This window comes from Pholcus phalangioides, unplaced genomic scaffold, assembly GCF_987345545.1.
Source record: "Pholcus phalangioides strain wild (caught in Gottingen) unplaced genomic scaffold, Ppha-v1.0 ptg000009l_1, whole genome shotgun sequence".
NCBI classification, from domain to species: domain Eukaryota; kingdom Metazoa; phylum Arthropoda; class Arachnida; order Araneae; family Pholcidae; genus Pholcus; species Pholcus phalangioides.
The window spans coordinates 59,540,361-59,646,407 of NW_028301602.1; the positions used below are offsets into that span (position 1 = coordinate 59,540,361).

The 106,047-nt window shown below is 38.3% G+C and overlaps 2 protein-coding genes and 1 pseudogene across 4 annotated transcripts; 2 read left to right on the top strand and 1 right to left on the bottom strand.

The window, feature by feature from the left end:
* Positions 1–13,261: 13,261 nt before the first annotated feature.
* Positions 13,262–41,803, top strand: LOC149083404 (RNA-binding protein 38-like). 3 transcript variants are annotated; one of them, XM_089236689.1, is made up of 6 exons: positions 13,262–13,557; positions 13,696–13,899; positions 28,704–28,830; positions 29,799–29,853; positions 38,557–38,667; positions 40,272–41,803. In XM_089236689.1, the coding sequence occupies exons 2-6, from the start codon at positions 13,696–13,698 to the stop codon at positions 40,717–40,719; spliced, it is 945 nt and encodes a 314-aa protein (XP_089092815.1). In that variant the 5' UTR covers positions 13,262–13,557; the 3' UTR covers positions 40,720–41,803. The 3 variants fall into 3 exon arrangements, with proteins under 3 accessions (XP_089092815.1, XP_089092814.1, XP_089092816.1); XM_089236688.1 differs by having other exon boundaries at positions 13,263–13,899; XM_089236690.1 differs by having other exon boundaries at positions 13,265–13,899; positions 40,275–41,803.
* Positions 41,804–49,891: 8,088 nt separating this feature from the next.
* Mcm3 (minichromosome maintenance 3) lies at positions 49,892–68,443 on the bottom strand. Its single transcript, XM_089236691.1, has 18 exons — positions 68,009–68,443; positions 65,231–65,343; positions 63,992–64,114; positions 62,671–62,756; positions 61,099–61,229; positions 60,049–60,287; positions 56,101–56,206; positions 55,791–55,921; positions 54,763–54,917; positions 54,439–54,647; positions 53,884–53,973; positions 53,650–53,734; positions 53,410–53,536; positions 52,034–52,184; positions 51,352–51,590; positions 50,687–50,793; positions 50,421–50,505; positions 49,892–50,205 (listed from the first exon to the last, which is right to left on the bottom strand). The coding sequence occupies exons 1-18, from the start codon at positions 68,078–68,080 to the stop codon at positions 50,004–50,006; spliced, it is 2,451 nt and encodes an 816-aa protein (XP_089092817.1). The 5' UTR covers positions 68,081–68,443; the 3' UTR covers positions 49,892–50,003.
* A 2,182-nt stretch (positions 68,444–70,625) lies between these two features.
* LOC149083406 (eukaryotic translation initiation factor 2 subunit 2 pseudogene) lies at positions 70,626–71,627 on the top strand (annotated as a pseudogene).
* The last annotated feature ends 34,420 nt before the right edge of the window (positions 71,628–106,047 follow it).

A 106,047-nucleotide genomic window follows, 5' to 3' on the forward strand; every position in this document is an offset into this window, starting at 1 on the left:
TTTTTTTTGTGTTTCCATTTCTGATATGACGCCCCTCCTAAAGCGAGCAGAAATAGTTTTCTGTAATTTCTTTCACCTTTTTACGTCAGATTTATCGCTCCTGCAAGAGGGGGCAGAAATCATTTCCCCTAACTTTTTTTCGCCCTGTCTACCTCAGACTTGGCACCCTTCCTACAGTGGGCACAAATAATTTTCCTTTTTTTTTTTTTGCCCTTTCACTTCGGATTTGACCAGGACCGTCTCTATTCTACGGTAGAATAGAGACAGCCCTGATTTGACGCCCTTCTAGAGCACATCTAATGCCACCGATCTGCCCTTGATTGATCTGATAGGAAAGTCTGGCGAGTCGGGAGACCGGCCAATAATCGGGGGCGCCAAAGTGCATGGGTCTTCTCGTGTGAGCACATTTTTGTTTCTCCTCGTGTGACAGGTAAGAACGAGGTCCAAGTGCAGGATCCCTATTTAAAATGGTCTGCGAATCATAGGTTTTAATTCATTCGTTTTTTAAAAATATTTATTCAATATTTTTTTTTCGAAATTCTGTGCTATGTTGGCGATTTGACTCTGCGTTTTTAATAAAAGTAATACAAGTCGGGGAAAAAAGAGGCATGAAAGGCTCAAAATCTTTCCCATATCAGAAGACACCTTCAATTCCTGTAATACTCCCCACAACACAGGAAAACACTTTTGCTCTTGTTAGTAGAAAAATTGGGTGATTCCTCAATTATTTTTATTTTTTACAGCACAACAAAAGAGAAAGAAATTGCGTCCCCCCCCCAAAATCTCCTTCAGGGGTAAACGAAAAGAGCTCAAAAGAGAAAGAGTGTGTATCTGACCAAAATCGCTATGTACTGTACGTATATAGGTGCACTGCCCATTGATTCTTTTCTTTTCGAAAAATATCCGTAATATTATTTATACTCAACCCTCCAATATTTTTCTCATCTCGGTCATTTTTCATGTATATTTTATAGTTATTTTTTTAAATACGTATTTAAAATATATTTTTATAGTAATGTGTATCTAACGTGTTTCGGCGTCCCTTCTCATTTGGCACCCGCTGCAATTACACCGGTCGCACTACCCTAAGATCGCCCCTGGTGGGGGGGGGGCTGTTGGACCGATTTCAATATGATTCGGGCCCTGTCTAAAGCATAAATTATAGAGATTCCGCGACTGAAGTCAAAGATGTTTTAGCCAATGAATGAATTCACACAATTTGCTATGCTGTGTGAATTTTAGGCAGCAAAAATCATTGGGATATGAGCGAATGCCCACCCCCACGTGCCCATGTGAATATTAGATCAAATCTGTCTGGCCGCAGGGACCCGATTTCCGCATAGCAAGTAAGACATTTTCTTAGGGCCCAATGGTTTTTTTTTTTTTTTTTGGGGGGGGGGTCTTAAAATTGACACAATATATATTCTCTGATTAACGAAATATTTTCAACCATAGTTGCATGAAAGCATAAGCGGATGCAGATCCCATAGGCGGAGTAGACTTTGAAAGTCTAGGGCGCCACAGAGATGATAGCTTGGTGGGGCATGATGATGATGATGATGTTAGTTCATTTTTTCGCACGTAAATTAGATCAGTTGGCTCTACGTTTGACGCTGGGTAGGGGCCATGGAAGACTCCTTGAAGGGGGGGGGGTCGAATCTCCGATGGTGTGTACAGTGAATGGGAGGGGGGCATGTCCATCCCCGTATTCACCAGTGGTCACAAGTTTTTAGACAAGGCGGTCAAATTGAACCTTCTCCACGAAGCCCGCGGGTCACCAACTCATGTAATTTAGTGGCATCTTGATAGGCGGGGTCGATGGGGGGGCCCCGAGTTAAACAGGGACAAAAATAATTGAAGACTTCTATTTATTCTGAAATTATTTCTTTTATTAATTATAAATTTCGATTATTTCTTAAATAATTTTTAAACTAATTCTGAAAACGTTTTTTGATTGATTACTGATTAAATTAATCAATTCTGAGATTAATTTCAATCTGAAATCACCCTAAATAATTCTTCAGATATTTATTTCAGTAATTCTGAAATTATTTTCCTTCTCAATGTCTTAAAATCCTTTCTTTGAATAATCATGCAATTATTCTTTTATTGATTGTGAAAAATTATTTCTATCAAAAATTACGAAATTATTTTTAACGTTATAAGTTATTTTTTTCACTAATTCTGAATCATTTCTTTCAGTAATTTTGAGTTTTTATCAATTTGTTGACGAATTATTTCTTTCATTAATTCTAGAATTAATCGTTTTTTCAACGGTTTGAACCATTTTCTGAAAATGATCGTTAGGCCACGACAAGAAGCTCCGAGGGCCAAATGAGGGCCCGCTGGCCATGCGTTGAAAACCCCTGCTTGAATGTATTGTCACGGTTTGCTTAACAAAATCTTTAAAATTGGGAAAAGGGCAGGAATGGAAGACAATTGCTCTCTTTGTCCTCATAACTCTGACGTTACTGAAAATAATCAACGTTATCATTTTATCAATTCGATCTTCAGTTTTGTATTTAGTCACGGGACATACTAACTGAATGACATGATTATAAAATATAGCACAGTAAGGAGAGAACTCTTATCGCTCTCTATAATTAGGGTAGATTTTTAGAATGTGGGTAGAAGCAATGTGTGTACACAGTCTTCTAAAAAAATGGAACTTATTTTCTAGCAGGAAATTGTTGGGTACATAATTTAAAGACGTAGAAGAGGAGAAAAAACCTTGGGGATGAGGACAATTTTTTTTTTAAATACGACAAAAAGGTGAATACCCTTTTTCAGGCCTCAGAAGATGCGGAGAGCAACATCAGTTACTGTGACGACTCCCGCATCTTGTCATACTTCGTCCTCTACCCCGTACCGAGTATAATGCAGATATCTCTACTCTCTTCTTCCCTTCTCTTTTTTAACCATTTTTTTCCCCAACCTATCCTCGAGTTTTTCTTTGGTTTCTGAAGCAACAGCTGCTGGGGGTGGATGGATATATATATATATATAACACTTGCATCCTTGAAGTTTCGGACCAACCATTAGCCCATGAAAGGTATTAATTTCCGGCCAAGATCGTGTCGTACACACTTTTGTCATCTAATAAGTTCTGTACGACATTTCTCTTCAATGAAACAAAAAGACGTAAAGGTGGATAAAATTAAAAGTCTTTTGTAGCATCTGCAAAGCACTGAAGCAGGGCCGCTCTTACCAGACGTCGGGCCCAGTGTGAAAATAACAGAAGGGCCTGTTAGTCCCGATGTTTTTCTTCTGTGAGAGAGAGGAATCGAAAATTGAGGAAATGAAAATCATGAAAATTCGGGATAATAATAATAATTCAAGAAATAATTCCAGAATTGGCGAAAACTCAGAATAAATGGGAAAAATAAACTTTTAGAATTGATGAAATTTAGAAGAAATGAAAGAAATAGTTTTAGAATTGAAATTCAAAATTTCAGAATTGATCAAAATTCAGAGCTTATCAAAGAAATTGTTGTTACCGTAAATGTGAGGGAGTGTACGACTGGCTCGGTGTGGCCATCCGAGTCCCACACTTCTAAGGGCGGCTCTGAGTTTAACACTCTGAGAAAACAAAACTGAGTTTTACAATTGCATGTGTGGACTTTCACGTTCAAAAATTTTCAAAAAGTGACGAAAGTTTAAGAATGAAACGAAATATTTAGTTTTCTAAATTCGTATCATTTTTGCCTCAATTTCTTCGTTATTTACATCCCCCCCCCTACGATTTCTTAACGATAAGGGTGAAAAAAATAATATATTAAAATAACCGTTCTATATTAAATTACCGCAATTCCCTGCGTACAGTACGCGAATGAAAATTTTGTCGATATAAACTGAAGAGCCAAAAAAACTGGTACAGGCATGCGTATGCAAATAAAGAGATATGGAACCAATCAGAGTACGGCGCTGTGGTCGGCATCGCCTATATAACACAACAAGTGTCTGGCATAGTTGTTAGATCGGTTACTGCTGCTACAATAGCAGGTTATCGAGATTTAAGTGAGTTTGAACGTGGTGTTATAGTCGGCGCACGAGAGATGGGACATAGCATCTCCGAGGTAGCGATGAAATTTGGATTTTCACGTACGACCATTTCACGAGTGTACCGTGAATATCGGAAATCCGGTAAAAAATTAAATCTGCGACATCGCTGCGGCCGGAAAAAGATCATGCAAGAACGGGACCAACGACGACTGACGAGAATCATTAAACGTGACAGACGTGCAAATTGCTGCAGATTTCAATGCTGGGCCATCAACAAGTGTCAGCGTGCGAACCATTCAACGAAACATCATCGATATAGGCTTTCGGAGCCGAAGGCCCACTCGTGTACCCTTGATGACTGCACGACACAAAGCTTTACGCCTCGCCTGGGCCCGACAACACCGACATCGGACTGTTGAGGACTGGAAACACGTTGCTTGGTCTGACGAGTCTCGGTTCCAATTGCTTCGAGCTGATGGACGTGTACGGGTATGAAGACAACCTCATGAATCCATGGACCCTACATGTCAACAGGGGACTGTTCAAGCTGGTGGAGGCTCTGTGATGGTATGGGGCGTGTGCAGTTGGCGTGATATGGGACTTCTGATACGTCTAGATACGACTCTGACAGGTGACAGGTACGTAAGCATCCTGTCTGATCACCTGCACCCATTCATGTCCATTGTGCATTCCGACGGACTTGGACAATTTCAGCAGGACAATGCGACACCCCACACGTCCAGAATTGCTACAAAGTGGCTCCAGGAACACTCTTCTGACTTTAGACACTTCCGCTGGCCACCAAAATTCCCAGACATGAACATTATTGAACATATCTGGAATGCCTTGCAACGTGCTGTTCAGAAGAGATCTCCACCCCCTCTTACTCCTACGGATTTATGGACAGCCCTGCAGGATTCATGGTGTCAATTACCTCCAGCACTACTTCAGACATTAGTCGAGTCCATGCCACGTCGTGTTGCGGCATTTCTGCGGGCTCGCGGGGACCCTACACGATATTAGGCAGGTTTACCAGTTTTTTTCGCTCTTCAGTGTATACATGAAATATATATATCACATTCTATAGTTTGCAGCGGCGTATAATCCACATGGGAAAATTTCATTCAACATTAATGAAATTACAAGGACTGGAAAAGGGGTAGCTATATTTACCACTATAAACTATAGTAATTTATAATAAAATCTGCTCTTATCAAATAACTGTCTAAAAGCAATGTTTCTAATCGAAAGGATAATGTCCCTTTACCTTCATGAGAAAAGCACAAGTGTGTGTCAAGTGCACCTCTACGGAAGTGATTGTCGTTCAACTCAAAGAAGCTTTTCGCACGCTGTTTGAATGAAGTGATATGAAGTCGTCGTTGAATAATCTTGACAATCTAAAGAGTGCTCTGTCACCATATCAGAAAAAGAAGAATTACATCGTTTTCAGGAAAATTTCAAGTAGAAGCTCCAAAATATTATGCGATTCTTTAGGGCATGGGTTTGCAAGTTTTGTTCCGCCGAACCCTGGGGTTCTATGACAGTTTTTTTGGGATTCCGCATGATAAAACGCCATGGATCCCTTAAAAATCTCGGAACCCGAGAGCTTTCAAAGAAGAAAACTGTCTTGTTACTGTTGACTCGCATGGTTTTCTTTTTACTTTTATTTTTTATTTTAACGAGATAGTGCCGTTAAAAAAATATCAGACAGCTGCAGTGACTAAACAACTTACCGCCGTATACACTAACGCAGTTTAAACTGCAATAGCAGGTGAAAGGATTGAAGATCGAAACGGATTGGTTAAATTGAGGATTTTAACCAATCAGCGTCGATCGCTAATCCTGCGATTGTAGTTTAAACTGTGTTGGTGAATACAACCGTTATAGAAACAGTAAATTACATTTTTTCACATCGAATTTTCGAACCAGAAGTTTATGAATTAGGCTTATAAGTTGTACAAACGATGTGTTTCTTTGGAAAAATTTTTATCCACTAGTGAGATATCCTTGACAATGAGGATCTTGAATTGCAGAATTTACGTGTATTTTGCGCGTATCATCTTAGCACAGAGTCCTACCCGGGCACGGCACGGGGTTTGCGTAAAGGTTTCCGCGATAAGATCTGGCGCAATGATTTCTGACCATAAATATGTAAATGAAGAGGTAATGACTTTAATAAAGAGGTAAAGCCCGCTTTCATTTTGCCCAGGGGCTATGATGCTATTGAGACGGCAGTCAGGGCACACTTTTTTGGATAAATATTCAAAAATTTGTTTCAGTTCCATGGAACAGCCTCATTATCATCAATGGTTCAGCGAGAAGTTGTAAGCTGAAAACCCCCTGACCTAGAGAGTGTGTAAGCAGGTGAGGTGACCAGAACAGTGTGCAAGTATGTGAGTAACCAAAATAATGACCTGGTGAGTGAGGGACGAAAAGAGTGACTCAGAGGGTGTGAAAGTATGTGAACGACCAAAAGAGTGACTTAGACACTGAGACATATTTTCCGGGATATTTGTGGGGGGGGGGGGGGGGGGCTAATCAGCGGTTCCTAAAATTATGCGGTCCTTGTCAATTACTCGAATTTCTACGTGGAAAAACGAAGCATTTGCCCAGGTGGCATTAGCTATTAATCTAGTTCAAGGCATCATGTACGAGAGATTCTTTTTTGTCCCAGATAGGAGTTTTTCTCTGCTTAGCAAAAGACTCTGCGTACAGGAAAGCACTCTCATACTTTGTAAACTTATTCACTGTGAAAAATGGTGCGTTTCTCTTTGTTACTTTTGTCCATAACCAATAAACATGTAAAATTAAATTTTGTCAGTAAAAAAATGTGCTTTCTAGATAATATTCAAATAACTATAGGCACAGTACAGTAATATATTACATATAAGAAACATCCTTGAACTAGAACCCGTGGTGTCACCTATCAAATAAAAAATACTACTGTTGTGATTCTTCGATTGAAATTGGTGTGCCGAATAGAAAAAATAAGTATTGTATGATATTAATACATACTTGATGAGCTAATAAATAATAATATTAGTTAAATTGTGACGTTTGCGGAAAAATTTTAACAGTTGGTGTTTGCATACGGTAAATTAACATTAGTAACACGCGCATAACTCACTGTTATAATTCGGCTCCTAAGCCTTTTAGAATCATCAGCTGGAATGCTGACGGAATCCATAATAACCGCCATGAATTGCGTGAAACTATTGATGAATTTGACCCGGATGCGGTTCTCATACAAGAATCGTGGCTTTCACCGGCACGCAACTTCAAAGTCCATAAATATGAATGCCATAGGCTTGACCGCCCCAACCTACCTGGAGGGGGTGTCCTTATTCTTATCAAGAGGAATTTTCATATTGAGACAGTTGATCTTCCTACATCCACAACTTGTGAGGCCATCGCTATTAGGGTACATCACCCAAATCAACAACCGATGGTAATCTGTTCCTTCTACAAGCCACCACGATATCGACTCGATATCACCTTAGTAAAAGCGATATTTAGAAGTAACGGTAATAAGCCCATATTTGTAGCTGGTGATTTCAACTCTAAAAGCCAACTTTTCAATAGCAACACAACAAATCAGGATGGTAGGATGCTCGCAAATTTTTGTCATTCAAATATGATTGATGTTCATGCGCCGCAATCATCTACACATTACCCCTACAACCTTCAGCATAGGCCAGACGTACTTGACTTTGGTTTGACAAAAAACCTTCTACACGGAGTCACCATTGAGGTACTCAGTGCTCTCGGATCTGACCATAATCCGGTACTATTCGAGATTGACAGTGGTATCACTTATGAAATTCCATACATGCTTCGTACAGATTGGACCAACGTCCGTACAACACTGGAAAATGAACCGGTCATTGAGATCAATAGTTTGACAAAAGAGAGCATTGATATAGCAGCAGAAAAAATCACTGAGGTAATTCAAAATGCCGTAAATAATTCGACAAGGCGTATTAAGCCTTTTAAAAATTATGGCATCCCTGAGGAGTTGAAGTGTAAAATTAACTTCAAAAATCAACTCCGAAGACGAGTGCAGCGTACGAGAGATCCCAATCTCCGTAACATGCTGAACCGTATATCCAGAGAAATAAGAAACAGCCTCAAGGAATATCACTCTCAGAAGTGGAATGATTTTCTTGATGAGGCTGATGTATCGGATGGGTCTCTCTGGAAATTAATTAGAATTTGTAAGCCCAGAGCCATCAACATCAACAGAATACATGGTACAAATGGTCTTGTATACACTGATGAAGGGATAGCGGAGTCATTCGCTAATACATATGAAGACCAGTTTTCACCAAATAGTAACCAACCGCCTATTGTAGAAACACACTTTGAACAGGTGGTTAACAACTTTCTACAAAACAACCAGCCACATAACATCGTGACGGCTGCTCCCACTGATCGTGAGGAGATCCTCGAGATAATTAAAGGACTTAAAGAAAAAAAGGCCCCTGGGTTTGATAATATTACTAACACAGCTTTGAAGATACTTCCATATAATATTATCACCACATTAGTAAACATCTTTAATGGTATGTTAAAAATTTGTCATTTTCCGTATAGCTGGAAACATGCCATTATTAAAGTCATTCCAAAAACTAGGGAGATAAGTCTATTTGCGAATGATTTTCGCCCGATCAGCTTGCTTCCGGGATTGTCCAAGATTTTTGAACGAGTTTTTAAGGCGAGATTATCTTTGTATCTCGAGGATAACAGCTTTATCCGAGATGAACAACATGCCTTTCGTAGCGGACATTCTTGTGTAACACAACTGGTCCGTGTTGTGGAGTACATACAGGATGCTTTCATCCACAAGGATTATGTAGCATGTTTTGATTCAGACATACAGAAGGCCTTCGATAAGGTTAAGCACTCAACACTGATTGCCATTATGATACTTAGAAGGTTTCCTTCCCACTTTATACATATGGTTCACAGCTACCTCAGGGATAGGACATTTCAGGTCCGTATCAAAAACGCCCTCTCCACCAGACGTCCACTAAAGGCATCTATTTGTCAAGGGTCGGTAATTGGCCCAATACTCTTCAATATTTTTATTAACGATTTTCCTGCTCCACAAAGAGGAATCTTAGCTTCTTATGCTGACGACTCGAAAATCCTTATGGCATCTAGGGACCCTCAGCAAGCTCTGAGGAACTTGCAAGAAATGGTCCGAAGGGTCGAGATCTGGTGTCAGCTACATGCAGTGGTCTTAAACGAGGGTAAATGCAACTTTATATGGTTTGCAAGGAGACAACTCCCTCCGAACACCACTATCACAGTGGGGCAGACCATATTACAACCCAAGTCTCAGACAAAATATCTTGGTGTTATTTTGGATAAAAAGCTCAGTTTCAAAGCTCACATTCATGAGGCAAAAGTTCGAGCCGCTAAGGCTGCAGGACTTCTAAACAGAGTCTGTTACACACGCTCTGCACTTAGCCTCAAAAACAAAACCATTATGTACAAGTCAGTCATTAGACCAATTATGTGCTATGCAGCACCATGCTTTTCCACAGCGAAACCCTCGGTCATCAAACAATTACAAGTGCAGCAAAATAAAATACTTCGGCGATATACCGGGGCACAATGGTATATCAGAAATCTTGACATAATGAAGGATTTGAACATTGAAACCATACATGACTACTTAGGCAAACTATGTAGAGGATATTTCGATAGAGCTGAAACATCAGAATATCAGCACATAAGAGACATCTCGCCTTATCCTGCGGTAGAGGTGTTGAGGTTTCTTCGACCTAAGAACATACTGGCCTGATATGGCCCAATGAATTGGTTTAGTTTTGTAAAAAGTGTAAATAGTTCTAATTCTCTCTTCATTGATTGGAAGCATAGTGTTGCATATATACTGAACGCCTACCAATATTTATCGCATTTAATCTTGTATCCACGTGTAATCATATATATTGTATTCACGCCATTTATTAGAATGAACATATATATACTCTTTTGTAACCATTAGGTGCGGTATTCCACTTTTTTGTCAATTATTTGCTGAGATAATTGACTGATTTTGTAATTGTGTATAAAATGCGTTCTTGAATTTTGATACTTCACCTCCTTCGGACATAGCTCTACAAATTTCAAATTTCTGTGATAAGTAAGCCACAACTTACCGAATTCATTTTTTTCTAATATGATCTGAATTAATTTGACGTATACTGACTCTCTGAGTACAGCATGGGCTGTAAATTTTATTATCTTTTATTGACACGCCTCTTATACACTTACACTCACACACTCAACTATCACATACAAACAGCTTCTTAACTTCTTCATCCAGCTCGTACGGAGCAGCATCAAACAGGGAAGCTTATGGGAGTCTTTAAGACTCGGTACGCCCTGAGAAAATGTATCTACCTCAGTCAGTCAGTCAGACTGTTATAATTTTGAAGCAAACTTGACAATTTCACTAGTATTATTATTTATAAAATATTTATTAATATTATACCATATTTATTTTTTCTATGCGGCACAGCAATTTCACAATCTCATACATCACAACAGTTGTATTTTATAGGTGACAGCACGGGTTCACGGATGTTTCTTATTTGTAATGTGTTTATTACTTACTGTTAGTTGTTTTAAATATTTTCTAGAAGACATATTTTTACTGATAAAATTTTATTTTTACCCCGTTTATTGGTAAATTTTTTTTTTCAATATGCGAAAATGTGGGCGTTTAGGTCTGAGAATACTTTCGCGTACGGAAATTTTTTTGCTGAGCAGAAAAAAAAAAAATCCCTATTAGGTATAAATAATAAGGTAGCGCGTTATTTTGTCATTAGGCACAGATATCGAGATATTAAAATTATCTGTGAAGGAAAAATAAAAAAGAATGTGGCCACTATTTGGTAAAAAAAAATTAGTGGGCGCATTTTTACCCGCGAGCTTCTTGGTGCCTACCATGATCCCCACAACCTGGACGCAGGCTCCATAGACTGAGATCTTTGGTATGCCCTCTATATAGTGAATTCATGGTGTAAAAAAAACCAAAAATACAAAAGTAATAAGATTTGTCCCATGCAGAGGAGCCTTGCCAGACCTACCTTTGTTAGCGGGGATGGGTCATGGTGCTCACTTGAATCATTGAGGATTGATGCTTGATTTCGTACCCAGAAGATATTCACCGACAACTCAGATGAACACCCTGTGATTCAATGATCACCATCATGATTATTTCAGTTAGAGTTCTTGTACGAGTGTTTGTCTTCTGGTGATAGTTAGAATCAAAGCTCTTGATACGTGAATATGAATCCAAACAGGCTCACCTCCAACCTCGTGGTTACGCATAGACTTTAGGGCCATTTTAAGAGCATCATGAGCATCCCAGGCAAGTGATGTTCAAGTGCTCTATCTTGTTGAAATTCACAAGCCGACCACTTTACATTCTTTGTCTTGAAAATCATACTAGTACTATCAATAAATCACAGATGCACCTCGTCCACATTCCTCTGTGGAATTTCTAACGAATTGGTATAAGTTGGAATGGGCGTGTTGTGAACCTAACATGAAGTTTGTGACTGTATAATGCTGCCATCAATTTTTCTAACTATAAGTGAAGTGCAACGATTGAAAAATTGTATCCTTATAGGTCTGTTGCTCTCTGTGGTGAGACTTTTTAAAGGGAAGAGAAAAGAAGCATTCACGCCCTAAAATTAGGAACCATAGAAAACCAACCACCACTGTGGGGTTCGAACCCCACCGTTATGCGAGTCCGTCACTGTGATCATTCCACCATCACCGCGGCTGAAAATCATACTAATCTCAATTAATCACGAGGCTCTCCTATGCATCCGAAGTATCCTCGGGTGAGACTCTGCAGTCACGGTAGATTATTGAAAGCTTTCATCAGTTCTTAAATTATTTCTTGCATATTTTCATCGATTGTTGAATTTTTTTCCCGTTAATTAAGAATTTTCATCAATTGCAAAGTTATTCGTTTCCTTAATTCTTAATTTTCTTCAATTATGGAATTATTTATCTCATTTATTCTGAATTTCCATTTGTGCTGGAATTGTTTCGCTCATTAGTTTAAAATTACCTTCAGCGTTCAATTTTCATCACTATCTTGTGTGTCAATCGCCATTTGATTGTACTTCAAAATTTTTTTAAATGGGTAGTTGTCAGCATTCCCGTTTTTGCTGAAATAATGGATTGCGATTTAGCTTTACCATGAAATCGTAGCAAAGGAGCGTCCTAAAAATTTTCGGTGCCCCGAATTTTTTTGAGACGCACCTGGCCTCGCGTCTGGTAAGAGCGGTCCTGTATAGTACAAGAAAATGTAGAAAATGTAGTCTTTAATTTAGGATACGAAAAAGACTTCAATATTCTGAATTTATCATTCCCTTATTCGCAATGATCGTAAAGGTAGAACTGAAAATTGATACCTGTTATCTATTAAGGCAAAAAAAAAAAAAGTGCTACTAAATCTTATCTTGACAGAACTTGGTTCACTTTAACCAATGATAATTTTTTTTTTCTTTAGACATGCAACTCTTTTCTATTGTATTGTCTTGTAGGAGTATTCATACAACGAAATCATATTATTATTGATATTATAGTATTCTAATCGCTTATAATTCCATTTTATCACTACTGGTCTTCAAAAGTCGGTTACTACCTACTCGTGAGATGTTGACATCTTTTTACTGCCGGTCAATCAATCACTCAAAAAAGAAGTAAAAGAATCTACAAGCTTAATGGCTTGGGAGATTCTATCTAGTATATAAAACATATTGAAAGTGCACTGTAGACAAGCATCGCGGAGGAAAGAGGAACGTTCTCTGTACTGGCCTCAATGGATAGTTCTTAGTTCATACATATATAACACGTGCTGGTAGATAAGATAATATATTTCTCGCGGTGGAAATCCCCATTAGAGGAGATGGGTGTGGGGTAAATAATTCTCTGCTTGGAACTTCATGTTGGCCTATGTACGTATGTATGCAATACGGTTCTTTATTTTTATTTTCGCTTTTTTGTGTAGCACCGATGTCATTCCATGATGTACGACATCCCATTCGTTTTAAACGAAGATAGAGAGAAAATAAAAAAAAAAATCTTGAAAGAAGAGTGAAACAGAGAAAGAAGGGAACCAAGTCAGCTTCCTTGCATCATCATCAGTTTTAATTTTTATTTTCTTAAAAACATTTTTTTTTTTTGGCTGTCGTTGGCCAGGTGTCGCCCCCTGGCCGGGAGGCTTTGCTCACAAGCATCTTTTCTTCTTCTCTCTCTGAAACGTCTTCTTTTCATTTATATCTCCAGGGATAGTCGGTAAAATCCCGTAGTGATAATTTCGTCTTTAACTCCTGTCCTACCGTCCGTCCGTGTCAAGTGTGTAAACGTTCCGTGTGTAAATGTTCGATACTAACTTCCATTCGCTGCTTCCTGTCTCTGGTTGTACCGTCGTCATCCAGGACAGTTTGCAACACATGGAGCGACTTTCAATATCGTGTCTGTGATATTTTTAAGAGACTTTTTTTTGTACGTAATCTCTATATCGTATGTATATAGACAGATTTATTTGTTTATATTATTTATATAGAAAAGAGATATCGGAGTTATTGTTATTAGCATTATTTTTTTAATATATATATATATAATACCTGTGCCACCCTTTTACTTCGTTCGGAATACGAGATGTCTGATCTTGTCGATGCCCAAGCAGCGATGATGCCCACCATACAGCAAAAAGATACGACTTTCACAAAGATATTTGTCGGCGGATTACCTTACCATACCACGGATAAAAGCCTTAGACAATTTTTTGAGGCTTTCGGAGATATCGAAGAAGCAGTTGTTATAACAGATAGACAGACTGGCAAGAGCCGGGGATATGGTTTCGTGAGTATTCATGCTTTTGTTTTGTTTTTCCAAGATTAGAATAATTGATGGTTTTTATAATCTTTATACATTACCGTATTTTTTGGTTCAGGCACCGCATCTTTCCAGGACAAAATATTATTTTTTCTTGTATTTTACAAATATTCGTTAAAGAATGCATGCTAATGATCAGAATAATTTGCCACAATTAGCCGAATTTTCTATTTAGCTTAAATGTATTTTAACTAGTTGATCATTGATAATTTTTGTCACTCCGTGGTTATTTTCTACACACGATGGCTAATTAGACAGGCTAATAATTAAATAAATTTTATATTGTTTGATATGTGAAGGTTATGTGAGGGAGTTGAAGTCAGAATGGTGTAAGTAACATTTTCAAAAATTCTGACTCAAGTCTAGAAATGAAATCTAGACGTTATGAACTATTGAAAGAAAACATGGACCAAGTCTCAGCTTCAATAGTTCGCTACTGGACTATGAAATCACAAAATTTTTAACATGGGAGTCCATGACAACAACTCTAGTAAAACCTTCTTTTACTCAAAATGAGGATTAATCAACTCACACCACTCTGACTTCAACCCACTCATATAATAACGTTCCCATTTAGTTTCATGGAGAAAGTTTTTTTCGAAACAAAAACTAACAGGCGCAAGCCTAAAACAAAATTTTTAAGAACGTAAGCGGTGGGTAGGTAAAAAAATATGGTACATTTATTTATTGACAATGTATGGATGTCTCCAATATAGTATGGGTATACGATGAATATGGATATATGTTATCAGAAAAGTGTAAAATTCAGTTATTTCATGAAATAACTGATCAAGTCACTTAAAGTGTGTAATAGAACAATAATTTCCCATTTCAACTAGATATTCTACAAAATAACTAATTACAGGCAGTTAAAGTGTAAAATAAACAATTTAAGTAAAATAAACAATTTAAGTAAAATTAAACAAACAATACATAAAACAAAATTTAAATAAAATAAAACAAATGTAAAAAGAAACACGTTTACCTTTCATCCCTAGTAAAAGCTAAATGTGTAAATGTGTTTGTTTTTACATTTTAATGGAGTGTACATCGTTATTTCTTGAAATATATAAAGAATATCCAACATATTTCACGCTTCAACGAACTCGATTAGCTGTTTCATGAAATAACTAGGTATTCTATAGAATAACGGATTTCATACTTTAATGGTAACAGATATATGATATATAATATAACGAAAAATATTTAGTTTGTATTTTAAATTAATAATATGATCTTGATCATTCCAATTTTTATCTGAAAAAAAATATGAGAATTTATGAATTTCAAATTTATTTATTCATCTGTATATAGATACGTGTACTTTATTGATTTGAATAATCGTGAATGTATTTGTGCAGTACAAATACTATGCTCATTAATGACCATCGGAAACGTACCACGATCAAAAAAACAATTATGATGCCATAAGGGTTTTTTTAATTTGTTTTTTTTCGTACTTATTAGAGAATCAAAAAATTTATACTAAAATTTATATATTAAAATTTTAATTCGTAAAATTTTAGTTTTAAAGGACACCTAAGTGATATTGTTTTTTGACACAAGCTTCTCGAGCTTCTTAGCGTTAAAGCTTTGTTATAAATGGAGGAAAGAATAACGCTGTATTAGAGCTCCATGATAACTTCACAAGGTGCGCTAGATATATTCCTCAATCTAAATTATCCAAGGCCTATTATCTCTTTTGTTATGATTAATGAATGTAATGATCAGATAAATTCCAGAGAAACAAAATTCTCTGCCCATCATTATACTGTCATTTCGTAAATAGAAAAAATATTTGCCAAATATTCAAATAAAAATGCACAGGAAAGGCATCCCAACAGCATCATCGGCCAAAAGAGAAAATGATGCCCAGGAGCCCTCCCTACCTAGTATCAGATATCATTATAATGAGGCCCTTCCCCTACCTCCGGCTATGTCAGGCTTCCCAGTCGGATGGAACCATGCTTTCAAACACACCAATATGCACACACCGGCCATAAAACGATATACTCATTAAAAAACAACTGTACTCAACTTTGTAAAAAAATACTTAACTAACCCTTACAGCGGCATTGACGAGATATCTCGCTAAACCTGACTTAATACTTTTTATTTCAACAATTCCAAGATATCTCGTTTCCAAACCCTCTTATTTCAGCAATGACGAATTCAGATACTGCGTTTATTTTACAGTCAAACATGTTTTCCACCCCACCCAAACCGGGGCACAACTGCCAGCAGGCGGAATCAGCTTTTGTTTAAAGTTAATAGCAGAAGGACAGAGACGGTGCTTTTTTCCTTCGCTTCGGGTTAGTATCGGAATATACGTACAGTATAAATAATGGAAAAAGCTGGAGCATTTCTTTTCCTCGGTTTTTTTATTATTCGCGGAGTTGGGAGGGGGGGGGGAGGAGCACTATCACCTGCACAAAATAAGAAAAAATATTCTTCTTGAAAATAAGTGAGGCATTTTGTAGAGAGTTTAGTAATTTCCATTGTGACAGTTATAATGCGTATCAGGGAAATTTTAGAACCCATAAAGGGTTAACCAACTTGGTGGACCTTATTTATAAGATCGAACATTAGCAAATCTGTTCAAATTTATTCAGAAAAGAATATATTGTAAAAACAATGAAAATAATTATTTCATGGTTGATCTCTGGAAGTCTTGTATTTTTCGCCAGAGGAATGGTTGGAGTAATGGCGGCTCTGGGCACGTTGCCTGTGATTATTTCACAACTCCAGAGCTCCTCGTCTTTGCTGATCTATTTCGAAACCTTTCGCCCCGGTGGCTTTTTTCTGATTAGCTGTTGTTACTCTCGACTCCTTACCATTGTTAAAATTGTTGAAATTGATTGTCTTCAAATAAAAAGAAGACACAGAGAGAGAGACGTTCTCTTTAATGTTGCGATGCAGCAAATAAAGCATTTTGTATCCCTCGTGAAGTTGAATTAACAAAGGAAAAGGTAGACCCTTAGAGAAAAGTTGTTTTCATTACCCGTGCATTTTTATTAATTTTATCAGCAAACAATACACAGACCAAAACTCGGAAGAATGAACATTGACGATTTTTTTTATATACGTGCATAAAACGAATATTATTAAATTATAACTCCAAGTAGGAGAATTATAAATTTATGAAGAGAGCTTAGGGGGTTGTTTTTCCTCAACAAATACCATTTGTGGCAAATACGCTTGTAACGTGAAGTTTTTAGATTCATGAGTTATGTCTCAAAAGTTGAGATAACCATCTTTCATTGAAATAAATACGTAATTTTGAGATATTTAAGTATTTATCGGAAATATACGAATTGTTTCCAAAAATATGCTAATCGTCATAAAAAAAATTCAGTGAGGAATAATATGATAAACTCCATTTCTGTTCGAACATACAACAGCAAATCTGCAGTGAATAAGAAAACTGAGTACATGTATTTATATTTGTAGTTATGAAATGTGTGTTAGGAAAAGTTATACAGGGTGTAAAATCACATCCTTATACTGTACAACCTTTCATCTTTTAAACCGATGTGTTGATGGAATCATACTTTGAATTCGAGAAGTATTCAAATGACGTGCCCATTTTAGATATGCCACTTCTTCTACCAGGGGCCGTATGTGAGTGATACAAAATTTAATTTTTGTATACGGTCCCTCTGTCCTCTAGTTAGAAAGTATTGTTGCTCAGTCTCTAATAAGTCCAAAAAAAAAAATCCATGTTTCTCAGTGTAATATTAGCCGGAACATTTCAATTCGAAAATCGCTGAAAATGAGGGAGAGAACAACATATTACGTTATAGAGCAAACTAAGAAAAAATTCGAAATATTCTTCAGAAGAATATTTCGATCTTATTACAGATTTTCTATATTCTGTGGGATGTTCCTTTAACTTTCAATCAGCAATATCTCAGCGAATATTGCACTTAGAAACATTATTATTATTATTATTATTATTGTTGGGCTTAGAGACTCAGGAGAGACATAACGTTTTAATTGAAAGTTTGAAGATGGGGGACGGTATAAGTATAAAAAATTAAATTTTGTATCTCACATATATGGTCCCTAGTAAGAGAAGTGACGTATCTAAAATGGGCACGTTAATGAATGATCAAGTGAGCAAGTGAACGAGAGAGTGAATGAATGAGTGAAACCAGCATGTCACTAGAGCCACATCGCTCTCGCTCACTCATTCACCACGTCACTCAGTCAATCACTAGGTAGCTCATTCTATCACTCACTCACTTAGATCACTCACTTACTTCCTAGGTCACTCCCTTACTCCCTAGGTCACTCCCTTACTCCCTAGGTCACTCCCTTACTCACTAGGTCACTCACTTTGCCATTCACTTACTTGGCTACTCACTCTATCATCAAATCACTAGGTTACTCACTCTGTTATACACTCAATCACCGGGTCACGCACTTACTCACTCTGTTATACACTCAATCACCAGGTCACGCACTTACTCACTCTGTTATACACACAATCACCGGGTCACGCACTTACTCACTCTGTTATACACTCAATCACCTGGTCGCGCACTTACTCACTCTGTTATACACTCAATCACCGGGTCACGCACTTACTCACTAGGCCACTCAGTCTACCACTGTGTCGCTCACCATAACACTCACCCACTAGGCCACTTACTCTTCTCTAGGTCACTCTCTCTCGCTCACTCATTAACACTAACGACTCTTGCCACTCACTCACTAACTACTGCATCATTTAGTGACTCACTCTCTCGGTCATTCTTCTCTCACTTATTGGCTCACTGACTCGTGTCGAACTGTTGTTGGTGAATTTTCTTAGCAGTGAATTTTCCGTAAATCTTTTCGTCTACATGTTAAGTTGATGGTTGATTCACCAGGAGTTCCCCACCCCCTGCTGCTTGCTGGCACCATGGTACATTTGAGCATCTGAGAGTGCTTAATGCTTATGATTGATTTTTTACTCGTGAGTTGTTGATCGACTCTATGATGCATGAGTGCCCTATTCACGTTTCATGCCACGATTAGCATTATGCTGTTCCAACTTCTAAATTTGAGGATATGCGAGAATTTTTTCATGGATGCTGCTCTGAAGAAGAGCAGCGATGATGCTCGTGGCTTGAAAAAAAGTTGGAAAACTTCTTTGAGAGTGACCCTCTCGAAACCTGAATTGAGCAGTGTCTCAAACGAATCCTTATAGAATTATAATCATAAACATGGTTAAATGTTGTAACTTTGACTTTCTATGGCATTCTCTCTCTACTCGGAATGACTGATGTGACTTGACGGAAAGGGGGAAGAATACACCCATATATAGACGCATTACATAGAAAAAAAAGTGGATAGAGGGAGCACGAAGAGGAGGAAAATTCCAAAAATTTATTTTCTTGAAAAAGTAGCTGGAGAGGCTGCCGTCTTGTGTTCAGTCTGAAAGAAAGATTCTTCTTCTTCTTCTTGCAGCTTTTTTTAAGCTGTGTTTGTTAAATTTTTCGCAGCTGGAGGAAGTAAGAAAGAGACGTGTGCGAGTCTCGTCGCCACATCCTCCTGCTGACATTCAATACCAGAACGTGTCATCTGTGCTCACGTGATGTCTAGGATCGCGTACTACGATTGATGGCGTTATTTGATGAGAGCACGTGAGAAAACAATTAAGTTTAAATCGAATTACGGAGTTTGAACCCGTCTTACATTTCCATATAAATAGAAATTTTTCCACAAGCCCCGATAAATAAGTTTTTTTTCTTGTTGAAAATAGACTTTCGAACTTCATGTTCAAGAACACCGAGCTTCATACAAGTACAAATACAAAATTCAGACATCACAACGGGCAAAACGCCCAACAAGGTGTCTGGGAAAAATAAACGAAAAATCAATAAAATGAAATATTAATGGGAAAAAATTCCATAAAAATATGGCTGCCATAGCCTAAATAAATACAGCTACCCAATATTAATAAGTAAGAAAAAAGTAACTAAACAACTTAACACACTCTGCCCATAGAAATATGGTTGTCATCCATTTAAATATGGGTACTTCTCGATTAATCCCACCAAGCTTATATCTCTTCTTGAAGGTGTCTATCGGAGGGGTGGGGGGGGGGTTCAGGACATCAGTAGGTAAGCTTTTCTATGCATTTACAACCCTGCTAGGAAAAAAACTCTGTGACACAACAACGTAGAACTAACCCTAACCATCCAAACATAGGCGTAAGGGAGATGAGATTTTCTCCGGACGTGGGGGGGGGGATCAAATTTTTTTTCTTCTGTTGGGGGAGGGGATTTCTTGCAAAATAAAACTATAATCTCGGCCCAAAAGTTAGGGGGTTAAAGCCCCCCCCCCCTTTGCGTACGCCAATGCAACTGGTGTCTCCGAATCGAAGCAGTTAAATTACGGCATAACAGTATTGCATGATGCATGATATTGATCTCATTGAAAATCCTAAATACTTCCATCATATCTCCAAGACACCTACGTTGTTCCAAAGAAAACATATTCAATAAATCACGTCTCTCTTGAGGGTAAAAGGGTATGCAAGCTCAAGCCTTGCATATCCGTTAGCGCTCTTTATTGGCTTTTCTTTGTACTCTTTCAAACAAGTTTTTTGACTTTGAAGATAGGGTTTTGGAGATTGTCCCATTGCCCCCTTCTTCAGAAATTTTTTTCTCCCATAGCCCCCAACGCAATCTAACCCATAGAATCCTATGTTATACCCGCAGCTTTTACCACCCCCATGAAACAGTCTATTCCCCCCCCCCCCAGGGGGCGTTAACGCACACGTTGAGGATCACTGCTCTAGGACATACATACTCAACCGACGGCCCGCTGGCAAAACGTGGCCCTCCGACTCATCTGATGTGGCCAGCGATCTCAAACCTAATTTTGTAAAAATGAACTAAGCGGCACATTTGCGGATTTCTGAAAGGATCCGCAGCACATTTATAGATCACTCAAGTGACCCATGGTGCAGTTTCGCATCACTTAAGTGGCCCGCAACATATTCCCAGATCATTCAATTGACTCGTGGAATATTTACAGATCACTTGAGTAAACCGAGTCACAGTTCCGGATCACTCAAGCGGCCCGTGACACATTTGAAGATTACATGAGTGACCCGCGACATATTTACAAATCACTCAAATAACCTGCGGCAGTTACAGAGAACTTAATCGGTGCAGTTCCACATAATCTAAGATTAACTTAATATCATTAAAGCGGCCCGTGGCACATTTACAGATCACTTAAGTGATCCGCGTCATATTTTCAGAGCACTCGAGTGACCTGCGGTGCCGTTCCAGATCACCTAAGTGGCCAGCGACACATTTTCAAACCAATGAAATGACCCGCACTCTCCTAAAGGTTGAACACCTTTGCTCTAGGACAGAGGTCTCAACCTTTTTCTTGTCGCGAGCACTCCCTGTACTCATCATAAAAAAGAACGCCCCCCCCCCCCCTGCAAATTTCGCTTACGAATACATGAAATCAGGATGATTTCACTCATTGAATGCAATTTGTACAAGGTGTTTAATTGAAACATTGATCACGCGCCCACGAACATCGAGCACTGTCGATGTTTCAGTGAGCACTGTGCATCTCCATAGGGTGCCTGACATCAATAATAAAAGTATTTCCCTATAGGCCCAAATCGTCTCAGCATACTGATACGACAGGGGTTCCTATTGGTCTATTTTAAATTTGAAAAATGTTCATCAAGTATTTCTGATTAACACGTTCACTGCTAATGAGTAATGACGCCATGGTGGCGTTATGAAGGGCCTGTACTAGGGTTGGCGTCATGTACAAAACTAGTTTTAATCTTAAAAAAAAATGTGTCCACTGACTCGACAAGCAATTTAGGCCTCGCAGTGAACGCGTTAACACATTTTCTAGTTTAGTTTTCGAAAAATTAATGGAACACCATAGTCCATGGCTTCATTCTTAACACGTGGGGCAACGGTGCTTGAGCCCACTGCCCGAAACAAACAGGGATCGCTAAATTAATGAAATTTTTTTATAAATTCTGAAAATACTTCACTCATGAATTTGTTATACAGTGTGGGGGCAAAAAAGTCCGTACAAAATTCCAAAATGAATAAAAACCGGAAAAATAACCGAAATAAAAAAAATGGTTTGCAGGGTTAGCATCGCAATTTTACAGCACGCCCCAACCCACACGGGTAAAAGGCTTACATCCCGGAAGGGACATAGCCTGGGTCGTGTCTGGCCTGACAGGGTTAGCATCGTTAGGTCACGGGAATTTTTTTAAGACAGGAAAAAAACAGCCGATAGGTGGCGCTGGTACGAGCGACTTCGGTGGAAATATTCAAATGAGACGGTTATAAGAACTTGCGCTCCTAATCCACAATCAGTTCACCGTTGTGAACCGTGCATGTGGACCTGCTGCACTTTGCCGTTGCTAGATTTGCGACCCGCCTGCAAGGTGTTTTTCCCTGTGGTGGTGGTCATGTGGAACACGTACAGCTGTAATAAACGATTTGGAGGCATTCTGTTCGTTATTTGCGTATCCTTTCATTGTACGTTAGTGCCACCTATCGGTTGTTTTTGAGTTTTTTCCCCTGTCAAAAAAATTCCCGTGACCTAGCGATGTTAACCCTGCAAACCGTTTTTATTTCGATTATTTTTCCGGTTTTTATGAATTTTTAAAAGTTTCTACGGGCTTTTTGCCCACCCTGTATATTTTGCGTAGAAATAAATATTTATTTTTTAAAGATATATATACTGAGATATTCCCACTGCCCTAAGACCGCCCCCGACCAACAATTTTTGTAGCAGAAGGCCGCGCGAAGCTTTGACGTCACCGAAGTCGTCCATTTCACCTGCAGCCCTTGTATAAAGCAAGCCGACGTATGCGAAATCTTTACCTTTTTTTGCAGTATATCTAATGACTTTAGGTGAAATGGGCGACTTCAGTGACGTCACGAGCTTCATGCGGAGACTTTCTGCTATAGAAGGTGTTGCCCTGAATAATGTGCTTGCGAGCAACGGGTTGAAGATGCTTGCTCTAGAAGAACGCGAGCAGACCTTTCTAAGAATTAAATCGAGTATTATATTAACTTTTTTGACCACCGCTGAACAATGTTCAGAATACTTAAGCCCCTCGTCAACGATCTCGTTAATTGCTGTGCTTTGGCTTGGCTACCGTGGTTTAATCCTTCCGACGACGAAGAGTAAATATATAGACACCATTCACACGAGCATTATGCGTGTGTCACACAATCACATCTCCAGACCATGACATTGCCACTACCTCGAGCTTCGAGTGGCACTTTGGCAGGTACCCAGAACTCATATCGTAGAACGACGCGTTGCGGATTTCCATTTTTTTCCCCTTCCCTTCGAGTATCAGTGTATTTCATTAACCCAAGGGAATGAAATAGAGGCTTTTTAATCTCATTCAGGTTATCATCAACAAAAACTTACAATAATTCCCGTGAGCGCTTACCGTATTAACTATGGTGGGGAGAATACAAAAAAAAAAAAAAAATGCTTCAATCTTACTCATAGGCAAGAAGAGGACATCGTGACTCATTATGTTATCAGCGTTACTCTCTAGCAGGGTTCTTCCTGGATGATTTCCAAGACCAACCTCACCATGCATTTAGCTTCAGTTTTTAAAGGTTTCGACTAAAATGTATGCGATAAGCCACTCGAGGATTTGCGTAAAAGATCCATCAACACTTCGTATTCCTTCGAAGGAATTATTTGGGCGGGGGGGGGGGGACTTATTATACAAGGTTGAGCCGAGATTATAATGTTATTTTGCAGGGGGAAAACGTATATAAGCCCCCCCCCCCCCTCCCGAGAAAATCCTGCGTACCTCATGATGGTCGTAGAGGTATGGTTTTTCAATTTAAAAAATGCTCACAATGCGTTCAGAAATCCCTGTATCAGTTTTGAGAGTGAAAATACGGTGTGCCACAAAATTAAATTTTTATACGGCATCTCCCCTTCTTCTAACTTTCGGAACCGGGTTTGAGCCCCACCGTTGCCACAGTGGTGGTCGGCTGAAGTTGGTTTTTTGTTGTTCCCAACTTCGAGGTGCAACTGCGAGCCCATGCAGTGGCTCCTACAGATAGAAAGCCTCCGCAATCTACTTGACGTCAGTAAGTAGTCCATGAATCGGGTATCGAACCTGCGACACCTCTAAACATCCTTCGGTACTTTAGGCGAGTATCTTATCGACCTGAGCTACAGCGCCTAATTAGCTCTTATCTGAGGACTTTCGATCAAACACCGGAGGAAACTACGAAACCCCCGGGTTGTACCATCCTATATTTTCACTATAATTTCGGTGGAGCTGCTCTTGGAGGTATACGACTGGTGCTGCTGCACCGGGCTTCACATTTATTGGGCCTCGAACTCTCAGTAATAACAATAGAAACGTTGATTCTAAAATTAAGTGACTTTTTTGTGATAATAAAACAAGATGGCGTGGCTTCAACTATAAAAATGTTGATACGAATCTACATAATAGACGAATCAGTAAAAACAAAAAATATTCGTATCAGAGCCCGAATTGAACATGGAAGGGAAGGGCTCTGGACAGAGCAAAAATTAGCTTTCGCTCCGTGACTGGTGATGAGTCTAAGATTTTTGGTTAGTCAGCTAATATGTATTGTTAATGTTTTTGGGATCCCCTTCAATTTTTTTTTTTTTCACACTGTGTCCCGCGTCTGGCAAGGGCAGCCCTGAATTTCGGCTTTGTTTGAAACACATTCCACGGACTCTTTGGCACTGTTTTATGTACCACATTTTGAAAACCGTTAATCACGGGAAAAACGACAACAAATGATGTTCCCTGATTAGATGCTTTTGACCCTTCAAGTCTGGGAGGCAATGATATTTTTCCCGAACAGTTTCTGACTGAAGAACTTCAAACTGAAAAACACAGCAACACACAAGATGAATAAAGCCAGTGAAATCAACGTATTTCTCGACAAATTGAAATCAAAGTTTTATTTTGTTGTTCACGAACAATTTCAGTCAGCGACAAAGAATTTTTAGCCATACATACCATTTCATCCACATTTCTCGTCTAAAATTAAATCTACTCTTTCGATGTTTCTATCAGAACTTGTAAGAATTTCTCAGAGATCCCCCCCCCCTCCCTTAAGACCTCATACCAATGGGCAAACAATGGGACATCCATTTAATTCCGTTGTTAAATGTTCGTACGAGTATAAAGGCCAGACAGAAGGTAATTGGAAATGAGGCTAAAAGAACGCATCAAGACTTCGGAATATCTACGATGGCATCTCACTGCTGGAATGAAAATCATACTTTCGATTTCCCTGAAGCTAGGGAATCACACGAAAAGTTAAAAATCATCACCATCATATCTAGATTTTTACGAAGGAAGCTTTATTAAAACATACGAGAAACATTTAGTCAACGATAGAAAAGCAACACCATCGATGTCACCAATCAGAAAAGTTTGTGTAAGGCGTCCGTGGTCGATAGTCAGCTTTTTTGGGTCTTTTTTTTTTTTATCTTACAAGGAAAGGGTCGAAAGGTATCGCCCTAAATGAAAAAATTTAAGAGCATTCATCTCACCCAGAAACACATAAAAACAAAAAGATTATCGACGGAATACAATTAGCAAAGCCGTAAAAAATTATTGAAAATGACAACAGTTGGCTACTCATCGCCTTTCGCGCTTTTTGGCGATATCTAAAAAAATTATTTTTACTTAAATCAAGCTAAGATTATTATTGATTCTTCAGAACTTACATATTCATCTTTTTACATATTCTGTAAAAGTGGCCTTTTACAGAACAAATATGAAGGTGAATAGATCCTCATTATCATCACCATGGAAGTGAGATAATGTCAATGTAATTTGGGGATGTTTATTTTGGAGTCGCTTTCAGTCACGTGAAGAACGTGATCCAACGTTGTACCTCTGTTTAGAAAAGGGTTTTTGTAATGCTAAATCATTTCCCCCGTTTCACAATTTCACGAAAGAAATGAACAGACGCACAAACGCCTTAATCTTCCGTAACAGCTTTGGCTCGTGGCCGAGATGAAAAACTTGGATAGGCCAATGAAATAATAAGAATTATTCTTTTTCCCTTAGCCCCCCCCCCCCCGCCTTTGGTAGAGGTGAAGTTTAAAAAGAAAATTCGGGAAATAAAAGAGCAAAACAAGACTATTCTGTCGCCTGTTCTTTTGTCTTTATGTACATGGACTATAGATAGAACAACTGCTGCTTCTAGCAGTGAGAGGAAACCTTCCGTGTATTCGGGTATACCGATTTTTCAAGAAGAAGGATGAAAGGGGAACGACACTCAAGGAATGCAGCAAGAGATTGACCTACCGTATACTTTCCACTAAAAAATATTCAGTCCTCGTGACAAACTAAACCTCTTATACAAATACGCAAAGGCCACAACAGGCGAATTGCCCAATGAGGTGGCTGAAAAAAGATGCCCATAAAAGTATAGATGTAGGTATGGTATTAATTGCTCTTCTAATGATATTTTAAATTGAAACACGGATGGGATTAACAGAATCTTTCTCTTAAACCATACCTACGTATCTACACCAGAGTTTTCCAAACTTACGGCTTTTGTGCTATCCCTCCCCTTTTCCCGGAAAAATATTTCTCAGGGACCTGAGATCCTTTTACCAACGATCTCATCATGGGATCGCGTAATTTACCCATGGCTTTTACCGCCATCCTGGTTCGTTACAGTAGACCCGGGGGAGGGGATATTGATTAACCAACACAAAGAAAAAATATAGGTAAAATTTTGAAAAAGCAATAACGATATTGATTATAAGTATAAGGAATGATTCAAATAAAAACGTAACAGTTGCTATGACTAGGTTTATTTTTTTATAAGTGTGGGCGAAACTTTGTGTAGAGGTAGAGCGGGAGGTAAAGAAGGCTACCCCTACGCCGAATGGACTCGGCCTAGATCACGTGACATGTGCTGGCGGTCGGCCGAAAGTATCGTCCAACAGACAATCGGTTGTTATTTCATCTGCATCCGCGGAGTGCTTGAGAGTAAAGAAGAGCAACGTGGTGCTATTTGTGTTTTAGTGGCAGAAGGAGTTGGAGTTCACGAAGTGCATCGGTGAACGAAGGCAGAGTTCGGTGAACATGCATTATCATTGACTCGTATGCAAGACTGGCACAAGCGTTTCCACTGTGCACTCACTTTCCTGTGGTAGAGTTTCTCTGTAATGATGGCATGAATGAAACCGGGACGCACTCCCACCTTCTTGCTGATGCCCCTTATTGTGCGTTGTCTGTTTGGGTTGATTATCTGGTCGACCAAAGCGTTCATGGTGACGAGATAATTTTGACCAGGTAGCGTATCATCATTTACAGATTCCCATCCATCATGGAAACGCCCGTGTTCCCGAACACTGCCTTCATTCGCCAATGCACTTCGCGAACTCCAACTCCTTCTACCATTAAAAACGAATAGCACTACGTTGCTTTTCTTTACTCACGAACACTCCCTCCTCCTAAATAGGTCATAAGCCGCCACACTCTGTCTCAATGAAGGGATATAAGCCGAAGAAGACCTGGGCCATGCTGAAAAATGTGCGAGTATGTGTTGTGAACCTAACGTGAAGTTCGTTTCCATGTAATGCTTGTAATAGTGCTGCATCAATTTTTTAAACTACGAGTGGGGCTTAGTGATTGAATAATTGTAGGCCAGTTGCTCTCTGTGGCGAGACATTTTAATGGGGGAGATCGGCTCGTATTCACGCCTAGAATTTGGAAATCACAGAAAACCAACTTCAGCCGTGACGGTGGAGATCGAACCCGGATTCTCGCAAACACTCTACAGACACAGATGAAAAAACAATCGATTGCCTGTTGGACGATACTGTCGGCCGACCGCGAGGACATATAACGTGATTCAGCGCGATTACCTAGGGTATGGCCATTTCGCCGTACAGGTAGCTTTCCTTATCTCCCACTCTACCTCTACACAAAGTTTCGCTACACTCACACAAAAACAAACCAAATTATAACAACTGTTCCGTTTTCATTTGATCCACCCTTATACTTTATACCATCCGGGGCAGTAACCAAAATCAAAAATATACCGTAATTTGCCACTGGGAGCAAGCAATTTTCCGTTTCGATGCCCCTTTCCCGTAATTTTTATCGAAATAAAGAAATTTGCGTTCTGGGCATCAGACCGGGCTGCCTTTCTCTAGTTACGACCCCAAACGTTATCTTACTGACAATTGCATTTCAGACTTCCAAACTTGAGACTAATTCATTTCATAATTAAAAATTTTTGTTTCAAATAATATTTGATTTTCTTTTCACACGTTTTCGGATGCTTTTTTCATGTCTCTTTTAATATTTTTCATCTCAAAAAAAAAATTTAACTTAATTCAAATTACATGTAGGCCTAATTCATTTTAATCTTTGTTTCTAGAAGAAAAGTTTTGAAACATAAAAGTGGAAAAACATTCATCCGCAATATGAGAAATTTCCTTGTCAAGAATCGATCCAATTAATTTCAATTACCATTACAAATGCAATTAATTCATTATTTAATTTTTAATTTGTAGCAAATGACTCATATATTTCAATAACTATCATCACTTCATTCCTTTACTTTTATTTTGTATTTCTGGCTATGCTCAACTTCCATAATATACAGTATAAACATGAACTTCATATCTTCCAAATTGCTTCTTACGGATAATTCCGCTTTTCATAAATTTTTAGTTGAGATGTGAATTTTTTTGAAGTAAATGTCTTATTTTGTTTTTAATTCAATCAGGTGACGATGGCAGATCGAGAAGCGGCCGAACGAGCGGTCAAAGATGCTAATCCCATCATTGACGGAAGGAAAGCGAACGTTAATCTCGCTTATCTGGGCGCTAAACCGCGGATCAACGCTCAGAATGGTGAGTTTATTTCATAAATGTTATTTATTCATCAGAATGGTGGTCAAATTTCACCAATTCAATTTTCATCGTCATTTGAATCATTTCACATGACGATGATGACCTATTAGAACCCCTCTCCCCCACAACTTGAATGATGGAACTGCGTAGTCCAGAGCGGGTGGTTCTCAACCTGGGGCCGTATGCCCCCACCTCCTTGCGGCCACGGGTGAAAATCCGATGAAAGCAGAGGGACTACAAATGGTGAAGGGGCATAGAGAGCTGTGAAAAAGACAAAACTTTCAATTGGATATAACATGAAAAAATGTGACTTCCTTCAGAAATTTAGTTTTGACTAAATCCGATCCATTAAGTGTAAAAGAGGTAGCTCCTATATATATATATATCCTTATTCAGGATAGGAGCTCTGGATAAGACGGGAAGAGGGGCATTCGGGAAAAATATATAGTTTAAAGTGTGGCCCATGGACTAAAAAAGGTTGAGAAACACTGTTCCAGGGGAATCTATAAAGCTCGAAATCGAACAAATGATAGGAACCTCGGCGTATTTGGTTCTTCAGGATCAGGGAATTCAATGAATAACGGACCTTATAAACGCAACTATTAAGATCAGTTGCGCACTGGACGGATATGACAAAAATCAATTTCATCGGGCAACTACAACCTGTTGCTCCGGTCACTGCGGAGCTCACTGAAGTAGCCAAAGGAGGGCTGGATGTTTATTCTCAATTCCATATTCGCAAGGTTACTTGTTCGACACCCTCATATATACTTCATTCAAGTAGAAATTCCAAATCACAGAGAGTTTCGCTGATTTTCCATGGGGGGGGGGGGTGATGATAACGGTTCTCAAGTTTCCTTAATTATATAGATGTGATGTATTTCATTCATCCGGCCTTAATTGATAATGATTTTTGCAATAGCATTTTCAGTAAGCTTATTTTCACTGTATTTTTTTATCTGCTACAGGTTTCCCCTCGCCACTTCGAACGGGTTTCCCTCTGGTGATACCAAGTCAGTATGGGTAAGTGTCACATACATGATACAGTATGCACTCATTTACTGTGGTAGTTTTGTATATTAGTATTATTAGAACCTTTTGTTTTTAATCACGTAGCGAAAATAAACGGCGTCGTTTCGAGGCGAGATGATGATAAAATGCAGGCCATGGAATAACTGTAAAATGTTTACACTTTACCAATGACTTTTATGTTGAGAATAATAGCCTCCCTCTGAAGAGTGAAAGCCAAACAAGTTCACACTTTGGTCTCTCTCTACAGAATAAGGCCACTATAAATAGAAAGCCTCCCCCCTTTTTTCCCCGTTAACTCTTCTTCAGCGTGTTTTTAAGTGCATTTCATTTTTTACCTAAACACGTCCTTTACCCTGTTTTGCAACATCGATTACAAACACAAACACATTGAAGGCTTCTAATGACCATTTATAATGTTGAAAGACATAAACAGCGATTCGTTTTACGGGTTCATTTATTTATTCACTGAGAGAAAAGAAATAATACTATCCATCATAAGTATTTGAAGAGTATGCATTCATCGAATGGAAGTAATACCGCGAATTTATTAAACTGGTTCCTTTGAAGTTGATATCATGAATCTCAAACTTCGCTCCAGTTTTTTTTTTTTTTTTTTTTTTTTTTGCAGAAATGAAGAGAATAAACTAAAAAGTTTGCCATTAAAGAACTTATAAGCTTAAGACTTTCCTTCTCGTGGTTTTGCTATATAGAAAAAAGAGAGTAATTTTCTTCCTCACTTTTCAGAGGCAGATGACTTATTTCGCTTTTGCAATTTTCCTGGACTGATAAGTCAAGAAATCGGAAGTCATCAATGGGATATTGCTTATCGATGCCCGAAATCTGTTTTTTCCTCTTCGTGATTGTTCTCCTTAGATTCTTGTTTTCTCCGAAGGTGGGGTGGAAGAGATCGCGGCAGCGGGATAAGTCAGGTGGCAGAGTTCTGGCCTTCATGTCACGTTTCTTCGTAATAACCACTGAAAGTATAAGTTTCTGTGCTTATTTTTGAAGCCAATGTATTTCAGGACATTCCCAAGCATTTGAAAAAAAAACGATTTTTTTTCTTTTTTGTTCTCAACAAAAATAAATATTTTATTACAGCCTATGATTTTAGGACACCAAAGAGCCAAATACATTGGTGAAAATAAAAAGAGGCACAAGGACCCAATAAACGGATTCCCACTTCACCACACACTATATTCTGACCATACTGATATAATGCAATTTGCATTCATTAACGAGTTGGGTTGGAAATAAAGACGCCATCTATCGGTGATGGCCTCAAGCTCGTTAAAAAAAATTTATTGTTTTGCATATTCTTCCCCTGATTGGAACCTGGGGCGTGATGGCAACGTCCGCGGTGGTAGACGAGCCTCTTGCCTCCCCGCCACTCGGGGCGCAATAAATAGACTAACACGCTTGCTCGAGGTGGCGGCAACACCCATGCAGCAAGGCCAGGAGGTTGCATGTGAGCGGAAGGATAGGATGGAACCAGGCTGAATGAGGACACGTGCAGCCACGCCATCCAATATCTTGCGAGCTCTCATGAACAACAGACTCAGAATACCTACGAATTCGATGTGGCTGGATTCCAGTACACAATTCATGCTGACCCCTTGATATGTGGCCCCTCGCAGGGGGGCGCCGTACAAAAGTGGTACTGACTCTGCTAAAGCTTCTTTCTCCTATATCGTATGCCCGCCCCCCCCCCCTATGTTGCTGATATCATTTTGGACTAAGCCTCGCAGGGCTCTGTGACGTTTTCTCCACGCAGTTTAATTGTTATCACATTTTATTTTACTTTTTCTCTTCTCTTGATTACCCAGCCGGACAACCGATTGGAGTTTTGTCCGGCACGAACGCGCTGTCTGGGGCATTGAGCTCACATCGCTTATGCAACAGAGCCTGGTCATACTCAGTTTATTCAGTTCAGTTTTACTTTTTTGCTCCAGGAGAACAGGCAAGATAGAAAGCAACACTGTATCAAAAAGTAATAGCCAAAAATTCAGAAATTTCAAAAAAAAAACAAACTAATGCGGCATGAAATCTTTCAAGGGCCTGTCGATAGCTTGATCAAATTTGACAAAATTTTCAGGGAATTACAAGGACTATAATATTAATATATAATTATGGAAGACATATTAGAACAGAATTTCAAGGGATTGGAGGAAGTGCTTCGAGTTTGTTGTTTAAATAAGCATTTTCTCCAAATCTATTCAAACTTCTTTCTGATTAAACAGTTTGAAACTTTTTGATTTTTTTTTTTTTTTTTTTGGAGGAAAACAAGAAAAGGGATTCCACCAAGCGATACAGAGACAAGAGTCAATTGCAATGCCTGCTTGACGGCGGAATATTGTGGAATTTTGCCCAGAGACGACCTATAAGAAAATTATTTTCCAGATGACAGGAATAAAAAGAAATTTTGAAGGGGAAATAGACACTATACAAAGCGAAATTTAAAAAAAAACAAAAAACAATAAAACTATTAATATGCCCTAAAAATACTGATCTTCCTTTACTTCAATTTGAATTTTCTCTAAACGATGTTTACGAATAACTTTTTATTTAATGAATATTTATTAAAAATTTCAAAAAAAATTGAAATACGTTTTATGAGAAATCATTACGAAACCGAGAAAAGGTGATGTTTGAAATCAGTGATTTCAAAAATACGAGAAGAATTTTCCTTGCGTGTTTTATTTTCGGAACGTGACATGTGCTCTGGTAGTAAGAGGAAATGTCATGAGAAAAATCAAATCTTTATTTGATTATCATTGGGTGGGATGGTGGGATGCGTGTATGCAAAATTGTGCAGCGACTTACGAGAATTCGATTTACGCAGTAATTGTCGTCCCAGCAATCGCGTAATTTCGGGTTATTACTGTATTATGCGAAATGTTCTTTATAAAGGGGAAGTTGCAACTTGAATGTTAAATATCACTGACAGCTGCTGCCAGGACGGTATCTGAGGTTTCTGTACCGACCACAATTACACGCACTGAAAAGGGGAAAAAGAAAGCAAATGCAGGGTCGAATCTTGTTGTTGATGAGTTGCGCGTGTGCGTCGTGTGTTCAAGTTTATGGTGCTCCGTCTTCTCTTCTGAAAAAGTCGTTCGTTCTCAACATTTCTAACCAAACCCCCCGTCCTGCCTTCGGAACTGAGGTAGCTTCGTGTTTCTTGCGCAGATCGTACGGGATGGATGGTTGTGGGCCTTCTCTCTCTCTTTTTTTTTTCTTATTTTCTTTGCTTCTACCACGCGAAGTCATGCTTCAGTTCAAACCTCTTCTTTCTGTGTCCCTCCAGAGTGTGTCGCTGTTGCCTTTTTTCTCTCGCTCTCTATCACACACTGCGTTGCTCTATTCCCTGCTCCTGCTGGTCCGTTTTTAGCAACCGGCGTCGTCCCACGCTGCTGATTGCTCATTGCTACGCGCTGACTGTGCGAAGGATAGTTGCCCTCTTTCTCTTGTGTGTGGCTCCTTCCCACCAATCTACATACACTAATGTGAAAAGTAGGAGGGGGAGGGGAGAGGAAATACAGGCAACTTCAATGAACGACGTGGCCATCCAAGAACTTTTATCGGAAAAGTTGAAAGGCCTCTCTCTCTCGATTTTGTTCCAAAAAAATGTCCTGGTGTTGTTATCTATAGAGATTTCTTTTCTGGGAAGTGTAGCCACCTGGTAACATATAATATGATAATGGTGTAAAATATCGAGTATGTGATAGAAATGCGGTTGACTCATCTCAAAAAAAAGTGGGGGAGGGGTGAAGTTTAATCAGAATTATGCACGGGCTTCGAAAATACAACAACGACGTATTTCATACTTAATTTTGAAAACAAATGCAAAACGTGAGTGCAGAAAATTGAGCTTGCGGGCCCAAGTTAGACCCCCCCCCCCCCCAGATACATCGTCACTTGTGCAGATATGCATTTTACCTAACATGTATGCAACACCCCCCCCCCCCCCCCCAAAAAAAAGTGATTTTCTTATGCAAAAAATTTAAAAGAAAATGTTTACGGTATTCAAGGAGATAGAGCCGACATAGAGTTTTCCCACAAGCTCTTTGCGGTGGCCTTGATTACATGTATTGTGGAGCACGGAGTCCGCCAAGAAGTTTGATGAAAAGTATCGGTAGTATAAAAGGCTAACCACAATTACTTCATAAAAATGCAAGAAATTGCGATTCATAAGGGACATCACCAGTTATCGCCAAAAAATTGTCAAAGGTGAATTAGCTGAATCACAGAGAGCAACAGGCCTACAACGGTGCAATTATTCAATAATTGCACTTCACTCATAGTTAGAAAAACTGATTACAGCACTACACATAACAAGCATTGCACCGTAACAAAATTCACGTTAGGTCCATAACACGTTCAAGCACATTCCAACATGCACCAATTCGTTAGAAATTCCGCAGAGGAATGTGGACGAGGTGTGATTTAGAAGTAGCTAAATACAGCCAAAAAATGTCAAAGGAAAGTAAAATGGTCAACTATCACTAAATTTGGTGAAAAAAATGTCCAATGGCGGGAGACAAAGAGTTACTGCAAGTTGCAATGAATTAAAATATAGTTCACCAGAAAAAAAAACAACTTATACGTTTGCATATAGAAAAAAATCTCGTGGCCTATGTCATTCACGAGCTATTAGACGGAGCCTTTGAACATATATATATATACGCTGCAAGGTTGAAATATTCCATCTGCTTCCATAGCTTAGATAGACGGTAGAGCACTCGTCCGGCAAGCGAGAGACCGGGGTTCGAATCCCCGTGGGGGCAGTGATGAATTTTCTTCCTTGTAATCTTCATCTCCACAAATAACCAGTCTTTCAATGAATCTTGACTTATACGTTTGTTTAAATCAGGGGTTCTCAACCTGGGCTCCGCGGCCATTCTAGGACAATAAAATAAACTATAAATTTCATAAACAAAAAAAAATGTCTTCGGAGCTCTGCAAGTCAAAAACGGTGAAGAACAAACTGGGTATATTCAAATGAATGTAATCAATTACGGTAATTATAGTCATAAAATTATAATTTGTAAGTTATGAAAGTAATTTAAATCCAGGATTTCAGAGTGAAAAAATGAAAATTCAAGTAAGCTCCTCGACATTTAAAATGATGGACATTTTTTCTGAATGATTTTATAAAACGTTTAAAAAAAAGCTATAATAGGAACAGCCAAAATAACGGAAATACGGCAACCCTATATACAGAAGCGGATTTAACGGCGGGTGCACCCGGGACCCCGACAGACCAAAGCTTCAAAGTTTTTTCTAATTTAAGGGGCCCGATATTTTCTTTTGCGCCGACTTTAATCAACGCCACTGCCTATATGCACTAATTTCCGGCCCACGAGTGGCAGAAACATAGGCGTACGCAGAATTTTCTCGGGGGTTTTAAGATTTTTTTTCTCTTCTGGGGGGTTTGTTTTTTCTTGCACAATAACACTATAATCGTGGCTCAAGGGCCCCCCTCCTTTGCTTACGCCAATGGGCAGAAATATCGCGTATCCGGCCCGATACGTAGAAATAGGTACGTATTTACCGTTCGTTATAAGTTTCCCTATCATTGTAAAAGAAAATAACCAGTAAACATAATTATGTTGCAATAGGATCACGTTGTGAATAGGAAGAAATGACTACGAAAAATTTCAAAGTTGTCAAAATCCAAAAGTATTCTTATTTTTCTAGGGATCATTTTCTTCGCTTCCAAAACAACAAAATGAGAAATTAGAAAAACAAAATAAATAAGAAGCTGCTCTCTCTGTTGTTTGTGTTGGTCTGAGCATTGCTTGAGGGTTAAGAATCTATTTTCAGGTTGGCGCTGTCAGAGAACAAAACAATAAGGATTGCCGTCGTTTTTTTCTTCTTCACTTGACGTGTTTTCAGGTCGACACGCTATGAAAACACAAATGAGAAAAATCCGCAGTTTTTGTGTGTGTCTTGTAAATGAGTCAGAATCCAAAAAATATACACTACATATCTTTCAACTTCCGAAGCTATTCTTCCACACACACAAATATATACAGTCGACACTCGTTATAACGATCCCCATCTTTCGTAATGACATATCCTAAGGGTCGTTGTGGTGAAATGGTTACTATAACGTAGGGTCGTTATAACGAGCGTCACACAACTGCATGATTTCCCTTTGAAACTTTCATCAACATAATTAAAAGTACGACGAAATCCGAAACTAGAGAATATATCTTCAGTAGTTCGCCGTGATTCGCTAAAACACAGTTGCGATAACAAATACATTATTGAAAAGATGATGGACACTGATTAGTGTTGAATCGTATGAGCACGTATACAAGAAATGGTGCTTTCCAGTCAACTCGCATAAAACCGTTAGCCTTAGTTTTCTCGATTTTATGATGCAAACGGTGACTATCATAACATTCGATCACTACTACTACTTAACCTTACATGCACCTCGTACACATTCCTGTACGGAATATCCAACGAATTGATACATGCCAGAATATGTATTCTGATTGTATGCGTGACCCTAACGTGTTCTTGCCGGTGCTGCCACCTTTCCTCCATATTTTAAAGTAAAGATAAAATAAATGCTAGCATTTTCATGCAAGTATCGTGTTGTAGGTTTTTGCGGAGAGACTTTTTAAATAGGGAGATCGGATCGCATTCACGCCTTGAAATTTCAAAACCACAGAAAACCATCTTCAGCATAACATGCGACTGCATCACATGCACTTTTCACAACCACAACAACAAGCAAAACGGCATTCAAAAATCCAAAATTACGAAAATAGTATAATTTCGAGCACAATGTATAGGGAGGGCATCACAAAAGTTTTGCCCCTTTAAAAAAGTATTACATCGAAAACGGTAGTTTTTGTTTTTTATTTTGGCCAGAACTTCAGGATTTTATAATCGCAGCTTTTCTTTTGTCAGTAAAATTCAAAAGACAAGAATATATTTTTTAACTGGGTGGACGAAAATGGAGTACGTGCGATTGTGCACCACACCTTCTGACCTCGATTGAACGCAACTTATTGTTGCAGAAATGTCTTATTGTCTCGTGTCTTAGAATATGATAAATCCTCTATGATTAACGATCACGGACGAGATACCTTGCTTAAACGCAAATGGAAGAAATTCATTCCAGCTCTCCCAGTTTTTTTACCTCTTTTCTCATCATCGCGAATCTCCATTGTAATCCTATTAACGGCAATGTTTTCCTTCCCAAGTTCTTTCTATACTACTTTTTTTAGTGATTCCCCCCCTCCCCCCCACACAATATAATGCATTAAGACAGAAAGAGAACACATACGGGAGGGTGAGGGCGCGAACGAGAAATCTACCATACTGTTTTCCTCCTTTTCTTTTTCTGACATGCGAACAAGGAACAGTGGAATATTTACAGGGGTGCTTAGCGGGCATGTCACTGTTATAGAATAGGGTGGCAAGTTCGGACGGGCGGCAAATTTTAGGAATGGCAGACGGAGTGACAGACAGACAGAATTTTTATTGTTATGCCGTGAGCCTATTACAATGGAGAGAAATTTTAGGAATGAGTGGCTAACAAGATTAGCACATAATGTGGGAGAAGGGCGGTAAACTTTTATAACCACGAATACGCCTCTGCCAGAGAACGAGGGAGAAGATCAGTGAGTGACCTAGAGAGTTTGCAAGCACGTGAGTGAGCAAAAGAGTGACCTAGAGCGTGCTCAAGCATGTGAATGGCAAAAAAAGAGTGACCTAGAGCATGTGAAAACAGCACGTGAATGACCAAAACAGTGTGCAAGCACGTGAATGATCAAGACAATGTGCAAGCATGTGAGTGACCAGAAGAAAGACTGGAAACACGGAGATAATTACAGACGGGGGGGGGGCAATAGCTCGGGGTGGTGAATTCGAGGAATGAGTAGTCAAGAAAATTAAATTAGAATGAGAAAAGGGAGGCAAAATTCGCGTAGCCCACAGGCGGCAAAACCGTAAATACGCCTCTGACAAGGAAACCAATTTTATCGCCAATACTTCAAATAGCGATCATCCAGATTTGTTGCACGTGAAGGAATTTAGACAGTACATGCAATTTCAACGAGAAAATTCTATTAGGAAGGTTGATCCAATATCCGATTTCTCATAATCTTTTCTCTCGAGTCGCTAAACTTTCCTAGCATCTCCATCTAAATGTAGTAATACAGTTGCAGTATCGCGAAAACGGCTGGATAACCATTTCTAAGCTCTAAAAATATCGTAAGCATGGTGTCCTTTTGGAAAGAAATAACGATATTTTCTTGATTTTCATAGTTTTTATTGAAATCGATTTCTCCACCTGCATATGATTTACTTCTGTGGTTTTTTTAAATGTAATTATCATGTATGTTACTGCCAAAGTCCGAAATTGGCCGGTCCAGTTGATCCGAGCAATGTCTGAATTTCGGGCATTAGCATCCCATATTCCTATTCCTTTGATCGTTAGGGTTGCAATAGCTAACCATAATTATTACAAAAAAAAAAAGTTGGCGAGGTCATCGCCACGAATCATAGGGATCGATATACGGGAACCGGCCAAAGCCTGAAATTCGGACATTGGTCAGGTCAACTAGGCTGGCCAGTTCCCCAACTGGCAAATTTCGGGTTTTAGCAATAGCATAAAATATATATACAGCAAAACTGATCTCAATGCGATCGATAACTATGTGATACTTTCTCTTGCAGTAGTCCATTACGTTCCGTGAACCTGCTTCCGATGACAGTGGACGTCGCGAGATTGTACGGCGAGCCACCATCTTGCGTTAGTGAACAGGACGATTACACGACTAGCAACAGGTTATTCGATCAAGTTCTTTTTAATCAATACCACTTTTTTCGCTTGACGTAAAAAAGAAAGTGTTTGTAAATATTGTGGAAACTCCCTCCAATTGGGATTGCTTTGGCATCGCAATCATGAAAATACTTAAGAGCTTGTGAATGTACGTGTCACTATAAGCGCTGCCAATCGAGACACAGGTGGAGGATAGGACAGCATCGTATTTTTGACAGAGTCTATTAGAGCTTTTGATGAGAGACTAGCGTGACAGGAATAAAATGAGAAATGAAGCTGTATACGTAGTAGAGATTGATGTGCAAAAGCGGAAGCTACGCGATTGAACCCCTTAGAGCTTCAACTCGAATCACCGAGCTTTTGGCACCTTTTGGACCGCTGCCATGGAATGCGATTGCCACGGAACACAGCACTTTTGAGAACTCTTTTCTACACCACACAGATGTCCTTTTTCCTCGTCTTTCTCTTCTTGGTGTAGATGCAAAGCAAGACGGGGTCAGGACATAGACTGATGAACTCTGCACAACGAAGGAAAAGAAAATACTCACAGAACGACAGAAAATTAGCAGGCTTTTGAGAGTACAGTAATTAACTGTATAGTTCATTGAAGACGATTGAGTGCTCCCTGTTCCTTGACCGGAACCTTTTGATGAAAAAGTCATAGTCGGATCGATAAACTTACGCAGCTTACGAATTGTTTGATTGCAGTCTTGGTAACTAGTAATTTGAAAATTACAAAGTAGGTGATTGTATCCGTAGGGAATTACCAATCTGCGATAGCAAGCGAGCGTTGCTCATAATTTGAAATCGCATCGGTTACCACAACTAGGATTTTGTTGCCCCCAATTTAAAATTCTATAATTTTATAATGGTGTTCTTTGTCCCACCCCTAGGCTACCGGGCGGTCTCACAGGCCTTCGGGAGATAAAGCTCACCCCCGTAAGACAGATGACGTGATTATACAGTGTGTAGCCAGAAATTTTCTTACTAAGGCAAGGGAAACCAAACTGATAGTGAACTTAATAATGCACAGAATAATTCCATATATTTCAGTAATTTTTCTCATTTCGGGGGCACTGGACCCCTATATTCCCTTCGGCAGCATATTCATTTTCCCCGACCTCAATATTATATGCTTGATAGTCGTTACACACAGGGAAAACACCATCGCTCGCAGAATGTGGTGGAGATGCAAACTGTCTTAGAATATTGTAAAAGTTTCACATAGACATTTCTGAACAGTCTGGAAGGCAAATCAAACCGATGCAGAACGTGTATTAAGATTGAGAGAATGTCAATTCCCTAGCAAGAGACCCCGATGCCATTCCCGAAAAAAGTTTCTTTTTCTGTAATACTTTGTAATGAACTTAATGCTCCGAAGAAAACCTCTTCTTTCTTACCATCTGAGCACATACTTTGTTTCCTGGGTCTCACGAAAAGGTCCTCTTCTAGAAATTGCACAAGTTTAATCTTCTTGAACGTTGTCCACCAGAACATACAGTAGAAAATTTTCGTTATCCTTTACCAATTGTGACACAGTATATAAATGTTTCTCATTGAAGATTTGAGTGATACGTTGATTTGATCAGAGTTTTATTTTTCTTTACAGCAGCCTTCCGCCTCACTATGTGTACCCATCTGCTTACCTGCCAGCTCCAGGACTCCTTGTGCCAGGTACTCATGGTCCACTGTCTCCAGCTGCAGCAGCCGCAAACCCTTTCTACGCAGAGTATGCTGCCGCTGCTGCAGCAGCCGCGGCGGCAGCTGCGTACCCGTCCCAGTATAGTAACGGGCTCGAACCACCGACGTCGTACCCACCATTCGCCGCTGTTGCTGCTGGTCATCACGGCGGTCATCCGGCGGCTGGGGGTGGAGGAGCCATACCTCCTTACCTGTCACCGGCCACTGCCGCTACGTATACTTACGCCTTGCAGGCACCTCCACCGCCTCCACAGTCCCTCGCTGCTGCTGCAACGGGTGCTACTCCTCATTTCGCCGCTGTGCCTTACGCTACTTCTCAAGCAGCTTCGCAAACCCACGATACGCGACTTCAGTGAGATGTAAATTGGAGGTGCTTCCCTGAATTAGATGCTGGGCAAATGAAAGCATAATCACAAATGATGATGTCCATCAAATCATTACTTTATCACAATTGTTGGTTCCTGTCAAGCGGTCAGACTGGATCTGGTAGAGCCACATCTTAATATCTTTACAGTGGAATGGATTCGAGCCAAGCAATTGCCAGACTTAACAAACATACCAAGTCGTTTTTTCCTGCTTAACCTGTACACTTAGATTTTGGACCTTCAAAAAAAAAATGTTCTGGAGAATACATTGAGTCCTGCATTTCATATTCATCCATAGAAAGATTAGTAGAATTTTTGCATTATGAACATTTAATTGCCAAAGATTTTTCAGCTAAAAAAGGCCCGGCATCTGATTAACAAACTTACATGTGCCTTTTTTTTTTGTTATACGTATACTTGGCAAAATGCCAGTCGTAAAGTGTCATAGAAGCTCATAAATGTATATAAACCTCGCTCAATGGTTAGAAATTTCATTGTCTTGCCTCGAAACATATTTTCCTCGATACATATTAGTTCTTATGGTATGTACTTATTTATTATACATACGCAGATGCTGCATATGAGCTTTTAGCTATGAGTTCTAAAGATTATTCAGAACTGCCCTTTATGCAACTGTCTCAATTAGTGAATTTCATCCTCAAGCAAAAGCTTCTCTTGTGTAAGGCAAGTTTCTGTCTTGTCCTCGCAAAAAATACTTATCTTATTACGAGTATTAGCTTGTATTTCATCACTGAAAGTTCCTCCATCTTCAATTTAAGATAGCTGATGACAATGTGAAAAGATGTAAACTAATAACAATGGAAATGTTATCAAAAGCTAATTGATATCTTCGAGCTGTACATATATATATTCAGACAATCGAAGATGCTTCCAAAAAAATGTGATAGTTTTTTCCCTCTTCGTTGCTGGAAAAATGATTAGGGGGGTGTGAGAAACTGTTGTGATTGTAACTTGTTTTATAGGAATGAATGTATGAGTTGAACGATATTGACCGATGTAGTTGTTCATCCGCAAAGAAAAAATATTGCAATAAATAAAATTTAAAAAATACAAATTACATACGATATGAACTTTATAGACTTTTATCTGCATCATTTTTTCATGAAAAACTGATATTTCTGAATTATCAATAACTTACCCACTTCATTAATTCAGACGAAGTTTCCAAGTATGATGCTCTTCATACACAGAATCAATCTGAGAAATCAGAATTTTCAGACTTTGAAGTTTGATCATATTTTGTCCTAACAATTATGTTATCTCTATCATCATATGGAGTAAGTAGTATTTCATTTGCCCTTCAACACAAAAATAGATGCAATTGGAGCAGAATTTGTCGTTATGAACAGAGAAACTAGAGTGAATGTCATATATATATATATATCATATATATTATGGATATATATATATGCCATGTCAGCATTGTAACAAGCCCATCATACACTCAGTAGTTGAACCACATATCATTTTATTTTTCACATTTATTTTAGTTATTCCATCAGCAAATCTCATCAGAAATTTAAACTTTAATATGAGTAAACTTTTCTTCTAGTATATCAAGAAGAAGTAAAAAGACTCATTTTTCAACATGGTAGTGGCCATTCCATGCCAAGAAGCAATGCATATAATGCAATCCATACTTACCATTACTGGAGTATTTGTGAAATTAGTTCATTGTCATTTGTGAGTCAGTCATACTGTAATTTCCAGATAATAAGCCATTGGGAAGGAATTGTGATGTACTAGTTGCATTAAGAAAAAAATGACTGAAGAACAAAACAATTGTTTTTTTCTTAGGAGAAAACGTTGCAGCTTTCTATACGCCATGCATAACTTTCATTCAAGAGCTTTATGTTTATATATACAAATTACCGTTGGCATTTTCTTTTAAAATTTATTACTGATAAATATCACCTGATATTCACTATCCAGGAGTAAAAACCTTGAAGTTAAAACATTTGAAAAAAAAAGTCATTGGATAGACAATGACTTTGAATTAGATGCAAGATTGGAAATTCTATTTTACAGCTGTTTTTGGGAAATCTGTACTTTTCTTCATCAATGCATTTCAATAACTTGGTCAACCAGCAATGAAAATATTACAGTATATGATTGATTTTCACTCAATCACTGGCATGTGAATGTCAATGTATTTTCAAGGTGCAGACTTTCATTTTGGCCACAAAATGTATGTTAATATTTCTCATGAATATGGAATTTAGAATTTTCTTGAATAAGAAAAGAATAAATCTTCCATATAAAATATGGAACAGCGTATACCACAGAGTCATAGTTCAGTTGTAGATAGAGACTTATATTTATGGATCGAATATCTTTGTTGTATTAATTTTAATCATTTCCAACATGTTTGAAGTGTTCATTGAAGCTGCACTTTTTCCTCAGGAGACTTCTGCAATTAACAACAAAGATTTGAATCACCCAAGCTACAGGGATTTTGTCACCAGTTTCAATGAACACTTATATAACTACTCATTGTAAAATTCATTGTCATTATATGCATGTAAGAACTTAAAATATTATGTTAATAACATTTTTTACACCTACATTATAGAAACAGGGCTTGGCGAATCAAAAAAATTTAGCGCCAGACAAATTTCTTGGGGGGGGCCAATAATCTTTTTTTTTTTTTCAAAAGAAAAAAAAAAACAGTCCTAAATAACGCGAGTTTCTTTCCACTTTTCCAAGATTTAATGACCCCTTTTTTTTCATGTTGGAAGACACATTATGAAATCTGAAAATCTTGTCATTCTTAAACTCTGATTTAACAACCAAATATAGAAATTTTAGGCACCAATACTGATTTTATACTCGACATGGCAATCTGGCATCTGAGATTCGTCAAGCCCTGCATAAAAAGATATGTTATAATTATTTATATATAATATTGTATATTACTTGTTGTGTGTAAATGATGCAAGGGATGATTCAAAAGTAAGGAAAAAACACTGTTTAACAGGCTTGAAATTTCATGCAAAAAGTTGAAAAAAAATCTTTTTTGCCAATATCAGGAAATGGACAGAGCCATGGCAATGGCTGGTTTCGTGAATGTAAGGAAATGATTGGGAAATAATTATGATTGTGCTTAAAACCATTAACAATTTTTCTTCATTGTAACAAATTGGTCCTTACTTTTGGAACTTGCCATATACTTCTATATTGCATGATTTCATTGAATAGTTGCTCATTTTACATTGTCCGCTTATTTCGTATCTAGTCCTGCTCTGTGTATGTTTAAAATTATAACTTTCAACTGGGGTAGAATTATTTGTTTTTATAAACTCAAAACTTAATTCAAATGTATGATACAAAATGCAAGAAGAATATTTTTAAACTATTCAACAGAAATATCCAATTACTATTTTTTAATATTATGAAAAAATTATACATGCCATCAAATGAAAATTCTGAATCATTAAGCAAATCATGAATATAAATCTTCTTGATGTAGTTTGTTTATACAATGTATGTTAAAAATTTTTTTTTAAATTGTTAGATTTTGACAATTTTTTTTTAAATCAAAGCTGCCCGAAAACTATTAAAAACAGTTAAGTTACTCAAATCATTCAGAAAGTAATCTATTTTTTAAAATTGTATTCAGTAACAATGACCTGTCAAGACCCTAATTCTAGCACAGATATAAATTTCTGAAAACTGTTCTATCTACTTGCTCACATGCCTTAATTTTGAAGCTTGAAAACGTCCTGACTGAAAAAAAAAGTGATTAACATCTGCCAAAATTTAAAAAATAATTTATCAAGTTAGGTGTTTGAAAATTTTCAACATTTTTTTAGAAGATGAGTGTAACCTCTAGTCAGAATAATGTATAAACTAATTGTGAATTATTTATTTTATGTTAGATATTTTGCAAATTCCCATTCATATCTACTAGGCATTATACAGTAAATATATTTAATTTAAATTACACCAAATATCAAGTACATAAATCTTCAAATCTTACTCTTTACCGAAGATATGAATTGCTCTAATTGATATAATTTTGCAGTTAATTTTCACAATAATTAAATTTACAAAATAGTATTTGGTCACGAAAATATTTAAAGCAATGACTTCATTACATGATTATAACTTTATTTTTTATGTATTAATTTAAATTTATCAGGAACAAAAGGCACAGAATTCATGATTCTAAAAACGTAACTTTAGAGCTCATGATACAGATGTCTGTTTTTATAATTCTTTTTAAACTAAAAAACAACAAAAAATCAGCAGCACAGCACGTTATGAGCAAAATGAGATGAATGCTTTAACTTGCAAGCAAATAGTCAACTTTAGCTTGAAAAATACAGAAAATATACCTCATTTGACGTGCAGAAGCTCAAGCATGTTAAACAAGTTAAAGTGGCCAGCATTTATCTTGTACGTGAAACTACTGTTATTTTATATAGAACACATTATAGCAGAGCTGTAACTAAGATTTTTTTAACTATAAATTTTGCTGCTGCCTCCTCCTCACAGTAGAATTTGATGATTTCATAATTTTTTTTGTTCCTTCCTATAATTTTCTATCCCCCTCTCTTATTCCAGACCGGCATTGTTGTACCATTCTAATTTATTTTCAAACAGACATTAATATTTTTGGGGGTGTGAATGAACAAACAGGATCTCAATTTTTTTTTTATAATGGGAAATTTCGATTTAAGATAAAAGGTTTCATGATGAAAGCTCCTTAAGAGAATAAAAAAAGATCTTGTTAGTCAAATTACCACCGCGTTAATAATAATCAATAGTGATTATATTTTTGAGTAATTGGGATTACATTGCATAAATTGTTTATTTGTAAAAATAATAGGAAACAAACATTGAATATACATATATATATTTTAGAAAGTCAAAATATTATCATGAAAGGATTCAGCACATAAATTTTTCTTTTAAATCCTGATTTTATGTAAATATTTTTAAAATTATTCCCTATATTGTCTTTACTCTCATATACTTCATTCTGAAAAAAAAAAAAAATCCTGTGTATGTATTAACATGATGTTTTATTTATGCACACAATCATTATACTTATTTCGGAAAGAGATTCAATAACTTCTATTTTATCGACACATTTTTCAAAAAAGATGTCATTTTGATACATTTTAAAATACTATTGTCTTCCAATGTGTATACGGATATATATATGAAACTGAAATATTTGATAAGGGGAGGAGAATAAAATTGATCAAAAATATATTAACTGATGATGCATATTACATCAATATATTCACTTGTGCCTTTAGAATCCGAAAAACCCTTTTTAAATATATATACACCTCTTTGTATATACATTTGTGTATTATATTTTCATTTAGCTCAATCAATGTCATTTGATCCGCATATTTATATGTATTTTACTTTCATGTACAAGCTCATCACAATCTGTTCGTGTATTTGCTCGTGTCTATATATGCTGTAAAAGATGTATTTTGTGAGATGGTGCAAAGTACTTCTTTCTTCATTTGTAACTTACATGTAGCTAAGCATCCAAAAAAAGTGAATAAAAATATTTTGACAAAAACCAGTGGAAACTCTTTGAGAGAAAAATGTTCCCCATATAACTACCATATAAGAAACACCCATTTGCAAATAACTGGGTCCAAAAAAAGGGAGGGGGAGGTTCTCTTATACATGGATAGTGATATTATAAATTATATGGCAAATTACTCAATTCTTTACGATTTATGATGAAAGTGTATAAATTATTTTACTCTGATGATAATGAACTAGTTGATGTAGCAGATGACAGTGATGAGGAATTTAATGGATTCTATAATATGTAAAGAAATATTATATATATTTTATTCACATCTCAAAATTAAAAATAGCTTTAATGAATTTTTGCTTCAAATTTTAAGCCCATAAAATCTGGTGGTGGCATGGGGAGGGGGTGAGGTTCCTTATGCATGCTAAAATATGCTACTTTTTCGCTAGCAAATCCACAAACCAGGAAAGACGTGCATTCAGGTAAGCTGGCTTATTTTGGGGGAAAAATGTCAGCTAAATAGGCAACCATATTTTTTTTATTAATCTATCACTTTGTTGATCAAGAGCGAGTCATTCTTTCGAAAAAGTTGATGATGCAAAAAATTCTCTATGGGAAAATAATTTTCAGTGTATCTAGTCAATTAATGAAAATTTGTGTTTCTGTAAAAAATGTAGTTATATCAAAGTTAGACTCACATAGTTAGACTTACATAGACTACAGAAAAATATTTAAAAAAAATCATTTTTTAATTTACATTAATTCATACTGAATGGTCAAATTCCCTGCACCACACCAACACTACTACTAAACCGCACATGTGTCATCCATATTCCTGTACAGAACTTCTACTAATTGGCACATGTTGGAATGTGCGTGCACGTGTAGTGAACCTAATGTACAGTTTGCTTCTGTGTAATGCTTGTCATAGTGCTGCCATCTATTTTTGTGAACTATAAGTGAAGTGTAATACTTGATGATTTGTACTGATGTAGGCCTGTTGCTTTTTGTGATGAGAATTTTTAACAGGGAGATCAGCTTGTATTCTCACCTCAAAGTTGGAAACCATAGAAAACCAACTTCAGACAACTAGTGGCACCAGTGGGGTTCAAACCCGGGTCCTCTCATTGCGAGTTTGTCACTGTGACCACTTTGTTACGATGTAAAAGTGAAGCTTTTATACTGGTTGGTTATGCCAAAAGCATGAAGAGAATTGTAGTTGACCTATTGGCAACATGTCTAGTAGAATCGCTCCTGAATAAAACTAATGTCGAGGGACATGCGTTTCCTTGTGTGAAGAAATGTCTTTCGATTATAATCTATGTATCCAGTGCACCCACCCCATTGTTTCGCAACATGTTATCAGTATGAAAGCTCCTGGATGATGTTTCATCAGTAAGTGGAAGTATATAGATAACTGAAATCTAGTTTCAAAAAGTATCCTAGGAAATTCTACACGCGCAACTAAGCCATTAATAGAGATGAAGGAATTGAAGATTCCACAAAACTCAATGGGGACAATTACAATGCGTGGAGTATGCGGACGTGCGCTGCTGGGATGCCATAGAACCAGGATACGGACCAGAATTGAGGGAGGGCGAGAAGAAAACAAATGAAAGGGCCCTCACATTTGTTTCTAGCGGTCAAAGATGATTTTTAGACGATATCTCGGACTGTGCGAGAGCAAGGGACATTCACGTGAAGTTTGGATTATTACACACGCTTCAGCTTCTTAGAGAGTTTTTAATGTTTTGATGAGGCCTGATGAATGCATAAGTGCATACTTGGGAAGATTGATGGACTTACATCAAAAGGTGGCATGCTGTGGATATGGTTTTACTGACAGGGAAGTCGCTCTTGTGATGTTAATGGGCCTGCCCAAAGAGTACGAAGGTCTGATACTAAACTTCGAGCGTGATGAGAATGAACTGTCCACAAGATTGGTAAAATCACGTTTATTTGTGGAAGAGAAAAGTCACCGAGTGACTTGATTCTCTTCCAAAAAACAAATCTCCCTCTTTCAAAAATGAATCACGTAACTGTGGGGAAGAGAGCTCTTAAAACTGATGATATAGGAAAAACTTGTATACAATCAGGGAGATACTCCAGAAACAATGAGAGAGGAATTCAATGTTTTTCCTGTGGTGTTTGGGGACATATAGCCAGAAACTCTTCGAACACCCCGTCTCATAGAAAATGGAAGTGGTTGGATAAGGTAATGTTATTTTGAAGCCGTTAAATCCTGTGGTAGAGAAACATTCTATCTAGTCTTCTGTACGTACCAGAACTCAACGGTAACCTCCTTTCTCTAGGAAGAATTGAGATGGGAATGACTGTTTCATTTCAAGGAGGCAAGGCCATAGTCAAGGACCCTATCGAAAAAAAACAACAGTAATCCTTACTGCATATAGAAGTGGGAGACTTTATAAGGTTGAAGAAGCAAGGACTTATAAAGCGCATATCTCAAAAAGCATGAGGAGCTTATCCACCAACATTTTCATTTGAATGCAGTGAAGAAGTTCATGAAGGAAGGTGACACTGTCAATAGCTGTGCAAAAGCAATGGAAGATGGAAGTATTTTGTGTGTCCTTGGAAAGATTAGAAAAATTCCTTTCAAATGGAAGCAAATGGAAATGATCCTGCATGCCCACTACAAAATACATGCAGACTTACACAGGTCTGCACTTTGAAAACCACAGGTGGAAAAACACTAGCACAAAGATATATATGCAATATCAACATGGCCATTTTAAGCTAATTGGCACTGGAATATACAGTTTACAGCTAATGATAAAGTAATAATATCATCATTGTGGAAGTCAGGAAAGTTTCTGATAAGGAACCAGCTAATTTCAAACACATGAAACCCTTAAATGAAAGTTTATCGACCCCTGAGATTGATAAATCCAGTCACTTTCATGATTTCAGCCACAGCTTTTGTTAACAATTGCACTTACATTCTAAAATATAATTTCTAACTAAAGTATTAAAGCACAATGAATTATGCAACTAAGCAAAATTTGATGATTGCCTGTCAGATGTGGGCATCTGATAGATAGCATGCCTGAGTGTGTGAGATTTACAACTACTTGCACTTTCCATTAATTTTCTGTCAAATGCAGAAATAGATATTTAAAAGAAACTGAATTACTTAATCACTTTATGATCAAGGATGCAATATTGCGTTCCAACACCAGTGGAATAAATGCAAACAAGAAAGAGTTCACTCTCTGTTTTCTTTCCTCTCTCTCTCTTATCCCATCCTCGCGAGTTGTTGCAGCCCTATGAATATTTTCCTCTGCTTTTTATATACCCTGCTAGCGATTTTTTTTCACATATGTGATGTATTGTTCTTATAAGAGTGAAAGAGAATAGGTTGGGTGAGGGTGAAAAGAGAAATCTAACTTTGTACCTACATTCTTATCAACATATCTATTATACGGTTCTACTCTTTCAAGTGTCCCCCCCCCCTTCCTATCTCTTCTTCTTTTTCCTCCTTTCTTCTAATATGCGGTTAGGTTAGGACAAAGCTACCATTTTCATTGCCGATTCGTCAAATACAGAAGATCCAAGTTTCTTGCCAATCGCTTGTAATCGAAGAGGTTAATAGAATTAAATCATTTCTACTATATATTTAGTTTAAAAAACACACATTTTATTTATAAATTTACATAAAAATGAGAATTTTAAGCAATAGTAATCCATCTTGAAAAATAAAGTTCAGATTTACGGCAAAAAATCAAAATCAAATCAAAAATACAACATCTTCAGCAACCATCACTTGGTTAGCATCCATCATCTTATCCAAAGCAACCTGAATTTCTTCTGGTGAGAAAGGATCAACTTGAGCTTGTTCTGCAATGAATTCTTTGAGGTCTGGAACAGGCACAGACTGGGAATGCTGCTCTTTGAAAAGTCTCAGAAGTAAAGAGCGGAAACGTTTCAGTCTGAAAACATAGGACACAATTAGAGATTATTTGATTCCACGCATTAAGAAAAAAAAAAGCAAATTTGGTGCAATTTCAAATTTGTGGACAACATAAAAAGAAAATAACTTTTATGAACTTGATCGTTTATAAATCACTGGGACAAAGTACAATTAAAATTTTAATCACAAACATACAATGTTTAAGATAAAGTTAATGGATTAAAAAATTCATACCTATCTTCTGCTATAGTTTCAAGTGATTTTTTCTGCTCTTCCGCAGTTTTTCTTGATTCTCCTGAGGGACCAGCAGAACTTTCACCTGAACAGAAACAATAAAATTTCGTGAGTTTACGACTCTATTCAAAAAGTGTTTTTGATATACAATAGCACCAGTCTAAATTTACAGGACAACATGATGATGGAAAAAATTAAAAAAAGTGATAAAATCAAACAATGTTTCTTGTTAAAAGCCTACCAGGTTTTGAAAATTCAAGACTCACCATCAACATCCATTTCAGCAGTGTTTTCTACTCCATCATCCTCATCATCAAATGCATAAGGATCATAACCTTCTTCTCCAGGTTTAGGACGAGGAGTACCACGTTTCCTAAACAACAAAAAATAAAATAAATTCTCGGACAACATATCAGTAATGCAAGATATACAGAAGACTGGATGTTGTGGAGAGCGACATTCATGTCATATATCAGTAATTACAGGGGTCCACACAGACTTCTTTTTCATAGGGTTCTATTATTGTGAAAAGGATCCATAATAGAATATGTATGGAAAACTGGCTGCATGAAGAGATATTGTTGTTGAAGGAAAGGAAAATTCATCTCTGCCTTCACAGGGACAGCCAGTTTTTTGCATATATATTCAACTTGGGAGAGTAATGTCTTTCTGCATATGATCTATAATTTTGTGGAAAGCAAAGTCTAGTTAATTTTCTGCAAAAGAAATGAAATTCCGAATTTATGGTTTTGTTAATTTGAAATTTACAATAAACAGACCAAAGTTTTGGATGGACATACCCCTAAAAATTCATACATAATACATAACTTATCCCCAAGCACTGCTCAGTGGTATGTACCTGTATCGTAAAAGTTTAATTTTTAATGAATAAATGAAGTAAACAAAGAAACATAATTAAAAACAAGCTAACTTCTTTTTCTTCTGGTTTTTATCCTCATCATCTCCATCATTGCTGTCATCATCAGAGTCATCTCCACGCCGTTGCCTTTTCTTTGGCTTCTCAATGACTTTCTTGAAATATGCAAACTGCACCAGTTCTATGGCTGCATGCGCATCTTGCAGATCCACAGTTCTAGACATCCTAGCTTTTGCATGAGCAGTTGACAGACGTATGAGTGTTTCAAGGGAACGTGCAGTAACAGGTTGAGTCTGAAATAATGAAACTGAACATATACCACTCATAAAAAATCTTTGTATAAAATATATTTTAACATAAAAAGGAAATTGATCTTTTCGGAATCTTCCCTCTCACAACTGTGAAAACAATCACATTTTCAAATTAATAAACATTCATCGAGATTAGTATTACCCTTTAGGTACAGGCAGGAATCCAAGATGATGCAGAAGTGAAGGTAGGACAATGAACATAAGTCCCATATTTTACAGGACAGAAACAATTTATCTGATTTAATCAACTTGCACTTCACTGATAAAAAACAAAATGTCAGAAATAAACATTACATACGTGGATTATATTACTTTTGAAGTATTTTTAACAAGCTCTTGTAAGATCCTTAAGTTGTCCTATTTTTCTATCAAACATAAACTGTGTTAAAATATTACTTATTAATATTAAATACTAAAATAAATACCCTAGCAAGGTCTGTGTGCTCTGTGTCCATGGATCGCAAACGAGAGTATTCTTCAGCAATGCATTCACACGCATCTTTCGTTAAAGTTGGCTTCAGAACTTTAGCAATGTGGATGTACTTTTTCATGAACTGTATGCTAACAATCTTTTCCCTGGAAAATGACACATATTAGCACACATATTATTCACAGTGTTAAATTTATGTTTGCCAAAAGGAAATTTGCTACAATTTTCTTAAAATACAGCCAATGTTCCCTCTGAACTAGGCGTATGTGTAGCAGCAGATTTCAAAATTGTATATGCAGAGCAACAAACAGTTTGCAAAGGTGAAATAAAATAAAAATTAGAAGGGTACTTTAATATAACACAGTAAATTAATACCTTAGAAAACTTGGGATACTGAGCATAGCACACACACTTATGTTTGCTATTACAGTATCTGACCATATTATGTTTTGTTTTCCTTGTCATAGCGATCAGTGATGTTTAGAGCATGTCTAATCGGTGTATGCCAAAATGCATCAAATATGTTATGTGTTCTTAACAAGCTTAAGATGGCATAGTTGGGAGAGTGAACATTGACCTCTCCCCTTTCACTATACACAAACTTGGAGATTCAAAACACACCCTCCCCCCCCCCCCACCTATTCGAGAAGCCTGTATCTATTCTGAGATTTGGTGTTAAATTCTTCAAATGCGGCTATTTATTTCCAAATTAGAAGCAAAAGAGGCAGATGCCTAAATCTGATTCAGAATAATACAGTCAGTGAATCATTGTTGCATTTTGCTGAAAGTCTGAACTATAAGAAACTGTTTAGTCAATAAGCTTTCTTTCCTAGATTAAAAAAAAGAGAAAGAAATAATAATAATAAACGATTGCCTCAAAACTAATTTTTTTTATTACTGAAACTGGTATTCCTCAATCAACAAGGTGAACACATAGATTGATTGATTTTTTTTTTTCCCAAAAAGAGGGAAATAAAAATGGTACTGAAAAGAACTAAATCCCAGACAGACAGGCATGACTGCTGAGACCGCCCAGAGAGAAAATTTTGGGATGTTTTGCGCTCTTCCCCAAAGGGATGGACGGTCTCAGAGAGCAATCCCAGCACAAGCTAAGCTTCCTCCTAGATTTTATTTTTAAATTTAAGAAAAAACAGCTAAATCAGCAAACACAGATTCTAACCAGTTTCTGCTCAGACCCTCAAAATTATTATAAAATCAGTGATTAAGGTTTGAATGGAAGTTTTTTAAATAAATTTGAATTTTTACTGAATACATTTCTAGGAACACACTCATCAATAAGTTAGAAATATCAGTACTTCAAAAATTCAAAGCTTATGATGAGAAACAAATGAAATGTAAGAGGACACATACTTCCTAGCTTTGGGTCCATGTAACAATGAATCAAATTTTTCAAAAATAGGAGTATTCTCCTCCTGCTCTTCATCAGCATCAACATCTTTTGTTGTGAGGAAATCAGCAGTGGAATGTATTGGCAAAGCTATAAACATATACAAACAGCTCCATCAAAACAAAACACTTATGAATACACATAACCGTGTGCAAATTATACTGTATAGAACATGAATAAGTGTTCTTTTGATTCTGACTTACGCTCTCCATCCATTTCTCCAGTAGCACGATAACGATGCATTCTAACAACGTGATCTGCAATCTCTCTATCACTTTCTGGATCCATCTAGTGGAAAAAAAATTTCCAGTTATCACATAGTTAAAATTTATGCATTTGATCAAAAAGGCTTTATAAGGAAAGATATTATAAAAAGAAAGAATTATGCAGAAATATACCAATTTTTGACACTTCACAGTAATAAAATTAACACTTACTTTGTCGAGCATTATAAACAGCAAGTCAAATCGAGACAGGAGAGAATCTTGAAGACCAATATTCTCCATAGGAGTTTTGTACTGGTCATACTGTAAAACAATGTATAATGTTGTTTATATACAATACCGTTGCTTCGATACAATAAATAATTTGATGTAACATACAAACATGTACTTATGCGATTGAATGCTTTGCAATAATTATAGAAAAGTACTTCTGTTGATAGGATGTATTGGTATAAAATATTCAGGATTTGGTTCAAAATACAGATTCATATTCCTAAAGAGTAAAGTAGGGTCAGAGTATTTTGTCAACTGTTGTGTGTGTTTGATAGGTATCAGGATTGGACAAATCTCCAAAATTTTACATGCCCCAATCATTATTGGGCAACATATCTTTAGAACTGGAATTGAGAAATGAGTGAATATTCTTTTTACTTATATATATATTCTAAAATTTTCATGCGTCATCATTTGGATTTAATTTAATTAGCACATAAAAAAACCACAAGACTTGATCTAATCACCACAATACTCTTTAAAAAAAAACAGTACCTTGCCATACACTGGATTAGCGGCTGCTAAAACACTGCAGCGTGCATTCAGTTTGGCATGAATTCCAGCTTTTGCTATTGTAACTCTCCCTTGCTCCATGACCTCATGTATAGCTGTCCTGTCAATATCTGACATTTTATCAAATTCATCAATGCAAACAACACCTCTATCAGCAAGAACCATAGCACCAGCTTCAAGTCGGCGATCTCCTGCAGGATCAACAAACCAATATGCGATATAATTTTTTTTTCAAAAAACAAATAATTTGTAGCACCTAAGATACCATACATAAGATTTTGCTAATTCCCCAAGGAAACTACAGACCTGTTTCCATATCAGTTGTAACAGCAGCAGTCAAACCAACACCCGAAGACCCTCTGCCAGTGGTTGGAATGGCTCTTGGCGCTGTGTGCAAGACATACCTCAGCAATTGAGATTTTGCTACAGAAGGATCTCCAAGGAGAAGTACATTGATGTCACTATATAAACAATGGAACAGATATTATTAACAAGAAATAAATTCATTAAAATAAATGGTTTTCTAATAACTTTTGCACATTCCACATGAAGAAAGTACAGCAAAACCTGTTTCAAGGACACCAACGGGACAGAAAATTCCTCTGTAAAAGAGGGGTGATCATTAATCAGGGGTACGAAACACATACTTTTGTTATACAATGGGAAATTATTATTTGGCCATATTATTTTTATAAAAATATTATAATTTATAATAAAGAGAGTGTGACTGTTAAGGGGTTTTATTGTAATACAATCAACAAATGAATGAATTTAACTATTCCCCCCCCCCCACCAAAAGCTGTTTCATTATAAAACAAGATAACCGAGTAAAAAAAAAAATCAAAATTATCTTGGAAGTTTATATATAATGAAAATATGTTTTTATTGACTATAAAATTACAGTCAATCAATGATACAGTAAAGCCTGTCTAAGACTGACACTGTAGGAGACAGAAACATATCTTGAACAGAATCTAAAAGATGGCCTTATCAATGATTAGTGCTTTGGTGTGCATTTTATAAAAATAAAATGTAATATTTGTCTAAGGCTGGTATTACATTATATATATACATCTAATAAAAGTTTTATAAAACTTGAAAAATGCAACCATAAGCATACTGGTTACACTGGAGCAAATTTAACTAAGCTTATTGGGGTTTTTTCCAAGTTTTGTGAAAGACCTTTTATCTAACTTTTACAGTGTAATCTTAGCCTAAAACTGAATATTATTTAAGCCCTGAAATTTAATTTTATATAGGTTCCACTGAATATAAATGAGTCAAACAAAGTCCTCCACACATTTCTGAAATATGTAAAAATTACATGAACATACCCTCTTAGTCTTGTACCATTTGGTAAGACTTTCTCAACACCACCAAGAAGAAGGCATAAAACAGCTTTCTTGATGTACTCGTGACCATGAATTGACGGAGCCAAAGAGCGAGACAAAATTTCAAACACATCCTAAAAAATGTAAGCACAGAAATCACATTACTATAAATAAAATAGTACAGTTATTCAGAAAGTAGAGAGATAATAATGTTAAAATCCAGAGCTGCAATGGTTTTAAGATGTTCCAGAATGTCATAAAAACAGTAATTTTTCCAAGAAATTGCAGGAATAAAAAAGAATGATGAACTTACTCCTTTCTGTCTAGAAAACTGTTTGCATTTTCTAACATCATCTACTGAGATGTGTGGCGTGACTTCTTTACTGAGCAGCTGGACATTATTGGCAATCATAATGGTTCTATAAAAAAAATGACGGCAGAAACTTAAATGAATTAGAGATTTAGAAGCAAATGAAAACAACCTGATATTTGCATATCCAGTAGGGTGGAACGAAAAAGAGTGTTTTTTCACTTTTTTTAGAAATTGATGTTGCCTTAGTATTCAAAAGATGCCTTTGAATGTTTTAAGAAGTTATACTAAAATCTAAGAAAATATTTTAATATCTTGAGGTTCCTCACAGACCATAAAGGTTGAGCAAAAATACTTTTCTAACTAGACAAAAATAAAAATCTTTTTAAACATAGACGAAGTTGATTTTTAAAAAGCATTCTCTAAAAAAAGAAAAACACTTAATTTAAAAGTTATTCAGAACTTTGCTATTCAGAAATATATATATATATATATATATATATATATATATATATATATATATATATATATATATATATATATATATATATATATATATATATATATATATATATATATACATATATATACATATACATATATATATACATATATACATATATATATATATATAAACCCAGAGAAATGCTCACAAAAGTTAAGATTTCCATATATGTTATAACTGACAAGCATATTCCAGGGGTGGGAAGTGACTAAGTCCATTTCGGAGCAGCTTTGGAGCAGCAAAATTCAGGATTCGGAGCAGTTTTGGAGCAGCAAAATATGGGATTTGGAGCAGATATTTATAAATTGGAGCAGTGAAATGAACAAGAATATTTTCGTTAACCCTCAACCCTTTTCAAAATAAAACTGCACTGTCTTTTATTATCAAACATCTTTTCGTCAGCTTGATTTTTGTTTTTGGTGTTTTAGGCTTTTGACACCTTGTTTGAAAGAGCGGCTGTCATAAAATTTTTTGCACCCGTCTATTTAAGATGATTTTTTCTTACTGACGACACTATTTCTGCCTTGAACAGCAGCACTTCAAATGAGCTAAAAAAATTTTATAAGTTTTTTATACTTGGAAAGAAATTGTTGCAAAATGGGAGAGAATTTCGGAAGAATCAACTCGATGTTTGGCGATTCAGCACTTATTATCTGGCGAGATTGGCGATTTAACACTCGTTATTTGGCGATATTGACGATTTAATGCTCGTTATTCGGCAACATTGGCGATTTAACGTTCGTTATTCGCAACATTGGTGATTTAACGCTCGTTATTCGGCAACATTGGTGATTTAACGCTCGTTATTCGGCAAAGTTTCTAAACTAACATTCGTAATTCGGCGGATATGCGCTTTTTACTCCCGGAATGAAAATTTTTTTCACGAAACATCGGGATTTAACACAATCACAATCGACTACAGTAATTTCTGCTGCTTCCAGTGACTTTTTTTTTTTAACGGAAACACTCGAATTTGCACTTTAAAGATGAAAGGCATTGCAAACCATCTTCAGTTCCACGATCACGGACAATATCGGGGTTTCGCGATGGAAAGCCCGATCAGGGGCCGATAGTTTAAGTATAGTGGAATAAAACACGCTCTTCTTCTAAAGAAACGTTTTGTGGCTAGCAGGAACAAAAATTTTTTGGCGTCCTTTCCGAAATTCCGGGCATACTGAAGCAAAATTCGCTATTTGGCGCAGAAAAATGCGAAAATACGCTATTGGAGCAGGATGGCGCAAGATATTAGTTTTTTCGCAGTGCGGCGCAAAGTTCCCACCCCTGATATTCGCTTATTTGCAGCTGCATGGCAGTTGAAAGGAGAATTTTTCAAGCACTCCGATATAGTGATTGATAGAGGGAGATGAAAATAAACCCTTTTTTTTGGAGGGGGGGGAACAAAACTATACCATGTTCCAAATTTACAAAAAGAACATAGTTTGACGATATAGGTGTCAACAAGGAGAATGCCTCTATTGCTTCCTCCGTTATCACACTGTTATTACATTTCACTTTTTTGCAAAATAATCCACTTTTTTTTCAAATGATGGAAGACTACTCCTTGAATTTATTCTGGTTTGAATGAAGCCTTCACGACTCTCGGTTGTTGATACAGCAAGAGATGCTTCAGTTACAAGTCGTATGAAACATTCAACTGCTTGTGTGTAAAAATTTGGTATAGATGGAAAAGCAGGTTCATATAATTTTTGTGGGTCCATTTCCTGATTTTTCATAATAGGTGGTTCAGTCGCTCGCACTTGATCCCATGCACATAGTTCCGAATAGTACTTAGCAGAAGAGTTTATTTTCGGAACATGGAATGTACGGATTTCTGCTTCTGATAATCCTTTATTTCTAATTTTCAAAATTCTCTTGATTCCCAGTTTTTGTAAATGAGATTCTCATCTGAGAGCGATAAATTCTCTGGGTGGACATAGAAGTTTTTTTCTCCCAATCACCCCCAACACAATCTAACCCATAGGATCCCATGTTATACCCATAGCTTCTATCCCCCCCCCCCGGAGCATTCCATCGCCCCCCAGGGGGAGTTAACACCCACATTGGGAATCACTGATCTAGATGCTTCACAAGATGCCTTAGAGGTAACTCATTAAAGTGAAAAAGACAAATAAGCCATTGCAAGGGATGGCCTATTTTTTTTCTCTTTATATCCCTTACTCTACTGCTTCTTGGAGTTGTTCAAAAGCAAATGAAGTACTTGCTTCGGCACCAATTGATGGACCAGCTTCAGTTTTTAGTAGATAAAAATGCTAACTTCAACGGTAAACTGTGTTTTGGCTCATACAGATCACTTTCCTCTGAATCGTTGGATATAGATGAGTTTCAGTGGTTAATGAACTAGTTTCCACTGTTTCTTCCTTAGATGACTTCAAATGGGATACCATTTTCATTTTCTTTTGTTCATTGTTTTTCAATTTTTTCATTATTAGGACATCTACTTGACCAATGGCCATCTTGCGTGTACTTCTTTGATATTGCAAAAAATCTTGCTCTAAATTTGGGACCTTTCTCAACTTGTCACCCTTAAAGTCTTCAAAATCACATTTGCATGTTGCAATGTCAATCAATTTCCGTGCTTCGCACTGAAAAGATTTCAAGTTCAACTTGAAAGTTTGAGAATCTTTCCTTGCTTTCATATTTTTCTGAAGATTCTTGTATTTACAGTAAAAGTCTGAAAATTTTGCATATCCGTTGGTGAGAAACCGTAGGAATTGTAGCAATGTTCCAAATATTTTCTATCTTTGGCATGATAATTTCAAGAATGTCTGCAATAGCTGGATCTTTTCTTGATTGTTGTGTCTTCATATTGCGTTGAGTCAGCAAATAACAAAGCATAACATCGCAATAGGTGGGTGAGACCAGAGAATCCCACTCTTTAGGGAATTTCCTAAAATATCACAACAATAAAAGCTTCTGGTCATCATTTTGACTGCTATACACCCTCTCAGTTAAGGGGTAAGATTGCAAATGAATACTGAAAACAAGGGGAAAAACATAGAGGTCACTGAATGAATCACCTGTTCAGGGGAATAGGAAAACCTCCTCCTCGGTGTCATGTTACTTTACTGGACATCAGGGGTGTCTGAAGTGTTTTGAACCTGTGAGTGCTTGTCTTAAGTTTCATGTACAAAATTTAAAATTTTTAAATAAATTCTGGGGGTGCTCGGACCCATTCCTCAAATTTCCGGAGGTGTTCATGCACCTACAGCACCCCTGGCTCTGACGCCACTGCTGAAAATTTTCATTGTTACTCTTTACTTTTTTCCCCTGTGAAATCAAATCAATTGGATTTTTTGCAATAAATTAAGAATTTTGCTCACAACTGGTGAAATCCTTTATTTTCTGGTGTATAGACCCCTCTGTGCATATAACTTACAAAAAACAAAAATTATTTTTCAGAGACACAATAAAATTCAAAAACATACTTGAAAGTGCCTGTGGTGTATCCCATCTTCTTATTTGGCAAGCATCTGAACGTACCAACAATTTGTACTCTATCACCTGGTTTGCACTGGTCTACCATATCACTCTCGGCTACAATATCTACTGTCCTAGGAAGCTGACCGGCTGGAGATTTCTCAGGCATCTCTTGGATAGAAAAAGTTTGGTGATCCTTATAGACTGAAAGACCGTATTCTGTTTCCAGCAAGTTACCATCTTCATCCTTGATTAAATGGATGAAGGTTTGAATAAAGAATATAAACATTTTAAAATAGAAATAATGTTTTGAAATATTTATGGATAAAAAAAATTGTAATAAATATACGATACAAAAAATTTGAAAGGGTGGATCACACAAGTTTTGATTATTCTACATCAAAATTATAACCGCCAACTTTGGAAAGGAAACAAATCAGGGAGGTTTTTGAGCAGATCTAGATACCATACAAAATAAGTATAGCAGGGATTTTTTTAAAAACAATATAGGAATTTTTCATTAATGCAAGTAAAATTGTAGGGATTTTTCCCCTTCGCAAAAAAAAAAGCGACATTTGTGCAAGCCATTGCCAATGAGCACGTTAAATTACCTACCTATCATAACTATTCTCAAATCAAATCTTGGCAGTAAAAAAAATTTTCATCTGGACCAAAAATGGGACATACAGATGCAACATGACATGGTTAAAGTAGTGCTCTCACTAATTTTGGATGTGAAATTGACAGTAGCTGTTCTGCAATTTTTTTCTTTTCCTTATTTTTTTGTGATTTGACATAATGGTGACCATTTGCATTACGCTTGTGACTTCATTTTAAGAACAAAAAACAAAAGCAAGTCTTTTTCTCAGAGTAAATTCTTTGGGAATAATCCCCCCCCCCAAAAAAGTAATGATTTTTTCATAATGGTGGTAAAAATTTAAGAGTCTGGGAGGTGGAATAGAAATTCGGGAGATGATAGTTATTGTAAAATATAAATCAGCATCTCAAGGTAGTTGAAACACAAGTTTATGTTATAACAGAAAGCATTAACTACTAACCTTAGTGGGATAGGCAGAACTACTAGGAAATGGCTCATAACTGGTGAAATCTGTGTAACGGCGTTCAATAGATTTCTGAGTAGTGGGACAGTAATGCACACTCCTTATAATTTTTGGCCGAACTAGAGAACCTGGAAAGAGTTTTATGTTAATTTTCGCTCCATATTAATTATTTACTTATAGTACAATTTCTTAATTTATAATTTTTTAACATTGCAATAAATTTAATTAACACAAAACCATTATTTTCTAAATATCTCGTCTTTTTGATAAATATCTTTATCAAAAAACATTGTGTCTTGGGTAAATTAAATTTATTCACAGTTAAGAGTTTCTTCACACTTCACTAAAAAAAGGTTTTGCCAATAATTACCATGGCATATCAAAAAAATCTGAAAACAAATTTAGTGAAATTTAACAAATCATTCTCTCTCCATTGTCCAATTGCTTTGTACTTTGAGGATAAAAAGGCCAAGATAGCTGTAGTGGACTCTCCGTTTTCTTTTCAGTGGGGGTATGTTCATTTTCGTTTCCCTTTCCATCAAGTGGCAGCTGAGACATGCAGCAGAGTAGAATGAAATTTGCAATGATGCCGATTGAGAGATTACTTGGAAAAATCTAAGTGGGTGCAATGATTTGCTGAATGTAAGTACCAAGTTCCTGGTGCAGAGAAACCTTTTTTGGCGTAAAGAACTCAGCTTGCAGCAATGCCCAGCAATGGAAGATTGAGTACAGAATCATGGGCAAAACTTATATGGAGAAATGAATCCCACTTTGGTTTTGGATGCTTATTTAACAACATGCTCACAGAAAACTTTGATGTATGTTACAGATTAGTAGGTGGTTAGTGGCCTTCAGTTTAATGTCATAGTTATAGCTGTTGGCTCTGTGCAAATTCTGCGAAATTTATTGGGTTCACATACCCTCCCTGATCAGATAATTTGGATAATCGTTATAGGCTGAGGGTGGAAAATGTAATGAGCTGACTCAATAATTATTTGCCTAGTTTTTTTTATTGATTATACAAACTGCTAAATGTATTTCTTGTAGAACTGATGTACTAAAATTAAACATTTGGTCAAAAAAATAGATGTTAATAGCTGAATAAACTGTTACATTCTCAGGATATTTTAGTGACCTTGTTTTGAGCTGAATCACTGTGTGATCAAAGGTTGGCACTGCTATTCGGTGGCCCCAAGTTTTTGCGGGATTGTGAATGTAAATAAAGGGGAGCTGATGCTATTGATGCATCAACCGGACCGGAGTAACCCTGTGTCATATTATAACTCATGGTGCACAAGAACATTACACCCATGACTTGTATTTAAAAAAATTATATATCATAATTGAACGCTCAACAGAAAACATATCAGTATACACACAAGTAAAAAGTTCAACAAAAAATGTAGGACTATACAGTAGGCTGTGTGATTAGAGCAAAAAGAATTTTTTTTTTCAAAATAAACTGAGATTTATATTGGATGTATAAGAAATTATAAAGATAATACATAATATAGTGCTTTGATGAACGAAAAAAAAAAATCAAATTCATAAAAGGGGTCATAGACTTACATTTGGTGACAATCCCTTCAACACAGACTATGCTCCCCAAATAACTTGCCATCAGAGTTCTTGGAGTCACATGTTTAGATCCAAAACTTTCGAGATAGTAAAGATAAAATATGAGGAAACAGAATTTATCTAATACTTAATTGAAAGAAATATTACAAGCATATTGTAGCCGCATCTCTATGTGCATGATTACAATACTCTGAATTTGCCATTTTTACCGTGCTTGATAAAGTTGTGTTGTTTTAATAATTTTACTGACTGATGACAACGATATACTATAATTTATTTATTCAAAGACCTCCTAAGACTTTTGTTTTAAACTACTCATTATTAAAACAACTGAGATTAGGCTCATTTGTGTGTGTGGTTTTTTATTATTATTTTGAACCTCAAAGATGTGAGAAATGTTCATTATATAAGAACTTTGTTCTGCAAACACTTGAAAAGGGAGGGAAGGGGCATGCTTTGCAGAGAACTTGAACATAATATGCATTCAAGACAAACTATTTTGACAACGAAAAACCTGTCAATCTTTATACAGGGAATGTTTTAGCTAGTCATTTAGATCACGAACATGAATACGACTGCCAGGCTACCATCAAAAATGGGCAAATGGTTATCTTGATAAGTTACCCGTCACTTTCTTACTGCTCTTTCTTTCTCTTTCTTGCAAATCTCCATGGGAAAACTTATACAAATACAAATACAACGCCACAACAGGCAAACTGCCCAACGAGGTGGCTGACTTAAAAACATCATGGATCCCCGAGCCCCTACCTACTACTGCTACACCACACATGCACCCCCCCCCCCGCGGAACCCCCCAACGAATCGGTACATGCGGGAATGTGCGTGTACGTGTAGTGCAACCTGACGTGAAGTTTGTTTCTGTGTAGTGCTGTCATCTGCCCCCAGTTTTACTAACTATGAGTGAAGTGTTATGGTTGAATGATTTATCGTTGTAGGACTGTTGCTCTCTGTGGCGAGACTTTTTAACGGGGAGATCGGCTCGCATTTGCGCCTTGAAGTTGGGAACCACAGAAAACCAACTTCAGCCGACCACCACTGTGGGGTTCGAACCCGGATCCTCGCATCACGAGTCCGGCACTATAACCACTCGACCATCACAGCGACCACCACTTGTGATAAAACGAACAAAAAACCATGAGTAATGTGTAATAAACTACGCTACCTTTTATATAACCTTCAGAGTAGTTAAATGAGAGGAACTTATGACGCTTTTGTTGCACACTTTGTATCACACTGAGATTTCAGTTTATACTGAGAAAGTAGAAAGACTATACAGTTTCTCACCACTTACCTGCCTTCAAAACCAATTAGAAATTCTTCAATGTTCTTAGCAAAAGTCGAGTCAGAAGCACTAACAAATTCTTTTAGGGCTCTTTGAAAGGCAAGCATTTCTTCCATGGAACAAGATAAAAGACTGAAAAATAAACAAAGACATCATAAATTAAAATTCAACGTAAGAAATTTTAACAATGAAATAAATGCTTATTCATATCTTTTTTCAATGAATTCTCATATAGACTAAGTGTTTTTATTTTGTGTGTGCTTTAAGTCAATTTAAGAAATCATAAGTAAAAAAAAATATATATATATATATATTTAAGTCTACACCATATTAATGTAGGCTATTCTATAAAACGTGATGCTACATTCAAACTAATCAAGCATTTCTTATAGTATTTGTCATATGTATAAAAATTTAAATGACATGACACAACATATCATATTTATTCGTATATAGGACGAGGTATAATTTCGGTATGACTTGAGTTCAAAATAAGGAAAACTAGATTGTTAATGCAACTCCTTATTTCGTTAATTCTCAGAAAATAGCATAAAATGTATGTATTAAGACAAACAACCATGTCTTCTTAATGCTATCATCTTTAGTCTAGGCATATTCAACTTGTTGAGAGCACCACAGTGCTCCTCTAAAGCACCCATAGTGATCTATGCTCATATCTGGTTCTGTGCGTGCGAGTGCTTAATAAACGTTCTAATTAAACAACTTGTACGAATTACATTCAAGGATTATTCTATTCTATAATCAGCTTCTGACGTCTTGTATTTGTATGTCTAACTTGCTGTAAGGGTGATCTGGTTTTTGATATTTTTTTATGATAGGTAAGTATGCGAGACTAGAAAAAGGTTGCCTTTTGGATGATTCGAGCCTCTTCCTTTGAAGCTTTACTATAGCTCTCCTCTTTTGCTCTCTCAAGCCACAAAAGATCATCCCCCAATCCCTTCGAATGCATTAGAATTCTTGAATGACTTTGAGTCTCGATGTGATCGCATAGAGACAAGCACAGTACTAAAATATGGAAATGCATTCTATACACACAAGTAAATATGCAAATGTACAACCTATATAACCCATAATACATGTTGAGTAAGTGATTATAAAATTGACTGTAAAAGGGTTAGTTTCACTTTAACCATATTTACCATTTTCTTCTAATTAAACGTTTTTTTTCCTACTTTATTTTTATGACATTCATAGGAATATTTGAAAAGAATTTGCTGAAACCCTCACTTTTGGCAACGTTTCTTATTTTTCTTCCTGAGATCATTGATATTCACAATAAGTCTCCGGCTATTTTTCGCTATCATGTCTTTGACAAGCTGACTGTATATTCCTTGGTCATTCTATGGAAAATAAATAAATGCACAATAAAAAATATTGACTGCATGCATGCAATACAAGATGTGTTTTGTTTCCATTATCATGATAACAATTCTGATTTAAATAGTTGATAAGGTTTTCACAGCCATCATTTGATGAAAATTGTTTGTTTGGGTTCAAAGACCATCGTCTGTTTGTTCTCAATTTTTCCCCAACACTAGTGGTTGGCATCATCAGTAGAATTGATAAAACTGGATCAAAAGTCAAGTTTTATCAATTCCCCTGATCATGCCAACCACTAATGTTGGGGAAACGTTGAGAACTAACTCGAATGGACGACGGTCTTCGAACACGAACAAATAATTTTCATCAATTCTAATTAGGTATTGGGCGTTGGAAAAAGTAAAGAGTTGGTAAATTCCAATGGGAGGGGGGGGGGGAATTCCATGACACGCTATTGTTTTCAAGCTTATTTCTTTTTGTCAGAGCTGGAAATCACACACAGAAAATTTTAGGCCAAAATTGATTGTTTAGTTGCAAATAACAACCAGGCACCTGGGATTTACCCAGCACTAGACTATAAACTGGACACTTGCCCTAAAGCAGAATGTGCTGAAATTTTTTTGACAGTATGTTGCAGATTAATTAGTGCTACTGCAGAATCATCTCAAAGAACTTTAAGAAAAATAGAAAATGCTATCGTGGGTATTTTTACTGCAAAACATTTCCAGTCAGCTGAGGGTTCGTTGCAGAACAATGTAAAACTTTCTGCTTTAGGGGACACATGTTCACAATATACACTTGTTAGTGTTGCTGAGCCTGTAATTTATAGGTTCCATACCTATAAATTACAGGCTCAGCAACACTAACAAGTGTATATTGAAATTGAGGATTCTAAAATCATTTCTATCTAAAGTCAACTTCTTGGCAAAAACTTTTTTTAAATCAAAAAAGGTTTTAAATAATCAAAATGGTTTTATTGGTATTTGAAGTCATTCTTCACAAGTTCTTATGGCAAATAATGACAAAAAAAAGAAAGAAAAATTCATGGGGGGGGGGGGGGAGGTAGAGAAATTGAAGAGTCATTGTGCTATAATTTTTAGGGGGGAGGCTACATACAGGGCTGTAACTAAGATTTCCATCAGGGGTCCTGCCTTGCAGTTTTTCTTGCTGGTCCATAATGTTCAAATTTATTGCTTAATGGCTTTTTCATTATGATGAAATGGTAGTTTGATAGTCATTTCTTGGGCAAGTGACGTAACTAAAATTTTTCTGAGGAGGCAAACACGATTTTATTGCCCCCTTCCCCACCGAGAATTTTCATAATTTTTTAGTGTTTTTTTCCCCTCCTCTCGAAATTTGCCATCCGGGACAGTTGACACCACTTGGAGTGCATCAGGGTGTCCATGGACACTGGAGGGGGGGGGGGAGGTGAGTAAAATCAATCAATTTTAGAGGGATGTCAAGTTGTTTTTGCACTGGGCTGCAAAATCCCATAATTTTTTTCCTAATCTTTGGTCGACTTGGAAGGAGGCGCCCCCCCCCCCTCTCTGGATTTGTCCCCAGCCCTGGATTGGCATAAAGCAAGGGTGGATAAGTCCCAGGTGACTGAAAAATTGGTATTGGTACCTAAAATTTTCTTTGTGTGGTTACTAAACTGCAAGCTGAGAGCAGCACAGAATGTAGAATAACCTACAACGAACCTGTACAACAATAGCCTATAGAACAAGCTGGAGAGGAAACGGCAATACAACTAGCACCATCTTCATAGAATGATCTGGAAAAAGAAGGGAGTGATATGGCAACCTATTACCGCCCGAGATTGGCAACAAATCGCCAAAAGAAAAGTCGCCAGAACTGGCAGCGAATATTGGCAGCTATAGTTGTTCCTTATTTTGGATCTCTCCCTTGGCACCAAACATTTCTTCTGTGACTAGATTTCGTTCAATTTGTTTAGCCCTGATGCTAAGCTTTGGAAACATTAGGAGGGCCCAGAATGGATGGGGGGGGGGGGATCCCTCAAATCTAATATTCTGATAAGTTACTGGGGAGATTGTGGAGATGGTGGCAAATGTTGGAGTTGGGGAGGGGGCTCAGGCCAATGGGCAAGATACAAGTTTGTGCCTATGATTATACTACAGCTGCTCCCCATTTCATACTAAAATATTAATGGGGTAAAAAGATTCAAAATTTATATCGGGAATAGATCAAGATGCTGGTGTCTTTAAAATAAGACCATATCCTAGCGCAACACTCTACGTATTTATTTTCAAATTCGAAAGTATTAGGAGGTAGTACAGTAAAACCTCTCTTTTGCGGACACCGGTGGAACAAAAAAAAAATCTGTCTGTAAAAGAGGGATGTCTGTATATGGGGGTAGGGCCGCAACTAGATGTTTGGTCACCCAGGGGCAAGTGCGCATTTTGGCGCCCCTTGTAATATTGAAGGAGAGGTTTGATTTAAAAAAAAAATTTGCGCCCCCCCTCTGGTTCAGCACCCAGTGCACGAGACCCGGCTACTTTTCCCCCCCCCCCTAGTTGTTGCCCTGTATGGGAGGGGTTGAATGTATACTAGGGGGAACTTATTTGTCCGAAAAAGGGGAAGGGGGTGTCTGTTATAAGGGGGTTTTACTATATTCAAAAGTATTAGATTCTCAAGAAGCGAAAAAAGAAAATGACTAAAACTTACATCATCATCAAGGAAATCTAGGTATTCTCTCTGTATATCTCTGATTCTTTGATCAACATCTACTACAGCCATGGCTGATACCCTTTCCTTTATGCTTTGCGATCAAAAAAATGCCGCCCGATTCGCGGAAATTTAATTTAAATGCCACAGTCTCAGGGGCAGCGTCACAACAACAAAGAAGAGGGGGGGGGGGGGAAAACCCGCCAAAAAATTTCCCGCGCTATACAAACGATTTTATAGCTAGTTTAAATAACTTCTTAAATGGTATGGAATTAAGATATGTTGGTAAAACAAGAGATCAAACTGTAGCGGGCAAACCTCAACTCAAACTCTTGAATCAAAAATTTTTTTCATGATGCAACCTCAGATAATATCACCAATCGTTTTGTAGATTAGTAGAAAATAAATTTGACATTATTTATTAAATTATTTTTCCCCCATTAGAGTCTTTCACTGTATTGCCAATAGATGGCCCTTCCACATTTCTCCATCAATTTTTTGTCACAGTATGTCGATATCGTGGAGAACATGCTGCCATCTTTCGAGGAAAGACCAAAACCATCGAAACAGTTGAGTTTCATATCTAGGCCAATAGATGACAGCACAATTCTCACTAGATCAGATGATGAATGGGAATGGATAGTGGTGGTAACTAGGGAAATTTTTTTCCCATATTCGTGGGAAAAATTTGCCAAAACTTATCCACGAGGAAAATTTTGAAAGTTCATAAAACAAAATAAATTTTCGAAAAAATAAAGGAGCAACCATGGCTTCCCACATCCTGGAGCAGGGGCCCCTAGGCTGTGATCTTTGGTAAGCTCCCTTGTCAACTGTTTCATGGGCACCAATGTAGTGAATTTTATTGCATGAAAAAACAAAAAATTATTAAGAATCGCCCGGGCCACTGGGCTGAAGCCCTGTCAGCCTCACCCTTGTTGAGGTCGTCATGACTTCAGAGCAGCTCTATTGTGAATTTATAGCATGAAAAAGCAAAATATGATGATAATTCTCTCGGCCCCAAGGATAGAGCACAGTCAGCAGGGACGTAGCCAGAAATTTCTTGCGGGGGTGGGGGAACAAAGTGATAGAATAATAGATTTGGCTATCTTTTTCCCTTTTTTCGGTCATTTTCTCACTTTTCGGGGAGGGGGGACCAGACCCCCCCCCCAAGTCCCCCCTCGCTACCCCCTTGATAGTCAGCCCCATCCGAGACCTCGAGCGAAACGCTTTTCTAGTGCAAAATTACTTGGCTACGGTGATAGTATTCCCTGGTAGATGACGGAACATTTTTCGGAATGTGTGGGGAAAATTTAGTGCAAAAGGGAAATTTTTGCTCGTCGAGGTTCGATCCCAGTTATTCTCCTTCCTACCCCGTTCGAGAGAGAGATGAGGAACCTATATCGGCTTATCTTTTGGGGGTGGAAGCACAAGGAATTCATTTCAGATAAATTCAGAGCTACCAACCTTCAAATACATATATAACAGGCAAAATGCCCAACTAGGTAGTAACCTCGAACCAACAAATATGTATGTCATATATTACTAAATTACAGCAACCAAATTAAAAATTCAATCAAAAAAAATAAAAACAATATATGACGGCTCTCCATTGAAGAGCCGAAACGCGTCGACCATTCGACCAGTGTGATTTATTTGTCTTAAAAACGTGGCAATTTTTGTGTAAATTAAAACCAGGCAAAGTTACTCATTTTTTTGTGATAAAACAATATATGATAAAATATTATACAATGCCAATAAAATGTATTTATGGTTGTCTTATTCTAAGTATGGATAGCTTCTCGATTTACCACAACATGTTTATCGTATTTCTTTATTAAACGTGTCAATTGTGTTAACATTAGGAGTAACCCCGTTGAAAATTTTGAACACTTTGATCATATCTCCCCGACACAAGTCTTTCTTCATAACTCAAGACTCGTGTGCCAACAAGAATACACGTAGCTCTTCTCTGCACCCCTTCAACCAAGTCTCCAAAACCTTAGCTTAATTAAAATTAATTAATTATTCAATCAATCGATTTTTTTCCTTTTAAAGAGTATTTTGACATGCAATAAACACAAATCAATGAAGAAAAAAAAATTTTTTTTTTTTAATTAATTTTAGCTCAGGTATGAAGAGGGTTCTAAACATATCTTGGCAAAGAGATCGATGATGACTCCCTGATCTAATTCATGCCATGCCTTAGCGCAGGCAACCCGCGTGATGGCCTCACATACAGGAGGCCTCAATGCCGCCTTAACGCATAGGCCCACCGGGCACGTATAGAAGGCTTCAGGTGCATGGAAGGCCCGCGTGATTATGGGATATTGGTACTATGATTTTAAGTATCGCATATAAACTTGCACAAAAACTGGCCATCCTTGCTACGTGGGACCTCCCTGGACAAAACTTGCGGGGGGGGGGGGGAGTTCCCCTCCTGAATAAAAACTGGATAATTATTGCACGACTTTTTTAAACAGGTAGGTAAGTGACCGTCTGATATAAAGGCATATTCATTAATGAAATGTAGTGTTGGACAAATGGTACGTCGTTGTCCTTTCTTTGCTGTGGTACAACTGAAAAGTGTTCTCAGCAGGAATAGTAGGTTTATCCAATCATGAGCGACGAAATTTTCTTCGATCCCTCGGCTAAAAAGAAAAAGAAAAAGAAGGTGATTTTAGACTTTTCCACCTTGGATGAAGAAATTGCAGTGAAAACCGCTGATGATGATTCGAGAGCTCCTCCGGAAGAAAAGGGTGAGAAAGAAGAAGAAATTGTAGGTATCATCCAGAACTCCGATTTGGAGAAATGTGTCGAGGAGAGTAGAAGTGACACGATAGTCGACGAAGACGCGAAAGCGTACCACTTCAACGACTTGAAAACGATATTGCAAGAAGAAAAATGTTCCACCAGTCCGAGTTGCGGGCAGGACCAAAACAAGGAAGAGGTTCCGGAATTCAGCACCTTGAAGAAGAAGAAGAAGAAAGTCACGTTCGTCGTGGATCTAGAGCCACCCGAAGATGATGAAGCTGAAGTTAAAGATGACTTGTTTGACGATGGGGCATCCTCTGCAAAAGAAGAAACGCTCGTCGAGACAAAGGTAGCTCCAGAACCGTGGATCGGCAGCGAGCGAGATTACACCTACGACGAACTTTTGTCTCGCGTGTTCGACACCATGCACGAGAAGAACCCGGAAATACTGGCCGGAGAAAAGAAAAAGTTCGTCATGAAACCCCCGAAGATCATGCGCGTCGGTTCAAAGAAGACGTCGCTGGCGAATTTCCTGGAGATCTGCAGGAAGTTGCGCCGTCAACCCAAGCACCTGCAGGCTTTCTTCCTCGCCGAACTCGGTACCAGCGGCTCCATAGACGGTAACAATCAGCTCATCATCAAGGGCAGGTTCCAACAGAAGCAGATGGAGAGTGTCCTGAGGAACTACATCAAAGAGTACGTCACCTGCCACACTTGCTACTCTTACGAGACCACGCTAGACAAGGACACCAGGCTGTTCTTCCTCCAGTGCCACCAGTGCGGCTCGCGATGCTCGGTAACGGCTATCAAATCTGGGTTTCAAGCCCTCACGGGCAAACGAGCTGCTGCTCGAGACAAGGCAGCCTGATGCGTTCGCTCCTTATAAATATTACTCTTGTTCATGCGCCTTCAGTGCAATAAAAATATTATTTTGATCCAATGAATATATTAATGACACGTAAATTGCACTTTTTTTCCATGGAGTAGCCTACTCGGCAGTCAGCCAGTTTCGAATGCATGCATGTAGTGGCATCGGAGCCGAGGGTGCTGTGGGTGTTCGAGCACTAACGAAAGTTTGTGGAGTGGGTTCGAGCACCAAGTGAGGTCTTAACACATGGGCCCACCTGGGCATGGCCCGGGGGCATCACAAAATTGAGATCTGGTTCAAATTTTCGAGAATATGCATGTAAACTATCCTAATAGGGCCTCAGAAAAATCACTTGGCCCGGGGCCCATGATGCTGTTAAGACGGCTCTGCCGAGCACCCCCAAAATTGATTCAGGAATCAAAATGTCCTACATAAAGCTGAAGACGAGCACCTACAGGTTCGAAACACTTCCAATGCCCACAAATGAATGTATTACGGAAAAGTCGTATTCACTAACGAATTTATGCACTAATTTGTGTATGTCATCTCCATAATACGTGGATACGGGAAGGGGGGGGGGGAGAACAAGGGAGAGGTGATCATTCCTTTCGTTTAATAAAAAAATCGTATTTTTTTATTTTGTCATAAGCGGGAAAGTGGAGGCGGACATTTTCGCCTTCCCTATTCACTATACACTACTTCAGTGATTTATCCCTCACCCCTTCGTTCGAGGTGCCTGTATCCCCTTATGATCTCAATGGGTGACAACGTTGGTCAATATCCTTAATAAGGGTAGGTACGAGGTATCATTTGACTAAAACACGTGCATGTAAAGAAGGGGAGGGGCAAAGATTTTAATGTTATTATGTGAGTGCGTATAGTAAAAAACGTGCTTACATCAGATGAAACTTTAAGCATTTAACCATAAATACGATACGGGTCCCTACCGTAGGGGGCCACACATACGAGGCAGTGGGTCCTCAGGCGAAGTTCTTTTTCTGAAGCTAGAAATACGTACATACACCTACCTGGCTAGAAATTTATGACGACTAATTGTCGTGATTACTCTCGTAATTTTCAATCACATCCCACGAGGTCCCTCGCTTACGCCCAGTTGGGCCCATGAGTTCAAACGACACTAGTACGAGGTGCAAATACGGTTAAGTAACAGTAAAAAACGTAACTCTCCCTCGGAATAACAAAAAATGACGAATTTCCCTAACCCCGTCTTTGAGAAAATTTTGCGTACTCCTATGCATGTCTATTTGAGACTAGGTTCAACTAAGGCCTAAGCAAGAAATCTACTTATTCAGATTTAACCCTAGAATACCAACTCTACGCTCAGAAACGTAGAGGTATAGGCAGTTAACACGCAGTTTCTATCGGCTTTTTTTTTTTAGTTTTAGTATTCCAGGGGTTTAATGCGTAAGAAATCCGACTTGAATACTGGGTCGGAAACAGATCACTCGGGGTTCGGGAATTTCTTGTTACTTTTCTGTCGCATTTCTGGTATAATATGTTGACGAGATGTGAACTTTTCTGTTCAATTATTTTTGAGGTAGTTAATTTCAGATGCTTATAATTATTGCTGTTTTCTGGGGTAGGCTATATCTCTTCACTCATACCTTTTTATAAACTGTTATTTCGTATCGACCGTGAATAGTTTCTGAATGTTCATTCGGCCTATTTTGTAGTCTCGATAATCCGAGGAGAACGGGATCGAGACCATCTCGGATTAACGAAAACTCGCATTGTCCGAAAAGTAACGGAAACGAATTTTTTTTAAGGACGGGGGGGGGGGGGGGTGAATGGTCTATCTTATCTGTTTTATCCCCAATCCGTTACACAACTGGCCCATGGCCTCTTCATAAGTGAGACTGACAGTGTGGCTCGAGAGTCTGAAGGCTCCAACATTACCAACACTTGTGTATTTGAATGTGTTTTTTTAATTTTCCAAACTGTAAATTTGCTATAGAGGGGCTTGAGAAAAGTTTTTTTTAAAATAATAACGTGATCGTCACGTATGCCCAAAAGATCTTCACGATCTGTCCATGGAATTTGTTAGAATTGGGAAACATCCATGCCTGAACCCAGACCTGCACAGTCAGAAGATAGATCCCCAAACCACTCGACTGCCAGGGTTCTGACCTGAAAGACCACCGAAGAACCCAGTCTAGGAATCAAGACCCCTTCAGACCCTGTTAAGAACTCCACCTTCATTCATCCGTGAGACTGAAATTACTCGTATTTCGTAAGAAAAATGAGACAAAAGGAACAAAAAACTCATTATTGATGGAAATCAAAGAAGCTTGGAAAAAAATTAAAAAAATTCGAATATTCCGAGAACCACGGATCATGGTCTCTACAAGAAGTAGGGGGCTGACAGGTATCCAGCCCTGGGGGCCCGAGAGGATTCTTGTATTTTTTTCTTTTTTCACACTGTAAATTCACAATGTGGGGGCCCAGAAAAAGTCTGGTTAAGGATCCACAAAAGATCCCATCTTAGTGGCTCTGATACAGGATGTGGGGGGGGGGGGCATGCCTCGAATTATCCAGAACCTCGAGTTATCGAGACTCCGCTATACCTCAATCATGAGAGCCGATAAGTGGTTATTCCGGAATAAAAACAGTTTTTTGATGGCTAAGCAAACACATTTCCCGCTTAAAAGTCGAGATTGGAACCCATCGAGCTGGATGTAAGTGCGGAAACCATCAAGATGCCACGTGACTACTATCAGTTGATCAGTTCATTCCCCCCACCCCCCGATATAAAAGCTCTTTTTTTTTCAACGTATAAATCGTAGGGTTTGTGCTGATAAGGATGGTTTTTTATAAGGTTAATGATCTTGAAGGTCATTATACGATTCATCCGTGCCAAACTGTCAGTAATAATTAGGAAATCTGAAGTACACAGAGAATTATACGAGAGAGAGAGAGAGATCTTTCTCTCTCTCTCCCGAACTTCCCTAATATTGACAATGACTACTCGTTGGCACCAAAGCCGGATCAATCTGCCGGTAAGCATTGTAATGTTTTAATTGAATTCAATATACCGCCATCTAAAGTTCCCTTGTTCGGGGTAATCTACAGCTGTAATCTATCATAAGAAAGCTATCTAACTTCAGGAACATTGCAAAACAACCAATGAGGCAGCTGAAAAAAAGAGGCTCCCATAATCAAGGCTGACGACAGCTCAGTGAGAGAGAGAGAGAGAGCATAGGAGGTGATAGACTTGAAAGTCTGGGGGGGGGGGGGGCGTGATGATGATGATGATGATGATGTCAATTCACATATACGCAAATACACTAGATCAGTCGGCTTTACTTTTGACGCTGGGAGGCATTGCCAGCCATGCCTTCCCCCCCCCCCCTCCGTATCTCCAAACCTATGAGAGAGAGAACAAAGGAATGTTTCATTATAGACACCCTGTACTTAAATCTCAAAATTAAGGCTTCGTGCTACTTCTCTCTCATCCATCAGAATTTTCGTATATTCACTCATTTTACATCAAATAACCGGTGAAACATCGACTTCATTCACAATTGAACCAACGATATAGTAGTTAACACTTATCTGGATATTTTAGCGCAAGGGTTCTTAACCTATGGGTTTCGACCCAATGAGGTCGCGAAGCTGGTCTTGTTGTTGATTTTGTGTCGCGGCTGAAAATGGTTAAGAGAAAACCCTGTTTTAGCCCCCCCATTAACAGCTCAAGTTACTCAAGAACAGAGTTTTATGCTGATATTTCACAGTAAAACTTCGCGATTCTGTTTTCTACTCGCTGGAATCAGTCTCATTCCGATCAAGAAAGATTCCACAACGCGCAATATATATATTGCTCTTCTGCAATAACTCTCACTTATAAACATTCCGATGGATATGAAAGAAAACGGAATAAATGGCACACGCTAGCCACAAATTTTTTTTTTCACGTACTGTATATCTCTCTCTCTAGAATTTCACAAATGGCACCTAAAATTATTCGATCCATTTCCGAAAATGGTTTCAATTTCTTTCTAGAACGTTCGGAATCGTTCGAGAAGATCTCGGTGGGATTCTAGGTGTATCCATAGTACGTAGGAGAAACACGGCGGCAAAGGGGCAAAAAAAAAAACATTTTCCCGATATCCAAGAGAGCATTCGGCTCTAACCTACCACTAAAAAAAAAAAAAGAAAAGAAATGTATGAAAAAAATCTTCGAAGCTGAATTCCCTGCTGTCTCAGAATATTGGCTTGTGGTGAGAAGAATGCTTCAGAGAGAGAGAGAGGGTAAAAGGAGAAGAGCGCGATATCTCTTCTTGTGCATTCCACAACATTCACTTTCGTATAATTCATACTAAAGGCAGATTCCCCACATATAAAAATATAAGGAGGCTGCAAGAAAGCGATATATTTTTCATATATATATATATATATATTTCCCTCTTTCCTCATCCTCATCATCCACATTGCATTTGCTTCGACGTTTTTCTCCCGAAAAGTCGATTTTTTCCCCTCGATCTCATCCTCTATATCTTTTGTTCCCTTCGACCAAGGATAGTATCTACTATACCTCCCTCCCTAAACCACGAAATGTACGTTATAATCTGCGGATTCCCAAGGATGGAGGGAAAAAAAGAATATGTTTTATTACTTATCCACCAACCTCCATAAGTATTGTATTGAAGATCAATTACTTTTCCCCCTTCTTCCGCCCCCCCCCCCCAAATAGCGTATTCTCAATATGAGTGGAAAAGGAGGGCATAAGGACTGAGGTGTTTTTGTGGCATACGTCTCTGTGGTATGTGTCGAGCTCCTGGACTCATTCTTCTTAGAAAGAGAGAGATCGGATGTGAATTATTACTGAGCAGTGTCCTGTCAACTGAGGAGCACATCTCGGTGACTTGTTGTGTATGTGTTGTACATGGTTTCGTTCGGTGCTTATCTTCTACTTCCAGAACAGGCGGTTCTGACTTTTCTCTTGTTCCATGGGTCCTTTTTCGTAATAATGTTTACTATCTGTAAAATAAAAGTATGCATTAATTATCTTTTAATACTTTTCCTGTCCCCCCCTAATGTTCGAACCCCACCGGCCCCACAGTGGTAGTCAGCTGAAATTGGTTTTCTGTGGTTCCCAACTTCGAGACACGAATGCGAACCTATATCCGCATTAAAATTTTCACCACAGGCCTACAAAGGGAACAAATATTTAATCATTACACTTGACTCTCTCTGCTCCTGAAATGTAGATGGCAGCACGATAGCACTGAAAAATAGACACAACACTAGATACGCGCTCAAGCTTGTTAGGTACGCAAGCTTGTTCCAGACTTTGCTACGAATCTGGGCAGGAGAATATCTCGACAACGGGATGAGTCTGGTGGCAAAGAGTCTCGACGTTCATTCATTCATTGTCCTCCGTTCCATTCCCTGAGAGGATCTTTCTAAGGACTCAAAGGGCATCTTTTGAAAAGAAGCCCCTGTTCTAGAACTGCTTTGGTAAAGCCCTACTGTTTAACGTCTGTGCCCCTCCTCAAAAATACCATAGGCTGTGAAAGAAAAAAGTCAATCATCTCAGCATTCGAGGCTTTAAGATGCTTTTGGAGAGGTGATGTGAAACAAGTGAGTGTCATAAGATCAAGCATCCGGACTATAGGGTGGACGTTCGCAACAAATTTGAGAAAAATATTGGTTGTTTGTTGGATCCGTTATACCCCGCAAAGAACATTGAGTGGGAACATTGAATAGGAGTGGGGATTATGATTGGTGGTTGTTTGATGGGACGCACATGGAAGGTCATTATTGTAGAAAAATGCAATACCCGCACTCAACATTCCAGAACGTCCATTCTTTATGGCAAAACACTCACGTTGCAATGTCTTACAGGGCGCTTGACTGTTAGTGGTGGCTCCATGTTCAAGTCACTTAATTAGTAGAGGTCCTTGGTCATTAAAGAAGATGTCTAAGCTGAAACTGTGAGAGTGAATTGGATGGACAGCCTTTTCATACAGAAGGGCTTCTCCTTCCCTCCGAAGGAGTACGCCAAGCTGATGTAATTTGAATGCAACCAATTTCATGCACTGGCGTACCCTTGAGAAGAGATTATAGTTTTTTTTTCAATTAAAAAAACGACCCCGAAGAAAGAAGAGTAAAAGTAAACCCCTTCCGCCTTCTATAGGAAAAATCTTGCGTACTCTACTGCTTGTACGTACTTTGTTACAAATGCGGGTAAACAAAACAATAATTATATTGTGCTCTTTTGTATCGGTTGGAATTCATTGTTTAGAAAAACTTGTAAAATTAAGACTTGTATTCTAATATCAAGGTCAAGTTAAAAGAAAAAAAATGTCCCCCGTGGCTGAAAAACCATTAATCATTGAAATTGCCAGAAAATCTATTCCAAAACAATCGAACTTTGAAAAGTCTATAAGAATATCAACACAAACTCGTTCAAAGAGGCGTCTTATCGTAGTTTGAAATGTCATCAATGGAGGAAAAGAAAGGCGGCATCGACAACAAGAAATCAAAAGTGACAGAATCAAAGGTCACCATCGAACAAGGCGAATGCCGGCTCTGCCTCCTCGAGTGCGATGTCACCGAAATGATCTCTCCATGTCAGTGCAAAGGATCCATCGCCTTCATCCACTGCAGATGCCTCGAAAATTGGATGGAGTCCAATTCCCACCACAAGACCTGCGAAGTTTGCAACGCGAAGATCCAGTATCTACCCGAGAGAAGTTTCTTAAGATGGTGGAGAGAGTATCACTCGCAGCAGGACAAGGCAAAAACCGTGTTTCATCTATTTTTCACGATCGTATATTCGTTGGTCTTCGTTATCGGTTTGTACAGCTTTTTGAGACGGCCTTCGGACTCGTCCGACATCTTGACATACGTCGTTCTCGCTGCCACTTTCCCGGTATGTTTTCATTATTGCTACTGCCTCTGGCAAGACTATAGCAAATACAGAGGTTGGAAGGCCAGAGTCTTCTGATAAGGAACTGGTCGGTATTTGACTGTGCCTAGTCTGTATGAAACCATAGATAAGCATAGGTATGACGGACACAGTAGAAACTTGTCGCAGATCTCTCAACAGAATCATGTCATAATATAGTACCTAATATATATTTCCAGAAAATAACACATTTTTGTTTTATACTTATAAATTTTGTCAAAATTTCTACTACCAGTACGCATCAACACTAAGCAAATATATTTCCCGATACGCGTACGAGACGTGAACATGCTGATCGAGCATGTATTTTTTTATGTCTACATGCCCGACACGGGCATTCAAAAGCAAAAAATTCAAGTGCTCTCATTTTTTTTTCATCATTAACGATGCAAGTGTTCGTCCACGCATGCTTGAAATTCCACAATGAGGTTTTGATAAGTGGTCATGATGAAATATACAGTATAGTCCGTATTATAGTGATCTATCAGCCCGGCACTAAAAATGGTGAAAATAATCAGGCAAAAATGCACTAAAAATTCCCAAAACAGGCACTAAAAAAAATCATTTGTAATTACAGTAAAACCTCTCTTTCGAGGCCATCGGCGGAACAAAAAAATTCGCCCGTAAAAGAGGGGTGGCCGTTAATCTGGGTAAAATGTATGCTTTTATTATACAAGTGGGAATAATACAAGGGAAAATAAGACCGTAGAAGAGGAGAGAGTGACCGTATCTGAGGGGTTTCCGTTAAGAGGAATTTTACTGTAATGAGAAAAAGAAAAAAAAAAGACTAAAAGCTGCTATATTAAGGATCCAAAAACTGACTTAAAATATTAGCTGCCCTGACTCAATATGTTGTTTCAGTTTTTGATTATAATAACTGCAATATTAAAGCCAAGTTAAGTTTATGTTATCATCCAATCCAAAATGTTTGTTTGTAGTCCCTCAAGAGTAGGTCGGGAGTTCGATTTAATGGAGTACTTAATATGTAATTTTCTGTCATCCAAAATAATTGTAGCTGAAATTGGTGAATAATTATATCGAAGGTATAAAATGTTCATGCGAAATTACCGGAAAAAAATGTTTTCATAATAGAGGCGTATTTTTCTCGAAATTTTAATATATCGAGCTTAATTATTCAGTCGGTCTGCATCGAGGTTAAACAAAGATCTCTCCCACTTCGGAGATGATTTTTACACATCTGAAATATCTTGCTATGGCTGTTTGCAGTGCAATTAAAATAACATGCCCCCAAGGGCAAGAACTGTTTCAGCTCTTACCTCACCCTGTTGGAGCCATGACGATAACTGATAGACTGTGCGACAACTCTTGGGACAGTCACCGGTCAGTTATCTATCTGCAATGCTTAAGCAAGACGTTATTATGTGACTTCGTTATGTGAAGCATGTGGAGAAACAAATTTCTCTAATTTATTTTCAATTTTTCTAATGCATGGGCTGCGTCCCTGAAACAAAAACACCGTTCTGCCGTAGCATTTTAATTTGGGGGGGGGGGGGGTGTTTAATTAGAACTTTTACAATCTTTTGATGAGAACTTGACGGTATGTTTATTGTTATCTGAAAACTGTAAGCAGAGATCAAAAGTCTTTGTCACTTCCATGCACAACACCAATTTTCCTATCCCTAGGGCACTTATGCCTATTTGTGTTTGAAAGGGTTGGGGGGGGGGGAAGGAAGATTCTTGCTCATAAGAATAAAAAAAAATTTAAGATTTTAAAAAGTGATTTTTAAAGAGCAAAGTAAGAAGTTCTCAATGCTAAAAATGTTCTGAACATGGCCTCCAAAATTCACGAATAAACATAAAACAATGTTGAAATAGGCATTTACGGCAGGAAAAATCCAAGAAAGGCATTAAAAAAAAAAAAAAAAGAGAGTTCAAAAATAAGTAAAAAAAAAAGGCATTTATGACATTTTTTCCCTGAACTTCCAGACTCTGGTAATCTACATGTATTTTTACAACGTTTATCATTTTAAAAGGCTGTTGTCATGGCACTATCACATTCTGAAATTGGACTTGGAAGCGGGTCAAAGGCCAGGATTTTTCACAGGCCTTTAAGTAGTAAATATACAAGGGGGACGAGAAAAGTTCTGGGCACATTTTAAAAATTACATAATAGCAAGTCAATTAGTCGAAAAAGGTACGATTTGCACTGAAAGTACTTATCGTGATCTAAAGATTTTTTGATAAGTTAAAAAAAGTTCAAATTTCACTCACAGCTGATAAAACGAAAACTCAACTTAACACATAAAATTCGACATGAAAAGTTTTTAATTAATGTTCATGACAATTTGCATTTGCATAAAACTACCATATTTCAACTACCCTTTCCACCCGTTTAGATTCAGCCCGAGGTATAAAAGAGCGCTCATAGTGATAGTTTTGTGTAACGCAAATTGTCGCAAACGTACGCATAAATTTTCTTACAAACTTTACGTTCAATGCACGAAGGTCTGAAGTTCTTGATGTTTGAACATCGTTTATTCATTACAATTATGTTTCAACACAAATTTCAAATAGAAAGCTCACTTGAAGGTTGAGTAAATCCCTTTAGAAATGAATGGAAGCGATTCAATTATCCATATTCTCTTATGCAGTCCAAAAAAAACTCGCTGTGAACTTTTCCGATGACTAATTACATTATCAAACGTTTTAAATCTTAGGGAATAGCTCTTCTAGAACGGATTGTGGAGGAAGAGGGTTGCATATTGAAAGGGTTAAATTCCCTAACTTGCATCCTTTTCACCTGAGGAAAAGAGTGTGCGGGGGGGGGGGGAGAGTTGTAGCATGGGTAGGATGGTAGAGGGATTATAATCCAACCATAAGGGCGAGGAATCCATCTACGGGGACCCCTGAGAGAGAGATGAAGTTAGGAGTTTAATGAGAAACCTCAAGAACAGATCATTATGTAAAATAGGCACAGCTGATAAGCCGCCCGTGCTACCATATTCTTCTCCCTCTTCCGACAGACGTTTCTCTCGAACCACCTTTCCCAAAATCTCCAAAGACTTGGCGAGTCGGGAAAATATGGAAGTTTGTGTCCCTCGTGCGTTGGAGACTAGACCTTGTCTGGGAAAGGGAGGTGGGGAGGACCCAGAATATATGCTGCAACATCAGGAAGAGGTTAGCTCTTCCATCCATCTTCGGTTATTCCTTCCTCTCTTCATCTTCGGAAAGAAAGATTATGAAGAAAATTCCCGTTGACAAGTACATGGTCTGTGGGGGGAAAAGTTGGATGGGGAAAAGCTCTTATTTCCAGGCATATGTTGTTCCGAGGGTTTAGTGTTCGCGGTTTTCGCAACAACAGCACAGCATCCTCCATCCTCAACTTAGGTTGAGGGTTGCCGGAGTAGTATTTGTGAGGTAGGTGAAAAAATAAAGACAAAAAAACGTTATATTATAAAGAATGCATTTGTTTATGTCAATTTCTATGTTTTTTCCTGAATGTACATGGGGGACAATTGTAGGGGCGTATGAAACGTTTTAGACCTGTGAGTGCTCGTCTTGTACTGAAAATTTCGATTTCTGAATCGATTCTTGGGAGTGCTTGGGCTGGTTGTACCAAACACTATATTGTGGGTGCCTCACCTCCAGCTCCGAGACCACTACTTCACCAAACACCAACTCTGGTCATATCGCAAACTTCTACCATTAACGACGAGAAATAACGCCGTCTATCGGTGGTCACTCAATCTCGTTAGGGAAAATACCTTGTTGTCTATGTTCTTCCCCCGGTTCGAATCTGGGACCTGATGCCCCTTTCACACACACATACACGCACCGGTTTCACCACTTCATGGTGGTAGACGAGCATCTTGCCATCACGCCACTCGGGCGCTAGAATACTGGACGTATTGATCGGGTGAGAATTTTTTTGTACAGCGTAAAAATAATTTATGCGCAAATAATCCTCCCAGATCTAGAAACGTGTTTACAGTGTTATTTTTCTAAGTTGGTTTTTTATAATATTGGCAACACTGTTGTAGAGACAACATGCAACGATGCCAGACAATGTTGTGATACTGCAGATAAATTTCATACTTACTGTCTTAAATGGGTCTGGACCTGGGGGGGGGGGGGGTTGATCGCTCTCTTCAAGAGTCGGATAATACAGGGGAAATGTGTGTGTGTGGATCTATACCCCGTTTTTTTCCTTTAGAGCGTAACGTCGATTTACACATTGTAAGTCATCCTCGGTAGCACATCACCCTGGATCTGTACCTAGTTCTCAGACAAGTGAACTTTAAATTCACACTCTATGCACAAGCGCAATCGTGATAAGACTGTATCCAGCGAATATACCTACCCTGTTGTACTTTCACGATGTTTTCGAAACATCACGAGAACTGAATAAAATTTGAATGTGCTTGATATTGGTGTATGCACTTGGGAGGGGGGCATTACCTTATACAAAAATGTAGTAAGATGGGTGAGGACTACCAAGAAGGCTGGAACGCATGCAACACACAATCTGTGGCTGTTTAATCGCTATAAGTGGATGTGCTTTACCAGCATTTGATCTTTCGTTAATTTAAATATGTATCGAAAGTCGTCCCAGTACCAACTGCAAGTATCTATGTGAGATGAGGGGAACATTGGGTTGAACCACATCTTGGTTGTGACATTCTTCTGGCGGTTGACGATTCGCTTTTCATCATCAACATTTGGGCAGTGTCAATAGCATCTAACTGATGCATCGCAGGTGACACGCTTTACGAAATGACGATGACTAAGAACCTCGAAGGTTTGTGAAACGTAGAATCATAAAAACTTGAATTAAAACAACGTTTAAAGATACGGCACGTAACTAACATACAGATTGTTTCAGAAAAGTCTCCCTAACTTTGAAATCGCATAACTTAGATACAGTGACGGATAGAAAGATGAAACAAGTAGTTCATTTAATAGGCAGGCCTGGAATTTCAAATAAGCCGGTTTGTGAATTTGGTTTCAACTCTGGCTTGTAGATGGCGCCGCAGTCTCGGTGCAATGTCCCTCGAATAATGCGTGATAATTTTCTTTGCAAACATGGGTCAAATCACATTACGATGAATTTGAAATAGTCACCTTGCCAATCAAAGGACATGAGAAAAGTGAAAAGTGGAGTTTAAAGTCATATTCCTGCAAGTAGTCTCTTCTATTGTATATATACTATATTTACTATACATGTACTTAGTACACATTTCTCTACGGACTTTCTAATGAATCAGTATATGTCAGACAATGTTGTGTGCGAGTATGTACATTCATGGCCCTACGCTTTAATGTAGGAGCAGTGCTTGTTTAATGTTCTTGCTGGTGGGTCCATCTGTGATTCATATTTTGAAGTAAAGATGGAGAAATGCTTGAGTTTTCCATGTTATGGGAATGTAATGTTGAAGGTCTAACTCTACTGCAATGGATGCATATGCCTCACCAGGGCCGCAACTAGATGCTTGGGGTCACCCGGGGCAAGTGCGCATTTTGGCGCACCCCCCCCCCCTGTAGTGTTGAAGGAGAGGCTTGAGAATAAAATTTGTGTCCCCTCTGGTCTAGCGTCCGGGGCACGAGACCCACCTGCTCTTCCCTAGTAGCGTCCCTGTGCCTCACTGCTGAACTGTTCAAATTGATACAGCGTTTGAGTACTTTGCTGTACATAATGACCTTCAGAAAGTAATAGTGAAATATCGTGACTGTGGTGCCATCTGTCACTGAAAATGATAATTAATTTTTACAAACCGGCGTATTTAAAATTCCAGACCTGTCTATCACCACTTGTTTCACCTTTCTATCTATCACTGTTTCCAAGTTAATGTCATTTCAAAGTTAGAGGAGGGAGTCCTTTTTGAAACAACCCGTGTATAAGGATGCAGTGAATATTTACAGTTTAACACTTGACCTTTTCACACCTGAGAGTGCGTTAAAAACCATTTCTTCCATCTAAGTTGAGCTAAATAAGTACTCTGTATGTCGAGAGCAGTGGTTCTTAATCAAGGGTGCGAGCACCTCTGACAAATGGTGAGATAGAAGCAGGGGCGTAGAGAGAAATTTCGTTCGGGGGGAGGGGACCACTTTCAATTTCGGGGGGGGGACCAAAGTGACAGAACAATGGATTTGGCCATCTTTTTCCCTTTTTTCGGTCATTTTCTCACATTTCGGGGGGGGGGGGGGGACCAGACCCCCAAGTCCTTCCCCCCCCCCCCCCCCCGCTACGCCCTTGGATAGAAGTCTTTCTCGGGTGCAAGATGTAGTTTTCCATGGCACGAGTTATTGGTTCCATGCAAAATTTTTATTATGAAAAGGGAGCAAGAATGCAATTTGTGTGCTCATTGGTTCGAGAATCCAAATTGAAGTTCCTCGGCAGTAAACAGGTACTCTTTAGTAAACAGGTAAAAAGATTATCAAGAACGACTGGTCTAGTGAATGAATAGTTGCCACTATTAAAAATTCAACTAAAATTAAGTACTAGAATATTAGTCATGTACGACGAATTCAGAGGAGGAAATTAGTTAATTACGTAATTTATCCGCTAGATGTCTCTTACCGGAACCATTCTGCGACCAGCGTACCTTGAAATTACGTCTCCTATATGATGCTCAAAATCACCACCAGGTAGATCCCAATCTATCTTTTCATCACATCAACTTCGGAAATTCCGTAATAACTGCGGAAGGGATAATACAGTGCTAGCACCAACGCAGACAGAAGAAGAAAAAAAATGTTTCTCAATCTAGTATCGAACCTCGAAACGGCTTTTGTAAGAGAGTGAGCAGTAGTAGGGTAGTAGGTTCGACGCTGGTTTTAGAGGGTTGGGAGATGTGTCTCATTTTGTATAACAAGGTGTTTTACGGATGGCCGGTTTAGCTCAACTCGAGCGAGAAACCACTTTTGCACGAGAGGCCGCGAGTACATACGTATCCGTTCATAGAAATGGGGGGTTGTGAGGAGTTGGTTGGTACTTTAGTACTCCTTTTTGGATGAGCTGCACCCACTCCATCTTGAGGTACTTTCCCCTTAATTTCATCTTCCAACCCACAACCACTGAATCGTTCTTCTACTCTCTTCCCCTACGTACAAGACAGGGTACAAAACTTGGTAGTATCCCCAAGGTTTTCCTAATCCCAAATTGAAATTCATCGTCCCAGCAGCGCCACCAAGCGGAAATCGGGTAAGACAGGCGGAAAAGGCAATCGAATTCAATCACTGGCAATTTCATAGAAGGTTCGGTCGGTCTTAGCTCCTATAACCCCCCTCCTCTTCCACTCACAAAAAAAAATCCCCTAAAAAACCCTGAGCATTTCTCTCTCTACCCCCTCACTCACACTTTTCTTATGGCTGTCTTTCCCTCGATTTCGTACTAAAATACGATATTACGAGGGAGTATTTCTACTGTTCGAGGACGGTTATGTGTCTGCTCCTAGTCTTTCACCCTTCGCTATTTTCCCCAGGACTAGGACTTGCTTTTGTGAATATGGTCGTGGGTTGGATTCCGTGTTCAACCCATTGTTAAGTTCCTGGGAGGATCGGAAAAGAAAATGGAGGGAAAAAATAAAAAGAAGAGGGAAGATGGTAAAAACTACCCCGAGGTTTCCATTTACTGCTTCTTCATCCTCTTTAATGCATTTCGTTCTCGCTCTCCCTTTTTTCCCGAATTCTTTCTCGAGAATTTGAGAACTCAAATGAAAAATTTGAGTGCCTTGAAAAATTTTTTTCTTTCAAATTTAATGAAAAAAATCAGAATACAGTCCACGTAGTGTGATCACACCGGGACTAGTGGTTTCTGATAACAATAACCGAATGATAACTATATCTGAAAGTCCCGTTTGTAAGTGCAGTGACCATACATCCTGTTTGGTAAAACGAGACGTATGGGTAAAAACCAGGGATTCCTCAACCCTTTTTTTTTTCAAACGAGCACAACTCAGGTCTATAGCCATGGGCAGTTTACTACCTAGTGAGTTGTGCCGGAAGTGTAAGTGTGTGTACCTAACAGTCTGAATGTGTATCTAGTGTTGTGTCTGATTTTCCAGTGCTGTTTCAGAAGAGAAGTGAGTGAAGTGTAGGGATTGAATATTTTTACTGTTTGTAGGCCTGTTGCTTCTCTGTGGCGAGATTTTCCTCAACTTATGGGTCGTGACCCAAACTTAGGTTGCAGGGACTTTTCCGAGATGGGTTGCACAAATCCAATTACAACCAGGTATTCTTGAGATATTGGTCATTACCCAAACTTCATTCGCAAGGCTTTCCTAGATGAGTCGTACAAATTCTTTTTTACAGACCTGTTATAGATGCACTCGATGCATCACTGGTTTCATTATTTTCGAAAAATAAACCGTCCCATGGGTCGCGAAGCTTATCTTGTTGATTTAAGAACAGTTAAGAACCCCTGGAGTAAAGGGCTTTTCATTGGTAAAACGGGACAACTGTTTTTCTCTCGGACATAGTTGGTTGCAAAATGTTCAATCGCTCTTTTTTTTCCCCAAGCCTATTCTAAAACGGGACTTTTTTTTTCTTTGAGCCAAAATCCTGCGTTTTTGTTATTCAGGAATTGTGAGACGTTAGAATGGGACTGTCTAATGTATATCACGAATTACGATATTTTTTTTTAATTGTACCAAATACGTTTCGTAGATCGCTTGAGAATGTCTCTCGGAAAAAGAAATTTGAATGTAGTCAACTGAAAGAGACTGATCAAGAACTGAAGGAAAGGGATTTTTTTTCGCCATACATTTGCCTTTACTGTAGGAAGGACATGGGAGATCGGCTTGCATTCAGCATCGAATTTGGGGAGTACAGAAAACCATTAAATGTATTTTTATTAAGTATATTATATCCTTTTTCATAAGGGTGGCATAACACTCGAGGCCGTTCCCGGGGGCGTCATGAAAACGAGATCAGTGTGCAATTTTTGACAGAAAGTACAGTATGAAAATTGGTAGGTAGGCATTTCTAAGGCGGAGGAGGAGGGGCTTCAGAAGAATCACTCTGCTCAGGCGCCTATTACGCTCTTAAGACGGCCCTGCACAATCTCTCATTAGAGGACACCAAAGGGACCAGACATTTTACTTCCACACCCCCCCCCCTCCTGCTCCCGATTGGTGTGGTGGTAAGATACTCGTCTGCCACCGTGGTCAGGTTCGAAGTGGGGGGGGGAGATATAGATAACAAGATACTTTCCCCCTAATGAGATTAAGGTGACCACCGATAGATTGCGCTTTCATTCCCGACCCAACTCGTTAATGGCAGTAAATTGCAATACAGCGATATGGCAGGAGTTGTTCTTTGGTGCAATAGACATTTTGTCCCTTAAATAGGGGTGTTTGTTTTTCATTCAGAGGTACATGAGACATGCATCCGTCTCTTGAATAGAGGTGTCTTTTTATTTGGAGGTAAATGAGTTCTTATTCAAAGGGACGTGCATCAGGACATCCGTCCTTCAAATAGAGGTGTCCCTTAAACGGAGGTCTGACCGTATATTATACGTACTTTATTCATGTATGTAGAAATAATCAATCCTTCAGTTGAGACGTTACGAAACATATGTATGGGCCCCATATTACATAAAAGACGGAGGGGAAAAGTCTCAGAATGAGATACCTTCTCTTTCATTACAGCAGTACAGGTCCTCGAAGCAGACAGAGAATGTGCCACCGCTGCCGATGTTCCTCTCACCAAAGAGACAAAGGGACTTGTCTCCCTCGCCGACTCTCAAGTCCAATTTCCCTAATTAATTAAAAACCCACGTTCCCCCTCAATCCTTCTTCCATCAAGCATATAGTCGCGGTTCACGAATGGCTGGACACCGAGGCCGAATGAAATTTCACCAAATGCCGAAAGGGATAAGACTGGCGTGTAAACAAGGCCGAGATTAAGTTTATTCGAGCGGATATCGGGCACACGGAAGATACCCGAACTGTTTGCAAAGGCTGCAAATGGCTCAGTGTTACAACGGAATAATGACGATAATTGAATTTCAAGACATTTTTACAAAAAAATAAAATAAAAAAAATACCCATTGCGGTATTTTAACCAATTAAAAAAAACCGTTTCCAAGAGATTTTGTCCTTTTCGTTGGTGTACTAGTTCCGAGCCATACGGAGAGGGAACCATTTGTTAGAAAATACGCTATACACACGCTAGGCTAAAACATTTTTATTTATACCAGTAGTGCACAACCTTTTCTTTTCAGTTCTTGGGCCAGATATGAACTACATTTGACGGGTTTACGGAAAATTCACCGCCATGAGATTCACCGCTAGGAAAATTCATCGAAAGTTCACCGACCAAAAAAATTCATCGACTACAGTTCGACACGAGTTATTGAGCCAGTAAGTGAGCAAAAAATGACCGAATGAGTGAGTCAGTAAATGATATAGTAGTTAGTGAGTGGGCGACAGAGTGAGTGACCTAGAGATAGAAGAGGTGACCCAGTGAATGGGTAGGTGACCTTGTTAGTGAGTGTCATAGTGAGCTACTCAGTGGTATCTTGAGTGAGGGAATGACAGAATGAGTGACCTAGTGAATGGGTAGGTGACCTTGTTAGTGAGTGTCATAATGAGCTACTCAGTGGTATCTTGAGTGAGGGAATGCTAAATGAGTGACCTAGTGAATGGGTAGGTGACCTTGTTAGTGAGTGTCATAATGAGCTACTCAGTGGTATCTTGAGTGAGGGAATGCTAAATGAGTGACCTAGTGAGTAAGTGCCTAACCTAGTGATTGAGTGTGTGTGTGACAGAATGAGCGACCCAATCAGGGAGTAACAGAGTGAGTGACCTAGTTGGTGAGTGAATGACAAAGTGAGTGACCTAGGAAGTAAATGAGTGATTTAGAGATCAAGTGAGTGACCGGCCTACTGAGAGCGTGATCGAGCGACATTGTGAGTGCGTGACCTGTGACGTAAGTGAACGGCCTAGTTAATAAATGAGAGAGCTAGAGATCACAAGCGAGTAACCGATTTACTGAGAGAGTGACCGAATGACATAGTGAGCGACATTGCGAGGGAGTGACCTGGTGAGTAAGGGAGTGATTTATGAGGAAAGTGAGTGACCTGATTCATTTGCTCGCTCACTCACTCGTTTACTTGCTCACTCGATCATTCATTCATTCATGTCGAACTGTTGTCGGGAAATTGTTTGTCGGTCGGTGAATTGCATTGCGCTGAATTGTTGTCGGTGGATCTTTCCGACACGTTTCTGACGAATTTTCAGTCGTGTGACCATATGACCCTCTTTTAAGGCACATTCCTTTATATAACTTTGGTCGTCTCAACCTTTTTTATAAAATGTTCCGTTTTTTTTTTCTCCTTGATTTCCACAAGGGTTGATTCAACTTTTGAAATCAAGAATTAAGATTATTATCGCGGTTAAAAAATTTTATCATGGCAATTATGACTCCATCATATAGTTACTCACAGTCATACACATGCATTCATTTCCCATATTTGTCACACTTGTACTTTTTTGGCGAATTCTTTGCCTTTTGCGACTTGCAGTAGCATTCTATTTCTCACGATTGGCGATTTTCCAGCAATTTCAGCAACAGATGACAACTTTACTTGCCTTTAACTATTTTTTTGGCTGTAATTGACAGCTTTGCCAGCCTATGACAATTTTTTTATTGTAATTGGCAACATTGTTTGCCTTTGACAATAATTTGGCTCTACTCAACAATTTGACTTGGAATTCTTTTTGCGATAATTGGTGATATATCCCGTATGGCTATCTATTACTCGTATTTTTATGAAGGAAATATGGCCAGCCTCGGTACTTACCACATTATATGTGTCGAAACTTTTCTACAGGAACCCTTTCGCGGGAAAGAGTTTGCGCACCCCCTGTTCCATGTAAAAGCATTTTATGCCAAGAAATTACCGATAGTGACATTTATGGGGCTGGGAAAAGGGAAAAATGATCGTAGATGAAATCGCACTTTACATGAAAGTGGTTATAAAATACCACTTACCGATGGTTACCGATACTTAAATAACATGCAAATTCAGGCATTCAACATTTTCACTTCAAAATGTAGAAGACAGATTTCATCATCAATATAAGAGGAAAAAATTATAACTCTGGCAACATAGATACGTTGGAGCCACGCATATGCACGTTCCTGCATGTATCGATTCGCTGGAAACTCCCTATGAGACGCATATACGGTTAAGTAGTAAGCAGCAAGCATCAGGCCAATGGTGCTTAAGTTAAATGTTTATGCGTTTTCATCGTTCTTGGAAAACAGCACTCATATACTATACCGTCCATTGTCCTAAAACGGAGATATTGAACCTAACTGAACAAATTGAGCACGACCAGGCTCTGTTGTATTAGTGATGTAAGCTCAGTGCCCCCGGAGGGCGTGGTCGTGCCGGGAGAAATCCAATCGGTATTTAGGACTGTTGATCAAGGGAACAGGAGAAAAGAAAAGATAGAAAAGAAAAATGAGGAAATATAAAAAGCACAACAGACACAATGATAAAAATCCAACTACATACATCACAGAGTTCCTGTAAGGCTTAGTCCAAAATGATACCAGCAACGCGGAGGGGCCCACGCAGGCACACAATACCTGGAAGAAGCTGCAGCAGAATCAATATCACTTGTGTAGGGCGCCCTCTGCGAGGGATCACATGTCAAGAAGGGATCATTATGAATTATGTACTGGAATCCAGCCACATCGAGTTTACGAGTGTTCAGTGTCCGTTGTTCATGAGAGCTAGTAAGTTATTGGCTGGTATCTCCCGTGTCGGCTTAGTACAGGGCCACCTGGCCTGGCTGTTGGTCTTCGTTCGGCATGGTTCCATCCTATCCTTCCGCTTACATGCAGGGCTTCCCGGCCGAGCTGCATGGGCATTATCCCCATTCTGCCTGGTTTCATCCCATCCTTCTGCTCACGCGCAGAGCTCCCTTCCGGGCTGCATGGGCGTTGTTCCCATCAAGAGTCTAAGTCTGTTTATTAGGCCATTCGTATTCTTTTTTGTTCATTGGGCCATTGGCCTCTTTTCTGTTAGGTGGGCCTTGTGCCTCTTTTTATTCTAACCAGGCGTTCTGTATATACGGGCATATCTCCCAAACCGAGATATTGAACTCTTTGGGAAAAAACTGTCGTAAAAGGAATTTAGCAATGTAGCAATGACTGTACTACAGTGGAACCTGTCGATATCGGACACCCATTGGATGGAAAAACCTTGTTTTCTAAATTTGTCCGCTAAACCCTGTCCAACCATTTTCTGATCACATTTCACGCCACGAACTTTCAACATGTCATGCAAATTTTATCGTTATACACAACAGATTTACATACTCGATGCCATATTTGAACCTACTGGTAATGTTTTTAAACTAATTTTCACAGAAATCGTTTTAAATCGGTCAGAAATGCATTAAAACCTTATTTAGCAGTTTTGCTCACTTGACAGATAGTCCCTCTTCCCAGGGAGCTCTGAATAGGGGATACTTTAGAAATACCTTGTATATTATATTTTTCGGAGGATGACTTTCTTCCAAAGCCCAAAATGATTGCAATCTCGAAGAATTTCATTTTTAAATATCATCTCTTTTATTGTACTTTCATTCTTTGTCTTCCATTGAAAGAAAATCTCGAAACTGTAGAACCCACTTTTTTTTGGAAACATGAGCGGAAATATCTCACACCCGAGAAAATAGAGATTCTAAAAGATGAAATGAAACGAGATGTAGAAATTGACTGTGGAGCCATCTGCCCGAAAGAAAAGACAAAATCTTGAGAAAAGAACAAAAAAGTTGATTTATACTTAGTCTTTATATGGCTTCTCACTTCTCCCGAGAAATGAGCAAAGAGTCCCGGATGTATTTCCCCCGGAAATGAAAAAAAAAGGAGTAAAAAAGAATGAATGAATGAAATATTTTAGGGTAATATTTCAAGGGATGGAGGGAGAGAAAAATTGGAAATCATGGAAATTTCCTTTTTTTTTCATCTCTTTCTAGTTTCCATGTCAGTTACTTGATGAATATGTTTAAGGTTCATTTCTATTCTTTCTTTTTTCACGAAAATAAAAAAATTTCCCTTGTTTTCTTATCGAGGGTAAAGATACGAGAGTGTGAAAACTGAGAGGAACAAAAAAATGCATGTAGGAAAAAAACTCGTTCTTGATATGATTCAATTTGTATATATTTCACATTTTTCTTTAGAAACTTTATTCCTGATTCATCACTGAAAAAAAAGAAAAGAAATTTTAATGGTAAAAAATGATGATAAATGGGTTTTCTTTTCAGAAGAAAACGATAAATGTTCCTTTTTCATTTTTAAAAGAAAAACCAATGTCATGTAAGCACATTTTTTTTTAATGAATTGCAATCAAATTGTCTGATTTTGAAATTTTAAATTCATTAGATAGAGAATTATTATTTGAAAAAAAATTACTTTTTAATTCAAAAATTAAATCTATATGTTATAATCTGATTTTATAAATGCATATTTCTCTATCGATTGATATTTAACAATATTCATATTTAACAATTTCATTTTGAATAATGATGGTACTTCGAAATTTAATTATATGTTCAATAATAATATTAACTTACGTCCTTGGGTAATATGGATGAACAAGTATATCCTGAACGTTCATCTTTTTGATGAATGAGATGACTTTGTAACAGGTCGCGTACCCCATGGGTAATTTGGTAACTTTTTGTGGACCACAATGAAATTCAGTAATTTGGAAACATTTTATTACTTTTAACAATAAACATTTTATTTAAAATTTCAATTAAAACCCGCGAAATGTTCACAAATGTCTGATATATTCGTGTATGCAATCACATGGTGAAGTCGATTGTACTGTTATTTTGGCCACTTTCCGAAATACCAGATGTTCCCCCTTCGATTTTTGACTTGGAACTGAATTAAATCAGCCCATTCAAGTTGCGAGCAAGAATCCACATTAAGAAGGTTTGACTTTGAGTGTGTATTAGAGTTGCCACATGACCACTTTTTTAATGTTGGTCATATATGGACTCGAGAAAAGTTGAATGCAAAAATCACTTGATTGATGTTATGTTCTTGACTGTGAAAAGATTTTATTAATGCCATGAAGAAATGTTTAGTTTGATGATGAATGTTAGTTTGTGCTATTTCATTTACTAGATTAGGGGTGGCCAACAGATGGCCCATGATGTCATTTTGTGCGGCCCCGATTAGATAAAATTACTGTGTATTAAATTGGTTTTCTTATCATTATTTAAGTCATCATTTTCAACACACACACGGCAGACTTGATTAATAGACTATTTACATAGCGTTAGCGTTTCCGTTAGAGAGAGAGAGAGAGAGAGAGGAATATTAACGTGATGGCGTATCTGGTCTTTTCGCGGACTATTTACATTCATTATTTCTAGTGACGTTATTAATTAGCTATGTTCTTATCACACTGCCTTTTCGTACACATTGCTCTTAAAAATTGTTATGGGCATTTTTATCTTACACCTCGTTCGGCAAGTTGCCTTCCGTGGCTTTTATATCTGAATGCATATTTTTTGTTCTGCTCACAGTGACGAAACTTTTTCGAGGTAAAGGCCAATTCACAACGTCACTTCGAAATCACAACCGACAAAAAAGGCTATGCAGACCCTAATAATTCCAAAGAACCAAAATTCCCTAAAATTCCATGTGTCATATGGGTCGCGTTAATATTGCGCCGTTGAACAAGAGAGTTCCACACTCAGACACGATGATTTTTTTGTATCAAAAACTGAGAAGCAATCATCTCTAAATTACTACAGCAGGTTAGTGGCATTCTGCGTTGAAGCAGGTTACCACTTTCTCAGACAAAATATCGATACTTCTTTTCCAAGAAGGTAACTCAAGTAATACGAATACTTGCATCGCAAATATGGTTCCGTGTAATCTTATTGACATCCAGGATCAGCAGATAATGGTGCATGTGCGCACTCGTTGGCATCTACATATAGTCCGTCTGGTTTTAAGTGAAATTAGCCTGCATTTTATCTTGGTACTATCTTGGGTTTTCCCATGATAGTCAATACTATCCACACGACTGACTGGCTTTCGGAACGCTTTTCATCCCAATAATAAAACTCCTGTCGAAGTCCAACGGTGCGTGAATTGTTCCTTGAGCGTCTCTTCGACCCGTGTGTCCCCACCGGTTGCCAAATTATAAGTAATTTAGTAATTATAATAAGTAATTATAAAAATAGTTGCAGAAAAATGTAGAAAAAAATGTTTTGTCTGGGAAAATTGAAACTATGAGTGTAATTAATGAACTATTTTGCAAATGAAACAGCAATTTTTGATGCATTGCCTCGAACAGCTGGGAACTGGATAAATAGATATGTATTAGTTTATGAAGATGTGGAGTCCGGGGTAAACTTTTCGTGACAAAATTGCTCGTTTCTTATGATGGCCACAAATCTATGAGTATTCTCTATAATTTCAATGGTGCGGCTTATACACCGGAATGTTTGTTCCAGATGTGGCCCACGATGCTCTAGCTGAGCATTAGGTTGGCCCTTTAACAGTAAGAAGTTGGCCAACCCTTCACTAGATGGTAGGCAGTGCATGGGGCCCAGCACTGCCTACCCTCCAGTCCTGGGGCCAGGGACAATTGTCATCATTTTTTTTGTTTTTTCACGCTATAAATTAACTATAGGGGGGGGGGGGCCGTGAAAAGGCTGGCATGGGGTGAACGCCAAAGGTCCCAGCCTAAGGCCCGGCTAAAGGATGTGGGGGCCATGAGGAAGTGCATACGAATATCCGGCGATTTTGTTTCTTTTTTCTGCTTTACTTAATAAAAAAAATGTTTGTTTTTTTTGGAAAAACATAAATTACTTTCGCAAGTACATTTCTATATTTATCATGTCAATTCCGGTCCAATAATGTATTTTCAGTGGGAAATCAATAAATCTATATTCTCGACGTTGATCAGTTCCAAGCATTATACATAGGCCTATGTGCTAAAGCTGAACGGTATTTCTAGATAGCTAGAAATGTATTTGCCGTTCGTGTTAACGGTCAGGCGGAATAAAATCGATGGACTGAATCGCCGCACGTTCAGCGATCACCAGACAGATTCTGGCTCGAAATACGAGGCCATAACGCAGAGAAATATCAATTGTAGGGAAAGAAAGGAAGGAAGAATTTCATTTCCAACTTCTCACCTTTGACCATCGCTGTCCAGCCACCGTAATCCGTCCATTACACTTGAATCAGTGCCGGACTTTTCAATTCCAACTAGGATATAATAAATGGACTGCTACACGATATCCCGGGGAGAAAAAAAAAAAAAGTCTCCATATGTTTTACGCTTCTTTTCTATTTTATTTTCAGTGTCGTCAGTGGTTGGGGTACATCCGTATTTTTCTCCGTTGAAGAGGCTTTTGTGGTTCCTCCTACCTACTACGCGGCCTTTGACACTTTTTTTTTTCCGTCTCCTTCTCCTTACTTTTTATATCCCTACCTTTTTATACTCTTTGGCCAAAGAGAGTAATAATCTTTCATCCTTGTATATAGTAGCTATAGGAAAAGTAAGGTTTGGGAGAGAAAAAAATAAAATGGAGTCGTAATGGTTGGGGAGGAATAATCCCTTTTCTTCTTCCAGAGAATTCCCTGTAGGGACATAAAAAGTTTTTTTTTTCTATTATTTTTTCTTATTAGGAATTACTGAAGGGGTAAAACCGCAGGAAAGAAAAGCAATGGCAATGGAGTTGCAAAAAAATATATATATATATATCGGTTGTCTTATAAATGCTTTTCCTTTTTTTTTTCAATTTTCTCGGCTTTCTTCGATTTTCGTGTATTTTACTACATAAAAAAAGTCTATTTAGAGGTTTATTAGACTTGTGATATAATCCACTCATAGTCCTATGTAAGGATACATTAGCGTTGAAATGATCGCGAGGCTCTGAATTCAAGTAAAAAAACGTTTTACTCCGCGTTGAACGCTTTGACTTCTTCGCTTTAGACTAGAGCAAGGAGGGTGCGGGCCACTTCATTCGCTTACAAACGTGTCGCGGGTCGCTTGAATGATCTGGAAACGTGCCACAGGTCACTTAAATTATCTGTAAATGTTCCGAAGATTACTCAAGCGATCCGCAAATGTACCCTGAGGCATTTAAGGGAGCTGGGAATGTGCTGTGGGTAATTTAAATGCTCTGTAACTGCGCCAAGGACCACTCGAGTTATCTGCAAATGTGCCGCGAGCCGCTTGAGTGATCTGGAAATGTGCCGCAGTTCACTTAAGTGACGTGGAACTGCACCGTGGGTCATTTAAGTGATTTGTAAATGTGCTGCCCAGTTCATTTTCACAAAATTAGGTTTGAGATCGCGGGTCATATCAGATGCCTCCGAGGCTTACATTTGGCCAGCGGGCTATAGGTTGAGCAAGTAGTAAGTCTCCAAACTCTGGAGCAGAGTTTCTCAAAGAGTGCGTCGCTAATCTTTGTCAGGGACGTCGTGGTAGGCTATTGATTTGTTTCCTAATCATACTCTGGAGTGATTCCTTCATAAGTGAAAATATCTACAAAACTATTCTGGGGAGTCGCAGATTAACCGTGAATTGGGCAAGGGAGTCATGGTGAAAAAAGTTTGAGAGCTCTTGTTCTCCAGAGCAGTGGCACACCGTTCCTATTGCATGTCCGCGTCAGAAAAGTTTCTGACAGGGACTAACAGGTTATCGAACTCGCGGTACCTCTAAACTAGACAAGCATCTTACTGACCTAAGAAAATATTGAAACAACAGAGCTATACAGTACAGCAGCAGTTCTCAACCTTGGGCTCCCCCCCCCCCCCCCCTGTGGTCCTGGGATATTCCAAAGTTGGCCACGGGTAAAAATGAGTATTGGGTTGTGAAAGGTTGGCACGGTATGTGGTGAAGGGCGGGGGGGGGGGGGCACAGAGAGCTATCAGGAAATAACGTTTTCAAGTGAAATATGTTGAAGAAATGCTACCACTTTCAGAATCCAACAGAGCTGTCCCTGGAACCATGACCATCTTAATCCATGTCCCCATGAGACCATGGCCCGGGTTCTCATGTCCATGGCGGGGGGGCTACATGGCATGATGAAGTTTGGTGTTATGATTTTTCTGGTGAACAATTTGTCCAGGGACCCACGATGGTGAGATGGCCACCTACAAGAGGGAAGTTCACTGAACTCTCGCAAAGGGTAGGCGCGGGCTTAGGGTGATGTGCCTGGAAGGCAATCTATTATGTAGGTCCGTTGGATCGTCTTGTATTTTACACAGACCTATTTTTCCCATATAATTCGGCACCTGTGAAAGGTGATCTATCCCTCTTCTTCTGAATCCGTGCCTGGTTCACGGTTATAGAGATCGATTTTATTTATAAAATTTTTGTTCAACACAAATTCAATTTTGACCAAATTCAATTCAATAAGTAGAAAAGGTCCTGGATGAGGGTATTTGACAAGATGGGAGGGTGCCAGCGGCAAAAAAAGGTCCAATGGGGGCTATGGGTCAAAAATGTTTAGAACCATTGCAACATGTTACATGCGAGAAACATCTTGGAACTGGAACTTCTGCTGCCACCTACCAAATAAAACTGTTATAATTCTTCGACTGATATTGGTGACCAGTTGCTCACCAGGTCATCCTTTCGGTCACTCACGTGATTGCACACTCTCTAGGTTAGTCATCCAAGTGGTCTGGAATTTTTTTTGAACGACACTTCCGCGTTAACATTCAAAACAAAGAGTATCTTTGCGAGTATCAGTAGCAACAAAGTTTTCTTCTTTGAAATGTCTCAGAGTTCCGGAACTCCAAGAGCTAAGTGGCGTTTGTTTATGAGGAACCCCAGGTTTCCGTGGAACATCAGTTGGAAACCCGTGGCATATCTTGCTACATTGGCATGTTTTATATTCTCTGTTATCCGTGACCTGCGGCTGTTTAGGTATTTAGTTTTCCGATTGAACAAATGCATTTTGACCCAAGGTTTAATAACAAAAGCTATTTGTCTTGACGTATAGATCCCCCCTAGAAGTTTGTTGGTGGTGTTTCTGACCTTCCTGTGTAGAAAATGCGTAGAAATTTTTAATTTATAAATCCGATTTATGTAACAAAACACACCGTGAGAGCATAATACTATGTACTGTATTCTCATTCGCAGAAACTTTAGATCGAGGGATAATACTTTTTTTTTGCTTATTTTACTTATCTCCGTGTCGTGTTACCTATTTTTTCCCCTTATCCCTAGAGACATTTACGTACATTATATCACTAAGAGAAAAATGAATGCATACACGTAATATGTAAAAAAAAAGAAGTAAAAAGTAACACACTGGAGGACAAAAGAAATAGAAGTGAACATAAAAAAAAATGGCTGACAGGGCTTCTCGAATTACCCAATTAAAGTCCCTTTTTCACACGCCTGTTTTCCCCATTTACCCACGAAAACCTCGAACAAGAGTATTTACCCCTCCGATTCCCCGTTTCCCATTTTTTTTTCTTACATGGAAAATTTCTCCCCTAGATAGTGCTGCTGGACATCTTTTGCATCTTTTATGAGATGGTTGCCCAACAAACCCGCGGTAAAATAGCGGATTCGGCCTTCGAGAAGGCAATTAATGAAAAGGTGCTTAATTATTTCCCCTTCTATTAATTATTTAAATTTCTTCGCCCTCTTCTTTTTTCCCCTATTTCGATTCCACAGGAATCTGGATATATATATGCAAATTTATACCACCGGGAGATTCTCATCTCCTACTTCTTTTTTTTTTAGCCAATTTCCATTATCCGAAAGCCTAAATATATTGTACGTATATGTCCTTTTCTTTTTTTCCCCCTCTCTCTCACGGTCCCCTCCATACGCTATCCTTAGCTTATTTCGTTTTAATTAAATTCCAAAAGTCACTAATTTGAACTGTTCATTAATTGCATTTGACTTTTAAAACGGTGGCAATGACGCTGGAAGGGATACTTCGTGTGTGTGTGTGTCTCAATCTATCCTTAATATAATTGCTAACTTTGTTAGGGGGTTTTAATTGCTTTTCACTGGATGTTACGTGACTGGAATTTCTGAAATTGAAATTTTATTTCTCTTTTAGGACTCGATTAACGGCAATGATTATTCGAAAATTGTAATTGTATTGTTTTTGCTTCTTTTTTTTTTTTAATGACAATAAAACAGGAATATTGATGACATTGAATAGCTACTAGAATTAGAAATGAATATTCAGTTCTGGAAATGGTTCTAACACGATCTCGTTGCGCAACAAGGCTTCAGCAGGAGCTAACCGCATTGGCCACTTCATTCTTCTACTTCGTACATGCTCAACCTGTGACCCTCGGGACGACCGTCGTCCTCAGAGTCATATGATGTGGCCTGCGACCTCAAACTTAATTTTGTAAAAATGAACTATATAAGCAACACATTTCCAGATCACCATTAAGTGGCCCACTGTGCAGTTCCACATCATTTCCAGATCACTTACGTGGCCCGCGGGACATTTCTAGATTACTCCAGAAGCCCACGGAACATTTATATATATTTTAGATCGCTCGAGTTGTCCGCGATTCAGTTCGGAGCACAAGTGCCCCACGGCATATTTTTAGATCACTCAAGCGGCACATTGCCAGATCATTTGAGTGACCCACTGCACAGTTCTAGAGCACTTGACTAGCCTGTAGCGTGGGCCCCACTTGTTGCAGCAGGATCCATAGGATAGGATCTTTGGTGGGGCCCAGTACATAGTGTGATAAAATAAAATAAAATGAATGAAAAATAAAAAAAATTCAAGACATAAATGAGAGAAATCACTGGTAACGAACGTGATTCCGTAAAGCCGGGGTTGCCTAAGAGCAGGTTTTCCTGCTCCTCGTTAACCGAATAGGACCATTTCGCGCGGGCAGAAGCGTGTAACCTTATCATGCTATGCGTTTGTGTTTTCCAAGCGTGGCGCATCATCTGTTCTGTCGTCTGCACACCCACGTATTTTTGCACAATGAAAGAGGGAGACAGAAAGGAAGGGAAAGATAACACAACAATTTCGAAGATCCGCGAAATGCGCGGCGAACGACGCATTTGACTCCTCCAGAAGTAGCCAACCAATCACGCCCAACGTAAAGCGCTGGCGTGAGGTGTGTTGCGCTGTGTTGGAAAGCAGCCGCACATTTCTTTCTTTCAAAACGAGCACAACTCAGGTCTATCGCCAATGGACAATTTATTATCTAGTGAGTTGTGTCAGAAGTGTAAGTGTGTGTACCTAACAGTTTGAGTGTATGTCTGTCTCAGCGCTGCCATCTATATTTCAGAAGTGGAGTGAGTGAAGTGTAATGATTGAATATTTGTATCATTTATATGGCAGTTGTTCTCTGGTGCGAGACTTTTTAACGGGAAGATCTGCTCCCATTCGCATCTCCAAATAGGGGGAAAAAAACCAACTTCCACCGACCACCACTGGGGTGCCAGTGGGGGTTCGAATCGGGGACCTCGTGAAGTGATTCCGCCATTATGACCACTCGACCACCACCACCACAGTGGCAACAGCCGTACCGCTTTTCCTATTGGTGAATAGATGGCGTGTCGCGTTGGGCGATTCACGTTGCACGCAGCACAGAAAACCTGCTCCTGGGAAAACCCAGTTTCACGAATCATCTTCGTTATATCCGAGTTACATCACTGTACATGAAAGTTAAATTTCATTCTGCGAAGGATACAGATGTGGTCGCAAAACTGAACAAATTTTGTTTCTATAAATTTCTATAATTTCATTTCATTCATCACGATTGTGCGAATTTTAACCATGGCAAACAAGTGTCTTCTAAAACTGCTTTCGGGATAGCACATTTACTAGCAAAAAATCAGACATGTCAGGGGAAAACCGGGACATATGGTCTAACAATGTAGAGGTCACGATAAATTTCTTGTCTTAAGGGGGGGGGGGCCTTCAAAAAGTTTGGGAACTAGTGCTGCAGAACAGTGTTTCTCAACCTGTGGAACCCCGCGGCCCGGTTGATTTCTTTTATGTGAGTGGAAGGCCCACTCACATACGCATGCCTAATGGGACATAAATGAATAAAAATGAATCGGTTAAATATTCCCGGCCCGGTTTAACTGATGCAGGGCCCGGTGGTTGAGAAACACTGCTGTAGAAGATACTATAAATATAAATACAGTGAAACCTCACTACAATGACATTCGATATAAAGATAAATCCCTCTACAGCAATTTTTTTTCAAGTCTCGTTTGGAAATGTCTAATTCACAGCTGACTCTCGGTATAACGATAATCCCTCTACAACGATATATATTCTTGGTCCATAGAGCATCGTTGCATTGAGGTTTGACTGTACAACTCCGATATACCAAGTGAGATATGCCAGTATATGGAAAATATCTTGATGATTGTCACTCTCTAAGAATTTGAAATTTGCATGATAATACTTTCCCATTCAAAGAATTTATGACAGATGACATCAAATATTGAAATGCGAATTTTTAAAAAAAAAATCTGAAATTGAATATGATGTTATGCGAATTTTTCTTCATGTGTGTTATAATAATCTGTTTTTTTTTTTTTTTTTAACTGAAAGAGAATCATAAGCAGAAAGTAAATAAAAGTGAACTTGACTAATTCGAAGTTGGTTAATTCAAATTTTTGGATAATTCGAATTTTATCGATTCCCCTTTGAATTTTCTATTCAATTTAATGCTGAAACTACCTGTTTAATTTGAATTTTTTCCCCCTGAATGATTTGGGTAATTTGAAGTTTGAACCAGATACGTCATTCGCAAAATCCCACTTTTCTCTGAATTCCTGGCTAACTTTTAATCATACTATTTTTTTACTCCGTGGTTTACTGATTTTTACCAGAATTTAACGTGCAGCCTACATTAAAACATTTAGAGAGTTACAATCGACAAAAATCTGAATTTTTTTTTTTGCTCTAAGTAAGAAGCAGCTATTTCGTTACCAGTGCGTTGCACTGGCTTTTTTTACTCCGTCGACACCTACAGTTTCACCCTATCTTAGATGACTTAATTAGTACCTGCCAATTGCAGATGCAATGAAGGAACGCTATTCAGGAAATATGAAAATTTGTGCGTAAGAGAGTGTCATCATCATCCACATAAGGAATGTTCAAAAGCTTCGGTGCTGAACTCCTAGTTCATTGTCAGGTAAAATGTGTTGAAGATTCATGTCTTCCTAGCATTATTAGTCGTTTATTTTGTAATATCAATGTAGCCTAGAAACAATTTCCACCATGTCCAAACGATATTCATAGGATTCTAGAAAAAAATCATTGTGGTGGACTTACGGATGACATTGGGGTGAAGAAGTAGAGAATAAAGTCACGTTTAATCTTCTCAGGAAGATGACGAAAACAAATCTGAGAGAGCAACAGGGCGAGTTTTTTTTTTGCTGATATTTCGTTAGCTTGCATATGCATAATATACATATGTTGGGATATTTTTTTTGAAAATTAATATACACTATGAAATGTAAAATATGCATTTTAAAAATACATAAACATATCTGCTTTTTTGTATGTTGATTTTTTAACGCAAATTTTCTCCTTTTTTGTGCATGTTTTTGAATTTTTAACTTCAGGATTTTTCAATGCATATTCGCATTTTAAGTGCATATTTTGACATTTTCAAGTGCGTAGTTCTTTCTTTCGTAATTTTAGAGCGTATTTCAACACTTTTTTTGTGCATGTAATAAACACTCTAATGATAGTATTCAATATATTTCTATAATTAATCAAGAGTTTTGACTTTTCGTGAAAGTTTTGTTATCTCATACTGATGAATTAAATAATTCGAATTTTAGATAATTCGAACTTTTTGCTGGCCCCTCGAGCATCAAATTATCCAAGTTCTACAGTACATTAAAAAGACAAAAAAAAGGAATTCCTGAAATTTACCAAGCTTTTAAATATCGTAGGAAACGGACACACACTTGTCATTTTCAATGCATTTCAAGATGGATGAGCACCATTTTCTTTCGAAAAAGTTTCTACATCCACCATCTCGTATATAAAAAAATTTAGGACAACCGAAACCGATCCTTTTATTCCTCCCTTCTAATTCCTACATTTTTTTTATTTTAGTTCGGGTATCTTTTTTTATTTTAGACCTATAGATATCGCCTATACGGGTGTGTGCCTTATCTATAAACGGTGTCTATATAAATTGGGGAAAAAAATTGTGACGTCAGCGGAAAATAGTTCGGGACCCGTGAAAATAATGGATTCGACACGGTTCATTGGGATTTAGGTGCCTAAAGACGGGGTGTGATCGGGTGTTAGTATACACCAGAGTCTTTTTCGGGAGAGAGAGGGGGTGACTTTCACACAAACCTCCCCCCTAGCCTTTCTCCATTAAAAAGCATCTATCGACTCCCCTCCAAACTCACGATTTTACCGTTTCTATCCTCTGGATATTCGGAATTATGCATACATAATGGCTGGTATAAAAGGGTTGGGACAGATGGCCGTCCCTTCCCTAAAGTATTAAAAAAAAATGAAAGTTATCTAACGAATATCAAGAAATCGTCTCATCTCACCATTTTTCAGATGTCGGAGCGTTTTGTTACAGCCATGCGTCCTCAGTCGGTAACGCTTATGGGCATATACTGATTTATTAAGTTATTTCTTGATTTCCGAATAAAATATGCACATGTTTCATACCAGACACCTGTGAAAAATTATAAGTTTCACTAAGAGAGGATGGTTTATAATGATAAAGTGAGCACTTCTTACGTTCGTCTTAAGATAGGGTTCTCCAACTTTATCGAGTCGCGAGCACCATCTGTGCCCTGAAAAAAAGAGCACAAATATGACGAATCTGCCTCACGCGTAAATGCAGGCTATTACAGCAGAGATCCCCAAACTTTCAGACATTGCGGGCCAAAAAAAATCCCGAGGACCAACAAGTCGCACACAGAGTTATGACTTGTATTAATATTGATTAATCTTATCGGTATCTAGATTCACATACTGGAGTCTCATTGCGTAGTCCCAAAACGGGTCCCATTCCTCCGAGTCAAACAGGGCTGGCCCTATGTTATTAGATAAATTTTTCTCTGATTATCGTTCTGATATTTTTGTTCAAATATGAATTTTTATTAATTCTGAAATAATTTTTTTCGTTAAATTTGAATTTCCATCAGTGCCGGAAATATTTCTTTGAATAATTCTTAAGTTATTTCTTTTTTATAATAATTTTAAAATTATTTCTCATCAATTCTGTTATTAACTGGTAAGTGAAAGTTATTTTACTCAATCAATTCTGAGGTGTTTTCTTAAAGTAATTTTGAAATTACTTTCTGCAATTCTAAAATACATTTCTTTGGGGTTTTTTTTTCAGCATTTCTATAATTTCGGTAACTATGCAAGCCTACTCGTAGGCGGAACACACGTGGCCCGTGAGCTAATCACACATTCCAAGCAAAAGGATACCTGGATCAGGCCTAGCCAGCACGAAATTAGGCTTCAAAATATCGAAGACTATTCATTGCTTCAGTTAATATAGAGGTGTCTGCGAGCATCAGGTTGAAGATACCTACGACATGGATTGCATTTTGATTTTTATGTTAGGACAAATTTGGTCAAACTGCGCCAAATAGCTACGATAAAGACACATTTATAAAGGCATAAATATCCAAATTCAAGTTCCTACGCAAGCCTACTCTTTGGCGGGAACACGTGGCCCGTGGGTCTTTACTTCACAGAATATTCATATACTGACATCTTCTGTCTAGGTACAGATTTTAAACCACTGGGTAAACCTGTAGACACCAGCCTGTTATTGGATCTGCATCCAGGAGGGGAACCAGCACATGCTGAAACTCCCCTGTGTAACAGGGATCGCTTGTAGGTATCTTTGCTGATTTTTCCTTTGGAGATGCTTCTCTCTCTAGACAGAGATGTGATCTGTAGTGATAAGAGATCTCTTTCCTTCGGAGAAGAAGTGATTATCTTATGAGTCCAGGGATCGCGTTCCAGAGAGAGATACATCTCCCAAGGAAAAACCAGCCAAGATACCTACAGGCGTTGCCCCTGTTACACTTGGACTGGAAAGTTTAAATTGCAGGATGTGCGGGTTCCTCTCCTGGATGCTGATACGGTAAGCAAGACTTAAGTACTGGCTACTACTTCACCAAACACCAACTCTGGCCATATTGCTATATTGTAATTTGCTAACATTAATGAATAAAGTTGGAAATAAAGACGCCATCTACCGGCGGTCATCTCAAGCTCATTAGGAAAATACAGGGTAGATAAAAAGTCCGTAGAGACTTTAAAAATTCATAAAAACCGGATAATAACCAAAATACAAACGGTTCGCAGGGTTAGCATCGCTAGGTCACGGTAATTTTTTTGACAGGAAAAAAACCTCAAAATCACCTGATAGGTGGTGCTGACGTACACAAGTCAGAGAAAAGTTACGCAAATAACGAACGGAATGCCTCCAAATCGTTTATTACACCAGTATGTGTTCCACATGACCACCACCACAGGGGATAGCACATTGCAGGCAAGTCAC

What these genes read in the sequence shown, in the direction of transcription:
- Mcm3 (XM_089236691.1), bottom strand. Translation starts at nt 68,080, where the DNA reads ATGGCTGTAGTAGATGTTGATCAAAGAATCAGAGATATACAGAGAGAA. An exon ending in TACACCACAGGCACTTTCAA is followed by an intron (nt 56,207 to 60,048) that starts GTATGTTTTTGA and finishes TTTTTTTTATAG; the next exon opens with AACCATTATGATTGCCAATA. An exon ending in AGCACACAGACCTTGCTAGG is followed by an intron (nt 51,591 to 52,033) that starts GTATTTATTTTA and finishes TCATTATTTCAG; the next exon opens with ACTCAACCTGTTACTGCACG.
- LOC149083404 (XM_089236689.1), top strand. Translation starts at nt 13,696, where the DNA reads ATGTCTGATCTTGTCGATGCCCAAGCAGCGATGATGCCCACCATACAG. An exon ending in GTGATACCAAGTCAGTATGG is followed by an intron (nt 29,854 to 38,556) that starts GTAAGTGTCACA and finishes TTTCTCTTGCAG; the next exon opens with TAGTCCATTACGTTCCGTGA. An exon ending in GATTACACGACTAGCAACAG is followed by an intron (nt 38,668 to 40,271) that starts GTTATTCGATCA and finishes TTTTCTTTACAG; the next exon opens with CAGCCTTCCGCCTCACTATG.